Raw genomic sequence first — 131,739 nt, 5'->3', positions numbered from 1 at the left:
CCCCCCCTACCCACGAACCCATCACATGCTCTTTTTTCCATTCCACAAAACCACTGAACCCCCCCTCCCCATCACTTCTACCCCCTTCCCTTCTCCCCTTGCACCTGCTGCTGTGAACAGCAGGATCCCAGTGTGTGATTCTGTTCATCCCTCGCTTTTCTCCCCTGCGCTCACCACTCCATCCCTCCATCCCTTTCTTTCATGTGTGCTCTGCTGTCAAGCCCAGCTGGATCAGGCCTGCCAGTCTAGTCAGATGCAGTCTTTGTTGGTGTTGAAACAGGCAGTGCTAAACCCATGTCTTGCAAGGCCTTTTATGTCTGTAGCATTTATGTAAGATATTAGCATTTATGTTAAAATTATACCAACAGGGTGCATAATAGACATATTTTCATTTCTTTTTTTATTTATGATAAATGGCAAGTTTGGACTGAGAAAAAAATCTTTCTGTACAGTCTTTAAGGGAAGTATCACACAGGTCAGTGTTTTTGCTGAATCAAATTTCCTGAGTCGCGCAACTAACGGAAACTTTTTATTCAAAGCTACTTTAGTGCGCTGTAGACATGTAGGTCAGCAACACCTAGCTGTGAAAAATTTTATGGACTATTTTCCACGAAACTACATCCATCTGTTGTATCATTGTGTGTAAGGAAGTCGGTGCCTACCCATGAGGAAATCATGGCAACCATTAACAGTATACTTTGTTTTTTGGATGATAAAAAAGGTACAGTCAGTTGTTTGTTCAGTTTATTCAAAGAAAAAAATGTATTCCTGAATATACAATTGGTTAATGTGTAATTACATCTTCCAATTTGTGGAAACCGCTGTGTTGCCCCACAATCTTAAATACAGTGACCGTGATGGACACCTCATCTCATTTTGTGTATGTGGCTAGCAGTGTTGGTCAAGTTACTTGAAAAAAGTAATCAGTAACTAATTACTGATTACTTCCCCAAAAAAGTAATCCCGTTACTTTACTGATTACTTATTTTCAAAAGTAATTAATTACTTAGTTACTTTTTAAAAACACGATTTAAAACCTGAATAGGTGATAAAGCGATAGATCTTTCAGCCCAATTCTACTTTTTCTACATAATCCATCATACAAAATGTAAGTCCCTTTTTAAAACTTGTTTTATTAGTTTTAATCTTTTAACTTTATGCATCAAGCAAAAATTTAATTATATGCAACATTCTCTGACTGGAAGAAATTTGTTTAATATTTAAACCTATTTTCTGCACATTCCAGCACATAAAATAAAATAATTTTTTTTTGTGTGTTTACACTCAGTCTTTCAAATAGATGCAAGTAAAACACAGCAGAAAATAAATAAAATCAAAGACTAGCGGTCCTTTTGCTCTATTTTCACCTGTAAAGCAGGAGTTGGTTAGGCGGAGGTTTACCCTGGTGCAGGTGTGCCGCAGTGGTCAGTGGAAGAATCAGTTTCTCTGTGAGTTTCCCATTACGTCGTAGCTACTCGGTGCTTGCTTGGAAGTTTAGGGGTTTTTTTCGCTGTAAAAAGAAGTTTTCTTCCCACGCACAACGGACACTAATGTTTTTGTCACTTTTTATGGAATCAAACTTAAAGTAAGGTCAGTACTTCCACGCTTTAAACGCTGCACGCTCATACTCTCTCCCGCACTCCATATATGATCCATTGTTGATCTGCACACAGCTGTTGTCACGAATGTCGCACTTGCTTACGTCACTGTCATGAGACATTCTCGCAAAAAAAAATCACAGTTTTAGTAACGCAGTAACGCAGCGTTCCTACAGGAAAGTAACGGTAATCTAATTACCGTTTTTGCAATAGTAATCCCTTACTTTACTCGTTACTTGAAAAAAGTAATTGGATTACAGTAACGCGTTACAAGTAACGCGTTACTGCCCATCTCTGGTGGCTAGAGCCATAAAACATCATCCTGTTCCTTTTTGACTCAACCCTCATCCCTTGATCTGAAGTCAGGGTTCCAACGCACACAAAAATCTGGATAAGAATGCTTATTTGTTTCTGATATTGTCACAGTAACTTAGTGGCAGCAGATGAGACATGCAACCCTTCCATTTTCAGACATCTGATAACGAGCTAGCTAAACTGCTGGTTATGAGCTAACACTATGGCAGCTAATGTTAGCTGCTAGTTAGTGTCCTAAAAAAAATCACACTTTCTCTTTGATAAACAGTTTGATTACATTCTCTCATCATATAAGAGTTTATTCCCCAAATGTCCAACTATGTTAGATGTGCTTCACTAATACTGGGTAACAGCAGCTAACAATAGTAACAACAGCAGTGCTTACTAACAGGATATCCTCAACAACTCACCTTAGTACATATCTATCATCAGCCAGAACTGAGATTCACTGATTTATCAAGTCGTATCAGATTTCTTTTTATAAAGTTTTACAGCCTCCTCCTGAGATGTGGATACTTTTCACCCAGCATATTGACAACTGAGGTAAACAGCCTACACAGACAGGGAAAAACTCTGACGCGGATCCAATCTGGACACACCTCTGGGTACACTCACTTAGGTGAATGGTGGACAGATTTTTTGAAAGGCGACCAGGATATAAGCTTAAAATACCATAAAATATTTGATTTACATATATCTGTTATTTATTCCAAAGTTATTGCTAAGTGTTGATATTATTAACATATGTTAGAAGATAGTGTGTACAAATTTTGTACATAAATAGAAGTAGAAACACACTGGCTGGTCGCGGCTGTTATGAGGTTATGGTCTTGGCTGGTTAAAACATTGTTTGTCTTATAGCGGCCGCCGTAGCTAATAGGATACACTTGAAAGTTGACCAAAATCTGCAATCTACTGACATCTAGTGGTGACATTTAAACACTATAACTTCAGGGTTACCGTTCTGTAAACAGCCAAGATTTTAAAGATTCTCCATCAATGTGTTTTTCCATCTATTCCTACTGTAAACGGAATGCTGCATAAACCATCCAAGAATTCTATGCTCCAGTTTTTGGTGAGTAAAATCTTAGTAGGTGATTTTTCTTACGTATCACTATAGGTATCTGTGATATTGCATTGCATCCATATAGTCAGGAATAGCTGATAATTTAACACGTTAACCTCATGTCCAAATACGGTAACTTCAGGCTGCTGAAAAACCAAGATGGCAGTAATGATTAGTCCATCGTTTATATACAGTCTCTGGATGTTCCATCTTTAACACACTTTCCCACCTGATTTAAAAACTTTACACCCATACATGCACGTTAGTAGATGCTTACACACACACACAAAATCCCCTTTCAAACTTTGTCTTAATTCCTTGAAAACACCTGCCACTTTCTTGATGTTAAATTAACATGGGGGGAAAAAGGAGAAAAAAAACATCAAAGATGAACACTTCAGCAATCAGCTATCACTCAATTAGTGCTCAACAATTTTTTGTCTAATGCACTGCAGAAGGAACGCGTGGAGAATGTTGAAGAGAGGAAGAAAACTCTTTGAAAAATCATACTTTTTCCTTTATTGCTTCATCTCATAGCAAAACAATTTCTTCCTATTATCCTCCCAGTAGGTGGTCCACTGTCCTGTAAAGGGGTACGGTAATGCTTTATAGGCAGAGAGGAGAAGATTCCTTTTTTCTTTGCACCTTGTACCCCGGATACATTAAACAGAATCAAAGACGACATTTACATACCATTTGTGTTTCATGTTTGAGGAGTTTAGACAGAAACAGCTCTCATCCTGTGTGAAAGTAGGGATGTTTTGACTTTCTGAACTTTTTGCAGAGAGATAGAGAGAGGCGGGGGGGATGATTGAAGGACAGAGGAGGAGGAAGGGAGATGAAGAGTGAAATAACTCACAAAGTTTTTCGCTACAATTTTCTTTTGTCATCTTCTCCTCCCTCTTATCCAACTTTAGAGTGAACATGTCATAAATTAGTGACAAAAGCCTTTGAATGTGATTTTCTCTTTTTCTTTCTAATCATTTGTAATCTAACAGAGCTGAGCATTCTTCATGTCTAGTACAGTCACATTAGCAGTATCTTTATCTGACTAACGTCTGAGTTGGCGTTAACAATTACAGGAAGCCTACAAAATTAGAGCAGCATGCAACAATTAATGGGATTTGTTTAAAATACTTCTCAAAGACCTCTGCATTATACATGTCTTTGACCTCAGTATATGCATGTGATTAGTCTGCGTTAGTGTCTGGTCATATTACCAATGACCTGCAGCGTCATCCAGCTGCACATGAGGCTCTTTTTTGGATTCATTTTGATCAAACAAAATTTACAGGAGAAGATTTCTAGGTTTCCTCATGAATCTCGATTTGTCTCTTGTGACGTGTTCACTCCTCATCTTGCTTTGCACCTAAGCTGCTCTGGTGTTGTTGCAAAGCCTGCCATTTATGAGCTGGCGCTGTACATTCGCCATATGGAGTGACTGTTCTGCTTATATCCCTCCAGCTGTTTGGGGATGGACTTTCATCAACAGACAGTCGCAAAGGAGATCCCTTTAGTCCATAAGTGACCTGCTATACAGTTGAAAGTGCGGTGCCGCAGTGTTTCATCTTTAAATGTTGACTTGACAGATGAGGTGGTGGGATTGTACCCTCCTCCCATAGATACATGTGTTTTTTTTTATGTCTGCTTTATTCACAAATGACGCTTTAAAGTTCAGAAGATAGTAATGATGATAGCAGCTCAGTAACATTCTGTTTTATTTCTTTACAGATATAGTGATTTCAACCTTATTTGAAGCCACTGTTAATATTTATATGATTAATACTGGGAATATGTTACTAAATGGTACTACTAAGTAGTACCAAGGGGGCAATTTTCACTAGCTGACTGACCAGGTTTCCACCCTTGGTGTGTTTCAAGATGTGCAAAAAAGCCTCATAGCCCAAACTCAACCCTCAGAGGAAGTCTGACATTTTGAATGTAAGATATACTTTTGGTAGTGTTTTCAAAATCAAAAATTCTGATTTGCTGTCATTCATACTTTTGTCTATCTACACAAAACTTTACATGCTTCATCAGAATCAGAATCTGGAAATATCTACTGTATATGCGGGGAAATCAGCAACAGGCAATAAACCGTGTGTAATCTACATGAAATTTTCATTCATGTTTTCACACAATAAAATGACATATATTTAGTTTATGTTCTAATAAACCATCCATGGGGCACAAGATGTCATGAGCAACTTGTTTGTGCAATAGCCAAATGAGAATTGAGGGTATAAGACATCTCATTGACTGCATGAAATGCCTCGAACGCACCACGCCCGACCCTCAGCACACTTTCACCGCAGCATGCCTCAACATGTGCCGAGACGCGAGGGCCCAATCATCGTTACTTGCAGCTTTAATTACACTTGCCATGACATCTCAAAATGTCAGTACATTGGAATTAATTGACTGAAATAAGCCTGGATAAGAACAGAAAGCTGGTTTACAGTCTTATGTTTTTTTAAAAAAATATTTCTCAGTTAAGTTAAAACTTAACAAATGCGACTGTTGCTCACGTCCAAATTGTTGTTTGGTGTTGTGGTTATTTCAGTCAGTGCTGTGGAGCTATGGTGTGGTTTACAGTGTTTATGTGGCAGTGTTAAAGTTTAGTTAGTAGTGAATGAGCAGCTACAAGTGTACAAATACATACATACACCATGGTATAATCAGGTTAATGAGACAACCCCTCGGCAGGTTGTGAGACTGAGTCAAATTCCAGTGCTGCTTTTATATCCTGGTCTGTCCATGGCCATATCTGTTGACATATGCACACAGGACTACTTTCTTCTTCTAGAAAATAAATGGAGGCAACTGCCTGCCATGTGAACTTGCACCTGCTGTGCATCCACTGTAACCTTGTCTCCTCTGTCCTCATATTGTTACATTAGTTTTCATTCATCATTGAGCTCACTACAAGCTCCTTTTCCACTCGCCACATTCCCCTCATTCGTTTCTCCCCCCACGTTCCTTTTCTCCTCCACGTTCCTGCACCTTTTTATCTTTTCCTCCCTCCATCCCTCCATTGCCCCCCTCACGTTTAATGAAGTCTGCTCTTGTGTAATCTTACTGTGATCGGGCCCTCTCACCTCCCCTCTGTGACTCAGGTGTGTTCTCCAACAGAGAGCCATTGTTCTCAGGATCCTCTGCTGAAGCCTGCCTGGCACAAGCACACACCTGCAACCAACAATGATACCTTTATTCGCCTCACACACACACACACACACACACACACACACACACACACACACACACACACACACACACACACACACACACGCATACGCATACGCACACGCACACACACACACGTGTGAACTCTCAGACAACATGCCGACATGCAGAAGAACAAGCTCTCCCGCAACATATGAATGTTGAGGGTTTGAAATCACCTCTGGTTATCTACGGTGAAGGAATGAGGAAGAAAAAGTAGCTGGGCGAGGAGGGGTGAAGGAGGGGGAGAAAGAGAGAGAGAGAGGGGAGGAAAATGGCACAGATTACATAGCCAAGTTGTTGTTTGCACAAGCTGGTGTCATATTTGATTACATCGGACAGAGGATCAGCTGTGTTGGTGTACAGAAGAGGGGGGGAGGCAGGATGCATGCTGGAGACATTGCACCCCACGGCGATGGACAGTTAATGTTTAGTGCACAGTGCCGGAAACATAACTCTATTTGCATTCACATGCTCTCAGGCGATGTGTCTCAAAAATCAAAGGTGATCTCTGCTGCACAAAGGCACGGACGGGGTATTTCCAATACACCTGCTGCAGTCTATGTTTAGGGAAATGGCCAACTAATCCTTTTATTTCCCTGCAACTGCCACTGAAACCTGAAGTCACCTCTTGCCTTAGGGTGGAAAGAAGGGAAGGGATGATCACAAGCAGAAAGGAAAGTAGAAGGGACAGAGTCAGGAAAGGGGGAAATATGGCTGAGATAAGGCAAGAAAAAATGTGACTATAATAGAAACAGAGAAAGGAGAGCTGGGGAAGACCTCTGTAGCTTGTAGATGAGATGTCATGCTAGAATCACCTGTTAACGGGTGCAGGCCTGCAGGCAGGCCTCTCAAGGTCTCAGATATCAGTGTTTGTATGCATGTTTGTGAGAGAAAGACGGAGTCAGCTATCATTGCGATAGGATTTCAACTTACCGTGTACAGTAAATACGCCATCTTGCCCAAGGATCACACGCACAAACCAAGTAAACTCTGTCCACCCATCCCTTGGGTTAGATGGAGACTGTGTGAGCTGCAGGTTTCCTGTTATAGCTGCACATATTTACAATAACAGAATCAAAGTTGAGGGTGGGGGATTCAAGATGACAAATCCTTCCCATAACACAGTTATCATGTGTACACAGTGTGTGGCACAGTGGAGCTACAGTAGTTTTCAGTATGTGGGAATGTCTTGGTTTAAATTGGGAGATGTGCTTCATGCTTCAAACCAAAAGAGGTTCACAACCTCAGCTTTCCAGTTCCAGTTCTTTGCCTGAACTCCAATTTGCGGCAGGAAGACTGTAAAGTTGTGAAGTATTTTGAGAATAATCTAAGTGGGTTATATGCCTCTGTGACGTTGGAACATGGAGAAAGGGGTGGAATATGAGTGAAGGGGAGGTGTACGGGTTGGGGGGGTGGAGGGGTATAGGAGGCCTTTTGTAATTTTACATGTGACAGGAGCGAAGCGAGGGATGGAAATAGAACAATGGAAGAAATGCTGAGCTTCTGAGAAGGCCCTCAAAGACTTCCAACTCAGAGGCTGATAAAAGCCCTTCTACTTCATATCCCAGCACCCCCTTTTCTGTCTCTCAGACACACACACACACGCACACACACACTTCTCTCTGAAGAGAATATCTTCAAGCTTTGTGCGCGTGCAGCTGAGCGACAGATCGCCAGGGTGTGACAACGATGACGGTTTCAAGCTGAGGAGACGTCTTGAAACAGAGTCACGGCAGTGTCACATCCTGATCGTGGTGTGATGAAAGTAGAGTAAACATGGTAAACATGCCAGGAAATTTTGGTCAAAACTCTGAAAGCGAGCAATACAATGGGTGGACGTGAGCGTCTGAAAAGTGAAACAGTCTCTATCCACAGTCAGAATGACAGTGTCAGTGACACTGTATCTCAGGAGGAGTCTGCGGGTAAATAGGAATGTGATGTTTTTTGAAAATCATGTACAGTGACACAAACAATGTTCTGTAATTACAGAAGAGGCAACAATAGCTACTCTTTACTTTATTATATTTCAATAATTTTTTACCTGTACTATTTTTATAGAGTTTTAAAATGCACATAATTTACTTGCAAAACTAAAATTTAGATCAACAAATATCACATGAGAATTATATGGTAGCAAGTAGAAACAGGCAGTAGATCAGGGATTAAACTTTTTGTTTTTAGTCAATGGGGGTTTAGTGCAAAACTTACATTTGGGGCTTCTGTGAATGTTCCTCACGTTTTTCTTCAATGAAGAAGAGAAGAATTTGGCATATTTTTAATATAAAATGTGCTCAAATTTCGTTATTTTTTAGGTTAAGTGAAGTCGTGAAATGTTAAAGACTTGACTCGCTTTGGAGAAAAATCTTTTGCTACACTGAATATGAACTTTTTTTCCAGTTTTTTAGTATTGGCCTATATTTTGCAAACAATTCATAAAAAAAGCAGACCTTAACAGAGCACTTTTGTTGTGCGGTTGTTAAATCACTAATGTAATAGTTGGTGAGATGGTGAGGTAGTGACCCTTAAAGGGAGCAGCTGAAAGAAGACTTTTGTTTTAAGCTTTTGGGTTTAACCTGCCTAAAAGCTTTTACAAGGAAGTCTTAAACTTCGAAGGCTTCTTAGCAATGTACTTTAAAAGCCACTGTCCAAATGATTAAAAAAAAGACATAGCTATCGATACTTTTTTTCAGATTTTTTTTACAATAATTTAAAGACTTTTAGTCCTGTTTGCATGGGACTGCTATAGCCAGTAACCTTATGTAATTTAGAAATTACTCGTTTGTTTTTCCTGTGGTCTGTTTTACTAAAATTTGATCGAAGACTACAGACCCAACATAAATGCTAGTATTCAATTCACACAGACTAAAATAATCACATGAATTATATGTTGGGTAGTTGGTAATTTGCCATTTCTGCTTTACAAGTTACAGAGGTGGCTGCTTATTATTATTATTTTAGAATTATTAGGAGTCCAGACATAATGCTAGTCCTGAAAGAAGAGTGCTCTCCCCCCAAATATGTTTAAAACTATGTGTTTCTACCTTTCCTGTTGAGCATAGTGTTGATGTGACCATTGTGACTGGCCTTAAAAGTGCAAACTCACGTTATAGTTTGATAACAATTTAATGGGATAATCTGCATCTTTGACATTGTATTTAGGAACCACGTGTCTGCCTTATAATGTCTCTGATATATTAACTTTCTGATTGCTCACAGGTAGTATTTACTCTCAATAGCTAGCTTTTTGCATGTAGCTTTAATAGCATTTAGCTCACCATCTCAGCTGAGAGCGTGTGGATAACTGTTTCTAAAAGGAACATTTGTTCTCTTTGCACTCAACCAGAAATATTTTGTACTAATGCTCCCATTTATTCTCAAACATCTGATTGTTGTGTGATAGAGTGATAGTGTGTTTCATGTTTGTGCTGCCTGTGAGTGTATTTAATGTTTGCACTTCACACCGATGCTGAAGAACTTTCTTCATATCTTTCTTAGTTCCCTCCCTTCTGAACCATGTTGAGAGAGTGAAGCTAATTAGAGTTGCGCAGCCTTGGAAGTTGAGGAGTAGGGGGGATAGTTAGCTGGCGGACTCATGGCGGCTCCCTGTGACATGATTGATTTGGACTGTCACAGCGCTCAGCTGGGTGTCACTGCATGGCGACAAATAAAGGATTACATCGTCTCATGGTAACATCCCCCCTGCCAGTGCCGCCACCATTGTTCGTCCTACATCAAAGCACAAAGGAGGCACATTAGCATTTTTAATCAGGGGAGAGGCTGGACGCTGTGCAGGCACCCAGCACTGGATTGTTACTTTAATCTCTGGGCGCCCCCTCTTCTCCCCTTAAAATGATCTCATCGAACACACACACAGACCATCGCTACATTTAGACAAACACACATATTCGCTGGCTTAAAAGCCCATGTCTAAGGTTACAGAGTGGCCCGGTGGTGGAAAATTAACAAGACCCATCTGCAGTCACACTTCAATTAGCACTCGAGAGTTTGCCCTCATTTCAGTGGACAAAAAGTCTCTCCTTTCGAAATCTTTTTTTGTTTTTTACAACTCAGTAAACGAGAGCCACCAGAAGGGCCGGAATACAATTGTCCTCCTCTGCCTTGCGTATAGCCTCCCTTGGAACATGCAGATGGATAATTAGGGCTACACTCCTGGTGAGAGTACAAAGATGATGCTAATTCCATTCATGAAGGGGTCTTCCGCTAATTATGTACAGAGTTGCTCTCTCTACTGAGTGAACAATTGCACAGCTGAGTGGTTAAGGTTAAAGGGAGCAGCGTTCATGTTTGGAATCAAACGAGATTAGCTCTGATTGGTGTGTCCCTTCAGCCCTCTCAGGAATAATTTACCTAATAAAGTACCTGAATTACTGCTTTCTTTTCTTGGAGTCAGCCTGAAAGGAGGAGGGGGGGGGGGGGGGGGTGAAGGCAAATTCTCTTTTGCAATTCAGATGCTTTCCAAACTTGGATTTAAGCAAAATGGCTTAAAGTGAAGGATTTTATTTCTAATTTGGCGCAAAGTAAAAAGCTCACAGTCTTTGTTTTGTCAGTGTTTATGTCTAAATAACGAGTGACTTGATATCATCAGGAGTTGGGAGAATAAAAGGGAGGAACACAGCAAAAGAGAGACAAAGGAGGAACTGAGACGGGAAATGTTTAAACAGTCCCTCTCTTTTTCTAAACTGTGGTTTTGAATCTACAAACCATTAACCACAAATGGTGTACACTGTGTATTAATGCTGACTGCTTTCCAAGACGTGTTGCTGGACTAATTTGGTGGGGAATCAGCTCATTCGTTTTACCACAGAGTGAAAATGTCCTTTCAAATCCTGAAATAAGCAGCATGTCTCATGCTGTGTGTGTTTGTGTCTGTGTGTAATATGACTGCAAACATAGGATTTTGTACCAATTCGTCTTAGTGATACATTCAAGTACGCTCTGACATTACAAGCCCTCCTTTATTGGCAAGCATTTAAGCTATTCAAAGTATACAAGAATAAGTTCATCTTGTGTTGCTGTGCGTTGTTCAGAAGCTGACTCCGAGATCTGGTTTAGAGGCACTGATAAGGACTTTTTTTTTTTAAGTTCTAGTTTGTTCCTCTGTTAGACAGGACAGGTGGTAGGAACAAATAAAACCAGTGCAGATTTGATGTAACCTTATTTAAAGCCGTATTAGACAACTTATATTTCCAGGTTTCTTTCCTTGCTTTGTTTCTTCTTTTGCTTAATTTCTTTTGCTGGATAGTTATAGATACAGTTACAGATATAGATATGTTTACTGATGAATGCAGCTCCTAGACCTGAAACTGAGGCCAGAGCAGAAGTGCATTATACCCTCCAGCAGGGCGCAAAACCTTTGGTTTCAAAACAACACTCGGTTGTATAAAAGTCTATGGAAAATGTCTATTGGTCTACTTTGTCTGTGGCCTCAGTAAATGGCAGATTACTTTATGGTCTAAGCCACTAGTTTTAAGTCTTACTGAATACATTATGTTAATTTCATTATTATGGTCAAATTAGGGTAAAGAAGGAAGACAGGTAATAAAATATTCAGCATGTGCTTTCACATTGGGATTTCACCCCCAAATCTTTTATGCACATTCTGTGGCTGCTACCTGAACTTAGTATCGTTGATTCCGTATCGATAAGTAATATATATGAAATGGCTTGCTGTGTGATTAATAGTATCACTATAGAATTGGGATGCACCCATACACCTTATGGATGCAGCGTGGTAACCAGCCTTGCTAGCGTTAGCTGATAGCTAAGCACTCTGTCCTGCCTTCCAGATGTGGTCATTCCATGGCTCCAATAAGCACCCTGGCAGTAACTTTTCTTGTTGTGTGTTTGCAGCTTAAGCAGTGCTTTGTTATTGATGGTCTACAGTGACTTTCAGACTTTCTTTGGGTATATATAAAGTATCGCTGCTTTGGCTCATCGACACCTCCAAGAGAGGAAAAAATGAAAATTCCTTAACAATAAAAGCAAAGAAGTTTAGCAGGGCGGCTGCAAGAAACAGGCCCTAATCTGCATGATCATCACTATGGCACGCGCTAGTGATCAAATACGGAGGGGGCTAAATAATAGATCACAATGGGGCTGTCACTGTCTTTTGTTCTGATGTGTGCACTGTGATGAGCCAGAGAATGTGCCTTGCAGTTTAACTTACAGACTACTGCTCATCTACAGTAGTGTGGCACATTTGCCCTATCACCCGCCGCACATGACTCGATTTGGGAAGAGGAAGGAGCGGGATAAGAAAGAGCTGTCACACAGAGAGACAATGCAATCTCGTACTAAAATTAGATAGTGGCAAGATTTTCTGGAGAGAGAGCCTGAATGAAAGTGAATGCACTGAGGCAAAGGTTGTCTCACCCCATCGCAACTGGTAAGATGACTTTGAAACAGTGACTATGATGTGCGCTAAAATGAAAGAGACAAAAATACAGGAGGGAGCAAACGGGTGCTGATTACAATGATGAGGAAGAAAGAGAGAGGAGGGGAGGGGAGAAAACAAACCCAAGTCATCACAGCTAATCGTGTTATCATACTTTGATGTGTCAGTGGCGTACATAATGTACTTCTATCATTTATGACTTTTAGTGAACACATGATGGCAGAGGATTACATTTGTCAGTGGGGGAGGTGGTGGGGGGCTTTGAAAGAGATATGCTAATTTAGCCAAGGAGCAAAAGAACAACATCAAATATGTACCAGTGAATAGCCAAGGGACTTTCAAGTCTTAATATCCTTCAGAAGTGCTTTATCTTCACACCACAACCTGCATTTACAGCACAAACAGGAAAAGAGCCAGTAGTGGCTTCAAAGCGCCGCTGGTCTGTGAGTTTAATTCCAGATCAGGCTTAATAAAGGTTATCAGCCGGACCACTAATGAAACAAAGGCGAGTGCACATATGCAAGCGGTGTTAGCATGTTTCGCATCGCCCCCTCTTTCTCTTCTCCCCTCTCTCCCTCTTCTCCTTTTCCTCTTTCCTTCTTTTATGGCAGACGTTTGATTTTTTTTTTGCCAGCGTTTTAAGTTCTGCATCAAAGTGACTGGAAACAATATGCGACCCGCCTGACTCTGACTCTCTTCTCGCTCTCCCGCAGTCAGCGTTTGGAATCATAGCAGGGTGGTGCTTGTTTGATAGCTTGATAGTCATTTGTTTTGATCTGCGACTCCTTTGTCTCTGTTTGGGTCTGAAACAATGAGAGATTAGAACCCTCGACTGAGGGTGCAAGCACAGAGAAAGAACAAATGCTTTCTTTGTTGTTTTCCTTTCAAGTTTGCTTCTTTTTTACCACAAATCTTGCAAATCTTTTTTTGTTTTTTGCCTCCTAGTGACTCGCTGTGCTCTTAAAGCCCCCAAAAAGCCTCTCTCAGAGGGTTGTTATGAGCCCGGGCAGTAATGATTTTGAGCTGTTGCATACAGAAAAAGGTCGCCTTGCTAACTTTTTAGCGCACACTGACAACAGGCAAAATTGGCTCCTGCCGTTCAGTGATGGCATCCCAATTATGAAACCATGAAGACAGGGAGAAAGGATGCATGATGTGAGAATCACAGAGAGGAGAGTGGTAATCGAATGGGGACCATATTAAAGGTCTTTTTCCCTCCGTCTTCTCCATCAAACATCAAGGCAAGAGACAAAGAAGAACAGGAAAGGAGAAAGTGCAGTCTTCCACTGGAAGCCTTGACTGAAGATGAAAGCTTTCGATTAATCAAAGAAGTCCCATCACTCATTATACCTTTACCTTGGTGGGCATGCTTCAGTCCAGATTCACGTGCCGAATGCCACGCTAGGTGGACAGAGGATTCCAGGTGGAGGTCAAAAATTATTGAAATCTGTCAAACACAAAGAGGGCATCTCAAATATTATGCCTTTCGGTACTAAAATTCAGAGAATTGTAGCCTTGCTAGACTGGAAAGTGGCTAAAAAAATACCCAGAAACCTCCGGGCTGAAAGACGAGCCATGTGTGTAAATATCAAAAACTGTAGTTCTTCAAATGGCCACTCGAGGTTCCCTCCAAAAAGAGTCAACTCCTGCAGACTTCCATGTCAGAATGGAAATGTGTCACACTTCAAATATTAAATTACATATTTACAGCGTAGTACAAAAACAGTTTTGGTGCCTATAGCTAAATTCCCTGCTCTTTTAAATGTAATCAAACCTTAAAGTTATGCATCATTATGGACACGGTCACTCTGACAGCCAGGTTCTTACATAGGCAGCTGAAGATGGTGGGTATCTTATTTCAGTACACTGATTGCTCAGCTGGTTTTGTTGCATTTCTGTCTTTTGATCATTTATGATACAATTTTCTGACAAATATCTGTGTTGTTAATTGTGTCAATAGTATACATGTGATTAATGAGTGAAATTCTATTATTTTATGTGTACTTTACTGAGCACTTATTGGCAGCTATCTGCGTCTGTGTGTTATACCTACCCAGTAAGCTTTACCCTTTGCTCATTAGAAAAGAATGGGGAAAACATAATGTATCATAAAGCCACAGCATGATAGCTACTTCCATTTTTAATATGCCATCTAGGAAAATGTTAGAATGAGTTTGACAAATTGACAGTATAGGTAAGATAACGGCTTACTTCTGTCTCATTGCTCAGGGAGAAGGATGAGGCTGTAAAGAGAGACGGAGAGGTACAGCGAAGGCAACAGGAGTGTTGGCAGGAAGGTCAGCGCTTTTAATAAGCAGGGTACACAATCTGATAAGGATGCAACTCCACATTGACGCACACACTCACAGTCTCTCGGGCGATGTTATGCTCGTCCTGGACAGTCACCTACCCTCTCTCATTTCCTCCCATCATGCACCCCCCCCTCAACACACACACACCACTCCACCACCCCACCACGTCCCTCCCATCCCTCTGTTGTTTCGTTTTATCTCTGTGAAAAATAATGAAAGCAAGCACTTGCAACCGTGGCTCCATTGATGTTCGAATACACAACCAGCAAATTCAAAAACACATTCTGGGATCAAAGTAAAAACGGCAGGGTGGGGGTGTGTGGAGGGGGTGGGGGAATCTTCTTCTTTCCAATGAAATTAGGAGCGCAGTGGAGTCTGGGGTGCAGAGCTCATTTGCTAAGACTGTGAGGCAAATAGTCGTTAAAGAATGGCCTATAAGTAGGCATTAAATGGAAATGCCTGCGATTCCTGTGGATTAGCATAAGAACCTTTTCTTGCCAGGCCAGCTAATAATATTCATTTAAAATAAATACATGGGAAACGAATCTGTTTGAAAAGCGGGGCGATTGCACATATTTACTGAAGGGGCCGTCGAAATGAAAGAATGGAGATTCACAGAGTGCTCAGAGGGATGTGGACTTGCGAATCGTCAGTTCTTTGAAGTTCCAGAAACTGGAAAATTAAAGTCTTTACAAAAAATTAGAGGAGGAGAAAGGTTTTATGATTCAGTGGGCTGGCGAAGGAACACAAAGCTGAAGATGTCAAGTACTTACAGTTATGTTGGATGAATTTATTCATCTTGTTTGTCATAATCGTGCTGTATAGCAGACGATAACCTTTGATCTTTCACCTATGGCAGCAGAGCTAAACTATGGGGGCTTAGATATGCTGCCACGGGTTTTTGTTCCTGATTCAGCATGATTCAACGCTAACAAGAGATGTGAAACTTTTATTTTGTTGGCAAAGTCTTAAATCTCTGACATGAAAAAGTGAGTTCTCAGTTGTCCAAACACATCAGGCCTCTGTTGCTCATAGGTTCTTTGATGCTCGTAAGTTCGTAGGCCAAGCCAATTAAAGTGACCCCCCTACCCCCCTAAAAACAAACACACTCGCACATACATGCGTCCACGGGGCCTTGTTTATACACCCTGTCTCAGCAAATGTGTCAATGTGTGTCCTATGTGCGGCAGCTTCTAATGATGCTGGCCCATCACGATAGCCCAGTCAGACACTGACAGCCAAGCGCTAAAGTGGAGGAACTCCAGCCGTTTCTATAGCTACTGTGGAGTTCAAAGGCGGCCATCTTTTTCTAAGCATAACAAGAAAAGAAAGAGGCCATCACAAAGCAGGAGACCAAAACGACCTCCGGGGTTACACGTCAAACCTAGCCCCCTCGACCCAGAGACCCTCGCGGATCCCCCCCTGCCTCCTCCCGTACCTCATGGTGTGAAGGCATTGTCCCGAGATGTGCGGCTGGGCTGTCAGAAGCTTCAGACGGGGTCAGCAGAGCCAGGTAAAGATTCTCCTATCAGTATTATATTAGCCCACTTTCTTAAAGCGCAGGCTTTGAAGTGACACCAAAGTCTGTTGCAAGTATCTCTCATCTTATGTCCTTTTTTCTAAAACACTGCAGTGTCGACATTTCAAGCATCTTTCTGCGTTTAATGTTGAGCCTTTGATTTTTTTTAAGACACTAATTTTAACATCTTCAAGAGAGAAGTGAAGTCTCTGCGTTTGGGTCTTTTGTCTGCTGTCTTCTGCCCTTTCTCTCTCTCTTTATGATATGAAACAAGCTTAAAAGCAGAACTTGTTAAAAGGCGGATCTCCATCAAAAGTAACGCAGAAAGCGCTTTTTGGTGACATTTTTGCTACTTGGCCATTTTAACATGATGCCTGTCATCCCAGGGCTACTTTTTCTCCTCTCAAAAGGGAATTTTTACAAAGCGCACAGACAAACACTGCATTTCAAGAGGCAAACAAACTTAGATTGAGAAATCTTTGATATATTATCATGCAAAGTTGAACAGCAACCGCTGCAGACAAAGGCCATAAAAAAACTTAAATGCACTGTGAAATTTTAGGTATTCAGCATGGAGTGTTGAGACATCTGCTGCACATTTGCTAGAGAAATCATCTCAGTATCAGAGGAAAATATGGATGTTGAAACAGAGAAAGGCACATCAAACTTTCACAGTCAAGTTTCCATAACTCTATCTAACCACAATGTGAAGATTGAATGCTCACACAATAGATGTAGATGTATTATAATCTTTTATGTAGGCTGAAAAATCAGTCTTTTCTCCTTAATAGCAGTAGAGAGATTAATCTCTCATTTTAAACCCAGTGAGGTCCAACTTGTAATAGGTAGCAACTCTAATCCAGTATTTTGGAGAATGTCAAAACTGTGACTTTTTGGCTTTTTTTGAAAACAAAATGTGAGTAGTTTTTATCTTACCTAGAATCATTTCACTTGTTCCTTGATTTCCAGGATTTGGGTGAACTGTTGAAGAAAAAACTACATAGGGTTAGAAACAGGTTTAGGCCTGGAGTCGTTACCGGTGTCAATGTAGATCTCAGAGGCGTCTAGGAGCTTGGATGACCTGGATGACTGAGAACCTCCACAGACACGATAGATCTCAGAGGGTTTCTCCATTTTTAGGAACAATGGGACATCATTTCAGTCTATGATTTGTGCAACAGACTACTCCAATGATGCATCATGGACATCACCATTCACATATATTGAACAAATATTAATGGCATATATGCAAATGTGTGTTCCTGGTTCTTAAGGACAACACGGTATTTTTCTCTATAGCGAAAAGTCATGATGATCAAATGATAGAAATTTTTTCCAGATTTATTAAATGCTGTGTTTTCTTTTTAGTTTATTGAAAAACTGACTTTTTACTGTCTGAAAAACCTTCATACTCATAGATCTGTTGTTCAAGCTGGAGTTCATTTATCACAGTAAATTGTTTTATTGACTGGTGAAGCTACAAAACTCCCCAGCAATGAATTCTTCTGGATTGTTTTGGGCTGTTTGTGGAGAACAGGGTACCTTTCACTTCCTTTCCCCTTTCCTTTTTAAGTCACAGTGTTTCCTTACAAAGCCACGGCGAGGGAGCAAACTTCCTGCTCGGTCACTGGATGGGGAGGTCATCGATAAAGCTCACAAAGTCTTGCAGCTGCCTAATCTGAACAAAGCAAAGCATTTGTATTCAGCTATTTTACAGTATAATTTCATTAGTAAAGGAATATTTCAAGGCCCATATGGAGATGACAAATGATTATAGTGATTAGTAATTCTTTCAACATATGTGACTGTTGGTGGGGGGGAGCAGAGCTTTCCCTCTAAATCTTATTTGCCTTCTACTCTTGGCTCAGCAACACTCTGTAACAGGTGTGGTGCAGCTATAATGTCAGACCTGTCTTGTCTTTCCATCTTCCTTTCCCCTCTCTGCTCCTTTTCTCACTCTTTTCCAGCCAAGGATACCAGTTTGTATCTATGTATGAAATCATCAAACAAAAGTGAGCTTCACATCACATCAGATAAAGAAGGCATGCCTGGGCACTTCTAACAGCCTCCCAAAGATGCCTGTTTCAAGTCCTCACAAGAAGGCTGCCTCTCACTGAAGTTCAAATGGATAGCTCTTGGGCACAAGCTTTCCAGGGGGGAGGGAGGGAAGCGTGCTCACCTCTGTACCATACTCACACATCCTACCAGGGAGCTACGTGAGGGGGAAAAAATTAAAAGCGCAGCTCATGGGCAAACCAACTGATTCCCTCTTTTCTGTCTCTCAAGTAGCCCCCCTCCATCTCCTTTTATCACCCAGCTGCCCCACGCCACCCCCATGCCCTTGAGCTGCTACTGCAGTGTCAACAAAATTGAGTTTGAGAATATGGCTGTCTGATGAAAATCAGCTTTGCTCCATGAGATCTCTCTTTATGAGCCCCATCTATCACGAAACTGAACTAATCGCCTGGTTATTGGCCGCGTTATCCACAGTTTGCCCCTTCTGAATGGTCTTTTGCCACGAGGACATGCCATTGAATAAAGACAATTAAACTACAAAGGGCTCGATTACAACTGTACCACTTTGATGAGGGAACAATAATTCTGCCAATACGCATCCTTATGAGTTCCTCCGGGTTAAACATTTTGGGAAAACAGTGTTAAGCTGTATCAAATTAAGTCAGAAGGGGGAAGTTCATTTAATAGCTTGGAACTCCAGACTCAAGATTAAATATCTTTTCCCATGAGCCTTTGCCCACTGTGCCCCTCCTCCCTCCCTACAGTGAGGCCTAATTTTCCTGTTTTCAGCAGGAAGATTTCACGGTTCACAAGATCAAAAGCTCGCATAAGCTCTGTGTTTGTTTACATCAGCCTACACCCAGGCAAATAAAGCACTGTTGAATATCTTTCCTGGCTTGCGCTCGTCCGCCATCGCATATGACCGCCCACCTCTGTTCGCTGCACATGCTCTCATTCACTTTCATTTTGCACTTCTAACAATCCCAAGCGATAGATAGGATCTCAACTCTGTCCATATTCATGAAGGGATCCCAAAGAGTTTACAGCTAAGGCTAATGCTAAACTTGGATCCTCTGAAAATGCCGTCTCTATCCACGAGAGCGACTGACAACTTCTTCCCTGTCTCCACATGGTGCATTTTGACACAGCCCAAATGAGTTCCTTTGACATTTGAAATGGAAGTGTGACAAGAGGGACAAAAACAAGCACCAAATCAACACATGAATAAATAATCTGTTTGCCTTTTCAGCGTCCCATTTCGACAAACCGCAGGCCATCCCTCCTGAAAGATGCCTGTGACTCATTTGGTGCTGAACTGTTTTGAATGAACACGTCTCTTTGATGTTCGGCTGAGTTTTGACATGCCTTTATAGTTCTATTGTTTTATACAGTAATTTTCCAGTGACTGGAGTCATTTAAACAATAACAACCAGACAAGCAAGCATCTTGAACAAACTTGTTGAATATTACATTTTGCAATAACTGAAGTTACTCACTTTTGCACATTTCGGTCCTCATGTGTAAATGTAGTTGCTAGTCAAGCCACTTTTTTAACTATGGAAACTTAAGAAATTAAGTGAATCACAAAGAAATGACTCAGGCTGCAGTAACATCTTGCCACAGTGCAGGTTAGAGCAATAAGTAAGTAAGTTAAAGACAACTTTTCAGTTTGCAAGACAAATTCTATTTAAATGCCTGTACGTCTGAGAACAGGGCAGCTAGTCCTGACTAGAGGACTAGCAGCTCTGCTGAGTTACAGCTGAACCACCTAACAAACACAGGAGGACAGGCATGATTACTTAACTCATTTCAAAGGTAGAGATCAAGCAACACCTATGAAACAGTCCAATTTTACCTGCCGCAGAATAAGGACTTCCAGCTAGCAGGAGACGAGGAGGTAAAAGGCAGACATGCTGTAGAGATTAAGTCTCTTGGATGACTTGGGATTTCTAAATACAGCATATCAACACACTTGGGCTTGCTTTGCAGCCACAGGAGCTATGCACCTCGCAGCCATTGACTATGAACTCCTCTCAGTATTGAAGTATAACAGGATATCATGCAACAAGATAATTATCCCATAGACACCACCAAAAGTACACCAGAATGGCTTAAAATGAAAGGAAACAAGGTGTTGCAATGACCCAGTCAAAGTCCAGACCTAAACTTGAAATCCTCTGGCATGGGCTGTAAGTAGGCGAATGCCCACAAACCTCAATGAACTGAAACAATGTAGTAAAGAAGAGTGGGTCAGAATTCCTGCACAATAATGTAAGAGTGATGAAATAATAACCTGAAGTTGTTGCTGCTAAAGGTGGTTCCACTCGCTGCTAAATCACAGGATGCACTTACTTTTTAAATTATATTTTTTCACATCACTGTTTGAGAATTTATTACTTTTTTTTTCAGTCTCTCAAATTGATTTTAAATAATCCCAAATTGTAGTTCAAATAAGAAAGTATTATTTTGGACATGTACTTTTATTTGCTTTATAAATTTAGTTAAAGCAGTATAATACTTCCCAAATTTTGGTGTTTCAGTCATAATAATGACTTAATACTCTTGACCAAACTATCTCACTTATATTCAGGCTATGTAATCCTGGAGGCCTTGTCATCTCATGCAGCCCTCAATACTCTGCTTCTTACACAAATAGCCGTTACAGAGCCTTGAGATGTGATTTAGTGCTGGAAAACTAATGATGGTCCCATTAAGCTCAGACTAGATGGGATTGTGCATCCCTAAGCGGTGCTGTGGAAGCCATACTGGTTAAATGCTGCCTTAAATTGGCCTTAACCAACAGTCACAGCTCCTCCTCTACATATTCTACATATTCAAAAGTTAACCTTCACCACGTCTCACAAAGATGCAGCATCTGTAACGTGAAATTTCAAATTAGACCAAAAGACCAAAGTGCATGTTCCCCCGGCACAGATGTCCACTCCAGTTTCTTTGTTCTTCCTCAGCAGTGGTGTCTTTGCAGCAGTATCAGCCATGAAGGCCCGATCCATGTAGTCTCCTCTGAACAGTTAATGTGTCGACTACTTTAACTGTGGAAAGCTGATTTGGGCTGTAATCTGAGGTGTTTACTTCTCCTCATCAGAGGTAACACTTGTCCTTCTAGTTGTGGCCCTTGAGTCAGCTTCATCACACTGTTTTATCCTTTTCTGACATTCAACTTGAGGAAACTTTGAAAGTTCTTGAAATTTTCTGTACCGGCTCTGTTAAAGTAATGGAAGAGATATTTGCTATTAACCAACACTACATGAATTTTCACAACTTTAATTCAAACAAGGCAAAGTCATTCACCTGTTATCAGTAAGAAGCTCAAAATTCTTCTTCTTTTTTTTCCCCTTTACATCTGTTGGTACCACATTTGTTAGCCTGACATGTCATCATCTGTTTTCAATCATCGTGGATCTTTCTGCATGCTCACGTTCTTTCAGCTGTGAGCACAGAGATGTTTAACCCTGCCAGATACCCCGAAAACAATCATTAGAAACAGCAGAATAAGCATTGCACGTGCATGGATGAAAATCACTGTTCACAAATGACTGATTGCACTGTGGTCTTTGCATTTCTGGTGTTTGTTTTGATTTGTGAATGTGTCAAAATGAGGAGAATCATCTCATGCTGCAAATTTAGTGAAATAGGTCCCAGGTTGGTTCCATATCAGGTCCAAAAGATTTTACTGTCATTGCCAAAAACTGAAACTTTGACAAGTTGAAATGATTGCAGATTTAGAGCTTAACTGAGTGTAGACTGATTGTAGACTGTACATCATTTTCAAATTACGGTAAGTATTTTACACCTGGAAACAATGTACCTTTAATCGGCAGTAATCCCCTATTAGGGCTTTTCCCACAATAGTCAGCCAAAGACTGTATATAAAGGAAGGATGTAGATGTGCATTGCACAAACACCTACTAATTAGTAAAAATGAATAAAATTAAAAGAGGCCACCTGCTGGTCATTAAAGATAACACAGAAACCTTTCAGTATCAGAAGCTATAAATTTTATACTGTCTAAATTTTGAAGCCAAACTGAAATACTTGCTTAAAGAACTATATTTTTAGCAGGTGTGAAATCTGTGTTTTATTCTCATCTCGAATTAGAAGTTTTGCAATAATTTCATGTATACAGTTCTGACAAATGTAACTGCAACTTTGCCATGCATCATACAGCTTTTGCTTCTCATCAATATCTTAAAAATAAACATATGCCTTTTTGTGAGTGTGTTAGCCCTCTTTTGAACAAGCTTTACTAACAAAGGCAACAAAGACAGGCGTAACCATACGTGCCAGAACAAGCCCATCACCACTTCTCTCAAGAAAGAGACTCTCCTGAAACAGTAAATATACCACATTTTTGTTTTTTTAGTTCTCCCGACACACTGATGGATATATTAATGATTTCTTAATTACAAACACTTTCTCTTGCCTAGGTCCAAAAACATATTTCCACTTCATCTGAAAGCCACTTGTACAAATAAAAGCTTTTCAGACATCAAAACCATGTGTAGTGAAATTATTTAGTGTCAGTCCCACATAATCAAGAATGGATGACTTTTGTTGACTGTTATTTGTGCTTTGATGTCTAACAATGATAAAGTGAGAACTCAATAAAAAGCAATAAAAGTATTGATTTTGATAAATGATGCAAAACAGCCACACGGTTAAGAGAGGTTACGACTTAAAAAGGAAATCTGGTTTGATTTAAGGATCTTGAACTTTGAATCATAAACTGCTACAGGTGAAGTGCAGTAGGTAAAGGCGAAAAGAGTAAATCACGCAGCTTTCCAAACACTTTTGCAACACTAACACCTGGAATGCTCAAGGCTGCACTTCCAAATGAAACCAGGCATCCAAGATCTTTACCTCCCACAATCGATTTAAAGGATCTCATTGCATGTAAAGTCTGGTCCTCGGCAGATTACAAGCCAATTGCACAAAGGGAGAAAGTAATGCCTCCCACGCCCCGACTCTCACTACCTCTCCTACAAGGCAACTGGACCACCACCGACTGGTGTGGATACACCTCAGACACAGGAGAGGAAGAAGGAGAGGAGAAAAGTGTGTGGTTCTCATGAAGGCTCCTTAATGGCAAGGCCAGTGCCAGCAATTTGAGGTGCCCAAGGCAAGTGAAAGGATTACAGCAGGGGAGTGTGAACCGCTGAACTTGAGCCAGAGAGCGAAAAAGAGACACTGAAGCAATGAGAGTTCATGATAAGAAAACATGTTGACTTCACAGGAAAACTAAAATATGTCTTTCAACAGTGACAACCTAAATTTTTGATGCTTTCAACAAGATATACATACATGTATATGATCTAATCCAAATATCCCACATTAAGGAAGACTCTATCAATTGCCAGGGGAAAAGTCAGATTTGAAGATGATTAGGCCAACGTACTTCCCTCTGCTCATCGCAGGAAACAAACAGTCCGGCTCTGAATTTAATTCAACAAACAAGAACCATATGCCTGTCTTTCTTCTTCCGTCATCCTCTTCCACCGCCCTCTTTTCCATGAGAAACATGTAAATACTAAGACCTAGAAACACATGTGGTTAGTCATAAAGCTGGAAATGCAGCCCCCGCTCCCACCCCTTCTCTGTTTTCCACCCCCAGCCTCGACCTCCTCACCCAACAAAACCAACCCGCAAGAAAGCGGGCGAGAGAGAATAAACTTAAAGGAAACGGGAAAAAACAAAAACAAGAACAAAGAATGTTGGTAGAGGAATCACAGCATTGGGAAACTGACTTAACTGCCTGTGTGTGAAAAGCAAAGGAGAAGAGGGACAAAGTGGCGACAGAGAGGAGAAAAAAAAAAAAAAAAAAAAAAAAAAATCACACAGGGCTGCTCTGGGCTCCTGCTGACTCGAGATCCATTTCCTCACTATGGTGGACTCTCGTTAAACTAAGGAGTCCATGCTGGTCCATCAGTAAGTTACACAAGAGACGAGGAACATAAACCAGAAAAGACAGCACCACTGCAATCCTCATTAAAAGACTGTTGTCTAGTTTGGACAAAGAAAGATTCCCTCAGAGACAGCCATTTTGTTCACACAACTTTCTACCTTCTCATCCAACTTAGTCCCTTCCCATCATCAAGGCCGATTAGCCTAATCGTTTGTGCTTCGGGGTAGTTATCTTCTTGGGTGTTAGATGAAAATGGCTTGCAGCTGGGTTGTGTAGAACTCAATCTCTAACAGGTGCTGGGCTCTGTGGGTAAAGAGTAAACAATGGTGGCTAAGCCCTGAGCTTTGCCAGGCAGAGTGTTTAGGGTGGGAAACAGTCAGGCTTGAGGGCTCGCAACGCAGGTGGCTTTCAGAGGTTCATTTAGGCATGTGTAAACTCTTAGTGTGGCTTAACTTGTTTTGGATGATGAAAATCAGTGATAAAATAAATTTAAAAGGTAAGTTTACATATTTTACAAGTTAAATCTTAAGTGTGAGGCAAAAGACAGAAGATGAAAGTGTCATGGAACTGTTAAACAAGGATCAAATCTGTGTGTGCTAGAATTTCTTGTAGATTATAATATTAAGGAAGTTGATGAAAATCACTTGTTGCCCGGTCTTTCCCCTCTTCGCTGGACTCTAGTTCCGCAAGAATCACGTGACTGCATCACATGACAGAGTTTTGTTTTTTTTTTTAATCCCTGTGGTTTCTGGGAGGCTTCCAAACCCAGAGTGGCCTCACCACATTTCCCACAGCCGTCTGGGGAATGGACTGCGGACCTGAAGGTATGTGTGAGGCACAACACTGAAGGACTATGGCTGTCTTAGGATGAAAGCAGAGAAATTCCCCAGTTTCTAAAAACAAGCGCAGTTCAATATTTTCTGAGGCAGCCACACCCAAGCAAGACAACATGTACGGACAAAGACGTTTGGTCGCTGCTGCAGATTCTTTCTCAGGATCTTGGAACACAAAGTTTTTTGACTTGTAAATGTAGAACGTGACCGCATCAGTGTTTAGTTCTTCTATGCTACTTATCAACAGTGTTCAAGGGAGGTGTTACTGCAGTAACATTACATTTGAAAGGAATGCATTGTACTAAATTTAGTACTCATATTCTAGTTACTAATCGATGAGTTGTGTTCTTCTGTCTTCTTCATGATGGATCAATAGAAAAAAACAACAACCTTGTTTCGTTCTGTGTACACTGATGCAGCCATTGCTTGACCTTACGGCATGTAAGAGATGACAAAAATGACAGAGTCATCTACAACTTCAATCATTTTTGCATGTATGACTATGCCAAGGTTTGCTTGGGCCTGTGGGACATAAATTTTCCTCATCAGATGGTGCCTACTAATTTCTACGACCGTGAGGACTCATCCGCAGAGACTCCAAATATATGTCCTTCATGTGGACTTCAAAGAACAATAACAGGAATGACTTCTCGTCCATGGTGACTGCAGCTGTCTTTGTCCATGCCCCCAACCGAGTATATAATCCTCGTCTTGGGGAGAGAGACAATTACTGTTAATTTTTTGTACAAAGGGGCAAGAACATGACATTAAAGAGCAAACTGTGCTCAGTCGACGAACAGCAATCCACCGCTGTGGATACAACATCAAAGCTCTATAAGCAAAAGCAGTATGGTAACCTCCTTTATGTGCAACTGATAAATAACACAACCACATGGTGGTAAGTTGTGTTGCCGGGCTCTTCTGTGTCAAGTTTGCATGTTCTTGTTGTATTGGTGTGGGTTCTCTGTGGGTACTGTGGCCTCCTCCCACAGTCCAAAGACATGTATGTTAGATTAAGTGGTGATTCTAAACAAGCCATAGGTATGAATGGTTGTCTGTCTGTGTATGTTAGCCCAACAATAAAACCGTTGCCTCAAAGCAAGAAGGTCCTGAGTTCAAATCCACCAACACTGTGTGGCGTTTGGATGTTCTCCCTGCGTTTGTGTGGGTTCTCGCTGGGTACTCCTCCCACAGGTTAGGTACATTCATAATTCTAAATACCCATAGATGTGAGTGTGAATGGTTGTCTGTTTCTCTTTGTTAGTCCTGCCATACACTTGCAACCAGTCCAGCGAGTACCCTGCCTCTCCTCCTATCGCAGCTGGGATAGGCTCCTCATGACCCTGAATTGGATAAGCGGAAGAGAACGGATGGATGAAAACAAAATCCACCAACACATGAAGGGGCATTAACTGTTGGTAATTCAGAAGTAACTGCAATGAGTTACTTTCTCAGTTGGTAACAATGTAACAGATTATTTTCAGCTCTCAGAACTGTTACCATGTAACAAGTTACCTTTTAAAAGTAACTTTAGCCAACACCACTTACCATCTTGAACAGCTCAACAAAACAGAAACAGTGACAGGTAGTACAACCAATGTGTGAGCATACATATGCGAAGAACAAGTTGTTTCATTGTGTGCTTTTTGCACTTTTGATAAAGGTAAGCAAAACCATAGTAGTAATGTGATGATAGCAGAAGAAAACCAGTTTGGACTGCCATATCTATAGAGAAGTGGAAGTCCACATCTTTGACCCCTTTTCTCTCATGCAAGTGAAACATAATATATGGGTTTTCATAACCTGAATAAATTTTTATTGTTTTCAGCCATACACATCTCTCACACCTCCTCTGCCTTGAAGCACTTTTCTCAAGCTGTTAACATTTTTCTTTCAGACTTATCGAGTAAGTGTGGTGCTTTTCGGGTAAGAAAGTTTGGGTTTTATGGCTATTGACAGATTTGCTCCATGAGCTGAAGATATTCTACAAACTTGTTTCCACTTGTGATTCATTTATTTCCTCTGTGGCTATAAAAGATGCAAAATCTTTAATGACACCAGTGCTCTGACCATAATTGTCAACATGTTTCTATCTAGTGCTCAAATGCAAGACCACCCCAGTTTTTTCAAACATAACAACCAGGGAAATAAAGAAAAGAAAAAAATCTTATGAGCAAGATGGCAACAGCCAAGATGATCATTTCAAGCAGGTCATCAAACCAGTGGGCTGTGTCCATCTTTTATATACAGTCTATTGTTTGTACAAAAAGAGCAAGAGAAACAAAAAGAAGAAAAAGACATTGTGAGTTGTCTGCAAGACAAACAAAACAACAACCACAACAGCAACAATGTAGCGAGTCTTGTCCAAGAGACCGCAGTTTTATTGTTGCTAAAGTTTAATGGCTTCTTGACAAGTGAATGAGAATTGTGTCACAGACATCTGAGTCAGCTTTTCTGCTACACTTACAGCAAAGACAATTTTCTACAAGTGATTACTTGTCAATTACTTGTCAACCAAAAACGCTGCTAGAATCACAGAAGCAGCTTTTATCCGTAAAGGATTGACATTTTCCTTCTTGTCTACACCACCAATTCATGACCAGACTTCATAGGCGACAGACTGGTACTGGTTTATGGGTCGCATCCATCCCAAATATGTCTTTATTGTAAGAATATGTTTAGCTTCAAAGCCTTTTCTGACCCCAAACTCCAAACCAGTTCTCTGTTTGCATACCAATCTGCCCACTGTGTAATGTAGGCCAATGTGATAACAAGACTGGGTTGCCATGTATTGACACATTAACATACTTTGTATATGTACAGTGTCCCTAAGGGAGTTTGAGTCAAGCGTTCATGTGAAAAACCACAATACCTTAATCATTGTATTTTTAGAAAAGTGCCTCCCAATATTCAGGACAGTACAAGAAAAGAGTCCAACGGATTCAAAATACACCACACACCCTCCAAACTGAGGCCACAGGCGAAGCCTTTCGAGGGACTGCATTCCTCGGTCACTGAGGAATGTGGACAACGTTACGTGCCATGACTAACTTGTGTTATCGGATCATTTGGCCATTCTGAACTTCTAAACAATGGCGGTCCAAGCAGCGGTCAGAGTAGACCAACTTTGGGCCGCATGGCATAATTCTATCTGTTTCTGCTTTTGAGATCTGAGAAAGATACCGTCCTGTGGTGTTTACTGACGAAAGAACATTGCTAAATGGAGCTGTGGCTCACCAATCTGTAAATATGGCCCTAGCCAGCCAAATTGTTCCCCTTGTTGACAGTGGTTTTGGCCCGAAGCTGTATCTTGCCCAAAGAACACAGGCTTCCCTTGGGGGTGGTTGAGACCCAACAGGGGATAGTTAGACAAAATAGACAATGCCTATCCACCGCTGACACAGAGTTGGCACAGGTAGAGAGAAAGGGAAAGAGACGGATGGATGAGCCCAAAATAAATGAACGAATGCCGTCCAAAAAGAATGCTCTTAAATCCGAGCCGAGTGGGCCGGAAAGCTGCTATACACTTCTTTGAGTTTGTGATTACTGTAGGCACAGAAAGAGATAATTAATGCCATCAAAAGAATTCTGGAGAATTTTTGTAATTGCATTTAAGGTTCAGGCTTCCAGAAATTCCGAGAAAAGCAATATATCAAGTTCCTCTTACAAGGACAAAAAGTTCCATACTCGTATCTTTTCCAGTAGCGAATAATGGATATCCTTTGAGGCCCAAACTTCCAGAAAAGTTGGTTATAAGCTATTTTGGTCCATCAAGCTACTAATCATTTGCTGTTTTATAGAACTATTGAATCAGCTTTTTAATTTTCTTAGATCAGAATACGACTTTCTGGACAGCAAATTTGTCTGACAAAATGTTTTATCTCATGCACTCCTGAACTTTTCTGGAAATTATCTGACAGAGGTGCATGTAAAATGTCAGCAGCTCTTTTTCTCTGGCCGGGGGATGTCAGTTTGTTGCAAAGAGTGAGTGGGGCAGCTAATATTATAATGCATTCACTACTAGCAATTGGGGATTGTGTGCATGCTCTATTCTGGCAGCATCCTGGCATAAAGCACAAAGACTATTCCCAGTCGTGCATCTAAAGTTATTATTTCCTGCTTTGTGCTCCACGTGAGTAGAACAACTATGTGAAATATCCCGACCCGATTCTCCCCAAAATTGTCAAAAGTTCATTATCCCTTTAATTAGATAGATTATTTAGAAATGGGGTTGGTTGTACCAATGAAGCACATCAGCACAGTTGAAGTGGACTCTGACACCTCCACCTTGCTTACAGATTGCGTTAAGGCTTCTGTATTTTCCTGAAAATGTATTTGTTTGCAGGTAGTTAATGAACTATAAATCTGGGTGTCATTGGGCTACCAGTCTATCATTTAACTAGAAAAAAAGGATTGTATCAACAGTCAAGAAAAATTCCCTTTCGTTCTAGCCTCCTGTCTTTCTCACATCATCGTACATACCAGGATTTTTTTGGGTCTGGTTAAGTCAGTAAATAAAGTAGGGCTATGTACTTGCTCAGCAGGCATACTTGCTAGTCAAGGTTATGTTGAATCTAAATATTCCCTCCAGATAACAGAAACACCCTCATCACCCACATACACATCACCCTCATAGTAGAATGACAGAGAAACAAGATAGTTCAGGGAAGCTGGGAAGATAAGCAAACCTGACAACACAAGAGAAAAGAGGAGAGTGGGTGAGAGAGACAGACAGACAGACTGGAAGAGAGACAGAGAGAGATCTCCGACAGTGCCAGCCAAAAGAGGATCAAGGTGGTCTTGGATGAATTTCAGAGGTAAGCTGCAGTTAAAGCTGCTAGCTTGGACCGTTCACACGCAAAAGCCAAGTCCCACCGCACACATCATGAAACACGAGACAGCATTCAGGTGTTTGGTGACAGCAGCGAGGACAGCTTCCACTGTTTGGGGTGTTTCACGAATGCAAATGTTGCATTGTTAAGTCCTGCAGAGGAAGTAGTCTCATATTTTTCTCCACTGACTTGATGCCAAAATCTTCCTACTTTCATATCATTTCCAGTGTGTAAATGTTGCCAGCTGTAGAAACAAAAATCCCCAAATCGTATTTGTTTATTTTGATTGCTTTTTCTAAATGAGTAAAGCAAGATTTTAAATTTGTTGCTGCTGCACAGTCGGTGGTTTCTTACATGCTTTCACAATTCACCCACTTTTTCAGCCGTCAGCAGTAAAGCATAGACAATTTTTAACTTATTTAATGCAAACTTCTCCAAAAGGTTTAGATTTAAACAGGTGACACATAGAGTTTTTGAGAAATTACTAGTTTACTAAAGTTCACTAAAGTTAATTAAAACCATAAAACCAAAATGAAATAAAAAAAAAAAAATACAAAACTTTAACTTAGCTGTACAGTAAGCAGATTTCAGTCCAATTGAGCACCTTTGGATGCGGTGGAATGGAAGATTGCCATCATGGATGTGCAGCTGACAACTGTGAGACAATATTAAAGTCATTATGGCGCAACACACCTTTCTGTGCCATGAATTAAGGTTGTTCTGAAGGATATAAGAGGGCCTTGTATATTCTAGGTAGCTGTGATGGTCAGCAGTGAGTGCACATAAGTGGCTGCTGCTCGTTTGATTTTTTGAAATCAGGTGTAATGTCAAATACTTAAAGAAAGAGATTAATACTCTAATCTAAAATGCCAGAACTGTTTTAACCCTATTAGGCTACAGTTTGCGGCTGTAGCTGCTATTTCATACCAGCCCTAACACCAGTGGAACACAATTACAGTCGCTTACAAGGCAAACTAGCTGACATTCCTGGGCTTATGTTTGTGTCAGTGTGGCTTTGCAGCTGACTGAAGTTAGGAGGCACAACTGTAGTCTCCTCTGCAACAGGTGTGCAACATTTTTGCCATACCGGATCCTTCTGAATTATACTCTACTGCGTTTTATATACATACACCTACATCTAATTTTACATTAGCTGTGATATTGACTAAGATGCTGAGCTTGTCTTGAGAAAATCAAGTGACTGACATTTTCTGTCAACCCTGCTGAACTGAAAACACACTTGTGAGTTTTAAAACAAAAGCACAGTCAAAAGCCAAAAAATTATTCAGGGCTATTTTAAATGTAAGCATTGTCATGATAGGCACTGCAGTGCCTAAAACCTGACTGACAGGTTGCTGTGGGAGTGACTTGTCAATCACAATGTAACAACACCCTAAAGCATGCTCTGTTTATCCAGTTTAGTCTAAATGGGAACAATCTTTACACATCAAACTGTGTTGCAGAAGACTTTAGCTTCCTGAAATTAGCACTCAACTCTACAGAAAATCTTTACTGTGGCAATTAATCTAGTAGCAGGAAGGGCAATATGCTCTCTTTCTGTACAGACGTCTTTTTGCAATCAGAGATTCTCTTCCTGAGAATTTAAAGGATGCAGGTGGAAAGCAGTACACACTGGCTTCACTCTTCAGACCTGCGGGCTACATCCACTTCTTTGATTGCAGTCTATTGAAGTTCTAAAAAGTGGATCAAACAGTTAAAGTGCTCCCTTAGAAGATTCCCTGCATTTATGGATTTGCAAAATCAGTGCACGGGAAAAGAAAAAGCGAGGACATTAGTTAGCTGTGGGATGAAACACAACCCAATGTATTGTTCTTTTGGGTCCTTGTGACTTGTGATAAGTGAGCAGACGCTGATTTGAATCTTCTGGTCTTTTAACCTAAAGGTTTAATGTGCTGACAGTCTCCTAATCACCTCCAATCAGTCCATTTGACCCACCTCTTCTTCATTACTCGCCCTTCAGTCATTACAGGAAATGAAAGTGAAAGTGAACAAGCCAACTGGCTTCTCTCACTTTCTTTCTCTCTGTTCAACCCCTTCTATCTGGCACCGGGTTTCAGTGTTTATGCATTTACTGAGATGGCTGGCGGGATTGTCAGAGAAAAAGGAGGGTTTATTTTTTCTTCTCTCTCTTTCTTTTTTTTTTCTCTGCAATCTCTTGCCTTCAGAAACCATTAATGCCCATTCAACATCAACATCAAGGCACGGCTTTGATGTCTATTCTGGCAACAGACCCCTTTTCTTTCTCTGCTGCCTGCTGCTCTCTCTCTCTCACTCTCTCTCACTCTGTCTCTCGCCTTCTCTCTATCCCCCTTTATCCCTTCCACTTCCCTTCGCTCACTCTTTACGGTTACTGTACAATCAAATAATTAAACGGATTGTCGACAAAATGATTTTACCTGGCAATTAAATATGCAAAGCGAGTCAGCAGGCGGTGCATGAGAAGGCGATTAAAATGGGGCCCACTGCAAATCTACAAAGGCTTCACCAGCACAATAGGCAGCAGCCCCTGCCTGCTTCACACACTAGCTTAGCCTGGGGAGTGACTGGTGCCTCTTTATACCAGTCTCACACAGGCATGTTTACAATAGCCCCGACCGTGCTATGCCAATTACCACAATGCAAGGAGAAACGAATGCCAGTGTTTGGAGAAAAGACGGCGACGAAGGTAGCAGCGTATGGGACATATAGGGCGTACAGGGTGGTGGGAAAGAAAAGCAGTGCTGCCAACCAAAATCAAAGTTACAACTCAGGAAAGTTTCCCGCTGATGAAAAGATAGAAAGAGTTGCACGTTTCAACGAAATTAAAATTTGAGTTAAAGAAGTCTGAAGCAGCAGAAGAAAGGCGAGTTTCTGTGACAGCTGAAGCTTCAGAGCCCGTATGTAACCTGCATAGCACTTCAACAAAGCACCTATTAGGACTGGAATGTCATAGAAAGGCTGAGCGAAGATGACAGGGAGGGAAAAGAGAAGCAGGGGCTCCTGATGGGCAGGAGAGGGAATGCGACAGTCAATGTCCATCTATCAGCGCTTCAGTGGGGAAAAATGCAAGCAATTTTCCTGGATAGGTTTCCCTTCAAAGCCGGAGCCCCAAGAAGCTGTAAAAATAGAGTTGGGAAGAGTCGGCGAGGGCGGGGGTAGAAGGGCGGAGGCTTACACCTGCCCCGTTCCAGACAGTTCCTTATTGTGGAGTTTAGAGCATGGAGGAATTGATTTCAAGGTTGGGCGAGTATGCAATGCATTGATTATGTATTGAAGTTTCACAGCTCAGTGCCTTTGATGAGGCTGGAGAATTAATCTGCTATTTGCGGTGTTAAAAATACAAACTGCTCAGCTGCAGAAATGTCGTTTAAAGAAATGGGCTTTGGGAAAGGAAAAGCAGTGTCTCGCAGATGTGGCGAGCATTGTCTGTTTTCCTTCTGCAGAGGGGGAAAAAATGCGAAGATCATTTAATGAGAAGTGAAAGCTTGTCAGTAATGAGTGTTGCTATCTTTGTTATGTGGCTACCTTTCTGACCATTTCAAGTCTCTGCTTATGTCAACAGTTTCAACTGAGTTGTAACAAGTGAGTGAGTGTGCACATAGCAGACGCGTTCCCCACCATCGAGTTATTCCTGGTATTAAATGATTTCTTTCCTTCCCCCCACTGCTGAAATAACGCCAGTTAATTGAGGCAAACATGACTAGGCCCTCTGATGGGGGATGCAGGGTGCTTCATTAATGTTTGTGTTGACTGTCAGAGAGTAGCGCTGGTCCTCATTGCTCTTTAATAGGACCAATTAGCCCATGCCCTCATTTCCATGCCTAATGTCTTCCATTTAAGTGCTGAATACGGGACTCACACATTTAACCACCGAGGGTCTGTAGCACATCAAAAGGTTACAAGCTTTCAATGATTTCTGTTTGCGCTGTGAATTAGCAGCTGGCATCTGTGAATTTAAAGTTGCATTTTATTTTCAGCACAAAATTGTGTCTTTTAGGTTTTTGAAACTCCTGGAAGTGATGCGTCTGAGAAGAGACTACAAGAATAACTCGTTTATTTTGTTTTACTTTCGGCTCAAATTCAGTCACCTCTCCACCTTCAGTCTGCACCGCGCTATGATCACAGCGCTACGATACTGTACTTCTTTGATGGTGATAACAACATTTTATGTTTTTCATTACTAAGACGTGAAGGTTACAGAGAAGGCAGGTAACTGTCAAGACTCATTTTTGTGAGTATTTAACAACAGGTTCCACACTCTTGGCCTACTTATTGGAATCCTGCCATCATCGTTGTACATCATTTAACTGTACGGTGCTATGAGGTGAAATTTTCTTTTATCCAGCACTGATTGTTATTTAAATAACATTTGCTCTATTTCTAGTTGAAGAGCAAAAGCAGGAAGGAAAACTACCAAGACCTGAGTGTGACATTTGACCTGACCTCACATGCAGAGCTATGACACGCAACAAAGGTCTCTGACTAGAATCTGTTAAGTGTTAAACTACAAGGTGACTCAAACACCCTGAAGGGCAATTTTAAAACCTTGAGCCTAAGGCTACCTTTTGACCTTGTCACCTCAAAAACATCTAGAAACTCAGTTGATGGCGGTTTCATGTCTGTGAGGCCAAAATGAAGACCTTTGGGCGTGGGGGAACTTTGAACCGAACGCTGATGTTAACCAGTTCTCACAACTCTCGACTGCAACAATGCTAAAATGTAATTCAACCGAAATGAAGCACAACAAATTCTACACCCGTTTTATTTACAGTAGAACTCTTGGAGTGGTTTCACTTTCTTAACAGTTACTGCCTGGTTTCTGTGAAGGGGTCTCTGGGGTAGAAATGGTAAACTATACGACAATTTAAAAACGTGAAGGTGCTGAGTTACTCAGTTTTGAGTTTTTCGATGAGCACAGCTTCAAGAAGCCCGGTGTCTAAGCTATGTAAATATGGCCATTTTCAAGATATTAAAAGGAGGATCTCTTTGAGAGATTGCTAAATGTCTGAGTCAATGGGAACGCCTATTACATGTTCTTTGACCTGCCAGCTTTCAGGTACAAAGGCCATGTGAGAATAGAGCAGGTAACTGACTTCTTATCGAACGACAAGGCCCGCAACGTGCTGCCTCCTGCACGTTTTACTCAGGCAGCACACACTGAGAAAAAAACACCAGCAAAACAAAAAAACCACAGAGTATTTCTAGTAGTATACTTGACTAGAAATAGTATAGTCTGCATCAGAAGCAGACGCTCTCCTGCTGTGCGCTACACGTGAGAAAGAGCAACTTGGACAATGTCCCGACCTAATTCCCTTCACACTGTCCGAGGTTCATGTGTAAAAACAGCCCCTGTTTATGCATTACCACATGTCCCAGACCGACTGTAGCACTGTAATTTTCTTTAAGTGGACAAAACACTCCAGTCAACTTGTATCATGTCTAAATAACTGTCTGAAAAATATGGCTACGCTGTGAAAATAAGTCATTTTCACAGCGTAGCAATAAAAATAAGTTATTCTGAGTCAGAAAAGAAGCAATTCCAAGCACATCAGTTTTCATTTGAAAAATATAAAACTTTAATAAAGGCTACATCTCTCAATAATTACAATAATTATAGGTCCATGTAAATCTTTAAATGAAACTCTTTATATAATGTATAATTTACAGTTTAGATAGAATGAACCAAAACAAAAAAAAAAAAGGCTGTGGTGTAAAAACAAAACACCAAAACATGATTACAGGATATTAAAAGCATAAAAATATCTTTTCAACATAAAACCCTTCTGAAAACCAAGGGATATATATTAAAACCCTGAAACAGGGTAGCACATGGTATGGCATCCATGTAGGCACAGGTGCTGTACTCATAAAACACCAGCGATCGTGTGTTTGTACGTGTTTTGTTTGTGTATGTGTGCATCACATGTGTCGGTATCCATACTTCAGAATGCATAATTACAATGTATACAGGAGCTCTGCTATATACGGTGTTATTGTAACAACATTCAAAAGATATTGGAGCCATAATTCTTCAACGTTCACTTTTTTTTGTCTTTTTTTTGTCTTTTTTGACACGCTAGCTGAACTCCTCAAAGAAGTCGTTCTCGGTGACCCAAACTGGTTCTCGTTAGCACAAGTCATTTTGGTGTGGGGGCTGTAAACACTGCCATTATTAGGTGGTGCAACTTGTGCTCCGGGTCTCGTCTCTGTGTGTAATCTACAACGGTTTCTACCCCCCATCCCTGTGCAATGCCTGGTTTACAAACAAAGGCACAACAAAAAAGATTGAACTTTGTCGCTCTAGACAAAGCGAAAAGGAGGGGGAGGGAGGGAGGCCGAGAGGACGAGGGAGAGGAAATGCTAGTGTGAAAAACTTGCTTATTATAAACTATCAGCAGCATATAAGACTGGGATTGACCATTAAAAGAGTGGAGGGAGTGCGCCTCGGACAAGACCACCGCTAAGTTTGGGTCAGACGTGGCTACAAGGCTATAGGAAGTGCTAGGCTAGCGTCACGTCCTCTGTGTAACTTAGAACACTAAACTATATCACCACAGTATTCTCCCAACATTCAAAGCAGCTTACCCATTGGCTGTAAAAAAGGGAGGGCGAGGAACACAGGTTTAAGAAGACTCGGGGGAGGGGACAACAGGGGGAAGGTCATTTTCAATAAATACTTAATAAAAACTTTCAACTCATGACAAAAAGCATCTATATATATAATACATGTATATATACATATATGCATGTATGTATATGCACACGTATGGACGTTTTTGTAACGATGTTGGAGTGTAATGTTAAGAGCAGGTCGGTGGCGCTGCGCATTCACCTCCTGCAAGTCCATCAGTCTGTCACACATCACAAGACAACAGTCATCTACATCTTCAGTGGTTATATTCAAGAAGAGGCGGGGTCTCGCGCCCGCCACTGGCCTCCGGTCATCATCGTCATCCTTGGATTGGTCTGTCATTCCCTTGTGTTTCTAAGGCTGATTGGCTGAGAAAGTCAGGGAGGGGCAGCGCCTCCTCTGTGTTCGGCATACTTCATTGGCTCGTCTTCCTTCAATCGCTCCTCTTGTGCTGGATATATTAACTCTGTTTAGCTTAATATTAAGAAAAAGAAACAAACAAAGAAACCAAAAAAAAGGAGTCCAGAGTGTTCTTGTAAATTACAGTCTCTTGCTCAAGTGATTTAGCTTTTGGTTGGGTGGGGGGAAGGGCATTAGTTGGTTGGCACAAAGTGGCCTTTAGTCCATCCTCTCCACCTTGCCCAGGACCTTGCCCTCATACATGGGCAACACAGTGGCATCCTCCCACACCTCCTCGAACACTGCACCGCACTCAAACTCATCACTCGCCTTCTTGAAGTAGTACCTGAGAAGGGAAAAACAAAAAAGAGAGGTTTGTGATTAGAAAACGTGGAGCGTAGGTGAGAACTCAAACAAAACCTGACAGAGTGGCAGCAGGATGCATCTGATGTATTTCATCGCGTTTTAAAGCGCTTTGAGGCACCTACACGACTACTTACATATACACGCTCGCGCACAACTCCCTTTAGTCCAAATCAAACACAGACACACACACTCTGAGAGCCAGAAATGGATCCTGCTCAAAACAACTTAGTCATAGCCTTCAATGCCATCCCTGCTCACTTCAAAGGTAGAGCCTGACTCCACATCACACCGCTGCGCAAACAGAGTTGAACCCTCCGTTTACACACTCCCTGTGATAATTCAAGCTGCTAGAAAAAGCCTGTTTGTGTGCGTGTTCATCTATGTGTGCTCATCCACTTGTTCATCCTGACTGCTAGCCATTCTGCAAATGCCTTTCTGTCCTGTAAGGCCTTATTAAAGTTGAAGGGTTAATTAGAGGCTGTCTTAAGCGCCCCCCCTAGCCTCTCTCTCTCTCTTTTTCTCTCTTCTTCAGTGCCTTCCCTCCCTCTCTGTGTCTCCATGGCTTATAATTGGGCTGGCTGTCAAATGAAGGGCATTTCTGTCACACAGGTTGACATTTCAGGTGCCCGAGAGTCTGCTTGTGACTGGAAGACTGCGCTCTGCTGTCTGCACGTAAACACACACGTACTATGTTTCCCTGTTACGCACACACACTTCGGGCAGCTTTCCGATCACCAGCCGAGAACAGAGGAAAAAAGAGGCAACAGGAAGGGAAGAAAGCAGGGGGAAGCAGAGCGGAGGCCTTCCCCGGCTCGGTGAGTGGGTGTGATGGGTTGGATGCGTGCCGAGACTGAGGGGCTTTACCCTAGAAGGGGGAGGGAGGGTGGCGACTGCTCAGACGGGCTCCTGGAGGTCAAGGGGTCACCTAGCTAACCCACTCTTCTTCTTCTCTCAAGCAGAGATAACTCACAGGGTATAGCTTGGTTCCAGTGACTGTGAAGTCTCCTGGAGCTCCTAATGATTTCTCCTCTCTACTTTAAACCCAGCAAAAGATCAGCAGGAGGGGATATAATGATAAGCTTTGTAATGGAAAAATGCCTCATTTTGCCCATGTGTGCCTGTGTTCAGAATATAAAAAAGGAGAAAAAAGGGGGAAACGGCTCACTGTTTTATGAGCTCAGCTTAGAGTCATTCAAACAACACATGTACAGAGGGGCGTACGAAAATGTACACATGCAGCCGTACTTTCCTTGTTGATTGTTACACACAAATAAAAGAGAGAGGGGCCCGCTTTATCACAGCTGCAAAACTTAAATCTGTACTACAGCGTGCAGGGGTGCGACAGCAGCGATAGTTTTCTTTAATCATCTGACATTTATGCACACTTTTCCTCTGTTGATTTAACTTTCTGGTTTAATTCATTGTTTCATTCCTAGCTCTCGAAGCGTGTTACCCTTTTTTAAAATTATTAATAGAAGAAAACGCTACATTTTCACTCACAAATAGTTCAAAGTCATCACTTTGTTGCAGAGAGTGAGACAGAGAGACACAGGAGTCTTTCCATTGGAACATGTTTTATGTGGCAGGATTTTTCTCTCTTCACAACATCTGGCACCAATATCGTCTGGCAGAGCTGCGGCGTACTGTTCTCAGCTGTACTGCTGCCATGTCCAAATTAACCAACTCCACACATTCTGCTGCCATTGAAGCCAGACGCTTCATCCCCACCTCCCCCCCTTTTCATTCGCTCGCTGAAGAGTTATGGGATAGCAGGGGTGCAACGACTTGTGTTTTGCAGGCCTTCTTCTTCTTCTGTCTTGCCTAACAAGCAGATGTGACTAAAACCTGATGTTCATGTCACGGGCATTCAAAGCTACATTTGTTTTCAGAGGCACTGGAACAACTTTTTTGATAAATTAAGGTTGAACTTCCTGGACTGTGGAACCCCTGATTCACAATTTTCTTTAAAACTGTCTATTACTTTTGAAACTAACTTAAGTCTTCACTATGTGAAGGAATTTCCCCTCATCATTTCAAACAGGAGGTATTTCTCCTGCATTAACTGTCATTAGAAGAAGAAGGTGCCTCCAGCATTTGATTCTAATGCCTGATGCAATAGTGTGGAGGAGGAATTTGAGGGCCTTGCAATGGTCTTTGTGCACAAAATAAAATGGCCCAGGCATCAAAGCCATATTTATTAAGGCTGCCTAAGCATGGAAATCAGTACCAGATGTGAGAAAAAAAAATTGCTGCAGAATATCCCCTCTGCTCCCCTCCCCGATTTTTGTAAGCTTCGAATACAGCGGATCAGCCCAGTTTCTTTTCAACTATCAGGCTCCAGTATTTCACACTCCCACTTAGCAGACAAGCACATAAAAGCACAATAACAAATGCCCATCCAAACACAGATGACTAACCCTGTCGTGACGCTAAACACATCCGAGCATGTATCTGCTAGTGTGATCTGTGCGCACTTTCCAGTGGCGCATGCTTACCGGTAGTTGCCTTTCTTGCTAAGCTGTTCCTTGAAGTGGCCCAGGGTGAGGCAGTGGGTCTTCATCATGCTGCGATAAGGAATTTCCTCTCCACAGAAAAAGTAGGTGACCACCAGCTCCTTAGACCTGAACATGCAAAACCAAAATTGTAAGATTTAAAACTTGCTTGTTTTCAGTTGGCTTTAAAAATCCACCACATTCACTGACATATATATGAAGGGGGCTGATTATTTTTGAAGAACCAGGGGCTATTGGGCAATGTGGGAGAGAGGTAGAATGTCACATCTAATCCTATTTTTCTTTAAGAAAGAAGTTCAAAGACAAAGCAAAGCTGACTCTCTAAGAAGAGAGGAGAATGAAAATCTGAGAGTGAAAACTCATAAATGACAGAATGACAAAATAAGTGAGTAATGGTGTTTGGAAAACTAGAAAGTAATTGTGAAAGTAATAAAGACTGAGCTTTAGAAACAAAGGATTTAGCAAAAGTAGAAATAAAAGAGCTCTTACTCGTCTGCTTGGACTCCAGGGCTGGCTAAAGAGTTGCTTCCCGTGGGGAAGACAGCTGCCGGGTGGTTCCTGTCTCTCTGAAGGTTGCTGGCTCCAGTTGAATGTCTGTGAAAATCACAAGATTAATGACAAATCAATATTCTTCTTATAAATACAAAGAAAAGAAACGGGACTTCATTTATAGAGTGTTGTGTTGTAGCAAATCAAGTGCACAACTGTTTTGTCTACAAGGTTTCCTACCTTTGTTTTGGTGGCTTGGAAACCTCTTCTAGTCTGCGACAGGCTTCTTCTAGCTGTGCCAGGGTGTTGGGAGGGGGTAGGGGTGGCATTGCTGGGTCCTGAATGAAAGGGTGGCCTGGGTGATGGCCACGGAGGTGAGCCCCGTTGCCAATGCCACCACCACCCCAAGATGAGGAGGTTCGACCAGGCAGGGTCTTGGAGTCGAGCGGGTTGGACTTCTTCAGGCCTTGAGTGCTGTTAAAACAAAAAAAGAGTCAGCCTCTTGAGCTGAGAACTCAGTGCACTTTTCTAAAGATCATTTCGTGCAAACAGACACTTACCTGTGTGGCTTGTGCTTTCCCTGCCTCTCACTCTCTAGGATCCACTGCCAAACATTCTGAGAGCGGTCGGTGGCAACTAGAGGAAGGCGTGGTGAAGACACGCCCTCATCGGAGGCCTTCACTGGCCGTTTGGACAAAGTGCTGCAGCGACTGGAGGAAGAAGGCAAATTAGCATCAGAGGAAGAGCAGCTCATCACAGGAAACATTTAAGGGACGGCTTATAAGTAAAACTCACGCAGGTGTGAAGTCGGAGTAATTGGCGCCCCCTTGAGGGCAGAGGCACTGCACACGCTGAGCCGCCTCGGCCTCGATTTGCTCCTTGGTCTTTGGCCCAGCGTGGTGATGGTGAATGTAGTGGTGGTGGATGTGCTTTGTAGACTGCCTGCCTGTCATCAGCACCTTAGAAGCCCCAGGATAAGCACCAAAGAAGGGCCCGTGGCCAGATGACACCACAGCACCCGTCCGGTCTGGCGAGCGTGAGCGTGGCGAGTGGCGAACCACTCCTGGTGACTGGCAGCCAGGTGTCTTGAGGACACGTGAAAGGTGCTCGTCTAGGATAGCTTGAGGATCTTCCTCACACTGGCTCGCAGACGGGAGCAGGGGGTGTTGGAGGGAGGTGCTGCTGATAAGGTCGTTGCCCTCCTCCCTTTCCTCCTCCTGGACAATGAAAAGAGAATTTGTTACAATTTATAGCAATTGACAAAACATTCATACAGTCACATGTGGGAAATGCAGCCAGCAGAGAAATTCATGTCTCAGCTTACACCAACTTATAGCTATCGTTCTCTGAAGTCAGTGAGAGCAAACGCCTGGATAACTTGATTTGAGTTTCCTTTTTGCCGTACTGTTATCTTCGCTAACAGGCTTTGGGTGCGCTTCATCTATAATGCAGAGTGTGCCTGTGCTGCACAAAGAGACTGGCACTACACATATTCAGCAAACGTGCCACTGGAGAGTAACTAAGTACTAACTATTTGAAGGAACTTCAAGTGTGTCTAGAAACATAAGTTTGAAAGTTCCTCCAGATGAGGGGAGGACATGGAGGAAAAGCAACTAAACCAAGACAGACTTTAAATCCCTTGGTCTGTACCCCGTTCTTCAACATGCTCAAACTGGAGTAAAGGCTTTTGTAGTGCAGCACAGAACCACTGCCTGAGCTAACTTGGATACAAGATACAATTTCCAAATAGCAGTAAGTGGAAGTAAGTGGAAGTGTCAGACTAGTTAGAACATTTTTGAGAGCACCCATACCTCCTGGATCTGCTGCAGCCTCTCCTCCAGTGAGCTCATAGTCTCCTGCTCTCGCTTTAGCTTCTCCAGCCGGGCGATGAGTTGGGCAGCGAAGGCCGAGGGCTCAACGGGGGTCATCTCTTTAGGCAGCCGGTGTGTCCTCTGCAGGGTACACAAGACAGAGAAGAGGACACTTTAGAGTGTGTGCTAGTGTAACGACTTAGTGTTTCTGATGGATGCAATATGGTGCATTAATCCACTGCCCTTGCCCTAATCCTATCTTGTTCCAAAAATCCTGCTACTATTCCAAAGGCCTAATCCACATGCCCTTGCCCTCGAGCTAACCTGAACCTTCTCCGCTGCCCATCCCTCCCTAGATCTTCTCATGCCCAGTGCCCTTGGCAGTGCCAGGCTGCTGGGTGAGGGGGAGAGAAGGGGGTAGCAATGGCGGGGTAGCAGTTGGTCTCGCTCGGAGGGGAGGCCCCCTGCCTGCACCCTCTGTAGCCCGACCAAGCCATCAGCTAGGCAGCCTCTGAAGTCAGCACACTTCAAAGGGCCCTTGTCAAACATCAAACGCACACTAGGGGTGGGAGGGACATGCAGCTTTAAATCTCCGAATAAAAGCCAGATATCGACAGAGAAGAGAGAGCGAGGAGAGAGGGGAAGAAAAGGGAGAGGGGACAAAATTAACAGTGAGAAAAAAGAAGAGGATTGAGACGTACATTCGTGAAGTGGCAATGGTGGCAGAGAGAGAGAGGGAGAGCGCGAGACAGAGAAGGAGGGAAAAGAGGGAGGGAGAGGATAGAGGAGTCAAATACTGGGAAGATCTGAGGGGAAGTAGTAATTTATTTCCCGGCTGCATGCAGGGCAGCTCAGAGGTACTCTAGTCACATTATCCTCCTTTTTCTTTAACTATATGCGCCGGCTTCTCTCTCTCCCTTTCTTACTTTTTTGTTATTTGGCACACTGGCTTTCTTGATTTTGACTCTTTTTTTGTTGTTCCTCTCATCTCTTTGTAAACACGATGAAGGGAAGAAGAAGAAAGGCAAGCGGAGCTGCTGGCAAAGGAGCGCCAGCCCTGCACGGGGCCCCCGCTGCCTGGGGCTGGTGCATCATGGGAGACAGAGCCATCTCCAAATCAGGAGGGAGACATTAAAGGAGTGCAAGTGGGAAAGGAAAAGAGAGAGACTGAGAGAGAAAAAAGACAGAGAGGAAGAGAGAAAAGTGCGTGCTTGTGTGTGTGTGTGTGTGTGTGTGTGTGTGTGTGTGTGTGTGTGTGTGTGTGTGGGGGGGGGGGGGGGGGGGGGGCGCATTACTGTCAAATCCATGCACAAACACACACAAACACACACCTGTGTTTGGATATGAAGACAAAAGAATTTAATATTTATTTTCTTGCCTCTGCTAACCTGTGTCAATCTGTTTTGACCCAGTTCCTTAAACCTTTTCACAACAACTTCAGAAGGTCAAAAAAATATATCTTGAATTCATCAGCACACACAACCTGACCCAAATACTGATGGGACGAGATGGGAATACAGCAAAACTGGAACTGAATAGTGATGTGTCTCCTATTCATGTGCTGGAATTTAAATCGTAGTTTCAATAGCCGTACAGTTATTACTATTCCAGAAAACTTTGTTGTATGTTTTCAACACTACAACACTATCAGCTTTGTGACCTACAGTGACAGAGACGTGACAGCGTTTACATTAACAGCCCCAGAGAAGTGACTCTAGATGTGGGAAGAAGGGGGATTTGAAACAGCAGAAGAAGAACCAAAGTAATAGGCAAACCCTGCCGCCTTTAATGTGAAACTAGCGAGGGAACGAAATACAGTATTCTGTCACAACGCGAGCTCTGAAAATAAATACATAAATAAAGTGCAACTCCTTGAGGGGATTAGGACCCAGTTGTCTGTCAGTTGTGTAAAAGTTTGAGTTCACCAGATTACGAAAAAAGAAACACTAAGACAGGAAGCGAAACTTAAGGAAGTAGGACTTACTGGAAAGTGGGGTAGCGTAACCTGGCCATTGATCTTGACGCTGCGGTGCATCTCTCGCTGAAGCTGCTTCTTGGTACCCAGCTTGTAAGGAGGGATTCCATCTCTGTAACACAAAAAGACGCCATACATTTACATTAACTAATAAAAGACAATGAAGACCACACAAAATGACCTTATTTAGAAGTCGCTGACTATAATCATCCACCCGGTTTTGGATAGTTTGCCGATACTCATCACACATGTCACACTACCTCTACATTAACCACTGGTGCATTAGCACTATTAGCCCGTCTTTGCGGAGGAGGGCCATTTGGCAGCAGCTCATCATGGAAGTTACTGACACCACCCAGAAATCACTCACTGGGCAAAGTACTGCTAAATCAAAAGGCCAGGGATCCCTTGAAGCCAAGACAAATAAAAAAAACACATAACAAAACACACCAGGACAATGGCAGGGATATGCAAAACATCTCACTGTAGGCTTCAAAAGAAGAGCCCCACTGATAAGATTACATTGGCTCGTGTCAGCCCTGACTGTGGTTATTCAAAAAGCAAAACAATTATCACCAAACTGAGCAACTTGTTAAGAGTCAGAAAGTACAACAGACTAAAGCAGCCTAGCAAAAACTGTGATATATTAACATGAAAATAAAGATAGAGCCAGGAATGCTAGAAGTCTCGGGACAATTAGGCATTTATTCTGGGAATCTCATTCTCCGTTTTTCATTCTGTCTGCTTTTCCAGTCAGTTGCCACTTAAGCTGGGCCAATTATCTTGGCCGTTTTGGCTGCTCAGAAGTGCCTGACCTAGCCCAAACGCTACTTTTTCTGCTGCCTCTTTGAAATCTCACACTCATGCACATATGCACCCGCTGCCATCTTCGTTTGGCAAGCGCTCTGCTGTGAGCCTCTGATCTCAGCAACATCAAAAGGCTGGTTTGTAAGATAAGGTAATGTTTGAAGTTGGTGCTGCAGCATTCCCCAGCGTCCAAGTAAATCCATAAATAAGATATAAGCAAAAAGAGAAGAAAAAAATCCCCCTCCCACCCCATCTTCCACCCCCTTCCAAATCCTTCTCTTCTTGTTCTTTATCTGGGAAATGAGATTCAAATTTGCAGTTTTAACCACTATAAAAGGACACACAATCAAATTGTTCCCTTGAATGAGAGCCGGAGAGAGACAAGAGCTCAGGACAAGAACCAGAAAGATCTCTATGTCAAAGACTTTGTAAAGAACTGTTAAAAGGAGATGACTTTGACACATATCCTTGTTCAACAATTAGACATTTTTTTGTATTTCTGTGCAAGATTTTCAGTGTGACATTGTCAAGAAGAGTCAGACAGTGAAGCCAGGCTGCCGATATCACCTGTGTTCCAGCGAACTTCTTGTAAGAGGGGCCTGCTTCCAAAATCAATGCTTCACAAACTGCACCCTTGAGACTACAAGCCATCATCCCTCAAGGCGCAGGAAGAAACACAGGAAACTCTTCAAAAGTAAAACTCAACAGCCCAGAGGAACTCGTGAGCTAACAAGAACCCCCAAATTAGAGGCAAAACATCCCAAACAAAGCTCGCCAACTTCCCCCTCGCTAACTATGTTTTTAACAATCCAAACTGTCCCCACCCCAGCAAACCATGTGATGGCTGAGCGCTTTGTCCAGGTTGGAGAAGAGAAAACATACTCTTTCATGGTTTCATGGGCCCTTACTTTATGGGGATCTCCTATTCAGTTGTGCAAGTCATTTTCAAAGCAGCCAGCCACCCTCTTATCCCGCTAAGCTCCCCTCACCTAACAATAGGCTGAAAGCGATTCAGTTAAGCCCTTTATACTCCGTGCACTTTATTTTCTCACTCCCTTGCACTTCGAGCCTCACCACTCCTGCTATTGGCTCTGGAGAGTGGAGGAGAGAAGCTGTGAAGCGCTGGGAGGTGATTTTTTTTCAGGGGTGTCCCTGCCTGGCCGTGAGGGGCGGGGGGGTTCCTTATGTCTTGTCCCAAGGTCTAGAAATGAGTAACCCCTGTGAAAGCCTCGCAGACACATGATCTCAGCACGCCACAGAGGCCAGTGGCAGGAAACCGACCCACCATGTGAGTAAGCCTTCTTTCATTTGGTGCCAACATTTTTCAATGAGTTTGTCTTGAGGCCCGAATGGCCATTTCCCTCCCCCCTCTCCTTCAGCTCTTCAAAGGGAAAAAGCGATTAGATAATATAAAAAAAACAAGTCTGTTGTGGCAGAAGGGTGGGTGGGATGGATACATATCAACTTTGAGGAAAATGAGGCAACACCCCCACCCACATCAAGACGTTCTCATTTTTTTCCTCTCCTCTCTACAGCCTGTAACACATCAGAATAAACTTCAAAAGGTCTTCAGACATAATGACTTTCCCAGAGTTATCTCCCTGGAGGCCACAGCAACAACTGCACATTAATAGAATTACCTGGAGTCAATCATAGAGGATAATTGAAATAAATTACAGACCATTATTTTGCAACAGTGCAGTCCCCTGGCCCCAAGAAAAGCTGATTCTGTTGAAGTACAAGGCCAAATATTTTTCTTCACACCCCTACACTTTTTCCTGGAAAGTTGATGACTGAAATCTGGACCAGGCACGTTCAGATACTGGTGGAAATAAGAAAATTCCCAGACCTTTGGCCACTGTGAGTTGAAAGGAAATGAGCTTTTTGAAGCTGCTACATCTCCAGAGCCAGCTGGGTTTCAAATGAAACTGATCGGGTTTTGATTCCATTTTTTTTTTTTTAAATGCAAACACTTACACACTGCTGTCTGTCATCGACATGGAATCATCTGTTGTGGCATCGCTGGAGATCTCGCTGTCATTGGCACTGGTGGCAGGGGCAAAAATGTAGCCAGAGTTCACAAAGTACGGGCTGGCGGGGTCTCCTCGGCGGTGGGACCTGTGAATGATCCGGGAAAACATTTGCCTAGAGTTATTGTGATGTCTCTAGATATCAAATCAATACAGTTAAAAGAGGTGACACCCCTGGGGTATGGGGGTTGTGTTTATTTGCTGTTTCCTGCTGTTGTTTGTTATATCATAGTTATAAAAATGATTTGTGTCTGCTTGGACTTTGTCTTGCCGTCTTTCTCTGCAGATATCTCTGAGTCACTTTACTGAGAGTTTGGGGCCTGAGGAATGTGACAACAGTGCAATAGATGGAGCTGTAAGTCCTCTTTTTTCTTGCCTCGTCTAGTATCACTCTCTCTTTCATGTTTTGCCTCCCTAAAATACAAGCATTCAGTTTTGGGGGGTGGTTATGGTTGGAGTGGGTGAAATGAGCAGCCGTGCTGTGTGTGAATGAACACCAGCGTTTCCCTTCTTTCTCTCTCCTCTGCTATCCCTCTACTCTTTCGCCATACTCCTGCTCTTTTCCACTTTGAAACTCCACTCTTGTTCCTTGGAGTGTTTTCTCCTCCATACCCTCCCTCTTTTATCTCTCTCTTTCTCTCTCTCGCTATCATCCAGTCTGGGGCCCCTCCTCTACCAACTCTCCCCTGCTTTCCTTTCTAAAGTCTCTCTCTTTCCCTGTCTTTTTACTCTCTCCTGCTGTGTTGCATTCCTGTTCCACTAGTGAAGGGGGTGGACAAGGAAGAAAGAGGGAAGAAGAGGGAGGGGGAACGAGCTTTAGAGGGGGAGTGAGAAGGAGAGAGGGAAAGGGGGAAGGAGGGCCCCTTTCTTTATGAGAATGCCTTCTGCCGGCAGTGCTGAGGAGAACCCCAGCATGACTAAAGCCGTAGGCCCCAAGCACAACCCTGACCTTTGGAAGGTCCATGCAAAGAGTCAGGTATTTAGCACAGCTGGCTCCTCACCCCCCCCCCCCCCCCCTCTCTCTTTCTCCATCTCTTTTCTTTCTTTCATGATCCCCCCTTCCTGTATTCCCCCCTTTCCCTCCTCTTGTCTCTCCATGTCTCCCTCCAAAGCATGCTTAGTCTCTGTCAGACAGATTTTTCTGTTAAAAAAGGAGAGATAAAAGTGCTGGGCAGAAAAGAAAGAGGAAGGAAAACACTGACACACACAATCTATGGCAGAGTGGGATTGGTGGTTGAAGCTGCGGAACTGAGCTGAGGATGTTTTTGTTGTTGTGTTTCTGTATCACTTTGGAGTTTAGTGTTGGAGGTTTCTCAAAAAGAAGGGGAAAAAAGAATCTGTGCAGTGGCAAAATTAGTTCCACATGTTTGAGATGGAAATTGGTTGACCTAAAGGGATGGTGAGGGGCAGGCAGGGGGAAAGGGGGAGAGTGTGGGTGACGGAAGGGAGAAAGGGGCTCTCTCTCCCCCCTGCTTTTCTTTTAGTGAAAAATAAGAATGCAGGGGATCACACCAGGAGAGCAGGATATGCCCACATGTCAACAAAACCCGTGCTTATTGGTTCCTAACCCAACACGGTCACTTCCAAGCAAATGAGCAACTGTGCTAAGATGTTATCTGACATCTGCTCACATGAAGGCTAAAACCCTCGAGGGAGTCCTTAGGTAGACTTATTGCACTCAATCAATTAGTTTTGTACACTGTTATTAAAAAAGTTGGGCTTGAGACAATTTTTATCTCAGCTCATTAAATGTTTAGATAACTTGACAGGAAAAGTATGGATTATCTATAAATTGCACTTTTCCTACCAAACCACAAGACATTGTCAAACCTCTAAGTAATAATTGCCTCCAGATGTGAGGACAAAGTAGTTGAGTGGAAAAAATAAGTACCCTTTGATGGAGGTTCATGCATAAAATCCACTTTTTGAAAATGTTCCTGGCTTGAAAAGATTTCAGCTGTTGGACAATGTGTGGGACGAGCTCTTAAGATAAAAGCACAAATACTTTGCACAAACAGTTCTTTCATCTCTGACCAAGAGAACAATATCTCCGCTTGGCATAAGACTGACTGCACAAGTTCTTTTAACTCTCTATTACCATTTCTATGTATAAATGAGATTTTGTGGCAGTATACACCAGCTCTACGGGTTATGGAGCAGAACAAAGAAGGAAAAAAAAGCTGAAAAACTTTACAATAGCACATCATACTGTTTAATGTAGCTGTAACAGTCATGAGGTTTGGTGTCTAAATTCATTCCTGAACCGGAGGAAGGGTTTCAAAGCACAGGAAACTTGAGCAAGCCAGCAGAGGGCTGCCTGCAAGACACCATTTACTTAAAAGGAAGGCTCAGATGCATTGATGTTTTGTACCCACCCCGCCCCTCCACCCCTCCAACCCCTTGACTAACTGCAAGGCAGGAGGGCACAAATATACAGGCATGTTCCTCTGAGACCCTTTGATCAAGTGCCTTTACCTCTCTCGCAGGCATTTGTGAAATACCTGCCACATATTCAGTGTAGTTTAACTAATGAGGGATCATGACCACAGTAAGCAATGCTCAATAAAGCAACAAGCACTGAGAAGTAATTACACAGGCATGCACTTCTAGGTGGGCGCTGCTCTTACCTGCAACTGTTTTCCAGCACTTCAGCTGCTGTCCGGATGGTAGCGGTAGCCCTCAGGTTTTTGGCAGACAGTCCGACCACAGACCCTAACGTTTTTGCCTTCAGGTCGTTACAACTCCATTCCTCTTCTTCCATGAGAGGAGGAAGGTATCCGCACATCAGCTTGAGACTGCCAAGACCGCCGTGGTTCATGTATGCCGCGTTCTCGCAGCCGGTGCGCACGTATTCGAGGTATATGTCAGAGGTCAAAAACATCTGGTATGCATTCTCTTCCATGTTGGACTGAATTTCCGTCTGTGCTTGGTCAAACATGGACGAGTCTATTTGTTGTTTCTTAATACTATCCCTTATGAAGGCCTTGGTGGCCGGTTTCAGTTGCTTGGCGACAATGCTGTTGTTCTCGATGTACCGCTTGAAAATAACTTTGGCAACTCGCAGCGTTTTGGTATCCTTTAAGTCCATTTGCCTGAAGCCGTTGCAGGCGAACCAAAAGTCCAAAGTGTCCACGCAATTCTCCCGCTCCAAAAAGGTCTTAAAGAGGTGAGCGCCGTCTTGGTCGCCCAGGAGAAAATGCAGCGACTTTGTCCACCGGACTAGAGGCGAGTCCGGGGACGCGCTGCCCTCTGGCTCCCCGAGTCCATCCTCGTTCCTCCGCGGTGTGGAGCCGGGAGGAGCGGAGGCGGCGGGGATATCTTTAACCTTGCTCTGGGCTCTCATTTTGGCAGATCTGCTGGGGTTGTAGCATGACGCCTCTCCCTCCTCCCCCGGTACCGGAGGACGAGGAGCATCTTCTCGGAAGCTACTGCTGATGTGCTCCGTAAGCGCCCTGCTCATGGCTCCAGCTCTGGTTGCCGTGTGAGAGTGCCGTCGTGCCTCCACTGAGCTCCAGCCTAATCCTCCTCACTCTCTAAAAGCAGCAGGGGAGCTTCTCAGCTCCTCTTCACTCTGAAACACAAAGTATTGATCTAATCAAAGCCAGATCCTGCTGAACTTCAAAGAAAGACATCAAGTAAACAGTCCCTTTCAAAAAAACCTCGCCGGGTTCACAGAGAAAGGAAATATGAAAGGCTTTCTTCGTTTCATTTATCTATTTATAATCTAAATGAGAGATCAACTGCAGCCTACATTCTCAACGTGCATTGATCTGCCACATCAAAACACATTTTACAAGAATAATCATCTCACACAGCCACACTCTTCACCAAACCGTATTCTCACAACTGTGGCTTACACGTGTTTTCCTAACGAGTCCATGTCACAGGCTTCAACTCCAATTTATTCCCAATCTGTTTCGGACGCCCGTACTGTACCCCTTGCCTGCATCACGCACACTCGCACTCACTTCCACACTTGTCCTCACTATCCCAGAAACGAACAGCCAAACTGCACCTGATCTGCACCACAATGACCTTAAAACGCTGTAATGTGCGAGAGGTAAAAAGCCCCGCGGGAGAATCCGGTCGCCCATGCGTAAATGGAAGCGATCAGTCGCCTAAATATCTAGAAGGTTATTACAGCACATTAATAAAGCCACAGAACCGGTAACGTGTTTAAACTACCAACACGAAAAGAAACACTTAATATTAGGAGGGGAAAAAACAAAAGAAAAAAAACTGATCCCGTGCCAGAGATTTTAATCGGAGCCTGAGCGTAAAAATGCAGACTACTAAAGCACTGCCACCATAAATGACAAACTGCTAAAAGGCTGTTGCAAGTGCTACACAATCATTTACAGTCTTAACAGCCAGTGTATACACCACGGTGAAACCGACACTAAAATCCAATGGACGAATTAACGAGCGTAAAATAACATACCATCGCAGACAGCTCCAAACACAGTGAAACCCATTAAAAAGTTAAACTGTTACTCCATTTTTTTAGTCGAGACGAATACACTCCAAAAACTCCCCGAACAGTAATCCAGCACAATAGAGATAAAACGTCGTGCTATTTCAAGTCATGCCACATGTGTCCGCAAAACAAGCGCCGTAGTTTAATGTACCCTGTCCCATTCAACAACTGACCTCAGAGTAGGCAGGCTCAGTCCCTATGTAGATCACTGGGGGTGTCAAAATCTGGAGGTTGAGGGGAGGGGGGCTCCGACTGACGAATACATCCCACTTTTTCTCCCCAGTCAGAAGACGCACCATCCGACAAATATTCGGTTTTTATCTGGGCTACACATTCATACGCGCGCGCGCACACATAAGCTTCTTATCTATCTCACCGTATTTCTCGCCCACAAACAAGAAACATAGCCCGCATTTCTCAACTTCAAAGCTCAGCAGCAGCACATCAAAGCGGCCAAGAGAGGGGGCCTGTGGAACAGCTTTCCTACAACTTACCATCCATGTACCCGAGTAGCCTCTTCGATTAGAAAACGTGACAGTAAAGTAGTCCCAACAACAGGCTGCGCATATATACAACCAGCCCCGGCTCTGCTCCTTGTACCGTCACATCGGACAGTTTTTTTTTTTTACCCTTAAATGCGAATAAAGGAGAAGAGCTTTTTTCTCTATACTTTTCTCCCCAGGTAGTGTTTCAAGAAGTCATGGCAGGCGGTAGAAATCCTCCGGGCTGTTTCTACACCAACTGGGCTAAAGGTTTAACTGTGGACTTCAAAGTAATGAACCGCTGGCCTGGTCCCGGAAGATACATAAAAACCCAGCGCTCCGGCTTCGCAATATTCAACAAAATAAAACAAATAAAAGCGAGTAGGAAGACGGATAGTTAAGTGGGATCGTCTGATAATTTTACCGTGTATTTTGTTCTGCTGCTCTTAATCAGCAGACTTTAGCGTTTCGACGTTTATTAAGGCTTATTAAACTTTTCTAGACGGGACGGGATTTAGTTGTGTGCCAGGACCTTATCAAAGACAAGCAATCTCGAGCCAACTCCCCGAGGCTTTGGAGCTTGAAGTAAGTGATCTGCCGCGCCAATGGCGTTACTCTCACAGTCTGTCTGTTACTACACAAAGTTTCAACAGAAACACAAAGCAAACAAAAGCGATACTTTTGTTGTATGTGGCTCCTTGGAGTGACAGCAGTAGCAGAAGCCATTATAATGAATACTTTTCTGTGCATACTGCTGCAGCCTTTATGTATCACCTGTTGTACAGCAGGATATTTCTTAATTATTCCCGGCAGTTTGTGGCACCATTATACTCCCAGTTTTTCCCATATTCCGTCTAAATGACAGATTCCCCAGAGTACAGGGAATGACAGTAAATAAGTTATGCTTAAATATGACTTCAAACAATGTCCACGATGATTTAAAACTTATTCTTTTGGGTTATAGCACTGCTTTGATAATCCCATGGAGTGTAACTGTCAAATAATTTACATATTAGTCACAGGATTTTAGCCACAAAGATGTCAGCCTAACTCACTTGCCAGTTCCACATTCAGCTAAAATGGCACAGCATGACATTTTGATTGAAATTGGACACAGAGCAAAGGCAAGAGCTGTTCTCTAGTCTTTTAATTCACATGACTTCCCTAATGTCATTGTGACAGAATCTTAAAGAGTGGGTTAGACAGTGATCCAATCCCATGGTACTTCAAAGGCTATATTGTCCCTTTGATGTTGGAAATCAACTTTAAAGGAGAATATAATTATATAAGTCAGAGGATTCAAATTCACAAAACTCTCATGATGGTACAGGACAAGAGAAGTAATGAAATCCAACTTCTCTGAGGTCCCCAAGTGGTGATTAATTCATGTTATACATCGGGAAATAAGCATGCTTTGTACCAGATCCCATGTGGATTCACCTTTGTGTCTGTATCTCTTTTGTATTTACATTCATTTATGTTCCCAGTTGGCATTACTAATTGCTGAGTAAGATCAGCAACCATAAACCCAAGACAACATATGTATAGATATGTATATGTGTGACGATCAAGACATCACCTGCTGGTTTCTGGATGTACAAACCCAATTCCCAAAAAGTTGGGACTTTGTGTAAAATAGAATGCAATGATTTGCAAATGTCACGAACCCAGGTTTTATTCACAATAGAACATAGAAAACATATCAAATGCTTAAACTAATACATTATAATAATTGTGAAAATTGTAGCTCATTTTGAGTCTGATGGTATTTAATGTCTCAGAAAAGTTGGGATAGGTGCAACAAAAGGCAGAATAAAGTAAAAAAGAAACAGACATTTCCTGAACACAGAACTTTTTGAAATTAATTAGCACAATTACCAACAGGTCATTAACATGATTGGGTATAAAAAGAGCATCTTAGGGACAGAGTTTCTCAGAAGTACAGCAGTTCACCAATCTGCAAAAACCTTCAAACTGGGAAATTCTGAATAATATTGCTGAGTGTAAGACTGCAAAGCCTTTGAATATCTCGTCAACTACAGTAAATAATATCACAAATATTTGGAGAAATCTCTGTGCGCAAGGGACAAGACCAAAAATCAATACCTGATGCTCCTGATCTCCAGGCCTTTAGGCAGTTCTACATTAAAAAAAAACAGTCATTTAAATCACTGGATGAATTCAGGAACACTTACAGAAATCACCGTCTGTGAACACAGTTCACTGTGTCACAAAGGTTAAATCTCTATCATGCAAAGAAGAGGTACCTAATGGGGAAACACTGTAATCTCCTCTGGGCTAAAGCTTGTTTAAAATGGACTGGGGAAAAGTGGAAAATTGGAAAGACAACATTTTAAAGTCCTTTTGGAAAACATGAATATTGTGTTCTCTGGACAAAATAACAGAGGGACCCTCCGGTTTGTTATCAGCACTCAGTTCAAAAGCTTGCATCTCTGCAAGCTGAATGGGCATGCATTAGTGTCTATGGAATTGGCAGTTGCACATCTGGGGAAATGCCATCATTGCTGGAAGGTATAAACTAGTTTTAGTGCAACATTTTCTCATTTTTTTCAGGGGTGACTTTGCATATTTTTGCAAGACAATACCAAACTAAACCACATAGTGCATTTATTACAGCAGCATGGCTGTAATATGGAGTGAAGAAGAAAATGGATGAAAAATGGCAAACGGGAGAAGTAATTATTTTAAATGACACATTTTTAATGTCATAGGTTATATCATAAATGATTTTTTTGCCGTGTGTTGAGTATTGCAAAATCACTGTATCATAATTCCATTCATCCATCTGCAGTAGTATAAGATTGTACTGTTTCTGTTATAGATACTTGCTCCCTGCAACCCTATTTTGTTTCTGACATATTGTGTTGTATATTTTTGAAATAGTTCAGCTTTCTACAGAAAACTAGGACTTTCCTTTTTTTTTTCTTTACAGCAATGGAGTCCAGCTGATTACATTGACATCCTGCCAACCACTTCCTGAATGTTGCATGTTTTTAAGAAATTTTCACTGGTGTTATCAGAAAGCTGCATGACAGCAGACAGCAGAGTCTCTCTCTTGTGTGTGTGTGTGTGTGTGTGTGTATGTGTGTGTGAGAGAGAGACAGTTTGAATATGAAGAGGTCATTCATCATTGCTTTTAGTTTACTACTGGATGATTCTGTAAATGGAACATTGCACAAATCCAAACAATCCAGCACCCAAAATGCTCCATAAGTGCCTGCAGTCTGCGAGATGGAACGCGAAATAGGTCAGCAGCATTGGCACTATGACGTTCAAGTGACATTTGGCTGATCGTGAGGTCCAAATTAAAGCCATGAAATATGTAGCCGTAGTGTTATCTGCACACTGACATCTTTAAAGTCAGCTTTGAAAGGAGAATTGTGATATAGAGGGGTTATAAAATGTAATTTTTGAAGTGCAGGACAATCTTAAAAGTAGGATATTTCACATTTTGGATAAGATGCTATCTTCACTCAAATTAAATTAGGCCGCACATATCACTGGGAAATGGAGAAAAAAGGAGTCCGCAGACAGTTTAATTTTTGCTGACAGGCCGAGAGCCTGCTCGTGCTTTGCTAAGTCTACTTTTAATGACGTGTAATGTTAGGCTATTGAAGATTTGTTTGTTTTTAATCCGTTTTCTATGAGTCAGACTGCTGTGATCAACAAAGATGGAAGAAAAACTGCAAGCTGCTGCCTACTTTAATTCATTTGACAAGTGTCATGAGATTCTAAGCCCATGAGACCACACCTGCTGACCCTATGAATGTGCGCTCTTCTGCTTAGCAGTGTCAAGAGAGAGAGGGTGCTGTAAAGTGGCCGCAAGAAGCCCCTTTTTGAAGTTGACCCTGCCCTGACCCTTTTGTTGAGGCCCTAACCATTTCACAGGAAGATCCAAATGCTTTAAAAGCACAATACAGGACGAGAGTGCTGCCACTGACTTGCTATAAAGCCCCAATAAAACAGGGTGACCTGGAGGCTAATTGGGAGCTCGTGGTTCCGAAGAAATTAAAGGCATCTGGTGCATCAGCATAGAACATAGATGAAGATCATCTTAAATTGTAGCTCACATTAAAGGCAGAGACAAGGTATGTATTTTCACAGGAAAAAGGACATAAATTTATGACAGTGAAAATTAAAGAATGATTTTTCTAAAACAACTTTATTTTAGCTTTTTCATTGCATTAATTGCATCACTCAGACAGTAGGCCTCTATACCCACTTTTTGTCGCTTTTTCATAAGAAACTTTGGATTTGCATCACATCACAGCGAACAATAAATTCTATACAGCTCATTTTTATTCCTCCTTCCTCTACTCAAATCCTACACTTGAGCTAAAATAGCACAGAAGCAAAAAAGAAAAAAAAAACAGTAGAGAGGGAGGATAATTGCAAATAACCCAATATTTGGGAGTTCAAAGGCTGTGGTGGGTTTGAGTGATAATTTTGGCTGAAGCATCACCATAAACACTAATAAAATTAAGTGCGTCGGAGGAAAGAGGGGGCGTGGCCAGGCGTCCCTTTGAACAGACCCTGTGATCAGTTCCCCCTCTCAATTAGCGTATTGTCCACTTCTCCTTTCAGCTGGGAGGGAGGGGGCAGTCTCCCCCTCAGCTTCCCTTTGAAGTGATTATCCCTTTATCTCAAGCCTGAGCGAGGAATATCTTGGGGGACAATGGCAAATTAAAGCCCATATGGAGAGAAGCGTGAATGTCTGTTTGTAGGCTCAGAGAGAAATACCAAAAAAAAAAAAGAATAAAGAAAGAAAGTGGCAGTAGAGAAATAAATAGAGCGGATGAGCGGGAGGCAAATAGCATCATTCAGTGTGAATGAGCTGATGACTGAGTGGTAGATGTCAACACTCATCCAAAAAAAGTAATTTGGGGCTCGTGCTTGAGTTGACACTTGTAGCAAGGAGACTTTGGAAGAGCTGGAAGTGGGGGGTGGGGGGTTGCAAAGTTGTATCTGCCATGACAGATGGAGAAAGACGGAGAGAAGAGTGCAGAGATAGAAGGATGAGCATGAAGAAGAGAGAAGAGTGTAGTTGTCAGCAGAATCAGATGGCGGTCAGGCAGACAGGCTTGAAGAAGATACAATTAAAGTGTGGAGTTAAGACGGGCTTTGAAGTCGGACATGGTGCATAACACCCTTAAAGTTTGAGAAGGCAGCCATTCATCTGCTTGTTATGGCTTGTTAAGACCATTCCTTTAAAAAGAACCAATTTGAGAAAATAAACTTTAATTTCAACTTCGGGAAGAGTCTAAATGAATCAAGGGTGACAACAATCAGGTTAGGCTTCCAACAAGGTAAAAAATAAGAAATAAAACTTGAATGGTCATCTTTTGAAAGCTGAGTGAGGGATTTGCTATAGAAGCTGTGGGGTGCATGTGAGCGCTGAGGATGAATAATTACTTTCTCTTCCCACTCTCCCCGTTTTTTTTCTTACAATCCTGTTTTTCGGTGGCTTAAAAGTTTAATAATGTATAGAAACAATGCTTCTGATGCTTGGCCTAATCTGTTTTGGCTTGGCAAACCTTTGTGGCAACCCAAACTCTATCTGATGTGAGCAAATGTTTGCCAAGCCAGTCTGTACAGACGGACAGAGTGTGCGACTGTTTGTGTTTCTTTCATTCTTCCTAAGGTGGAAGACAGTTTGCACAGCTAGAAAAACAATCTGCTTGCTGGATTGCTTTGTTATATATGTCTACAGAACTATAAAAAAAATTACCCTGCTAAAAAAAAAACCCAAAACAATAATAAATAATAATGAAGGGACAGTTTGAAATCACATCAGATCTCAGTTTGTGGAAAGAAGTCATATCTATACTGATAAGAACTGGGAACTAAAATATGCCACATAGTTTAATGGAAATTAATTTATCAATCTATAGAGGGGTGAATTCAAAGGTACCCCAAAAAACAATGTGAAAAAATGATGTGGCATGCTACTTCATTGCAGCACAGAGAAATGCAAAAGTAATGTAACAAGTAGCGTAACAAATTACTTTCTCCTGGGAGTAATTAAATAATGTACTGCATTACTTTTGAGAAAAATGTTCTGTATAATATGTGTAATACATTACTTTTTTGAGTAATGACCTTAACACTGATCACAACAAAGAAAGCAAAGACTCAAACATGTGAAAACATGTGACAACATAACATGCAGTTAATTTGCATAAATGTAATGTCTTTGATGTGCTGCTTAGAGATGGCGGCGACTCTCAAATTGGAGCTAATTAGAACCTAGTAAGAATTGATAACAGAATTGATAAGGAATCTAATCGATAAGTTCTTATTAATTCCCATCTTTACTGATACCTAATGACAGTCGGTGCCGTTGCGTAGCTCATGGAGCTCTTTAAGTCCCTCCATGGATATGTCTCCCCAGGCCATCACTGACCACTGACGAACTGGACACGCTCTACAGTGTTACAGGCAGTTTAATGTTCTCCACAGTGTTCTCCTGCTCTCATCTGTGAAAAGTACTGAGCACCAGTTGTGGACCTGCCAGTTTTGGGATTCTATGGCAAATGTCAATCGGGCTCATGGTGCTTGGTAGTGAGCACAGGGCCCAGGAGAGGATGCTGAGGCCACCCTCATTAAGTATATTTGAAAATGTTTGGTTAGAGACATTCACAGCAGTACCCTGCTGGGCGTCATGTTGTAGAGCTTGGGCAGTTCTCATCTTGTTCCTCCTTGCAAAAATGAGCAGATACCAGTCCTGCTGATGGGTTAAAGACCAGCTATCATAGAGGAACTGGTAGTCTCCTGGAATTTCCTCCATGCTCTTGTGACTGTGCTGGGAGACACTGCAAAACTTCTGGCAAAGGCAGGTATTGATGTGTCATCCTTGAGGAGTTGGACTACCTGTTCGGCCACATTAAAGTGCAGGTATTGCTCAGTAGTGACGCTGACCTTTGCAAAATGCAGAACTAATAAAGAAAAAGTCAGAAAAGCTGAGAAAGAAAAGAAATGTCAGTTGCGTCCACCTGGAAAACCATTCGTGTTTTGGCAGTTGTCTCGTTGTTACCCCTCTAGTACACCTGTTGTTAATTTCATTAACATCAAAGCAGCTGAAACTGATTAACAACCTCCTCTGCTACTTAACTGACCAGATAAATATCCCAGAAGTTTAATTGACTTGATGCTACACTCTGTGCATACTGCGCTAAATTTGCTGTGTCAGTTGTTCCTGCAGTTGTAATTCCATAAAACAATTTCATGAGTATTAATTATGTTTGTTAATTTATCATGCATGAAAAATCAAGTGATTCTCGATTGTGACTGCGAAAGCGAGGCAAATGTTTGAGTGTTCACTTTGAGCTCATTTAGCCGTCCTTAATGAGCATCAGACAAATGATACTGAAAAGTGCTTGATAGCAACGAGCACTAAGACCCATTAGAGGCCAAACAAAACGCTAGTTCAAACTGACAACTGCTAACTAACCGAGGCTCTGCTGGACAGCAAATTCAATGCACTGATAAGGAAAATGAAATTGCCGCATACACAGCAAATCCAGCATGTCCAAATTAACACTGTCGGATTTGATTTCAACACTATTAAAGTGTCTATATGGGTCCACACCAGAGAGTGTTAATTTAACTCTTTTTGGAGAGTTGGTACGTTAACTCTGATTTAGTGTTAAACACCAAATCTGTCTGGAGTTGATAATTTAACACTTGGTGTTAAGAGTTTATATATTAACTCTCAAAGAGTATTTTAGTTTAACTAATTAATTCTAAAAAGCGGGGATTTTACTGTTCTGAACTTCTAGAAATTTCTTTTGGAAATAAACATTTACTAAAAAGACGCAATGGTTTTTGAAAAACATTTATTCTGAACTGTGCACCACAATTTCAAAACATTTTCTGAAAGATGTAACAGTGTACATGTTCTCACTTTCATTAGAATTTTGTTTATCAAAAGGTCTGACATAGGTGAGCTGGTAAATGCAAATAACAGCATTCTCATCACTTATTTCTTCAATACAATATGCATGTCCTTCATTCATCACTTTGTGGAACTTCAACGCACTTCTGCTCTCCCCCATATTCCATCTTCACAAGCATATCCTATGTGGAGATTGAATAAAAATTAGTTGACACTAATTAATGGCACAAATAATCCTGTAATCAATTGCAGCACAGTAAAAAAAAAAAAAAAGAATCCTTTTTGAGCCATTACTTGTGTAAAGTATTTTCCCAAAAGACAAGGACACAGGCAACAGGTAATACTGAACTAAATGTAAAACCTCAACCTTTTTCATTTTTACCTAAACCGTGTGCACAAAACTCTGGAGGGATCTAAATGCTAACGCAGAACCCAGTCAGGACATCTGCTACTGCTTCACATTCTAGACATTGTTTTAGGTGTATTTGACCAAAGGTTTGACTGAAAATTCACATGCAAGCTTTTTTTCAAGGCTGTAGTATTTGCCCGCAAACAATACCTTTCAGCTAGCTAAAACAGAATATTATGCTATCACCGAGCAACATGGCTAATGCCTTCCACACAGCTTTGTCTCAACTCCAAAGAGCCACAGAAGTAAAAGCTAATAATAATAATTGAAACAATCTTTGAAAAAATGACTTACCAAGCATGGCAAACAACTCAAATATGTAGAGCAAAATGTTCTGAAACGGCATCACTTCAGCTTCGACTGGAGCCTGTGGTGCTGGGGGCGGAGTCTGTGAATTTACTCTATTGGTGTCATAGCCCCTGTAGGAGTTCAGAGTTAAGAGGTCAAGAGTTAATGTTTCCATTGTAACACCTCCAGATTTGACATAGAAACACTAATTTTTAACACTCGATTTTAACTACTATCATTTTACACCTCAGAGTTACATTAAAAGAATGTGACTCTACTTAGAGTAAAATTAACTCTACTTTTGCAAGAAGACTACTAACACCAAAACATTTAACACTTTTGAATTTGCTGTGCTGTTGAATTCTGGGCAGAACAGCAAGAAGAGACAGCAGTACACAAGAAAACCAGCAGAGAAATGTGACAGCAGTTCATTGTTTAATGTACAACATTTATAGCCATTGTGATTTCAGCGCATACACATCTTGCCAGTACCGACACGCTCCAACAGACAAGTATGGCTATGTCCTAACACAGTGTCAGACTCTGCGGCAAAACGAAACAATTCAGTGTGGCTTAGCATTAACCAGACAAATATTTCATCACCTGTTTGAAGGACTGGTGTTCCCTGTTATTTTAAAACCCTTTTTTATATTTCTACTTTTAGCTCTGCGAGGTTGGAGCTCCTTCCTACTGTTTGTCACGAAGCCTGTCACAGCAACAAAAGTGGCACTCACAGGATTTAAGGGAGCGTAATTACTGAAGAACACATTAATGCAAACACCATATGAAAAAGGACCTAAACTCTGAAACACATCAACCACAAGTTGTAACACAGATACCTGACGAGCTGGTTAGCTGATAAGCTAACGTGAAAGTTAACCAACACTGCATAATCTGGTCTCGTGAAAAATTAGAATCTTCCACAAAAAATGCAACGTAATTACTTTTTTTTAATGGCACTTATTATACTGATGTTGTTTGTAACTGTAACCACATATATTTTGGGGACTTCTTTGAGGGGATGTTTGTTATACTTTGACATTAGACTAGAAAAACAATTGCTGGTGTATCAAATATATAAGAAACATCAATTGTCATCAGTGACTTAAGATTAATTTATGCCTGCAGTTGTTGCCATTGCAAATTGCAGCTTCACTGAAGATGACAAGCCTTACTTTGGTGTTTCGACTTGTTGTGCACTTCTGGATTTTTGTGTGGTTGTCATGTTTTGATTTGTTTTGATTTCATTGATATACCAGTTGCAGAAATTGTAATAAACAAGGCATTAGCCCTCAGAGGTTAAAAGCTACAAAAGTGGCTTAAGTGAAAAGTAAAGGAAAATTATGGCTTCAGTCATCTGCATAATGTTAGGCAACTACAACACTTTCATTTTTATGTCAGATTGCAAACTACTGCAAGAAAGCTGTAAACCCATTCAGCAGCTTGGAGAGTTCAAACACACTTTGTGCTCTGAAGTACATAAAGGGAGCACTACTTTCTGCCTGTAGTCTCTAGTTTTACTGGGCAAATTCATTTCCAAATTGTTTTTTGCTGTTCAAAACACAGCCTTGTTGCATTTGAGTGTTCAACAAAAGTTGTTTGAGATTAAAAAAAAAGAGAAAATCAGAAAAAATATTTCAGTACAAGAGATCAGAAACTCAGAAACGTAAGTCTCTGATTATCTCTCATTCAAATGCAAATTACACCAATAAAACATGAAGAAACAAAAACGCTTGCCAGAGAGAATCCGTGATTTATTATAGCTGTCAAATAGAGATTTTGGTTTATGAAATGACTTACCTGCCAATCATGTGATGATTGTTTTTGTCTTTTAGTTGTCCTAGAATATATGTTCACCATGATCTGCTAGAAAAGCGATTTGATTTCATTAAAACAGGTTGTTTTTATTAAAACATATTTTCATTCTTTGCTAATGCAGTTGCTGAGGGTTTGTGTTAATATGCATGAAAGTAGCACATCTGTAACACATGCTGATTTTTTTTCCACTGTAACATATAAGCCTGTGTGCTAAACTTTGCATAAACTCACCAGCCGTAACATCAAATTTAAAGTTAGAGAACACAACAACAAAATTCCTTCAACTATAGCTTTTATCGTGCTTATGCATGCTTTCATGGTTTCAGTGTGACTCACACTCTTTTAAGATTGTGCCTCACACTCTGAAAGTCCCCAAAAGTTAAATCACAAAGTGCACTTACAAAGCAAAGCCACCCAAAAGCCTAATTTGTAGCATTCAGTCATTTTTAGTAAGAAGCCACTGTGAGTCATATGTGCATAAACAAAATGTTATGAGAAAAACAACTTTTCCTTTTTTTTTTGGTTTGAAATTCGTGATTACAGTGGAAATCAAATCCACTAAGGCTGGAGCTCTTAGTAGAAGGCTGTGAGGATGACGATCATGTCATTAGTCATAATGAAAAGCTGATTATATGATAAGCAAGTTTTCTGGGGGATGTTTGAGAGGAAAAATGCTTTGTTCACAAAGCGATGAAAGAAATTAGGAAAAACATCCACATGTTGAAATAGCGATTACCAGATGTGAAACTGCAGTCCCTCCAATGGCCACTCGAGGTTGGATCTAAATGTGGGTCTCCCATAGAGTCCGCAATGGCTTCAAAACATGACAAAAACCACCAAATAACCCCGGTGGCAATGTCCTTCTTTTATATACAGTCTATGCTACAGATCACTAACAGCAAGTAGGCCGTGTGATGTTTACACAAGTGCATGTTCACACATATGTGCATATAAAGTTTTCTCTATAAGTCTGTGTGTTTGGGTTCACTATAATATTCGGGGCTTTGAATGTTTCCTTTGGGGTTATAATATTTTTACTAAATGAAGAGTTAAGCCCACCTACTGTGAAAAAAGGAAGTCCCAGATGCAGCAAAAGAGTGCGATCGTCTGGGACTTCAACTCTGGCCAGCTGCATATTGTTCATTTATTCCTGAGAGAGTTTCTAAATCGATAACCAAAACTAAGATAAAAGTGTTTTGACCCTTTTGTGGGATGTTTCCCAGTGTCATGCAGCTTCTCAGCAGGTGTGCAAAGGGAGGGTGAGTTTCAAAACACACTGCACAGCAGATAGGCAAAGAGGAACATCAACAAAGCGCTGCTGCTATGCACCTCACTGACTGCTCTGACAACCGATAGGGAAAACATTCCCACAGAGAGAAAAAAAAGATGGAGAAAGGGTGCGTAGCAAGAAATAAGAGCTGTAAAGTGAAGGCAGAGGAAAGGAAGAGGGGGGAGAGGGCCAAAGAAATAAGAGGAAGGCATGGAAGAATGAGAGAAAAATGAGAAGAAACGTGTCTGCTTCTCTTATTCATGTATTATGTATTGTTTATATGCTTTAACTACAGCGAATCTGGCATCACAATGTACATGTCATTCCAGAAGACAAGTGAAACTTGATGTTTGAGGAGAACAGCAGGGAGGAGGAAGGAGAAATATATAAACACTGATATTGATGTAAAACACTATAAAAGCAAATGTTATTGAAGCCTGTGATTTTTTGCTTTCAATGAGACTCTATCTATCTATCTATCGATCGATCGATCGATAGATCTATCTATCTCAGCTTTGCTCAGGCAGTGTGAAATACTTAGGAGCAGCTGGAGGTAGAATGAGTCATCCAACAATCAAATGATCCTCCATTTCACATGTTTAGGTATCATTTTTCTGTTTTGTTTGTGTGTGTGTGTGTGTGTGTGTGTGTGTGTGTGTGTGTGTGTGTGTGTGTGTGTGTGTGTGTGTGTGTGTGTGTGCCAGCCAGGCTATGCAGATGAATAACTGACTGAGATACTAGGACCTGAATTTTGAATAAATGATTGATCAATAACAACACTGATGTTTAGTACATTTGTTAAGTATTTTTGGTCACTCCATATATATATATATATATATATATATATGCTACCCTATTCTACTCCATTTATTCTGAAACCTGAATAAAGGAGCTTTCCATGACTGACAGTTTAAATTGCTCCTTTTTTTCTCCATCAGGTCATCCTGTTTATTAAACAAGCTGTTTTAGCTTTCTTTCAGCCTCCTCCTGATTGGCTGCTCCTCACAAAAAGAAGGTTTGAATAGCAGAAGGGTGGAGGCTCTGGGTCACCAGTAGAGCCGTGTGCCTCAGATGACCATATAAGAGATATCTGTTCTCATCCAGACAGACTTTTTAGAGCAGTCTGAAACCTAACAGGAGATGCATGCTGCTGGATTAAATCTACACCTATGTAGGTATGTCATAACCACAAACCCTTCTGAAACTCTGTGCTATTACTTATGCACACATTGCACTGATGCAGCTATCAATCACTGTGATTGGCCTGTTTTGTACCATTATTCCCTCCTGTGCACGTCTGGATGCTTTTTGTTTTGGTTTTGGTTTTCAGGTCAAGTATGACAAACTCCACTGCCAACTAATTTAGAACAACAGAGGCACATTGGGACAAGTATAAATACTAGAAACTGACAATGGTCACTTGCAAAACTATGTTATTGGCTCTCTTTAGAGTCCACACAAGTAAAAATTAAGCTATGATTCATAATTAGTACTTGTAAAAAAGCAGACATCGTTACTTGAAACTTTGGCCTTGTTTAATATGACTTTATCATCAGATAATAGACCATCCCACAGAAATGTAACACAATTGTACTCATGTGAGCCAAGAGACTGTGTGCTTTATTAAAAAAAAAAAAGGCTGAATATAACTTTGCTGCTATTTCCATTATTATTTTGTCCACCTCATGTACAGAGAAAAACATACAAGAAAAAATAAACACAGTAGAGGAAAGGGCACAGCAAGAGAAAAACAGCAGTAAGAAAATGATTTTCAATGCGTTCCAGTTCTTGAAGAACAAAAATAAATTAATATACTTCACCCTTCAGCATTTTTGGAAACACTTCTGAAACTTTCAGTCTACTAATGCTAGCCAGTAATGCCACGTCTATTCCAAAGATGCAAACGTTTCGACTACTGGGAAGCCCTAACGGTAAGCTGGGGGAATAATAGAGATTGTGGGAGTGAAAAGGTCATCAAGGTTCACCGGGACCCATATTAACAAGCAAAACCACCTTGGAGTTGAGCTGAGGGGAAAGCAGGCTGTCAGTTATTACTGCTCCTCCGGCGGCAGCTCAAATGTGTCAACAAAGCAGTGCGAAAGGAGCATGCTCCGCTGTTTGCCCTCCCACACCTGAAGACGATGTGATAGGTGAAAGTGGAGTAAGAGAAAAGATGTGAGAAAGTGTGGTGGGGTTGGGGGATAGGAGCCCACCCTTTCACCCTTAACTCCTCTACCACCAATCCTCCCCCTCCTCAATCTCAGAATAAAACCCGGTGCCATAAAATGTAAGAGCGGGCAAACAGCTCCTCCCTGGCTTGTTGGGGAGTTTGTTTTAAAGTGGAAATGAGGCTGATGCGGCACTTGGTGATTAGCCCCCCCGGCTAACATGAAAGGAGAGGAAAAGACAGCTGCTAATTTTCTCCTTTGACCTTTGGCTCCTGCTGGTATTTCATACAAACGTTGATTTATGGAGGAGCCTGACAACTAACTGCTACTAGAGGGATTACCGTAAGAGAAACGGAGCGAGAGAGAGAAAAAGAATCTGACCTCTAAGGACTCCCAGTATCTAGATTTTTTTATTTCTATCTCTGTGCTTTTTATTTCATTTGTCCTTCTCTGCTCTCCCATATCTCTTTGTTGATTTTCCTTTGCCGTTCTGTCTGCCCGTGGATTTCCAACTCATTTTTTCCATCTGTATTTATATTCTGCTTCTGTCTGCATTTGTCCTTCATCCTGTCCATCTACTCGCCCCCGTCCCTTGAGTTCTCCAACTCTTCTATATATACACTCTGAAATAACCATCAGCGCATTAGTCTCTTCTTTGCTCACTCAGATTATCATTACAAACTGCCCGTCTAAAAACAAACCCAGACATCCTGACGCCCTGTGGTGCAAAAATGAGAAGGATGACACCGTGCGGAAGCTCTTTGTCATCCACCGCGCAGTGCCCACTACTTTAGCTGCAGGGAAATCCCATCAAAGTTCAGTTTCATTTCAGTTCTGAATGCCATGCATGGATCGGTCCCATATAAGGAGGCCCTGTAACGGCCTCTGGGGCAGTAGACACCAAGGAAATGAAGATTCGGCTGCACATTCTCTTCTTCTTTATTATCGTCTAGCTTTTGTCCCCTCTATTGTTCTCTCAGTTTGCCAAAGGGGACAATAGGCGCAAGGGGCACAACTTAAAAAAGAAGGCAGTTACTGGAAAACCCCACTTTAAACATTCAGGTTGGATATTACCTTGCAAATCACAGAATGACTCATGGTTAGGAATACAGGGATCCATGCTGTCCACATAAAATAAACAGTTATATTAATGCTTAACTGTGTTTATATCATAGCCAAAAGCTCCAGACCCATATGCTAAACGCTTCATCTGTTAAAGTAGCCTGAAATGATCCTAACAAGTCATTTGGCTCACAAGATTGTTTTATCTTGAAACCAGGTAAAAGGTTGCCAATGTGTTAAGTGGTTCATATGTTGACTTTCTATCAAAATAAATGTTTTTTTTTCTTAAATTTATTACACAACATTGTTTCCATGGAGCACGTTTTGCCCTCCTCTTTCAGTGGCTTCACTTTATAAGTAAATGTAAATTTAAAATAGTTTAACTATGATTAGAAGCATCTTTCTGGTGCTGTGGTTCTAAATTTGCTGCTCAGTATAAAACCTTTTATATCCTATTATTAATTTATGCTAGCCCAAATCAGTTTAACTACAGAAACTACATTAGAAAAGTTCAGTCCATTTTTGGGGGTTGGAACAACTAAAATAAATACAGGAAAAAGGTGCTGTGCTATGGCGCCTTTACTCTGTTACTCAATATGAAACATTAAATGTTTCTCTCATCAGTAGGTGGGCAACCAAACTTGGTACACGGGTCCCTAAAGGTTCTCATTTATATCAGACAGTATATTATCATCGTGTCAACTAGCATTTATGCATTGTCTTAATTTCACAACAACATCTCATTTGTATCCACAAAAGTTAAATTGTGCATGATGTTTAATGATGCCATCACATTGCATAGAACCCACCTACCAACAGGCTAAAGTTACCCATTCAAGACAAAACCCACCAGCGGCAGACCAGATAGATAATGCTAGAAGTAAAAAATGGTTATATCAAGATCAGGTATTTTCTGGCCCCACACAACAAAATCTGGACAGCTCAATGAACACAAGCAACTGATGACTTCTAAAATACATGCAACAGATCTTTCTAGCTAAAGTACAAGACAAAAAGATTCCTGGGCTTTCAGACTAGAAATAAGAACATTTTAATGAATGATTTTGCAATGGCATGATACACTTTTTGGAATATGGCTGTAACTTTGTAAGTAATACTGGTTAGGCTTCTACATTTCCTTATACCATGCTTAATGGGTAGCCTGCACAGATTTACATACGAACAAAACCTCTTGTTCAGAAGTGGGGGTTGTGGTGGTGATATGAATGAATCAGCATGACTTTTTCAAATTCATCTCTTATGATTCATCCCTTTAGTTATTACTACCATATTCTGTTTGATTGGGATTAGACAAGTAATCTTGTTGTGATGATGTCACTCCCTAACCGAATAGGCTGGACATTCTACACGCACTTAATCACACCCATGTAAACAGCAAACATCTGATTTTGTTTAAAAGTTGACCAGTTTTTATTGTTTTTAAGCTGAGTCCAGGTTGAAGCATGCTACAGTTCAGCTGGTGATTCAACAGTTCAGTGTTCATCTTGTAGTATTTTAAAAGATAAAACCTCTGTCTCTGGTTTCCAGTGTTGGAAATTCGATTACACACGATGGAGTAAAATATCTAAACCAATTACAAAGCCAGTACCACCAAAACTCTCAGATTATTAAAATCTAACAACAAACCACAATCAATCTTTCCAGCCAGCTGTGTTCACATGCTGCATGACTTCAACTGTAGCTCTCCCCACCTTTTGTTCTCACCCTCTGGGTTTCATTCAGAGTTCAAGCAGGTCATTAGCAGAGTGATTACAGTGGAAGAGAGGCCATCCATTAAGAAAATGTGCATGTGTGTGTGTGTGTATATATATGTATATACATATCTGTGTGTGTGTGCATTTGCATGTCCCTTTCCCTGTATGCACATGTGCCTGTCTGCATATGTGTGTCTGCCTCTATGTAACCATGGTGTGTGCCTGTGTGTGTATGTGCCTGTGTGTGTGTGTGCTTGTGTGTGTGTGCGTGCGTGCATGGGTGTGTGTGTGTGTGTGTGCTTGTGTGTATGTGCGTGTATGTGCGTGTGTATCAATCACTCCAGTGTGGGTGACTACGAGGAGCTGTTTGTCTTTCTCATAAAAGGGAAAGGGATCAAAAGGGCTGGTCTACCAGCTGGACCTTCAATCACACTGGGACAACGTGACTTTAGAGCCCTGGGCAGCTGGAGCTCTGGGGACTAATGGTGTGTGTGTGTGTGTGTGTGTGTGTGTGTGTGTGTGTGTGTGTGTGTGTGTGCACTCACGCTTGTAAGAATCCTCTTAGTCAGGGTCCCTGCACATTTTCCATCACAAAATTCCAGACTTATCATTTATTAGAAAGCATTTCTTGTTTAGCACAGCTGTAACCTTTGAGCCATATTTTTGGCCATCATGTCTCATGGTTATTACTTTGTAGTCAACAAAACAGTTATATCATAATTTAATATTAGTAATACATGACACTACTACCTCAAATCTGCCAGTTATTCATTAAATAAAATCTTGAAAAGGTTTCTTTTGGACTGAGCATCATTTCAAAATATGACGAAGAAATGAATCAAATGCCAACATTTGAGAACCTGAAGCTCAACCGACATCATCAAATCACACTGCTCTCTATATATTTCCAGTCTTAGTTGGTTACTGTTGCAAACGAATCTATTGAAACATGGATGTAGCTTTTGGGTAAGATTACTTAAAATGGTTTCAGTTGACAATTCCTGAGGTTGCAAAAATAAGTCTAGTTGTATAGAAGCTTATGGGGAAGCAAGCCTTTCTTTCCTTTATCAAAATCTTCATTTTATAAACAATGGTCTGCATTTAAGTCAAAAGGGCTGTGGTTAGAGTGGGCCTACCTTGTGATTGACAAGTTGGTAGTACATGTCATCATCTCAGACCTCATATGTATGTTATCTTAATGGAGTACTTTGCCCTCAGAGGCCTCAGGCCTACTTGTGGTTCCTAAAGTTCCCAAAAGTAGCTTTAAGCTAACGTGTAACTATTTTTTTTTTTTTATGGAAGTCCAGGTGCTCCAATTAATTGTTGGGAAGAGCTACACTGAACTCTCTATGAGTTGAAAGAGGAGGCCAGGAACAAAAGAATAGGTCTATTGTATGAACAAGTGGATTTCTTATAATGGTTTTACCAACTTTTCCCAATTAAGCAAGATATAATTAAAAATATGATAATACCCAACAATATCCAACATAAGATAAAATGGACTCATATATCAAGATAAAAACCTTGAAATGTTCAGTTTGTACGATACTTAAAGTTTGCGACTTGACTTGAAGCGCTGTGATATAACAACAGGGGAATGTGGTAGTCTTCAAAAAAGTATATGTCAAATTCATCTGTGTTAGAATTTGTGAAAAGTATATTAATAATGTGCATTTCAGTCAAATGACTGTACTGCATCCTTGGCAGCCTTGGGGTTTAAAATGCTGATTATAAAACTCAAGGTTTTGAGTCATCCACCATCTTTCTCTCCCCTTCAGTTCACGTCGTCCCTTCATTGCAAACCAGCAGCACAAAGAAGAATGACTGTAGTTCCAAACTTGAAATCAAAGGGGTTAAACAATTATGTGCAGTTTGGTGAGAATGAAGGGGATTCATCTGTCAGCGTGACAACAGATGCATATAACGTGGATGACAATTCATGTTCCAGAAATAAGCTTTTTAAAAGGGCTCATGATGCAAATTAATTGTCTCAAAGACTGAATGCCAGTGGCATCTTAATGTGACAACAACGTCAAATCCCAGAGTGCATTTTAAAACCATAGACATGGACTTACCTATTGAAGCATTTAAGTTCATTTCTTATGACGTCTTCCCCCAAATTTTAGCCGACACCTATAAAAAACAAACACAGTCAACAACAAATTAAAAATGCTCTTTTGCTTACAGCATGTTTTATCAAAGGTAGTCCCATATAGAAGGCCTTCTGTAGATGCTTCTGTAAGACACTGAGCTGTGAGATAATCTGTGATACTATACAGACTTGAGGGTTTAAAGAAAATCTAGATTCAAGTTTTCAAATGCACAGGAATGCCCGAGCGATTACAAAAAGAGTTCAGCAGCCAGCAAATGAGGTGAGAGTTCAAAATGTTTGCACATTGTTGCAGAGACATTCCACAGACATAACTTATCATATTTCCTTTCGGTGCCCCTTTCGAGCTTCAAAGTTCCAAAAAGTCGCTACGTGCTTTTCTGCCTGATATAAATCTCTTTGGTCTTTCACAAAAAAGAGGATTTCACCTGGGCGTGTGTAAGTGTATACATGTGCATTCATGGGAATGCATGAATGTGTACATCTATCAGTGTGACGAGATCAAAGCAGTACAGGCATGACTGAGTTTTAAGATCTAACGCGAACAAAAGTTCAGTACATTCTCTGGTGTCTGTCTGAATGGTGAGTATTTACTTAGAGCATTATAGTTAATAAAATAAAGCAAAAAGACAAAGTTACAAAAGCACTTGTGGGTTCGGCCATTTTTTCCTCGACAGCGTAACGCAGTTGAATCAACTAAAATTAAACTGGGACAGTACTGAGCATACTTTTTGCAAGATGTGCAAATTCATGATTTTAACAGAATATATTTTGCCAGGGTTTGTGCTATACCAAGTCTGACATGCATTATCCCGTGGAGCTATACATGTGAAATGTATGAATCAGTTGGCTCTGACATTAAATGGACTTTAACCTCCCAGCATATGAGTACAGACTGCATTATGTGTAAGTAAGTCAATGTGAGAACATAGCAGTTAAAGGTAACTGTGAACAAATGATTATTTCCAGAACTGATAGTGTTTTTCTCGTGAACAGTCTCCTGTTGTGACAAATGGAAATTGAGGACAATGTGCAGACAGCACACAGTCATGGACTCAATAGACCATGCCAACATGCACCAATCAATAGGCACTTTTGATATTAATTAATACTTTAACAGATCTCACGTGCATCAGCACTGGTGAAATTCTGTCCACCAGGTTTTAAACAGTGTCATTTTGGTATTAAGTTAATCAGAAAAAGCTAGCAGCTAAAATTGCTACACGCCAAGGGTTTTGCTGTTGATTTGGCATGCTCTTAACAACTCTTCACTTTTTTTTTGCAGAAAACAGAAAAATTTAAATTTCCATTAAAAAATACCCACATACGTGCAGATTTAGACACCATTACATTACTCACCAAGCACATTGGGAAAAAAAACGAAACAAAACTCTGACTTTTTCAGACACATACTTGTCCTGAAATGTATATAAACAGAGAGAAGATTGTGTTTTGCGAAAAAATTCATCCTAAAAAAATGTGAACAAAATGATGTCAACATCAAGTGATGAAGATCTGGTCCTAATGCTTCTAAACAAGAAAAGTCATAAACTGAGATTCTGGGTTCATCTCATGAGAAGTTCAGCAGCAGAGAGAATTTAATGCTTTGATCCAGGAGTTGTATCACGAACACTTTCATACATTTTTCAAGATGTCATTGGGGCAGTTTGAACGCAGAGATGGGACCATATCTGAGGCAGAGAAATAATTTCAGAGGGCCGACTGACCCAGAGCAGTGTCTAGCTTTGAGTCTGAGGTAAAATAGCATTATTTTACTCGGTCCACATCATTGTATATTCAGTGCATACCAGTGCACATTCTGAGATACGAGCCCACTTGTTGCCAGATGTAGTGATCTGATTGGACCGATCTGTTTATTTGCATTAAAAAAACAAAAACAAAATTGAGCTTGGAGCAAAATAACTAACTAAATTCATTTGTCCAGCAAAGTTATGCAGTTGGCGTGAATGGCTGCATTAAGAGTAGGTGAGCCACAAACATATTTGATGCACAAAATATTTGCAAAAACTTTATATGTTCACTGTGTAAAGGACTTTATTGTGTCAGAGCTAAAGGCTTGGATTTCTGGGCCTTAAATACAATATCACCATGTGATCAACTAGGCTGCTATTACTTCGGAAGAGTTTATGGCTCATACCATCTGTGGCATATTGATGGAAAAAATTAAATAAATGCATTACTAATTAGATGCAAATTTAGGTCTTTTTCATAGGGTAACACCAGTGACCTTTTTGTACCATCTCTCAGTTCACCTTAACTGTTTTTATGACCACTGAAACCAAATGACACCCAATCAAACCGGACAACTAGCTAGTCATCGTTGCACGTTTCTATCGCACTGTCTTGTTTCTGTATCGTTCTGTTCTGTCTGGTGTTGCACTGTTTTTGTTTTTGTCGTTTGCAATTTTTTCACACTTGCACTATGTAGTCCTGTGTTGATTGTCTGTTATATGTAGCATCATGGTCTTGGAGGAACGTTGTCTCGTTTCACTGTGTACTGTACCACTGCTCATGGTTGAAATGACAATAAAGCCATTTGACTTGACTTGAATGTAGCCGAGTATTTACCAAGTGAAGAGGCAGCTTTCCTTTGGCCTCAGAAATCAAAATGCGACAGGTGGGGCACTGTAAACTCCAACACAGCGAATCTGGTGGTATTATCAGACATTAGCCAAGATGGCTACTAAAGGGTGTAAAATCTTGTAAATAAAACAAAAATGTTTCAAAATATGGACATATTTAGTCAGAGAAAATGTTGAATGTATTATTTTTAAAAAGAATAAGGTTTATCGGTTCAGTCAATCTACTTCTGAATTTGCTTAGATATCAATGAATCTAAGTTTTAAGAGAAGTTATGAAGATAAAACCTATAAATCTCTCAATCACTGGTTGACAGACATTTAGGTTTCTGTTTCCAAAAAGTGTCCATGAGGATTCCAAAACATACATTAGAAGAGGTGTGTTGCAAATTAAGTGATTTACAGGTAGGACGTAGATGACCGGTGCAATGACTGCAACCTTTCTTAGTATCTAAATATATCTCATTGTGTGTGCATATAGGAGCACCTCGTTCTCACTATGTAAGTCTAGTTTAATGGAACTGGTGGACTGAAAGATTATGTCTTCTCTGGATTCAGAACATTTTTGAAGCAGAGGCACAAATCTTCCCAAGCATGTTGTGTAATTTCAAAAATGCATGGTCACCAAAGCAAAACTTAGAATACCGAGAAGCCTGTGGAGGGTTTCTGAACCTGCAGCAGTGGTAGCTAAATGCATGAAAGCAGCTTGGGAATAATTTCAGACACATTCTTTAGGCAGCCTCAAAAAAAAAAAACAACAAAAAAAAAAACTTGCTCTTTTTTAGTCTCTTTGGAATCTGAATGATATTTCAGTCAAAGGCGAGAGCAAAAGCCTGTGGTTGTGTGGGTGAAATTCGGATACCATCCAATGTTCAAAGCCTTGAAATACATACGCCACACAATGTTAAAGCATTCCTTTTCACAATTTACAATGCATAAACATGATGGTTTACAGAGGCCCGAGGTGATTATTTGCACAGAGGTCTAGTTTCAGCTATTTCAGGTTTTTCTCGAGGCTGCCCGGCGATGTCGCCCCACAAAGTGATTCTTGAAAGTGTTAAACCACAGTCCCCCAATCCACCCCAACCCACCCACACCCATCTTCTGTGAACACAAAAAATTGAGTGTTTAGACTTCAAATATCTAACACAGACTGACCAGACAGCACAAGCTGCATAGAGCAACGCACGGCTGTCAGAAAAGAAAATAAAGTATCGGGTACTTATGTTGCTTTACGTGATAAGTGCGCTGATTCATTGCTCTCGTATCACACACAGTCCTATGAATGAGGGAAAGGTCTGTTTCATTTAAAGTAAGCACTGCTTCTGTGATTTCATGACAGCAAAATTGTTGTTTCACTTAAAAGAGCTGACATATAAATCCAGGTTGCACCTCAGCACTCGGTTTTGCTCCAGGTCATGTATTCATTGCATTGTCTTCCTGCACGTACAGAACATGAACTTACTGTCAGCCACTCTGATATCACAAGAGAGAATGCACCAATTTCTCATTTTTCAAAACTTGTGAAAAACCTAAGCAGAGCAGCATCTCCACAAGGGCCTCACTGATGTATCTTAAAAGACTGCGACTTCTCAGTTTGCATTTGATTCTGTGTCTTTTCAGCAGCCGTGCGAGAAAGCCAGTTATGGGAAAACTGCAAAAGGGAGAGACAGGACGAGCTCGTGGGCCTTCAGAAGTCTTGTCAAAAGCCTTTCCTTTCTACGCTTTGTCCCACCGATATTCATCTTGCCAGTTGAAAAGTGAAGACGGCAAAAACTTTGGGCTTGAAAAGAACTTTTCAACTTCTAAGAGATACCTCGCAACAGGATTGAGCATTTGAAAAAAAAAAGAAGAAATGAAGAAAAAGAACGAAACAGTAGGAATGGAAGGGACTTCCAGACCGAGAGGCATGTTAAAAATCAGATACCACAACTGAAAAATGGAGCAAAGATGAATATAGCATTGTCTTCTGGTGAAAAGACGAACCAGACACACCCTAGCACGATCTGTGTACCCACATGCCTAAAATCCATTTGACACATCCCAATAAACATATACTTAATCTTCCGATATTTCCTCGGTCGGCATGTGCCTTTGTGTACGCGTGTGCAGCATGAGACGGATACAGACATAATAGAAGGAGAGAGATTGTGTGGGCGGGGTGATGGGCATATGCTTATGCATTAGCCACCACCGTCAGTTACACCTTGTTAGACACAATCCTCCTCAGATGTGTCATCCTGCAGCGTGCCGCTAAAAGAAAAGTTTAATAAAGTTTGAACACCATTTACTTTATCTCAAAGATCAGTGGGGCCTTTCAAAATTTGCCGAGCAAAAACTTTCGCTCCACATCTTTTTACCTCAACTCCGCTCGTCTCTGAAAAGAAAGCTGACTTCATCACCGCACCTCAAGAGTTTGACGAAAATGAACGCTAAGCTCTTGAATCCTTTCTTTCTTTTGCTCAATGGCAAAATGAATAAATGATATTCCTCCCTTTAATCGACGCACTCAGCCATAACAAAGAGACTTTGAGACACTTTGAGGACACCTAACGATCAGAAGCATCAGGAGGTGCTCTTCGTTTTCGTTGATGGACAGGCAGATCAAAAAGCAAGCCCCTTAAACGCTTCTACCCACTTTAGAATAATCGCGCCTTTTCCCTCTTTCAAGCACAAAGTGGGAAGAGAGAATAATCGTTTCATCTTTTCTCTCTTCTCCGCTTTCAAAGTTATTTTGCCCGTGATAAAGCAGTCTGTATTGACGACTTCGAAGGTGCCTTGTCTCTTGAAAGAAGTGACATTTTATCTATATATAGTGTTAGAGTGTGCTTCAATTTAACTTTGTCTGGCGCAGAGCATGTCTAGTGTTGATGTGGCTGACAGCTGCTGCTTGAAAGACACAGTGAAAGTACTGAAGATTCAAATGAAGTTTTTCTATGACGACAGGGGCTTGATGTATGCTAATCAATCGATGGTGTGGAAAATATGCTTGCTGGTTGGGAGAGAGAAAGGAGAGAGCGTGAGTGACAGAAACTTGTCAGACAGCACTCACCAAGATATCAAAAAGTCACAAAGTTTGCGTCGCCACACAAGAGCCCAAATCGCATGTGGTATCTGCTACAAAAGGTCTGACTTGAGAAGTGCTGCATTTGATTTAAAGGAACAGAAATTGGGACAATTCTCCATATGGTGTGGCAGAAAGCAGGATTCTTCTTTTTTTTTTGACGAGGGAGGGGGGCACGCTTTGTCTGTGTGACACCTACAGTGAATTCCTGAGAAAATTCTCTGTCTAGGTCTGTCTGAGTCTCTTCCATCCTTCAAAGGACATGGGCCATAGGATGTCGAATTTACATTACAAAAGACCCCAAACTGTCTCAGCCGGTTAAGGTGTAACACATGATCAAATGGACACATCAGATCAAATATATCAAACATCGATATCTAATAGAACAGATCATGAAAGAAGGACAAGACATCTGGTTTAAAAACACTCAGTTGGGGCTCAGAAACATTCTTTTCCTATACTTTTTCAGAGCTGTTTAGAGGCTTAGCCAGATGCTTACAAGTTTACCACCTTGAAGCTTCTCTCCAGGCTACCTGACAGTCAGAGGGTTTGGGTAAAATCACAACGTCTGAGTTGCCGCTGCTCATTTCGACTTTCAGCTCAGACTCCTGAGTTTTCATAGTGCAGTAAAAGTAAAAGAAAAAAATCAATTCCAGATGTGGATCCCTGCGGAATTCCAGGAAACACATACTAAGCTGTTCATCTGCACGTTTCAAACTGTATGCTTCAAAATCAGCTGGGTAAGATTCAATCATCAGTGAATATTGACAGAGATGCACCATACTGGCCTTTTGAATGCAAACTTTTCAGACAATTCCAAACCTATACATGGATCTCAACCACATGTGACTTAGTAATGTACTTTTGTTACTCAAAAGAGACAAAGAGTGTCAAAAAATGTAATAATCAGATTGAAGCTGATGCATATAACCTCTCTCATATTTACGGATTTGATGTGCTCATGCTGGCACAAATGTAATCACACACACACACACAAACCACAGATGTGTTATCACCAAATGTGATTAACACTGTAAAACGATTAACATCATGGTATTTATTCAAATCGCAACATCAAACAAATTCTTTCTTCTTTTTTATCTGACTGATCAGAGAAGTTACTGTCAGGGGAGAGAGGCGCCTTCCGATCAGCTCACCATCGTGCGTCCAGCGCGATCGGCCAAACAAGGCCTGCGCTTTCAGCTCAACTCCCTCGCTCTCTTTTATCATTTACAGAGGGAGCGTGCCGCACCAGCGCCGTCCTCGGCCCGAACAAGGCCGCTCACTGTCAGGCGGACAATGGACAGTAGAGCTGGAGGTGGCAGCGGAGTCATTGTGACAGATGATGTCAGGAACATCAGACGCTGATGCTGCCAGACACCAAGCAGAGGGTGACGGGGTCAAGAGAGAGGGCGGACAGCAAAATGGTAAACAGTGACACGGGGCTGTGGGGTCGAGGGGGTGCAGAATGTGAATGGAGAGAGTGTTTTTTGTGTGAGTGTTCCTGGTACTGCTGAAAGAAATACACTCTCTGAATAAAGAAAACAGTCATGCGTGCAGTCCCAGACCAGAAGAACTTTAACTGCAGCAGTGCAGTGATGCCATTTGATAAAGCAATCGTGTGTGCTCTGATATTTGTGCATATTATCTCAGAGCACAGCTTTCAATAGCATATCCCACCCTCTTCACTTCAGAGGAGTAGAGCAACAGTCACTATACTCAAATATTTCGTCACTATATAATCTATAGCCAAATCTTTAATAATGCAAATTCAGCTGGTTCTAGGAGGCAGAATGAGCTCATAATCCTATTACATCATGATTCTGAGAGTTTCATTTTATAGCTTTATAGACTTTAAACCAAAGGCAGAGCAGGGGTGAAATAAAAGTGTCAGATACTCCTGAGGAGCATAAAAAGCATTTGAAATCCCTCTGTTAGGAGCCTCGCCTTAGATTTGGACTCCAAAGTTTGGAGGACCAAAAGAGCCACGTGCATTTTGTGCTTCAATAATGTATTAAAACAGTAAATTCATTTTTAATCATTTTATTTATTTAAACATTACTAAAGTAATTTATTATTTAATCTAAAATGAAAACCCATCCATCCCATCCATTCTCTTCCACTTATCCTTTCCAGGGTCGCTGGGGAGCTGGAGCCTATCCCAGCTGTCTTAGGGCAAGAGGCAGGGTACATCCTCCACAGGCTGCTCCTCTATCGCAGGGCTGACATATAGACACAGGCTACGTCCACACTAGCTCAGATAGATTTGAAAACGGCGTTTTCATCTGAAAACGCTCCGCGTCCACACTAGCATTTTCAGTCGTTTTCACAGAGTCGTGTGTCCACACTGAAAGGGATGAAAACGCTTACGTTCCAGTCCTGCGCAAAAGCGAGTGAGACTTAAAGAATTTGAAAAAAAAGCTATCTGGAGCATGTACAAACTATTATATTCATCTTTTTTAGGGCAGTCAAAATTGAGAGCAATCAAAACAACCGCTGTATAATGCACTCCACTATCTTTGTTTATTTGGTCACATGACTGCATCACATGACTAAAATACGTCATCGTTTTAGAAAGTCTGCGTTTTCGTGTGTCCACACTGCGATGGGATAGCTGTGTTTTGAAATGTATGCATTTTCGAGAGTGTTTTCAAAACGCTGCGTTTTTCCTTGAGAAAAGCGCCATCTCAGTGTGGACGGGAGGCCAAAGCGGAGAGAAAACGATGCGTTTTCAAACGAAAACGCTGAGAAAACGCTGTTTTCGCGTCGCAGTGTGGACTGCGAAAACGGAGGCTCTCGAAAACAATGATCATATTAGTCATATGATGCAGTCATGTGACCAATTCAACTAAGATGGTGGATGGCATTGTACAGCAGTTGTTTTGTTTGCTTTCAATTTTGACAGCCCTATTAAAGATTAATATCAGTTTGTACCTGCTCCAGATAGATCCAGATAAAACTTGGCACTTTTCCTCAACATTTTGCTGCGATGTTTCAAAGAGCCGGAAGGTAAATAAACCGCAGACGGAAATGATGCAGGTAAATGATCTTACGTTTCACGCATGCGCAGTACAGGAATATAGTGTTTTCAGTGTGGATGAAAATGATCAAAAACGATAGTGTGGACATGGAGCGTTTCAAACTTATCCTGATTAGCATAGACGTAGACTTAGAGTTACCAATTAGCCTTTCCCCGCTAACTGCATGTTCAAAACCTCAGTTCAAAAACCTTTTTCAATACCCCAAAATACATTTTCAAAACCTGTTTTTTAAAAGAGTACAATTTAAAAAAGAGAAATATGTAACGTATTCAAAAATCAAAGATTTATTTCTGACATTTAAAATGGCGATTCCACTCCTCATTTTCAATACCATTTCTTCCCTGCATTTCTCTTTACTCTCTTCACTCAAACTGTGTTGTAGTGATGTCATCAAGGGTTATCCAAAACTCAGGCTTAGACAAATTTATGTGTCAGCCTTTGTTAAAATCTTGCGTTCTGATTTTGAAAAAGCTTCTACGGAGCAGTATGGCGCTAGTAAAAAAGGAAAAAACATGAAATAGCAATAATGTTTGCTGTGTGTTATTGAAAATCCAGAGGTTTTGGAGGGTGCACATCTATGAGTTGTTTCAATTCTTTGTGGCGGGCATGCTTGACGTGTGACACCACACACGAGGCAAGCTAAAGGGGGTGTCCACACATCAAGCAACCAGAAGCGACATGGGCCCAGAGACCATAGAAAATCAATGACATTCAGAGACTTCAAGCAGCAACAGGAGAAGTAACCGCTGGCGATGTGAAGTTTTGAAACTTTTCTCAACTTCAAGGTGGGCAATTGAAGCACTGCCAATTACAGGAGAGGCTACATTTGAGGAGGTGGTAAATACATCGCAGGGCTCCATCAGGGCTGGGCAATTAATTTACCCAAGGGGTCATGTGAGAAACTGGGACTGTTGTGGAGGGTTGCACCCTTAGCGTTAGAGCGTTACCTAGGCAACAGGAGTCAGTATGTGGACCAAGCTTCAATCAGCAGTTTGCATAAGCTAATTGCTATTTGGGCACTTGTGTGATGACAAAAATGTTTTGATATTTCTGAGTGCTGTTATACAAATTACTGTCACAAATTTTTTTCTTTCCACCAGCAAATAACCATGAAAAACAGACAATTGTGGAGAATATCGGGTATTTAATTTGGATTTAGCACAAATGATCCTTAATGCCAATTACTAACATTGTACACAGTCACCACAATGATCAGTTTCCTTTTCTTTTTTGGGTCTGTGTCGCAGGTTATTTCTGTAAAATAACACAAGTCCAGTCTGAGGGGACTCAAAGTCAGGATATTACTGCATTTGGTGAAGTGATATTCACAATTAATAAAAAAAAGTCTTCCTAATATGAGTTCCTTGGCATTATGAAACACTGGCTGTATTTAGCAGACTCACCAGACTGCACAATTTTGATCATTTAAAATGTGTAATTATGCATCTGGTCTCTACTGCTGCAGGGAAGAAGAAGGGGAAACTACCAAGAAAGGCATCAGAGTGTGTTTTGAGGTGCATTCGAATGTGTATTTTTAGAGCTGCTGTTGTTGGAGGAGGAAACACTGTGGAACTGAGCAAAAACATTTAGACAAGCTTGTCTTTATGTTGAGACTTCACTCTACTGGTTGCCTCCACAGTCATGCTGTGGGATGAAACAATCTGTTGTCGCTCTGACACTTGTTTTCATGGCTAACTCCTCATATTAGTTGAACTGGGTCTGGGAAAAGAAGACACATCGAACCACCCACTCACCCTAAACCGCAGTTCCTCTCCTCGGCTTCATGCTCACACTTAATTGTCTTAGTAATTAGAGACACAGCTTTGTCTGCTATACGCAGTAATGCTACAGTATTTGCACACACATTTGGACTGGGGTCTTCTTTAAGCCAACAACTTTCCCCCTGAGCATCTATTGTTGTTTGATGGCTTAAGGGCCACATAGCCACGCTGGGCGGACAATGATGACAATGAGATCAGCAAGAAGGTCTGCACAGAGCAGTAGACAAAACAAGTCATATTAACACACAACCTGTAAGGAAACTTTAACAGCAGTTACATAAAGTCGTGATTTTGGATATAGAACTGGATGTGACAGACAAATACTAAACCAGTTAAAAGAAGATGTTGGCTCATTATGTTGTGTATCCATGTATTTAATATATAATTTAATATGGAGGACATGATAAGGCACGCGCTCAAAATTCTGAAATGCTAACATTTTGTTAAGACCATCAAGAAGAAAATGGTCGAAATGAAAATACACTAACTCTTTGTTCCCCTGAAGCATGCACACAGGCGCACCTCTGGAAGAGTTTCACAGTCATTTAACATCCAGGCATCCATTAAAAAACAGATTTTAACAGAGTTAGAAGTTAGCAGGAAGTTAGCTCGCTAGTTTCCACCCAAGCATAATATGCCACGCTCTGAAAAAATTAAAACGTATAGCTCTGCTTTTGCTTCCGACATAAACGAAGACAGAAAACTAAACAGCAGTGAGGTTTGTAGTGATACTGAAGTTTGGCAAGCTTAGGGTGACCATATTTTGATTTTCAAAAAAGAGGACACAGAACTTTAATAATACTGTTTGCTTAAAGAAAATTTTAGCATATTTAAACGATGCCTTCTCTGTGCGGTTAATGAATGGTGAAACAAAAAATGTCATATAAGCTTTTACAAGTCAACAAGGGCAAAAAAATAACTTGAAAAACCTCTGGAATTGAACAATGGTGCAGAAATTAGACCTCATCTGTATAAGGAAAATTACCCGTATCGGGACGGTACGAGGGAAATTTCTTTTGCAGTTCATCTGAAAAGCTGCAGTTGTGCTTTGGCATCTTTTAAACATCATCAGGGATGCCGCTGCGCGCTGTCTGTCCTGTCTGAGCGCAGAACAACAACTCACAAAGCAGCAGCTCGGGGATGACATCACACATATGAGTCCTCTGTAGGAAAACCCGGACATTTTCATCAATCTCGAAAATCTGCCTGGACGCCTCGGACAGAACATTAAAAGTGGACATGTCTGGGGGAAAGAGGATGGTTGGTCACCATAGGCTGGCTGGTATATAATGATGTGCTACGTGATGGCTAGCGACACAGCTATGTTAGCATAATATAAACACAGTGAAGCTGGAGGATGAACGCTAACTTTTTTCCACCTGATAAAAGTTATCGCAAGGATTCCCGACGGTTAGGGACAAATGCAGTTGCATGGCAGGATGCTGTAAACGGACCAAACTTCAGTCAGGAGAACAATAATCCATCCACAAGTCATTAATATACTGCTGCATGTGCTGGGCTATGGTTACATCGTAAGGTTTTAAAAACTGAGCTTTAAAATGAACAGTAGTAATAAAATCTGATAGAGGCGGACAGTGATCACTGACTTTTAGGGGCTTGTACAGGATACAGAGCATTAAAATATGTTAAAAACACAATAGCCTTAATAAATGCAGAGTAGTTTGGACCCAGAAGCAGGGTTCATATGCCATCACTTAAAGACCAGATTCTTAGGTAAAACTGACAGAAACCTTTGAAATGTTATCAGATCTGACAGGAGATTCAATGTCGCTGTGCCCACTGAAATTAAAATGATGTCTATCACCAGATTTATTTAGATACAGATTTCAAGATAAATTCCCAGATTCCACAGATGATGACTGTCAAGTTGTGAGACTTGCTTTTCAAGGGACTTTGCCAAATACTCATCATCAACGTTTCTATATGATGGCTTTACATTTTGTAGATAAAAAAAAGCAAAACTGATTTAAGTGTGCAATGAGATATGAAGAACAATTGTAATTCCTTCGCACCAATCAGCAAAAATAAGAATCTGAAAGAAATGAAAAAAACTGTTTATCTGCAGTATTTGTAGCTCGAGGAGTTCTTGAGACTTTTTAAAATGAGTTATTTCCTTTATAGCATCTAAGACCTGCTAAGTGAAGCCATCAAAAAATTTGGACGTCTCACTCCAGTTACACGACAGTTTATAGAACCATTTTCTGGATGGCATGGTGTAGAAATAAAAGCGAACATCCAACCTAGCTGCTACGTGTCTCTTCACTCGAATACTTCTTCTTGTATTCAGGCAATTGATTCGTCTCTATATGGCAACGCAAATATGAAAGGCCCGCTTGTGTGTATGTGTGGGAACATCAAAACAGTTTTAATTGTGGCTAATCCTGGACTAAGATTCTTTCTAATGGGAAATCTTCAGTGAAGATGCTCCGACTCAATTTCCATCTGGGATTATTGAACTCTTTCATTCACAGGCTTACATCTCACTGTGGATAATCATCCATGTCCTGGCTCGCAATTATAAAAAATGGAAATATATATATTTATATGGTGCAAACGCACATCCACAGTCACACACACACACACATGCAGTTGTTTATCTACTGTAATGTGGTGATACTGTAACCTTGCTGAATGTAGCCTAGTGTGAATTTCAGATGTGTTCTTTGCTCTTTTCTTTTTTTTGCTTTTTGGAAGGGAACACGAGGCCTAGGACGCCCATGTAGGTCAAAAACAAATCCTGCGCCTCAAGCTGGGAAGCCAGAAACTTCTTTGAGCATCTGAGGGAAAGGAGCAGGAGCACTGAGTTTCTTCCAGGTGCTGCTTTTCACAGTGGTAATCCTGCCACGGCGTGACTGTGATTTTTACAGAAAATCTCTCCAAACAGGGCCCAGATGGTGGGAGGTAGAAGTGCGCACACACACACACACACACACACACACACACACACACACACACACACATACAGACACACACACACACACACACACACACACACACAGAAAACACATTCATTCACAGACACACAAACACACACACATAAAAGCATTGGACTTGTATACAGACACAGCTGTACACTTATAAAGTACAAACCTCACACACACACACACACACACACACACACACACACACACTAAAGGTGAGAACTGACTTGTTGCTCCTGGGTGGTCTCTGTGTAAAGATAAGGCCAGGCAGGAATAAAGCCTGTTACGTTGAGGCTCAAGCTCGGGACTGTTTCGTTATGTTCCTCTTTCATACACATGTGGAATGTCTGCGGCAGAGAAAGAGCCTGCTCCTTTCTAAGTTTAGCTCCGATTACAGAGGGCTTTCTTAATGACAATGAGTCAGGAATGAAGCTGTATAAACCTCCTCCTCGGCTCTATTTCTGCTCTCATCAGCTCTGTTTGTGGAGGAGTTATACGTGTCCTAATACAGAAGACACCTCTCCTTTGTAGTAGTGTTGGTCAGGCATGACGATCGTGACGGTGGTTAGCATGTGGAGGATGTGGATACGGAGGACGTTTGAAATGAAGAGATAAAAGAGTTAATCTTCCACCGTTTCTAAACCGATTCCCTCCATAGCTCCCTATTTATGTACAAGGGAAGAAAGAGGAAAAAGAACTTGCTCCATCTCTCTGAGCCTTTCTCCATCTCTCTCTCTGTCTGTTTCATGTGGTTACTGGAACAACAATGTACATTCTGAGTGCTAGGCCTTTGATGTTGTTGAATTCACCGAGCCGTCTTAAACCAGAGGAGAAAGAAGAGGGTGAAAAAGACGCAGGAGAGATTCTGTGGTGTGTTTTTGGTCTCTCTCTCTCTGTCTTTCTCTTTCCATCTCTCTCTCTCTCACTGGCAAGGCATCTGACATCTCCCGGCAAAAGACAAATTCGGTTTCGCCTGTTAAGTCGTCAGTCAAAGCTTCGCAAGACTTTTTTTTTTCTTTCTTGCTCTCTCTCTGCCTTTTTCTCTCCCTCGTGCTCTGTCTTTGCTTCATTTCCGTGGATGCGGTATTGTGAAGGCCGCTTACACGCTTTTCAAACAATAACAGTTCACCCCCCCACCACAAGTTTCCTCTCTGCCAGAACCCTACACATGCCAGCACATCCTTTACAGAGCCTTGAACCAACAACAAACGTTAAGCATTTTCACCGCCGAGAGAGATGAGGGGCCCATCCGCAAGCCCCTGTGTAATTAAACTAGATCTAATACTGTTATATGTTTCTTTTAGAAAGAAGGAGCGTTTCGGGGGTTTCTTTCTCACAGTGGTGAATACGAATTTCCAGGTCAGCATAATGTCCTGCGTATGGGACGATAGGAAAGGAACACTGCAGGTCTCAGACAGCCTGCAAAATTGTGATTCTCTGAGCTTCGACGGCCTCTGATTATATTTCCTATTCTTACAATCACAGTGTTTATGTGCTTTTAAAGGATACGATTATACTAAAAGAGGAAAAACGTAGGAAACAAACGTGTGTTTTTATCCCAGAGCATCAAATACTGCACGCAAGGTGAGTTGATGCAATTTCCATGAAAATATTTGACTGACACATGAAAATGGCCCCCTTTTTAAAGAACAGTGGAGGTCATATTAAGAGGCTGCAGAAGTACTGTGGAGTAAATGACAGGTATAGAAGCCAGGAGGTCTTCTAGAAGGAAGGCTCACCACTAAACATGGATCAAAAGTAAATGTAATTTCGATGCCTCTATCTAAATAAACGACCACACGTTTCATTTCAAGGATCAGTGAAACATGAAAAAATGCACAAATAGAACTGAAATTAAAATCGTAGAAAATGTCTTTTCATGTTTAGCAACTTGGTCCTAAAATATGATTTAAGAAGCTTGTTTCTGCCAAATGTTTCATAGCACTGCTTCTTATACGGCTGTGAACCTCTCCTGTATGTGTACGTCAGCACAACAACATGTTTGGTTCATTTTCAGCTGTTGATTGGCTCTTTGGGGACATAGCAACTTAATTTAGTCCTAAAGTACTATTTAGTTTATAGGGATCAGGCATTTTTTCTCCACAATAAAACTTGATAAAACTGTCTTATTTGAAGCCTTGAGAATGAGGATGAACTAAACTATCACTAGTCTCATCCTATTATTCCAGGCTTTCCACAGCGAGCATGTGTCGGAAGCACCACGAGAAACAGTGAGCCAAGTCTATTCTTGCACATCCAGTACTACCTCGCACTGAAAGATTCCCGTCTTAATGCTTTTGTACATAGCTTTTCCACGAGGGTTATTTGGATTATTTCGCTGTTACATCTATGAAAAGAATAAAAACCAACATCCTTCCAGTTCCTCTGTCCGTCACACTGACAGAAACACATCTCAATCTTCCCTCCATCGCTTGCCATCGCTTCACCTCCACCTCCAGTGCTGCTGCTTACACCGACGGCAGGAGGACAACATGAAAGAGACAATCAAACGCGAGGCATCAGAGCTGTCATTGGTGTCTGCAGAATGCAAAGTGTTATCAGAAATATAGCTGAACCTGATCCTCTGGTGCTCTGTCCTTCCCACAGGCAAAGTTATCCTTTCAACTCACTGTGGCTTTCAATAACATGCAAACAAAAAAACATCGACAACTTCATAGAAGGCTGTGTGTGTCTGCGGTTATTCAGAGAACGCTGAATGGTCCTCTGCTAATGGTGTGGTATCTAATGCATGTTCTGAAAGAGAGGTTTATAAAATAATACATGTGGTCCTGTATTCTTTAATTAATGCTTCCCTGCAGGCCTTTATTTTAGTTTATCATCTATAATTTATTTTTATAGATGCCTCGAAATTATTAAAACTCTTCTAAGTGACAACAGACATAAGTTGTTCACAGAGTAAGTAGGTCTATAGCCTCTTTGAAACGCTGAACACAGTGGCGCTATTGTCACAATAAAGGGAGGTGTGAGGATGTGCAGGGAGAATACCCAGAAGCCTCAAATACCCCACTGTCGGTGCAGATGAAAGGGCCGCACCAAGCCAAATCACTTTATCAGCCCAAACAGCCTCTCTTATTGTTAGGCGCTTCTCAGACGTTGGGTGCTGAGATGTCACACCACTAATTGAGAGTCACAACAAGGCCCCTTGTTTGGCCTGCTCCACCGGTTGTGTACAGCTACTGTAATCACCACAATAATTTGGCTCCCTGAAACATCAAATGGCAGCGTGGAAGCTGCAGGAATTTGCATTGCAGCCTTTGATCTGGGAAATTTAAACAAAGCAAGCTCTCGCTCTCTTGAACGGTGTGAAGGTTACAACGTCCTGCCCTCCACTGTCTGCTTGTCATTCCTGCTTCTGTCTAAATCACCTCTACTGTGGTTATTATTTTGGCTACGAATGCAACAGACGATAAAATCACGCATGAAAGGCAAATATAACCCAGGGTTGACCTAAGGGCTTGTTTATCTTTTACACACAAAAGGAGACAGACATCGTTATTAAGACATACTAGCAAGAGCCCGCAAGTCTTGTTGATGGCGGTTTACATTGCACAAGAGTAGGAACCTTTACTCAATGCTTGACTTTAATCCAAAGCAATGCTAGCCGCTCCGTGTGGCTGTGTTTAAACACACTCATACTCTGGGCAAAATGTTAACATCATGCTAACATGCTAATCTTTTACACGCACAATAGTATATTGAAAGCAATGCTTAGCATATTAGGGTCAGGATGTTAACATTTTATATAGGTTAGAGTTATGAAAATTGTATTTCTCAAAGGTTTATGGTCAATCCATGGTGGGAATACTATAACTAACTGTATTAAAGAGTCCCTCTTGGAATATTGTTGATTGACTAAAACAAGACTTTTAGAGGGAAGTTTGGTTTTTTGACTAATTTGAGGCCAAAATCAAACCCATAAGTACTGATACTCTAAAAGGTCACCAAGCAAAATGTCTTACTTCTTTAAAATGACCTTTACTGCATTTTCTTATTTTGTGTTTTGCACATAGAGTATAGGTATAGTTACATATGCAAATATAAGCACAATAAAAAAAAATCCAAAATTAAAAAGAAAATCAGAGCAGCATACAGTCAAAAAGTTTTTGCCTGGCTTTATGCAGTCCAATAAAAATATGTGTACACGCTTAATGCTTCAATTGGAATCAAAAGAAGAAGTATCAGCCAGGTTCACTTTAATAACTGATCAACAGCAAATGTCACCACCTCTAAGAAAGCTGAAGCTTTAGCAGTTTGCTTGTCTGGACCATCCAAGTGTGTGTTAACACAATAATAGAACATCAGAACATGCTATGCTCAGAAAAACTGCAAAAAACACAAGAGCTACTCCTTAAAGTCTGCAGGTCTCAGACAACCAGATGAAGATGAAGACGTATGTCCTGTCTGGAAGGGTTATAAGGAGAAAGCAGCTTCACTAAAAATGAACGTGGCTATACGGCTTAGGTTTACAAAGTTGCTGAACAAACCACTAGATTTCTGGAATAATGTCTTTTATATAGATAGGACCAAAGTAGAGCTGTTTGGCACATCAGCACAATCATCCTTCTTCTTAGAGTCGAGCATGGTGGTGGAAGAGTAATGGTTTGGGCAATAGGACAGGGGCACAGTGCGGTGACTGAGTTGGCCCTGTACTCCTCGGTATATCAGAGAATTCTAGAGTCAGACGTGAGGCCATCTGCTGGACTGTCCCGTGAAAACTCAGCAATTCCTAAAAGTGCAGAGTTGAGACAGCTCACCTGCTGTTCAAATCTTCTGTTTGCAACAGTATAACATAACACTGCTTGTTCCAACAGGGGATAAACTTAGTGGCTGAATCAATGACCACTATAAGATATTAAATGATCATATTTAACTGACTCGTTAAAGAGCTCAAGAATGAAGATGTGGAGTTGGAAATGAGCATATCGATGAGCAGATATGAGAATACATTCCCTTTAATTAACAGTTTTTATATGAAACGGAAGCAGCACACTGATTAACTAGAACACAAAGATAGCTGAAGACAGCAGTTTGCACACCCACAGATATTTCCTTAAAACTCAAAAGAGTGATGAATAATTAATTTAATACATTTCCGACCAATTTCAGATATTATTAGATAAATATATAAATGTGTTTTCCCAACAAACACTTTTACGTTTGTTGTCTGGACAATATTGAGAGCCACACAAATTTAATGGCAAATAGCTGGATGGATGAATAATACAGCAAAATAATAAACAAATTTATGAACCAAAGCCATCAGCAAACACAGCTACACTAACCACACCCAAGGACTTATAAAATACGTTGCCTCATTTATATTCCTAATCTGCTTCCCAGCCACCTAAACCCACAACAGAAGAACACTTGACACTGATCTCATATCGCTATGTGTGAGTGACCTCATCCTTTCCTCTTCTCCCTCTGTGGCCCCCTCAGTGAGATCTGCATGCTCACTCAGCCATGCATACTGACGTCTAATCAACAGCAATTAACCCTGGCCTCTTTCATAGGCCGTGGAGCTCGGAGATAATGAAGACACCACTGTGTATTTATTTTCCTTTTTTCCACACAGCGTTTGTCATCTGGAAACTTTTTTCAAGGCTCACTGACTTTGGAATGTGACTGCCAACACCAAAAAAGCATCCCATCGATATTGCTGTCAATGCTGGGTGAACATAATTAAGACTGTGAAGAAAGCGATAAGATACGGAACAATTTGGAGATGGTTTTGATTTTTTCTACACACCTATTGCAATATTGCAGTTCTGGATGTTTTTCTAGGCATTATCCAACAGAGGTGCATGAGAGACTCCAACTGCTGGATTGGACATTGGCCAGACTTTAACATGCCAGCCCCCTAACACAAAGTCTGTGTCGTGTAGGGCTGAGTTGATATGCTAACAGTACAGAGAACAGTCTGGTGCTACCTCGGGTAAGATCCTTTCAAGTGGTGTCTTTACCAGATCCACACTGAGTATTTCCAATAATGCAATAGTGGCTGAAGCAGACTATCTCCTGCTGTGTGCTACAAATAAGAAAGAACAACTATGGATTTCTTTTAAAAAATGTCATTCTCCTGATATCGCCTTAAGTTCATATGAGAAAATGGCCATAGCCCATTTTGTATAGTGTAGTACCCTCTGGAAGATAGGAGCCAGCGCTGCTGAGGTGTGACAAACCTTGTTTCGGCTGTTTTAATTCCATTTCTTATTCCTTGCTGCTGAGATAATGGAGTTCTTCCTCAATCCATCCACTGTATCTTTGGTCTCGCTCGAGTCTATCTGACTGTAGGCTGAACTAGAAAACAAAGAGACACAAGAAACATCCAAACAGTGTTACGGTCTGCTGTTTCAGACAAAGGTATTTGCATTAGTTTGCAGGCAGATTTCTGTTTGACTGAGTTTTGGAAGCCACATTGTAATCTTAAGCAGAAGAATGATTCAAGTGTCAGTCAATCTCCCCTGTGAGAAGCAGACAAGCTAGTTGGAGCCTTGGATGCAAAAATAGCATGGGAGATGGAGGACACCCTTGCTCTACCCCCACATCTGACCTTTGGCTCTTTGAAGAAAAATGTCTACATCAAATACTCTGAATTATCTATTCAAATGCCTGGAAACAATCTTTGGACAATGATACATCAATCAAACGTTCTGTGAACCGGGGGTGGTTGTTTATATAAATGCTGTCCATCTGGGGGAGAGATCTCAACAATGTTACATCTCTTTTTCTGTGGGGAGATGGCAGTAAAAAGAAAGAAGGAAGTTCATAGAAAAACTTAAAATTCGGCCTTTTTTTCTCTTCTTCTTTTTTTCCTCAAATCCCAGCGTGAATGTGTCGGCGAGCTCGTGGTATGCACCAAGATGAAAAGTAGAGGCCATCCCTTTGAAATCCTCCTCAAGTCAAAATTACCATTTCATTTCAACTCCAGCCAGGAAACGGAGAGCGGGGCCACTGCTAACTGCTTTGGGCATATCGTTATTTATTGTGTGTAAACTTTGTAGGAACATTGTTGCCTGGGAAAATGTGTTGTGTGGGTGGTAGAAGTGAGCAGTTGGAGCAACCACAAAGGGAGAGATCAGGCCTATTTTCTCTGTAGGAGGAACACATAAAAGTGAAAATAATGCCCATTATTACAGAAAAACAACATCAGCCTTCTTTGCTCATAATTGTCTAACAGCTGAGAAGTTACCACTGAAGCTAAACAACCAACCAGTTGACCCTATTTAGGTAACTGCATTATAATTTTTCTGCTCTTTTAATTAGTAAGCTCTCTGTGCTAAGTGGGCCATTATCTGAGTTGGAACTAACTGCTTTTTCTATATTAAGTCTGCCATGTTGTTTCATTTAATTAACTTTATTGACCTCTACGCTGCAGGGGTTAACATTTTCTAAGCTATACTGTGAACCTACTCATGTAGCAGTACTTTAAAAAGTCCTTTAAAATGTGTTATTCTTATTGTGAAAAGTGGATTCATAGTTTGCTGTTTTACATATTTGTCTAAAAAGCAAAATATCCCTCATTCAGTCCTGGGAGGAGGTCTAAAAATCCCTCAGGCTTGTGTCAGGAAAGGAATCTTGTGTAAAAATCTGCCAAATCAAACATACAGAGCCCTGCTCTGGTGTGAATAAAGGAGGAGTCAAACGTACTTTCTAGTTTGAGCCAGAAAAGATTACTAAACAGGGGATCTTTCCAAAATACTCTGTAACACATTATTTTGACCATATTAGATTTAGTTATTCCTTGGTGTTCGTAACAGTAGCTATATTTCATGTATTTAGGAGACTGCATTTGCAGTTTTGATTCAAACTGCAATGATCATTTTTTTCTTTATTCTGGAGACTATTCTAGCTGATATTTTATGAAAGAGATGACATGCCTTGGATAAGTTGCACCAAATACCAAATTTAGAATCCTCAGTTAACCTAACAAGCACACCTTACTTGTTGGAGACTAAAGGCAGTCGATGACATCATCAGAGACATAGAGAGCACACACAAACCCCACAGAAAGGCTACAGCTGCTGTGGAGGTTCAAACCAGGAATCTTCTTGTTGTGAGGCAGCAGTGCTAACCTCTATCATGGCTGCCCCAACTGTAGAGAAAGTAAGCCGAATGAAACCACACAAATTCTGAATTTGCCATTATTTCACCTTCCAAATGCAATTTTGTAAAATTTAGATCGTTAGTCTTTGAGTAGTCTTATGGAAAGACATCATGGGTTTTGTTTTTAGACAGTGATCTGGGTCAGTACCTGAGTTTAATAGATTCTGCCTGTGATATGAGGGATGTGGCTCATATCACAGATAAATTTTTTTAAATCCAATTTTGGCTGAGTTCATAATATCGTTTAAATAGAAGTGATTATATTTAATACCACTAAAGAATAGCAGTGAAAAGGCTGTTCTTGGTGGACAAGGGTTGGTTGAGGTTGAGCAATAGCTAGAGTAGGTCTATTTAACCAACAGTGCTCTGCCAGCTAGTGACATTGGTAACTTTGCTAAAAGCATACAAATCAAGAGTTGCACACTTACTAAGACAATAAAAGGAAAGCCTGTAAGGTCTTATTGAGGCGTTAGCTGTCTAAGTGGCATATCTGGGAACATATCATTAAAGTACAATAGAAATACAGATATGACGACACATAGAGAAAGTGGCTTTAGTGAGGTAGGCTTCTGGTTTGATATCTTGGATGTTTCATTTGAGCTGGTTTCAAGTAAATGGGCCGATCATAGGGATCCACAAACATATAACTAACTTCAATTATTTCTACCATCCTGTTAGTTTTAAAGGCTGGATCTTTTAGTCCGAACTGTTCTTGTTTTTGTGACCCACATTCAGCACCATCAGACAGCTGTTTGCATTACAAACCAGGGGCACACTACCTGGCCTGCCTCTAATGGCAAACAGATAAAGTTTGTTATCTAGCTAGTAAACACAGTGAAGCATTTGGAAGCTAAAGATCCAGTGTATTTCTTTTAAACTACTAGGGACTATATTTTTTATGAGACAAAACAGAGCTCTGAAGCACGGTAAGAACTAATGCTGTCTTTGCTGTTTGCAAATCTCTGTTGTTTACAAATTATTCTGTGTGTTCTTCTCTCTTCAAGAACAAAGGAAAGGTAACAAGTTACTGATGATTGAATTCCCATTTTCAGTTACACAAATGATATAATAACAGATAATATGTCAGTGCTGGATTATCAATTTAATCTGCTGCCCCCAAGTGGCCAAGAATTCAAATAAATACATTTTTAATCACTGGATCATTTACTACAACTTATGTAATATGTAATTACTCTTAATTATTCACATCAAACAGAACAGGTAGCACAGGGTGTGTGGGTGAAAGCACATACATACGCACAATAAGTATCAACAAAACAGTCCAGTCATTCTAATTTTTCCAATTCTTCTCTCAAAGTTTAAACACAAACATCCCCAGAACAAACACACGTGCCCACAAATATTAAGAGGAACATTATTCATGCGATCATCATCATCATACTGTAAATGTGTTATCATTGTGTTTAATAGAATTAAGACCATAAGGAGAGAGTGTGGACAGAGCCCAGTTGATTCATGACCAGAGGGAGAGGCAGCAGAACTTTGTTGACTGTGTGCTCCTCCAACAAAAGAGTACATCTAATCTTAAACATATGGCTGAAGCCGGGGATCCACAGATGACAGCATGCAGAGTATGGGAAAACACTGCAGTTGTCTTTTTTTCACCCCTATAAATTCATGTCAGCTCTTTTATGTCCTGGATGTTTTCGCTGTTTCAGACACTTGTACATTCCCCAAACCAGTTAAAGTTAAAGATTGCACCATGTAATGTTTACTAAAATCATAAATTCACTCACTTCTGGTCACATAGTTTTCTGTTGAACTTTTCTGCTCTAGAAATTCCAGATAATAGTATTTTACTATTTTAAGTAATGATACACTGAGATATCTAAACAGAAATACACAAGTTACGTAGGCTAGCTGCTTGATTCCCATGTGCAGCTTACAAAATATAATTAAGGGAAGAACTGGATTGTCGAAACAATATGATGGTCACACACTGTATTCTATCTCAGCATATCGCAACGGGCTCAGATGTAACACAGATATAAATGTGTAATGGATTTTTAATAGTCATGATTCTGCTGGTGAAAGAGATGTGCACAGTGGCACGCGTGACTTGTTGAAATACAAAAATAAGAATTTGCGTGTAAAACACGTGGACTATAGCCCTGCTCTGACTCAGTAACATCATCTTGGCCACTCTCAGACAAGTTCTGCAAACGTGTCAGTTGAAGGAGTTGAAAAGCAAGCTGGGTGTTGCATATATATTTGGACTACAAGGGCTTGTTCATTTGTTTTATCTGTCCCACATTTTGTGTCCTCCACAAGAATTTATTTGTACTGGCTGCGGCTGCATCGGACTTGGCTGCAGGACTTATATATTTAAACAAGGACTGTTGAGAGTAAGGGGAAGTGTTCGACTAAACTCAAGTCGGGTCTTCTTTAACATTTAAACATGTTTCTGTCCACAAGGGCAAAAATGTTTACCTCTGCTGGTTCTGTTCCCGTTGTACAACCAGACAGTTTCTTTCAGATCCATACTCTGGAACAGCAAAGAAAAACAGAGTCAGAGAAGAAGAGTGCACAATAGGTGAGGAAGGAAACAAAGGCATAGCAGTTGCAGGAAGTAAACAAACTGACAAACTGAAACATGAATATAAGACAAAGACAGATGGGAACAAAATGGAATCAGTTGCACGAGGCTAGATCGTCTTACAGGAAGCGCACGCTCTGATACTTTAGCCGCTGACCTCTCGTATGCAGCAGAGGGGGTGGAGGCGACAAGGGCTCTGCGGGCCCCATCTGCACGGCTTGTCCCTGGCTATGTGGCCATGTGTAGCACCTGGCCCCAAGCCAGCGCCCAACGCCCCTTTGTGGTGGTCAGAGTGGCTGGTTGGGGTCTGCCTTTGATCCCGGGCCAACTATTCATCTCTAAAGGAAGAGGAAGAGCAAAAAAAAGAAGAAAAAGATAAACAGAAAAAGAGGGAGGGGAGTAGAGGGAAAAAAGTCAACCTCTGCTGCCAATTATTGGAAAAACATCAAGGTCTTTTCTGCTTTTCTGTCTGTGTAAAGAGAAAGAAGAGAAAAGAGAGAAGGGGAGGCAAAAGAAGAGATAGCTGTTTGATGGCTTGGCTCAGTGTTAGTTGGAAGATTGTGGCAAGTCAAGGCGAGGCAGAAGCTGACCTGCAGGAGGTGATTAAAGGTGGAGAGAGCTGTTTGTCTGGCTGCTAAGGCTCTCTCTCTCTCATTTTTTGGTCTGTTTTCTTTTTCCTGCATGCCCTTTTTTTTTATCTTTGCCTCTTTCACTATCTGGCGCAGACTCCCCTCTTCCCCTTGTTGTTGCCATCCTTATCTGTGCCTTTCTTTATTTTACCACCACGTGCTGTTAAACCAGTTCATAAGGACAAATAAAGGTCATTTTTCTGTCCTGTTGAGGTGTTTCTGTCTCTGTCTATTTGTCTGTCTGCCTCTTTTTCTTTGGTCTCGAACCTCAACACATATCTATAGTATATTTACAGATATTCACAGTATGAGGAAAGCAGAAAGCAAGTGTGAATGACAGCCTGTACACTGAAGAAGCATGTCAGACTGCTGATGAGGATGTCACAATAATAAACAGAGGAGAGGATTAAAGTGTTGTCAGTAAGAAACACGCATTTTAAAACCCGTGAAGAACAGAAATAATCACATAAGTGATGCAGTTTACACTTTCACACCAACTCCATCTTAGCCTTTAGGGCTCGAGGCTTATTTTTTATTTATTTATCTATTTTTCAGGGAATAATTTGGCTCTACTATACATTTCTGTATAAAAACTGCAATACACCTACTGCAAATTCTGACATAGGCTGATATATAGGTACTAATGTCTGACATGAACTAAACTATAACACCAAACATGAGGATCTAATACTGATAATAACACAACTACAGCAGGTACAGCAGGTTAAAGCTGAAATTGAACACCAAACTAAGTAGTATTTATGACAAATTATTGTTAATTTGTCTTCCAGGCAAATTTCAGCAGCATGGAGGTTGAATTTAAACTAATCAGGAAGTGCTCATATTTCTTTCTTCTTCATCAGCTCATTGTCAGTTATTATTTGGCTCACTTCATGAATATTGGTGTGTGTCTCATACATGACCCTGCCAAAATCAGCTAATTAATTTTTTGTACTACAACTATGGCAAATTAGATATTATAGAGTTGCAAATTTTTACCATTATGTTATGATTTTTTTACAGATCCTGAAAGTATTTATTTATTATATACCTGTTCTGCTGCTCATTATTGGCTAATCAGCTAATCTTATAGCATTTAGGAATGTAGACATAGTAAAGATCAGCGGCCCCCAACCCCCGGGCCATGGTCCGTGAGTTGTTTGGTACCGGGCTGCCAGAGTTGAGGCTTGGGTGTGAAATTTATGGTTTTCAGGGTTTTTATCGCTTTTTTATCGTTATTTTTATCGTTATTTTTATCGTTTTTATCATTAACTCTGTTTCCCTGGGTCTTTTCCCGTTTGTTATGAATGAATTATTTTTTTTTGGTTTGGTTTGTTTGGTACTGGTACTGGTACTGGTTTTATTTTGTTGTGTTTATCCGCGACACCTTAAAGCCTGGCCTGAAAATATTGTCGGACATAAACCAGTCGGTGGTGCAAAAAAGGTTGGGGACCGCTGGTCAAGATGACCTGCTCAAGTTCAAACTGAGCATCAGATTATGGGAGAAATGTGAATTAAGAAATTTTGTATGTGGCAGGGTTGTTGGTGCCAGACGGGTTGGCCTAGTTGAGCTACTGGGATTTTTCCCACATGACCATTTCTAAGGTTTCCCTCTTTTGGAGAATCGTCCCATTAAGCGAAAATATCAAGTGAGCAGCAGTTCTCTGGACAGAAGAGCCTTCTCGATGTAAAACCTTTTCAGCTAAGAACATGAGACTGAGGCTACAATCCTCACACGCTCACCAAAATCAGAAAACAGAATATCAAAACTCCTGGTCCAGTCTCACGAGTGTATTTAGTGGTGTTGCAATGGCGTCAGGGAGATTTTCTTGGCTCATTTTGGGCCCCTTAGTAGCAACTGAGCATTGCTGAAACTCCACAACCTACCTGAATACTGTTGCCGACCATGTCCATCCCTTCATGATCACGGTGTACCCTTCATCTCAAACTGGTTAATTGAACATGACTATGAGTTCATAGTGCTCAAATTTAGATTCCAAATACAAAAGGGGTTCCAGCCTGGTACTTGCATGGTTTACCTGTGAGTCGGCTGTTAAATCTCCTGTGAGTGTGGTTGTCTATTCAATTAAAAGACCTGAATAGCAGCGACAAAGTCTAGCAACATTTTCATACATACAGTATGAAACATGTCCTGACACAGAGACACACCTAAACACTAGCAGCAGTGCAGTTACTTCTTTTTGTGGTCTGGTCAGGAATTTATTATAAGCCCCTTAAAACCCTGTTCGTATGCATCACTTGCCTCCTCTCCTCTGCTTTCGTCCTTGCAGGCAAAGAAACAGAACAGACAATAGCACATGCATTGATCACCAAGGACGTATTTCTATCACTCTCCCTCCCTCGGCCTCTCCCTCGGTCTGTCTCTGTAATTTCTCTTTCATGGCTGTTTTTCCTGCGGTCTTCCGAGACCTTCTTAGTCGACGAGAGAAAACATAAACTGAACATTAAAATGCCCCGCAGCCCTTTAAACACTTGTCATTTGTCCTTTGTACAAATCATGGCGAGAGTTGCTATAGAGACTGCGCTTTTTATCTATCTTGTTATGTTATTACTAATTCTTCTTTTTTATTAACTTTGCTGGTGAGAAAGAGAGAAAGAGGATGAGAAAAACAGACAGTGAGAGAGAAAACCACAGTCGATTATGAGTATGGGGGAATGATCAAAACTGAGACATTTAAAAATCCAGTTTGCCACAGGGTGAAAGATGAGAGATGAGTGAAGGACATGTACTGTGGATCTTTGTGGACAGATTGGCTAATAAAAAGCTTTTTTCCCCGTCAGATGGAAGACGTGATGTTTAGTTCACAGTTTAATGTATGTATTTTTCCGTAATGAGGCTCTGATTCTCACAGTGGTTTTACCATGTGTGTCTGCCTAAACTGCGTGTTTCTCCCATTGTTTTAGCGTACGTAGTGTGTATGACTGCCTGTAAGACTGCGTGTTCATTAGATTCCTGGTACCTGCACCCAGCCATGGGCGTTTAATTCAGCGAGCAGGCAGGGGCATTATCACACACTACCATCACTAATCCCCATGGAATGAAACACCGACACTTTGATGTCTGCCAAAGAACACCGCTGTAGTATTTGGAGGCGAGACCCTGCATCACGTACAAACCGCAATTAACAATCTATAGCTGGACTAGAGCCAGGCAGAGTGGTGGAGGTGCAAAGAGGGCGGGAGAGAAGAAAGAAACAGCAGAAAGACACTGATGATAAAGAGCCAGAAGCAGGATGGTAAAGCATAAAAGGATGTATACTATGTATTTGTGTGAATATGTGTGTGTGTGTGTGTGTGTGTGTGTGTGTGTGTGTATGTGTGTGTGTATACTGTCAATGTACATATACGGGGGTTGAAGTTGCTCGCAGACATATCATCAGTCTCTGCCAATGTGGAAGTGCTTCTTCAGTGATCAATGCAGGACACACACTGACACATACACGGCACTGATTGATACACATGCATGCGCTGTAACAACAGTGTTTCTGTCTCAGTAACAACCTGCCTGGAGCTTAAAGAACACAGGACAGTGAAGGAAGTCCTGGACAACAGAAATAAAGGCAAGCGGCTGCTGGGTAGAACACAAAACCCTGGACTTTTTGTACTTGACGAGGACGCCGAATGAAAAATTCAGGCCCTCCAACTCCGACAGGCTCTGAGAAAAGTCCTTCAAACACACGCGCACACATGCGTACACAAAACACAATTCCTCATGCCACCTACACACATTCTGGTGAGAAAATGATATCGGTGCGTGCCAGTGTGAATGCGTGTGTGTTTGCGTGCATGTGTGTGTGTGAATGCGTCACACACTGGAGCACGCAGGCTATAATACATACACCTCATGTAAGAGGATAAAACACCAAAAAAAAAAACCAAAGACTTTCATCAAAGCAAGTGAGAGAGGATGTCAGAGATTTTTTCAAAAGATGAAAGAGAGGGATATTCTCTCATTTCGGCTCATCTCTCCCTCTCTCTCCCTCTCTCTCTTTCAAAATCCTTGAAGTATCATCCATGTTTCTATGACGAAGAGAGAGCGAGGAAGAGAGAGAAAGGGGGGTAAAAGTTATTTACGTCCCACGCTGTGTTATGTGGCCTGTCACTTCTCATTTTCTCCCAGGGCTGTCCAACTGGAAGACTTCAGTCAACTCTCTCCAAGCCTGTATTTGCTGAGGTAATTACAAAGTGACAGCTTCAAATCCTCTACCACACACACACACACACACACACACCCAAATATGGGTAAATATGGGAATATGGCTCTGTGGCCTCTCAGATTCTGTTGTTATTATTTGACTCACTTGGGTATAACACGAGATGAGCATCTCTTATTTCATTCATTCAGCAGCTCTTGCATGAGTGACCCTTAAATATTCCAAACTGCACTCAACACAATCCCCAGCTGATGATTAATATTCCTCAAAGTTTATAATAAATGAAGAAAATTGATGTATGTAGTCAGCAAAATGTAAAGCCTTTCTGTCGACTATCTGCATTCCCCATAAAACACACGTGGGCTGCAACACACACATGCATGAAAACACTTCCACCTCCTGTATCCACTTAGAGGTGATTGTAAGAACATCTTTGATCTTTTTTTTTCTCCTTTCTTCTTCAAGGAGATGTATTGCCTGTACACATAATCCATGACAGACATAATGTGATTTGGTAGTATCTCTAAATGGCAGGGAAAACCAGCTGACAGAAATTAATAAGTTACTGCGGCTGTAAAGGAATCAGAGTAGGAGGGGTTGGGAGGAGATGGTGGAGGTGGTGGGATAACCTGGCAGCAAAACACACAGATCATCAAATTATCTTTTGAGGCATATTGTCATGGTGAAACTCATACACACACGGAGCTCAACCTGCCCTATCTGCAGCGGCACACAACGCCGGTCTGTCGTCTCCAGTTTGGATCATTACCACAAAACACGACGCTGATAGAAGTCATTGGCTTGATCCTGTGAAGACCTGAAGACCTATGAGGACTTCTGTGTCTTGTTTCTGTCATTACGACCCAGATCTCCAGAAGGAGTCATTAACTTAAGTGCATCATGAGGGCACATGAGTGGACACTAAGCTGCTTACAGGCTCTCGTGAACTGCAGTTTGCATGTATGCATTGCTATTTTCACTCTGGCACTTTTTATTATCTTGTGTAAAATTTAGTTTTTGAGGACATTTCTAATGTTAGATTAGTTTATATGCTCAGTTCTATCACTGAGTAAAGTAAGAGTGTGTGACTTGTTTGACTACAAAACTCATCACATGTTATACTCACACAAGTTCTCACCCAATCCGGGAATATTTGTTGCTGGACAGGAAGATACCATTCAACAAACACGTTGTTCAAAGCATACTGACTGCCAAAAATTCATAACTTTTAAAACCTAGATTAGTATATAACGCACCTACACACTCAGCAATCCAAAATCTGCAAACAAAAGTTGCAACATGGATCTAATAAACATGTTTGAGACATCAACTTTAATGCGAGCCTGTAAGATGACAACGCTAGGCTGCGATCCACCTCAGCAGATACTCCAATATATACTTCATATGACATATGATAACAAACATGTTTCTCTATAGACTTTCTTCTTTGCTGGAATTGCAGACAGTTTTTTGCATGTTTTCCCTCCATCAAGTCATTTTAGTTTTCCTCTTTTTTTTATCGTCTCATTGTTTCATGCTGTACTTATTGAGTTGAAGATTTAGGTTGGAGGAGTCATGTTATTATTTTTATTCTTATCCTAAATTACTGATAGTTTCCCAATCTCTGGTTGCAAGTGGCCAACTTTAAACCTAAGAAGTGGTCTGCTGGATTGGTTAGTGTTGTCACAGCCAAAGGTTCTCTTTTTGAACCTCTTGGTTACCGGGGACATTTCTGTGTGCGGTCTGAATGTTCTCCCTGTGCCTTATTAGTGATTTTAATTTGACTGTAGATGTTGAAATAAGAGTAACTGGTTGTCTGTTCCTGTTTGAGACTTTTACACTCCCAAACTTCTCTGATTTGACTCGTGAGGGCTGTGTGATTTGGTTACATGTGATTGATAGTGCTGGCAACATTAGCAAACAGGCCACAACTGTCATCAGATGTTTACTCAAATTTCACTCTGTCCTGACTGATGCACTGAATGATATCACATCATCCTTTGCAAATGAGCTAAGCCAAGTTCAACACGAGAAAAGTCACAAATACAGAAATCACTTAATAACCAAAACTGTTCCAAATTAAGAAGAAGATTAAGAGGTCTCAAGAGAAAAGGGTTTTTCTGGGCCACCAAGGTTCCAGCTTCATCTATTTCATGAGGATGAGTAAATACATTTACTGCTCCATATTTGGTTTGACAGCCCATTAAATCTGGAAGGGCTTCACCTAAAAAAATCCTTACTGAATCTGAATCCAGACCAGAGAAGCACACCTAAATCTACCTGACAGATGGTCTGAGACTGGCTCATCACAAACTGTGCTAGTCACACTGTAAATTATACTCCCACTGAAGAAATCTTATTTCAGAATATGTGTCAAAAACATCTTTAGGGATAAACATAGAATAACTAAAAAGTCTGACTTGATGCAAACTCTAGCTGTGGATTAGACAGAAGATGCTCTGTTTAAGGCTATTGCAGGCTATCTAGATCGTCACACTCCCATTAGCCATGCCTCTGTGGTCCTACCCATTGTTCCTCTATTCTCTAAATCAACATTGCACCTCGATACGTGTGATGAACAGCTGCACATAGATGAGGAAAGCATTACGTCAGTGCAAGTTTGAACGCAGTGCAGTCTGATCTAAGTGCTGGTGGCGGCAGTTGAACTGTGTAAAGCACGTGTGCACATATTTGCATGCATGCATACTTACATACTTGTACAAGTATATCAGCCAATAACAGTGGTGCACACAGCCCCCCCTGTACAAGTCAGAGCAGCTCGATTACATTCTGATATGTACAATGACGTACAAATAAATACACTATCATGATTCATCTTGCCATAAGAAATTTAAAAGGCAAAAAACAACAAGAAAATGACGCCGGACCGATGCTGAGAAGTCAATGTGACCATCGGTGAAGGGAAAGGATTTTCAAGGTGGCTGTGTCGTTTATGTCCAGTGGGGACGGCTAGGACAGATGTGGCTTTATTTACTGCTGTTGGTTTGGATATAAGTGTGCGTGCATGTGTGTGTAAAAGAAAGAGGGCATGAAGAAGACAGACAGAAAGAGAGAGTGCGAGGGAGGGAGGTATGTCAAGCTCGCCAAACTACTCAGCAAGACTGATTTATTTGGCAACTGCTGGATGGTGGTCTGACTACAAGAGGCCACCTACTCCAGTGTCTGACCTGTGACCCGCTTCAACTTCTGAAATGAACTCAGCTGTCCTTGCTAAATCTACAGCTGGACAGGAGGGATGAATTCTTGTTGGGGAGAACACACATACATAAATACACCCATAAAACACACATGCACAAGATTACGAGCATGTGTCCTACCACCCTTATTCTTCCCTGTATACAAAGAAAAGAGAAAAAAAGTCTTTTAAATCGTTGCAGATTATTTGCGCTCATCAGTGCGGACTGATTCAGATTGATTGTAGCGTGTTAACAATCTGTCTGCGTTAACTTTATTAGAGAGAAACAATTTGTCGACCTTCTCCAGCCTGTCTGAGAATGACCGCCATCACTCCGAGTCAGACCACGACGAAGACGGGTTGCCTCCCACTAGGCAAAAAGAGACAGATAGAATATCCATTGTTGCTAGTAAAAGCCACACACAGTATAAAAGGTGGGAGTAGTTTGTGTCTGAAGAGTAAGGCTCATGTAAAAGTGCTTTAAGACTTCTATGGGAAGTCTGTGGGAAATTTAATTCCTACTTCTGACCTTTGTAAACAATTTCCTGATGCATTTATAGTCTCAGTCACTCATTTTGGTTCATAGTAAATAAATTGTTCAGCCTTTTCAGTGTCAAAAGAAGGATAATGCGCATTGGCTAAAGTCATGGTGGCTATGTACAGATTTTATACTGTGTATGGCAAAATGCAGGTTGGTTACTTTAGAAATTCCTCAATCAGCTAACGTGATCCCTGATGCTACCTCATGTATTAGCCCTGTAAAGCCTAAACTATGAAATAACAGTCAGAAAATTCTACTGGAGTGTTTATGAAACTTCTGACAATTAAAAAAAAACACAATTTGTTTATCTTAAACACACAAAGACATACAAGAGGGTTAAGATTAATGTTAAGGAACTCCTATTGACAAGTATGACACAGTTGGTGCTACAGGGTCAGTCTGGTCTCACAGTACAGCACAGTGTTGAACAACTGACACGCCAGACAATACGTACAACAGTACAATATAACAAAGCTAGCACTACCTGCAGTTCACTCGGCTGCAGGTACCATTAATAAAGGTTTTTTTTGATGCTATGCAGAAATTCTTTGTTTACTTTTCTTTGTTTGGTAAATTAGATTGTAATTTGCCTGCATTGACATTGTAACGTGTTTAGGCACTGCCTGTTATTCACCATCTCTTATTCTCACCTTTTGCTATACAGATGGTTCTGGGCTGTGACCTTGGACACGCACACACCCTAACACACGCTCGTGTATCCATCTGCTTGCACTTAGATTGGCTTAACCCTCATTCTCTCTCTTCCTCGCTCTCTCACTCTCTGTAGTTCTCATCTTTTCCTCCCTTTGTCATCCCTATTGTTGTTTCCATTCCTTTGAAACTTAAAAATATCCCAGCCCGATTGTGTTCTGTACATTGGGTTACCATGGTGATTGCCATGCAGAACAAGCAAAAGGAGTTTGTGTTTGTGTATGCATGTGTTATGTGTGTTCGTGTGCCAGTAGCAGTGCTATCAGCCAAGCACAGAGTCCAAAGCTATTTTCTAAGGAAGCAAAAATAAAAGGAGAAACACCCACCATCCCCTCTCTTTGGTTTTCCTTACCCCCTTTTCCTTCTTCTCATCTCTCTCAGTCTCCATCTTATTTTCTGTCCCTTCTCCCTGCCCTTCATCCTTATCTTTCTCGCCTGGCCCGTTCCCCTTTCTCTTGCCGTTCCATCTTTAACCCCACGTCTCTCTGCACCAGCCTTCAGATACCCGCCATTGCACTACCGCACCCCATGGCAACAACCAAGAGAGGGAGTGAGGAGGAGAAAGCAGAGACAGATTGACAGGAGACTGCTCAGAAGGTCTTTTGGGAGTTGTACTGTACATGGTGATAGGGACTTAATGGCAAACCTCATCTGGCTGACACATTGCAGCCCTCTGACGACAGCAGCATCACAACATCAAGGTTTCAGCTTACACCCAGCTAAAACCAGCGGCCTGTGAAACCAGCGCACACCACACCATAGTTTGCAACTGACTTTAATGAGGGATCCCACTCTGTGCTCGTCTCTGTCTCCTATTTTACCTTTTCATGGCGTCTCTCCTTGAAATATGAGCATCTAACTGTGACTTTATGCACATGTATATACATACTCGGTGAAGAGTTGCTATTTAAAATTGTGTGTATTCCTGTGTGTCATCAAATTCAGTTGATATTATACTGCCATATGACATTCCATCGTGTTTTGTGTACATGTAATCACGCACATATGTTGTTCTCTCTGTGTGTTTGAGTATGTTTAGAGTTCATTCCCACTGATCAAGGGAGCAATAGGTTCCTTTAATCTAAGGGTGGTCCCCATGTGCATTCTCCACCCTGGGTTGATCAAGGGCAGAGCAGAGGGAGGAGCAGCAGAAAGAGCCTGGTGGGTCTGTTCGACTGACTGAGTCAGCGTGTTAAAAAGTGGATTTCAGCAACCTATTACACATAGCCAGGGATTACCAAAACCACAGCTTGATATTGATTGATAAATTTCTTCCTAGTTTCAGTCTGTTAGGTGATACTGTACATCCCAAGGGAGTTATCAGATAACAAAGTGCTGAAACAGATTCAAGAAGAGAGGCAAAACAGAAGGCCTGATGCTTCTGCCCTATGGTGAAATAAGTAGAGAGACTTCTGGCTTGCGTATTAACAAATACTTTTAGTTTATTAAAGGCTGTGTTTTTGTCGTTTTAGTGATGTACTATGTGAATCATAACTACGTGGCAAGAGTGAAAGATTCAACTCAGTTCAATTCAGTTTTATTCGTATAGCTACAAATCACAACAAGATGCTTTATACTGTAAGGTAAAGACCCTGGAGCCAAGACCGAAGTGAAAAAAGCAGCTCTTTGAGTAGCCACCTGTGGTTGGCTCCATAAGCGAGTCAACCCCCAGAGACTCTCATGTTAAAATGGCTGCCTCACTGGCATGAATACACATATTTACAATCTGACACAAAAGCCACAAAATGACTATAAGCACGTTTTACTTTGTATGACCAGTTTCTTCATTTTTATAACTATACAGAGCTAAGTCTGTCAAGATTCTCAGTCATCCAGGTCATCGTAGTCTAAGGAGCTCCACCTTTGACCTTAAAACTGAAGAAGCTTCTCGGATGAAAGGTGAAATGTCTTCAACTTACCGAAGTCCAGCTGCTTGTCTTTCCAAGCTCCTTAGACTATACAGACCTAAATTTTTACAGGTTTAAATTGTAATAAGATGACTACCTATTTCAATCGCAGGGAGGTGTGTGTGTACCTCTTTTTGCCCAGTTCCATGCTAGTGACTGCCAGCAAAATCTTGCCACCTCTTGCCAACTGATTGCGGAATACACATTTCCCCCCAGCGATCAGGATGGTCAACACTGTGAAAAGACGTGTGCTGCAATAAACCACAAATATTCTTTAAATCTGACTGACTGGTGTGTCTTGTTCACTGGATACCATTCATCGGGTTCAATTCAATTTAGTTCAGTCTTACACCAATAATACAGAGAAAATCCCAACAATCAAACAGTCAGACGACCTCCTAGGAGCACTTGGCAACACTGAGAAGGAAAGACTCAGGAAGAAACCTGGCCCCTCCCTGAGCCTGGTTCTGTTGTTTAAAACTGCTAAAACTCTACAGTACAATTACCCCTGCTCCATCTTTCATATTACCCAGTTAATCTAAAATTATTAATCGTGGCATAAAAAAAAAAGCCAGAAAAGAAAAAGAAGGAAACTGTGGTTAATATGTAAAAAGAGAGGGATAGTGTAGCTCTGTGTTATCAGTCCTAGCTTGGCAGTCACATTTAAGAAAGTGGATGGTGTCTGGATTCTGATAAGCTTCTTCCAGGAAGTCCCGTGTTTCCTTGCTTAGTAATTACCTCTCATGGAGACTGACCAGGGTGAGAAATAAATCTCATCATGTGTGGACTGGATAATAGGAGATCTATAGGGATAATGGCTTAGCAGGTGGTAGACACACACACACACACACACACACACACACACACACACACACACACACACACACACACACACACACACACACACAGTTCACACACAGACTGAAACTGTTTCTCAGTGAAACTGGTAAGAAGCAGAGAAATACAGAGTTGAGACAGGCGCTTACTACTCAGCTCAGTGATGCAGATTCCTGCAGCCAAATAAAGTCTCCACCCTGCATATGTGTACACATGAAATGCATCCTTATTTTCTAAAGCTTGTAGCACTTTGCAGCCACTGGGCCTGATCACTTCTGATAAGGCTGCTCCATATCAACCTCCACCTTCTCAAAGAAACTTGTTTTAATGAAAGTACTTTCCTCAGTTTGGCCGATTTACTGGATTTTCCTTTTGCTCTCATCTCACTCTCTCTCTCTCTTGAGCTGGAGCAGCAGTGGCAGCAGCCCATTTTAAGAAGTGCTGACGCCAGGGCACCCAGCATTTCTGTGTGCATTCAAGGAATGAGGAATGTATCTCCAAACAGCTTAGAGAGAGGCTAGGAAGAGGGGGTAGAAGGAGGGAGAAGGAGAGATAGCTAGAATGAGCAGGAGGAAGGTTAGGACAGAAAATTAAATGGAAAAAAACGGGTGGTGGAGAGAAAGACAATTTTGTAAAGAAAGAAAAGGCACAGAAGTGAGGAAGCCCTGATGCATTGTACGGCACCTTCACTGTGAATGCACCTCTGCCCTGACAGTAGACTGCTGAATCCTGTTTTTAAATGCTGACATTGAGCTTAATGTTGACAGCGATGTGCATATAAAGTTCAGAATGTTATGCAGAAAGAACTTGCAAACAAGCTGAAATCCATATGTGGCGGGTTATACATACGATACAAAATATGTCAAATTTATTAGAAAGGGTATAACAAGTGACATATGGTGACAAAATGATGGGGGCCAGATCAACCCACAGACATTCCCAGACCTCGCTAATCCACAGCAGATGATGCCTGACACACACGTGTGCTCCATGAGGACAGTGGCTTTGATGAAAACCACCGCAGCCACACTACCATGAATATTACTTCCTGTGTGCTGATTTACTGTATGTGCATCTGTGGCATATTTGTACTGACCGATATCACGAGCTGGGGGAAAACCCTCCCTAAATTCGCCTTATTTTGACGCAATCTCAGAAAAATCAAACATCCCCTCGTCAGCCAACTGGCAGGAGCGCTGCCTTTGGTCAGTTAATGCGAAGAGTGACAGATTCTTCCGAAACAGCAACAGGTCAGGCCAAACCGCAGCTCTAGCTTTCTCACGGCTGCTCGATCACCCACTATAAACACCACATCCTCATCCATCCGTCTATCTGTTCGTTTATCCATACTTGCATCGGCACTTGTCGACCCTCAACAACCTCACAGATTCACATGTTAAAGTGTTGACCTCTTACACAGTCTTGTTGGGGTAAGCTTGACAGGCCAGAGGATGAAACGGGGGAGCTGTCATTGATTACAGGTGATTGGAAGCAAATGGTTCATGGAAAGGAGACTGTTGTGGAATAACTAAGAAATAAAAACACAGACACTTGTTCAGAAAAGAGGGAAAAAACATTTAAGACAAAAAAAAGAGCCAAATGCTTACACTAAAAAATGCAAACACAAATTTGTGATGAGTTTCACGTTGGTGGGGGAGTTTGGAGATTGAACAAATGGGAAAGGAGAGCACACTGAACATCACTTGGTGTCTCTCACTGTTGACTGAAGTCCAGTGAGTCTGCTCAGAGAGCGAAGTCCTCCATTCCCCCGGTTCTCCGTTGTCATCCTTTGCCATGTTTGACTCTCCACTCTCCTCTTCAGGCACTCCTTGGCCGTTATGGGAACACTGGGCACTGCTAGCTAAGCCACCTTGTTGACAGCTCCTTCCCATGGCTCGCCACCATCACCTCGCTTTGTACCCTGAAACGGACAGGAAGAACACATCACCCACAGAGGTAAGCATGGGAACATTTCATCATAGGAGAGCACAGGTGACAACGGTGGTCTGAGACAGGTAGATGTATTCTATTATTCACAGCCCAGCAAGGGCGTCAGATCTCCCCAGTGATCGCTACAGAGGCTGGTGTCAGAGGTGACATCAAACAGACAAGAGCTTGGTGACAGCCGCCGACTACGCCGCCGATCAGGTAATTCCCAGGTGCCCCCGCAAAGGTCTCCACTCTGGAGGCACCAGTGGGATCAGGAAAGGCCACCTGGAAACACAGGTCAAAGCTTTGATCCAATCAGAGGAAAAATCCAGAAGGGAGAGGCTTTTATGAATGCAGGCAAGAGGGAAATGGTCGGCTGTCATTTTGTATTTCGGCAGCCAAAAGGAATCCAGCACCAGCAGTTGCTCCATCATTATTTCATATGCAGCTCACTTTAGATGCTTCTAGACTAAAACACAAGGTGGAAACAAAAAAGGGCCCATGATAATCGTTATTATTAAACCGCATATTTTATGAGGTCCCTCCCGATTAGAAAGTCAATTGCCGGTTATGTATTCACGCAGGCTGTGAAAAGGCACTGAGAGAATGACCCTCAAGCTTGACCTTGCACGCTTTGAACTTTTTCTCCTCAGCCCCCCTCCTGTCTCTGTCTCTCTTTCTCTTTTTCTTTCTCCCTCTCCTTCTGCCTGCACTTGGTCCCAGGGAACGAATGCTTTGATTTGGCCCGTCCAGCTGCATAAGTAAACCACATTACATTTTAGGAATGTAAATAACAGAAAGTGCTTTTGTGAAAAATTCATTGGATGCTCCCAGCTGGACCACATAATTATTTAGAGAGCATATGTAAATACCTCTTACGATTATGGAGGAATGCATGCAATTTCCCTTTCAAGGCCCTAACTGGTCATTTGGTCTGGAGATAGGAGGTCACAAAGACAAAGAGGGAAACTATAGAAACACTGTGTGCCATAGCAATAAACCACGGTGATCTGATCAAGAGTTCCAAGTGCTCTTTAGACCCCCAAAGCGAGAGCCAGCGTCTATAACTGGAGTGTCATATATATATACATATATATATGTGTATGTATATATATATATATATATATATATATATATATATATATATATATATATATATATATATATATATATATATACAGAGCATCCTGCGAGAGCTCCATTGCTGACACAGCTGCAGACATGCTATGATATCATTGCAACTTAATACCATTCGTCAATGTTATGAGAAATAATTTGTCAGTACTGTCAGCAGAACGCATCGTCATCCCCGCTCACTAGGAATGCATCCACGTCAAGCTGAAAAACATACATGGTTTGTGGTTGTCAAACACAGTTCTGGACAAGATAACCCTGATCTTGATAGCATGATATCCTTAGACGAGTATATTCTGATAAGATCAAATGTATACTTTACACCACACAGCACATCTGCCAGATGTCAAGACGGGGATGAGCTCAGATTGGCTGCCATCGCTCATCACTTCCTCCTCGCTAAGAACTGTGCACACAGGCAGGGCTGACTTCCTGTCTGTCTGGAACATTGCTTGTCTGTGCAGAAGAAGGGACATGTCTGTAGACTGACAGGGCTGCTCTTTGGAAGCAAGTATCTATTCTTCTATCGAGAGTAAAATATGCACACACAAAAAAGAAAAAACGCTTTGCTAAATACAGCGACTTTCAAACTTCTAGCTGATTTTCTTCTCATGTCCTTCTCATGTCCTCTACCATATATTCTGCTTTCATGAAGACTAACAATGATACAGACTCCGAATCCCCCCCCCCCACCCCGCTTTCCCATGATCAAATGTTACAACACTGACAACCAAGCATCTCCTCAGCAAACACACAACTTCCCCAAAGGTAGGCTGATATGATATGAGTGAATATGTGGATAGCTGTGATCTTTTTCTCTGTCAAACATCAGTGTTTTCTCCCAAGACAAGAGAATGGTGACAAGACAGAAAAAAAACACACTCAAACAATAAACTGTGTCATTGAGGAGGTGATCGAGGAATAATAATTAATGATGGCCATGCAGCAGGACAAAGATGCTCTCCAAAGACCAGACTGCTTTCCCCCGAGGGACAGAATGGGGCTTCAATTAACTGACAGGCGGACGTATTAGAATTTCTATCATGGGCCTTGGCGAGCTAGTGAGATTCAGGACTACAATGCTTTGAAAACCAGTGTGGTTTCCCCATCAAACGCGTCCTCTAGGTCCTTTGATCTGCTGGGTGGTATGTGTCCTTGGAGATATGTGTCTACTTCCTCAAAGCTCTTTGTTGCCAGCACCTCATTTTCCTGTGCTGAGGTTTAGTGCAACAGCAACAGCAGGCTCTGCCGCATTCATTCTCAGACAACAGAAACAGCACATCCACATCATGACACACCAGGTGATTTTAAGCATGCATGATGCTTGACACACTGGTGTGTGTGCGTGTGTGCATAAACATACAGAATAAATGTAGTCGATGAAGTACGATCATCTGAGGACAGTTTGTACAGAAACTATTTCTATGAGTTTTGAAATTTACAACCACCTTGTCATTAATTAAACCATAACATCAAAACAAGATCGAATCATTTTTGATAATATTTGATAGCCAAAGTCATCCCTTTAGCTTTCTATACATATAATTCAGTGGAATCTCTTAATAGTGATGTATGTGGACATTTTTTCTCATTTGACACTCAGTTTATCATCTCCAGTCTACAGCCAGTCTTTTGAAGCTCGCTGTGGAGTAAACTGATATCAAGACTTCCTTTTTCAGTTTACTACTACTAATAATAATCATAATAATATTCTACTAAAATTGACTTGACTGTTTCCCTGCATGCAATCAAAAAACATGTTTTTGCTATCCTGCAGATTCATATCCATATGCATATATGTGTTAATAGAGTCTGTAGTGTTTGACAGCTGACAGTCTATAAAGAAAGCAAAAAGGGGAAAAAAGAGAGAGGGATGGCACAAACAAAGTAGTACTTGTAGTGGATGCTACAAGTGTGTGGTGCACTTTAACTGTCAGAGATAGAGATCTGTTGGATATTGATGTTATCTTTCTATTTCACTGCCAAGACACATTCTCAAAAACTCTCAATAGAAGAATGGCAGCGAACATGGAGACGTGATCTCTGTTACGTCTGCGCTAATTGTTGCAAGGGTGACCTGTAGAAAAACAAGTCTAAAATTTTGACTCACTGGTGAGTTAAATCAAAGTAAATCCCCTCCCAACATGAACACATGTCAGACTGAATAGGGTTAGTGGTAGCCTGATAATCAGACAGAACTGCTGCATCCACACCTAAATGCACAAGGTGCATTCACCAACATATGAAGTTTAGCTCAGTGTAACCCATAACTCTTGAGAAGTAGTTTCCAGTGTACGAACAGGTTAATAAAAGACATGACTGAGATACCTGTAGGATTAAATTTGCTTGTCCCACAGTAGTGACAGCTGTTTCAGGTTTTTACAGGTTGCTTTTTGTCTCTTTTGAATCCCTCAACTTTACAGAAGTCCAGCACTAATCGCAGTACTATGTAGGAGGACTTCTTTGATCCACAATCAGCCTAAATGTTTCACAAGGTTTTGCATTAAGTATAACTAAAGAACTAAACTCAACATTGATCCTAAACCTGCATTTCTAAGAGGCCAAAGTTATTATGGTGGAAGTTTCATCACAAAAATTCAACATCAAGGGATTTTTCTGCATGAGGCTTTGAAATCTTGAAATTATGTAACCCTGTTCTACTTCCTACTCTCCACTAAAATATCAAGCATGGCAAAAAAAAACCCAACTCGCTACAATCAATCTAAATGTTGGCTGTAGCAAGATAGCTTTTGGGGTAAAAGCCAGGCAGCCCCCTTACTGCTGCCAGAAACCCCCCCACATGTTCACTGACGTCAGCAGCCACTCTCACCGGCCGACTCTCCCTTGAACTGCTCGGTCAGTTTCCTGTTAGGTCCCGACACAATATGCACGAATGCTCCATCTTGCAGCGCTGCTTCCCTGTGAAGTGGTGTTCAGGTTACATTCCTCCCAGCTAAAGCCCTCGGCCCTCCCCAGCCACAGCCGATCTGTAAACTGTTTACACTTCACTTCCCACACCTGGACCAGGGCCAAGGCAAATCTGGAACAAGGCCCACAAGAAAGAACCAACAGATAGGCCCTTAGACTTGAGGAGGGGAGGAAAGATTGTGTCTTGGGCTGGAGTGGAATATTGACTCACCACCAACACCGCCCTGTTCTCTTTTTCTCTCTCCTAGAGTACAAGAGGAAGTTTGATCTGGAAACAGATCCATGTGTTCAACAGTCTGCTGGCCCACAAAACTAAGACATGCTGTGCTCTCATCACATAAATATCTTATTAAGATTTCTGATAACTTTTCCGATCATACAGCAACATCACATGGGACAGGCTCCAGTGTTTCCTTGAGTTTTACTGATAGCGTGCTTCTCAACGCTCCGTGCAGATAGATTATATTTATGTATTTATGCACCACCCCTCATATGCCTCCCTTTTTGAAGTGATTAAAAGTCCCTTGAAATCACAGTGGCAAATCCACGACTGATGCACCGGTGCTCTGCTGTACATCACTGCATAAGTCCCAGAGAGGATATCATAGATAACTTGCCTTTGAGTCGTGCTACTTCTGCCATGTCATTTTTTGTGCGCACTACAGCTCGTGTAAATGGAAGCCCAATCCCTGATACATTTTGTAAGTGTGATGTAAGACTGAGACAGAAAGAAATCTTCAGTTCCCCTGTGTTTGTGGGGAAAAATTAGGATTAGGAAAACATTCAATTGAAAGGATAAGTGAAAATCTGTTGAGTATGTATTATGACGTAAGAAAAAAACCCACAAGAAATTTGTGATATAATAAAGTGAGGCACTGCTGACACACATTTCGTGGACCCATTATAGTTTTCCTAATTTTCCATCGTATTCCCCCAACAATGAAACAACCCTCTTTGAGCAAGCACTTGGCAACAATAGGAAGGAAAAACTCCCTTTTAACAGGAAGATCAAATTGTGACTGGTTGGGCGTTGGGGGTGGGGGCAGCACAAAAAACATACTATGTAAGAGAGACAGAGATTAATAATAATTAACTACGTGAGACCAAGGAGTAACTAAACACTTGACACACTAAGCAGGAAAGTGCATGAGGGACGGGTAAAGAGGCCATGCTGCTAATGAGTCAACTACTAATTAAGCTAAGTTAGCGAATCCCTAGACACAGTAAATGAATACTGTGAATATAATTAGCAGGTTATTCACCAAAGAGTGTGCTTTGGAGAAAAAAACATATGAAAATTACACTATGAAATAAGCCATTATCTAAGTTTTTATTTAAGTGGGCTACACTGTGCCGTTTGTAAAAGGAACAGGAAGCGATACTATACTGCAAAAAGAGCCAACACCAAATTCATATATAATATATATGCACTGTTACAAAGGTGGATATTCATATTAAACATGGGTTTAATGTGAAGTGAACTTTAAGCTTCAAATAACATCAGCTTAAAGCTCAGGCTTCAAACTGCTCAGGTTTTCTACAGGAACACTGGAGCCCCACCCACCTGCTGTTAAAATCTTTTGTGTAGGAGGGGCAGCCAATCAGAAGACAGTTGAATTAAAAGAAGGAAGAAGACCTAAATTGTCCTATTTCAGACCAAGGATGACAGCAAGTCTCATTATTTGTGAAATAAGGATTATTTTTATGCAGTGACTCATGCAAAGCTCCTCTAGCAGAGTCTAATAAAAAAAAGGAGTTGATTATTATGTAATATATGCTCTTTAAATACTATGTTACTGTGTTTACTATATTAAGCTATGTTATTAACAGAAAGTCTACAAAAGTGCGCCATGTGAATAACAATTACTATGGGTGATGATTACATTTATTTCTGAAATAATGAGAGGGAGACATGAATTAAATACACTGGGGAATAGAGACCCACATTCTGTGTTATGCTGTGTAATAAAGTTTCACTAGATGAAGAGCAAAAATGTAGCCTTTTACTCAGCAGTGAGGGGAGAAGATAAATCCAAATTTAGTGGACTGTCTGACAGTCCTGCTACAAAATACTGGCCACATTTACGATACAAGACTTGCTTGGACTATTAATTGCCCCTTTGTCCGATTTGCTGTCGTCTATGTATGTGGCAGTGGTAAAGAAAGACGTTTTTAATAGTTGGAGTTAGAGCAAGATGAGCAAGGGAGAGTAAAAGCTAAAGTAAACCCATAAAACCAAACTAGTATGTCCTGCAGTCACATGTATATTGAATACCAATCAGAGGCATGGGGCTTGCCAGCATCGGCGCTGCACTCATTTCCAATGCACACACTGTAGCTCAATCAGTAGAGCCCTGGCGGATAAAAAGGGATCGCTTGCCTGGCTCTCTGAATATTAGCTAATGCCACATTTGCAAGTCTTCAAGAGCAAAGGGTGAGTGGGTAGAGGGGGAATAAGAGGGAGATGGGAGAGATATGAAAAGATAGAGAAACAGAGGGATGTGAGAAAGGGAAGATAAAGACAGAAATAGCGTGAATGCAAGAGAAACATTTAAAAAAAACCTCTGCTCTGTTTGGGACTGTTGGAAAAAAAGATTATTTCTTGCAATAAATTGAATGGCTTTGTGGAGCACAAGTGATGGAAGTGACGCCTGGATGGGGATTATGCTCTTTTCATCATAAAGCCCCATCTGGTATACTAGCAAGACCACGTCTGTCCAGGCCTCTCGCCCTTTAAAGTGCCGGCTTGGGTTACACATCAATCCAGTCCTGTTGCAGCTGTGCTGGGAAAATAAGACCGAGCGATTCTACACATACATGGCAGAGCACATGCTAACACGCACACAAAGAAATGCTCATCAATTACAAAAGTGTGTGTACACATGCAAATAGACAGATGGAGGAACAGGGAGGCACACAGAAAGAAAGATTTCACGCATGCAGACACACACACACACACACACACACACACACGCACACGCACACACAAACACACACACATATATCCCCCTGCTCCCATGCCCCAGTGCACAAAGTCCCAACAGAAACAATGGCAAAAAAACAAAAAGGACATCTCTGTTTTTGAAGCATGCCTATTTCTAACTTGAAAGAGCCAACCATAATTAAAACCAATGGGCAGCAATGCGAGATAAATGAATAGCAGAGCATTCACCAGACCCCTCCTCATCTTTTAACTAAACCACTGGTCCGGTGTATGGCAGATGTTCCAGCTCCATTTGATGTGTGCGTGTGTATGCCCATGTGTTTGTGTGTACATTTCCACAAGTTTGTGTGTCTGCACTGACTGGCAGGACATTATCGTTTGTCATTTCCTTCTCCTCTGTCTTTGCAGATCCATCACGGCTGCGCTTACATACATAAACCTATCGCGAGTTCTATTTTTCTTTTTCCTTTTTTTTTTTTATAAGAACCAGATTTCCCCTCTGCATGTGCAACACATACAGTCACATGACTCAGAACTAGTAAAATAAAATACCTTCTGTTACATTACCAGAAGCCATTTGGACTTGTATTACATCTAAAGAGCTGTGTCTAGGATCTAATTAATATAATATTATTGAACATTAAATCAAAGTTTGCATGTTTTTTGAGGAACCTGTGAGTTGAAATCATTAAATGTTTTATTCAACATATCTGAACAGCATTTAGACTTGTATTGCAGAGAGCTGAAAATGCAAAAGTGATTCACAGCCAATAAAGAAAATAGAGTTAAACTATATAAAACCACCAAATTATCCTTTTTTTCCCCTTTACAACTTCTTTAAAGGAGACAAGATTTAACTGATGGGTCAAAATTATTCTTTTTAGATGAGATGTCTGCCTTTTAGCCACAAATGATATTAGATGTCACACATTACCTCGGAGGACGTGATTCACTCTTTAGCTACGTAAGACCTTTAATTCTCCTGTCTAAATTGGCTCCGGAGGATGATTCTTCATCTTTAGACCGTGTCATCCTCACATTGGACCTCATCAGCGGAAGAAAGGCCCACCATCATTATCTCGTGATCTGCCTATTTCTGCTCATTCCTACACCAATGAGGATATGAATAAAGAGGATAATACTACAAATGGATAAAGATAAATGGAAGTCAATTTCACTGGAATTAAAACAAGTGTTTGATTCATTTGGAAAGGAAGCGTTAAAGAGGGATTTAATTTGATTTGTTTGGCAGTTTGGTCTCGCCACTGACCATTCTGAATGAAGAAGTTAATGCAGCCTCTCTCTCTGTGCTTTAAAATAATGAACAATGGAGAAAGAGAAACAGAGGGAGATTGGGATGGGTGGGGGGAGCAATGTTATGACTCTATTGAAAATTGTGCTGTTAACAAATTGGTGGGCCTCAGCTGTTTTCCAAGACTTCAGCCTGCAGGTACATTTGTCTGCCTGTTTGCTTGTCTCTCGCTTCATTGTAGTGTTTCTTTCAATGCCGGACTTTCAGTTATATCTGGACAGCCCAAATGACAACGCTGCCGGCAAGAAAGAAGTAGTTGATGGACGAGAAGTGAATAAAAGGAGCCCAAATCGCCGCTCCAGCGCCCCCCCCCCCACTTTCCCCTCCTCCTCTGTCAGCCGTTCTGGACAGCCCCGAGGAGATCAAACCTGTTTGTAATCCTGCTCTTCCTCTTTATGTCTGTGTGTTTACAACCTGACCACATTGCTACAGTACACTCCCTCACAGCTCTGTCTGTGCTTCACGTCTCTCTCTATTAAATCAGATGTAGGAAGGTGGGGAAGAAAAGGGATGCATTCATTGTCCTTGGCTGACAGATTTTCAGAAGGACGGTTGCACAGAGCTTGTTTTTCTGCACTGCACTGACAAGTGATAGGCAATTAATTTCCACAACCACTTCCCCCCATCTTCACTTGGTCATCAGAGAAATTTCCAGCCTGGGGTCTGAGTGAGCCGTGAAGTGTCTGCCGGATGGCTGTCGTCAGATGGTTGGTTCTACTTCTGGTTCACTCTTAGGAAGAATGCAGGCTGACTGGTAGGGAATGACGTTTCCTCTCGAGCAGTCTGAAGGCCTTGTTTCTCTTTTGTCCATGCTCGGGTTCTTTTCAAACACAGTAATTTGCGGAAGGGGACCCCAGCCACAGATCACAGGATCTGGATCTGTGGGGTTGGTGTGCAGGGGGAACGGCCTTTGGGGCGCAGTCCTGGAACTTCTTCAATGGAAACCACATGGCTTTAGATGGGCAACCTCTGGGTGGTCCAATCAGCATCAAGATGACATTTACTGACACATATGTCTCTAGCAATTGACTTCAACCCTGTGAAACATTAGCTTTTTATTCCTCTTTTTTGAGATGTTTCAAAATGTGATTTAGTGGAAGACATTAGCAGTTAATTACATGATGCCATAAATGAATTGCAAGCAGGTTGCTTTGGGTTTCCCAAGGGCCTTTGTGGCTTCTTTGACAACTTAATCAAGCCAACTTTTATGGTACTTGAGATTTTCTGGAAAAACAGAGTTGTAATAGCCAAAACAAAAATCGAATAAACACTAATAACATTTGAAATAAATCGATAAATCTTTTCAGACAATACAGAGTTGTTAACATCTCCCCAGGCCTCAAGGTCAGAAAGAAAACAGGACGGTGCAGAGCTCACCACATCTAACCCCAGTCACTAAAACGTTACTAATCTGCATCACAAGAACAGCAATCATCTCACTTCAGTGGCTTTCCAACCAAAAGCCCTCTCGGCCCACAACAATCTGACATCATTGTCTGCAGACTCTCCAGAACTTTTGTGGTGTGTAATTCCACAGCAATGGGAAAATCCCTTCCCTCCAACTCGGAAGTGAGCGTGAATAAGCAACATTTCACTGGGTCAGCTGGTTTCATGTGTAACTGACTATTTTTTCAGCAGAGACACACACTAAGATGCTTTAGAGCACAGAGGGAGGCTAATAGGAAATGTTAAGCTTGGATATTATAAAGCCTAAATGATATTGCATATTTATCTACAGGATTATTCTATTCTAAATGAAAGCATTAACAATGATACTGGGCAACTTTTGATAAAAATATCGATGACATTGTGAAGTTATTTTTGAAGCCGTCGCTGTGTTAATGCTCGAGTTTACAATCTGCAGTTGATCCCATTATCTCCATCTTAGTAACACGTTGTTTGGATTGCAGTTGGCTTGGGGTTGCATGAAGGTTAAACAAGTAAATAGTGTTTTCCCCATGCCTTTAGCAGTGCTGATTATCATCTTAAATGGCATAATAGTACAGCAATCAGTTTGTAGTTTAGATCTTTGCTTGGATCCAGTTCCCCATTATGAGGCTGGGTCTGCTTCGGCCAAAATGCTTCAAAAGCTCATTCTAAATGGACAGACCAGGCCCCATAAAGAATAGTAGAAGGTGAAGGTTTGGCCACTCGGTTGGGCTGGATTAGAAATAGTGGCCTGGAGGAAAAAGTGATGTAACCTCTGTGTTTTACTTAGAGCCTGGCATTAATCTGAGTAGAGCCAACATTCTTAGCCTCTGACTTTGAATTCCCCTAAATGTGGTTCTGGTTACAAAAGATTTTATACTTTCTCCTCAAGAAAAGAGCTGAGTCAAAATTAGTATGTAATAAAACCTACTATTTATCAAAAACAAAGAAAAAAAAGAAACCGTTGTATCCACTGCTTTGTCCCACCATTGCTGACTGAAAAAGCCACAAATGGAAAATTAACCAACAATTGTACCCACAGTTAATTGGACCCACTTCATAATTTTCAAACAAGCAACTTGTGCAGTTTAAAACAATGAATAGGAAATACTTTGTAGTCCTCCCAGTTTTACATCATCAAGTGTTCTTTAGAAATGAGATGCCAGCACTTTCCCAGACATTTCCACACAACAAACCCAAAACTGTCCCGCTGCATCACGCTGTTGAGCCGCCATTTGTAAAACTGCTAAACTAAAGTGAACATTTTAAAGAGTCAACTATGCTGATAAATGTGCTTTTTGCCATGCTGACAACTTTCATTTAATTCTCAAGTTTGAAGAGTCAAACACAGGCACTACTGGGGGTCAGTCTGTCAAATGGCGTCCCACAGAGACTCTGCGATAGAGGGACTGGAGCTGGGCGAGGGAGGGGTAATGAGAGGGCAGATAAGGTTTGGTTCTCAAATGAACTGCTAAAAAATAAATCCTACTTATTGCCATCTTACGGACAGGACAATATTCCAAAGAAAAGCAATATTATTTGTGAACGGCTCTAGTTTCTGCAGGTTTTTGAATAACAAGCTAAAGAGATGATGTCCGTAATGGCTACCTGCAGTGCTTGGAAAAAACCAGAGTGCGCCCCCACCAAGCCCTCCATCTTTCACAGAGCTACAAACAGCTTCAGTTTCTCCTTTGGTCTGCCAGCAAAAAAAGAAAAAGAAATGAAAAAAATGAAAGAAAAATCCTCCCTGCAGTTTGAAATAAAAGGCCTGGATCAAACTAACACCGGGAGAGTTTTTCGTCCACTTTGCAACCTGCAGTTTCTGCATATTAGCCTCTTCTACTCTTGGTCCACATCCCGCAGTGAAATGAATACAAAATTGCATTAAAGTTAATGCTACATGACATTTCCCCCCTTCACAAAATTTGCCTTGCTTTTTGAAACGGTTCTTGTGGCTGTGGAAATTTTGTAAAAACCACCTGCAGGAGTGATTTACCAATTTGCTAAAGTGCACCTAAAGCAATCCGATAGCTCCATCCAACAACCTGAAACATCATGTTAACCGTGCTAATGGCAATGTTGAACATGGCATAACGGCAGTAAAAATAAATAACGCATTAATACTTTGTATTAATGGCAGAAAAGAATCACGACTCTAAAAGCATCAGACATGATGGAGACCCCCTACCTGGCAGCCCCTGTATCCACGACCCCCACTGTTTGTGTATTTTCGAACCATGGCGGCCCATTGACTGCCTCCCCCGGATTGCCAATTTCCCGCTGGTGGTCCAAGGTTTCGCCTGTCCTTTCTCAGCATTGTGCAACTGGAATCGGTGCGTCCTCCCCTGTTCACGCTGCGGTTGTAGCTCCACAATCTGATTGGACAGCGCTCAGCGAGACTTCATCAGCAGAACATCCCTGTCGTCATGACAACTTGCCAATATCCCAACAGGGGTGTGTTTGTGGAAGGGTGGGGTGGCGGGGCACGGCTGCTCTCTTGCCTCCGAACGCCTGGTACGCGACAGCGATTCATTTTACATCATCGTTACCTCACCGCCGCTCGCTTCCCCCTTCCCAGACCTAGCGGGTTAAGCTAATCTGTGTAGCATGCGATCTTGGAGAATGCATGGGCCACTGTGCTGCCACAGTCTGTGAGTCTACAACCAGCTGTCCCATCAGGGTTTCTCAGACCAATGTCTCGCACCACAGGATGCCAAATCAGCTTAAAACGATGAGTATAATCACTATTCTGTCACATGACATTGAGAAAATGGATGACAAACCCAAAGTGAAGCTTCTAAGTCTAACCAATGAAAAAGTTTGCTTTTCTTTTCAGTCTTAAGCCTGCTCCCCATATTATGATTTCCCATCCACACACAAAGGCAAAATTACAAAGGGAACTGAAGTTTAAACAGTTTTTTGGAAACCATGGAAACTTGACACAAACTTTTGAGAAAGACATTTTACTTTCTATTCTCAAATGGCCTTTATCCTTGTATCCCGATACTTGTCGCCGACATCATTCCCATGAAAATTTGAGGCCAACTTATGCCAGACTAAAAAGACTATTGTACCACTTCATCGTTCTGCTAACTCAGCATACAGTTAAGTTCAAAGAAAGTGAAACAAATCTCAGAGAATCAGGCTAGAACAGAGCAAAAGACATCAACAAAAGACAGAAAGAAGAGAGAAAAGAGGGGGAAAGTGAGAGGAAAGTAAAAGCAAGGCATTATCTTGTTGTCAGCCATGCTACCAAGAGCACAAACAGATGAATGTTTGGCGGGTGAGACACCCGCTGTGCTGCTAGCCTGCTAGCCTGCGATTAGCACCAAGCAGACGAATGGTTCCCAGGGTTCTCTCCCAGTTACCTCCTGCCGAGCTGGAGACGATGACCTTGGCCGCTGCTGGAGTTCTCCTCCCCTGCTAGGAATGAATGGTGAGCCAGGACAGAGAGCCCTAGCCTCCGTTCGCTTTTGATTGCTAATCCCCCAGACATTGTACACCACCCGGCACCCTACCTGGCCTTCTAGCCAGAGGCTGCTTGGTGGTGGCCATTGAAAGCAGGTGATGAATGGGGCAGAGCTGCTGGAAGCCGGGCTCCCTGGGTAGCAGGGGAACTCTGTAGGCCCACAAATGTGTGTGGCTCTCATCTGTTTTTGTAGATTTCTGAAGATAAAAGGATGCCCCAGATCAGTCCTTGGTGTTTAAGTCTCGTTGAGTGGATAACATTTTGCCAACTTAGCCGTATGATAAAGTATCAGGGTGCTGATGAAATGTAAACACAACTATTCACAACCCTTGTAAGGGTGGAGATACCAGTCCGTGCATGCAACACATTTGCTGCCACAAACTCATTTAATGAAAAAACAAACAAACAAACAAACAAACAACAAAACCCTAAAAGCCAACAACTGGAAAAAACAATAGCTCCTCTGCTAACCAGAGGAGCTAGCGTACGTTGATCAAGTGTGGTTTGGGAGATTACGGAAACCTCTTAAAGAGATAGTATCCTTTTTTTCCCCCACCATCGCCCAGCATGGGTTTGAGCCTGAATGTAAATTTATATCAGCATTTTAATGGCTCTCGGTCTTTTTATCAAGTCGCTAACAGAGCAATCTAAGCATTTCGGGAACCATTCCAGGATATAATCTATAGAAAATTTGAATGACATGCATAATAACGCAATAATTTTCCCATGGAAACTTTTCATAAATATTCCTCGGTACATAGGCTATGTATTGTATGGCATTCACCGTGACGAACAGAAGGCACCAATACAATAACACTTCTCCAATGCGGTAACACTCGATACTGCTAAATGCTAAATGTTGTTGCCCCAGTGACATGGAATCCCAAATACTGCTAAATGCATTTCGGCGGCAGCAGCACAAAAAAAAGAGTAAAAAATAGAGCAATGCCACAAAGTGAAAAAATGAAAACACAAACCTTCTCATTGTAACGTCAGCAGCATGTTCACGAGAGACTGCTGGATGCCAGACTCTTAAGGGGACCGAAGCTGAATTCAATGCCTCTTGTCAGGGGAGCTTGATGTGATTATCGCCCCCTGCTAGGGCAGCGATAGTGAAGTTGTCTGGCGCTGGCAGGGACGCTCAAACAGCACTGCGGGATGCCCTCCTCGCTGTCCCACTCCAGGACCATCGCTCTGGACGCAACAGGGGGTGGGAAGCATGTGTACATGTGGATGTGTGCGTGCATGTGCGCATGTGTGAATGAACGTTGTGTTGATATTATTGTTCTGCAGGTTTTCACTCTTGTTACTGCTGCCGTTTAGTAGCAAACGGGACTTCTGAGATGAGCTCCCATCACTGAGCTAAAAACTGCTGTTCAAGGTCAAGGTGCTGCCGACTGCCCACTTCTGGGCTTTTTTCTTTTATATATATATGCCTCAGCACACAAACCAATTTTAAGATATTCCCCAGCGTGTGTACATATTTGTGTTTGCCAGAGAGTGAATAAAAATCATTGTTCAGGCCGCCTAAGGATCATTCCCCTCCCCCTCTCTTCACCGAGGAGTCCGTCCCTCCCGGCTCATATCGACAGACACACTGCTGCTTATTGATCTATGAATTTGTACAATATGATAATAACAATACGTCTTTTTTCGTGGCGGTATTGTGATGTGTCTTAATTTTTTTCCTTGTCTGTTGCATTCGTCTTTATCAATTATTGTACCAAAGGAGTTGGATACAACATAGAATGCATCTGAACAGGAAACTGGGCCAAAAAACTCTACAAACAATGTGAGTTTTTGTTGCGCTACAACATATATGGTTGCTCAGTTCTAGGCTTGAAGGCATACATGAATTACAATAGACTTGATGAGTAAAAAATGTAAAAAAAATAATAAAAAAAAAGCATAAATAAAAGACAGGGAAAAGAAGGCCTCGGGATAATGAAAGTTTCTCCTAAGGATATGTTTATGCATGCAGAAAGGAACACGAGTACAACAGCAGGCGTAAAAAGATGAAATCTTGCAGCACAAACATGCGACACAGCAACAAAGATGACAGGTTTGATGGGGTGATGCATATGTGATTTGACCACCCAGGCACGAGATCAAGACTGCACTGCCTTTTGGGTTATCAGGGCATTTCAGTAAATTTCCCCACATTGTACTACCCAGCCCCCCTTTGCTTTCTGTGCTGTCCCCCTGGAGGCAAAGGGGGTAAAATAAGACTTCAAAGCAACTCCAAAATAGTCCTGACACAAACTCATTTCCTCATGTTACATGAAGGGGGCTGGCAGACTCGCTAGACTGTTCTGACTCTGGTATGTCTCAGCCTCCTGCTCTGTGCTACCTCATAACAAGCAGCGGTGACAGAATGCCATTTTGACAGTGATTATGGATAGTCTGACATAGACTTAAAAGGAGCCAGATGGGGGGAGAATTTACAAGAGCCTATCTGTGGGTCATGCTGGGCTCAGATGAGATGAGGAAATGGGAGCTCATTTAAGGGGATGCTATTAGCAGCGAGGGACCACAAATGACTGCAACTTGGAACTTTATTAAGAAAAAGCAAAGTTTAGGACAGCCTGCACATTTAGGCTGTAAAAATTGCTATTCTTGACATTTTGACCACGGAGTTAAGGAAGATCAGAGGAGCTGTGTTTGTACTAAAAACATGGGTTAAAGGGTCAGTTCACCAAAAAAAAAAAGAAAAAAAAAAGGCTTACATCTAGTGGTATCCAGCAGTGCAGGTATTTCATGTCTGCTTTTAAAACTTGTTTAGTGTCCTTGTAAAGGGCTTCTTGGTATCACATTTAAACTCACTCAACGTTTAGGGTTAACCCAGCCAAGTAGTTGATTGTACTTACACAAATCAAAAAAGAACTCAATCAACTCCCAATTGGGATGGGACATAAACTACGAGGCAAACAAACCTTTGGCGTGTGCCACGCTTCCAGCTTTAAATTGTTATATTTTCCAATATTGGTGCAGTTCGTGCATCGAGGGAGTGATGGAAAATGACACCCTTGACAGAATAGAATGCATTGGACCGTTAGATCACGTAACAACAGAAACTACAGTCATTTTTTTACCCTACATCTCTCTGTCGCGCAGTCAAAAAAATAAACATAGGTAAACATTTCAACAATTTTAAAGTAGAAGGCCAGCAACATGTGACAGAATGACAATATTTGAAACCCTAGGGTGAGAAAGGGGTTAAAACATAATTGTATTTCTTCACTATGTGAAGTTCATGTTTGCCGCATACTGAACTGAAGCATGATGAGCGCTGCAGTGAGCGTGAGGGATGGGATAAGATGCATTATTCACTTAAAATCTGAATGTATTTACTACATTCCATTCTGGTAATCCATTTAAAATTATTAAAAGGATAAAAGCAAGGATGTATGACGACGTGTGCCTGTGAGTATGGACATGACCCAAAAAGCTGCGCAGATTTACACAGCCCTGAACTTAACTTGGCTGAAATTCAAGAATTTGACACACTTATTGCTAAGAAATTATAAACTGGCTTCAGATCTGAAGTATCATTTGGAAAGATACTACCCTCGCTGGAGCTCTTCCCATCAAAAAGACTTTTTCATTTTAAAGTTTCTGAATGTTTTTCCTCCTTTTCTCCCCAAGTCTGTGGTGTGATAGAACCGATAAATGTTATTCTATCAGACATGCGACATTTGATGGTTAGAAAAGCATCTGCAGGCTGCAAATGGTAGGAAATGGCAGTATTTGGCCAATGGGTATCAAAAATATGACTGTTCATCGGTTGATGAATTTTATCCTGGGGGGGGGGGGGCACTGAGGTAATAGTTAGAACTGGATTTTAATAAGGGGTTTTTCCATCAAAAGAAGCAATTTTCCCAAACAATAGAGCTACTTTCTACATTACACCAAATCATTACAGAGTCATCTGCATGATATATTTCAATCATAGAGAAAATGAGCTAAGATTATTAATCAAGATTGGGCGATATTAATATTAGATAAGTCCAGGATGTAATATAGCTTGTATAATGAACCTGGGTAAATTCATAAGACCATAATTGGTGCAGGCATTAAGTCTCCTCTGGAAATTGATATTGTCACATTACCATCAACGGCATCACCTCCAATTCTAGCTCCCAGACATAAACCCAGACCTATGCATTCTTCTTCTATTTGCCAAAATGAAATAAAGTTCATAAAAGTATGATTCATACAGTTCAACAACATAAAATAATGATTGATAAATAAATGCGTGTAGAAAAATGGATCGCAAATTTCAGGCGGGCGGAACAGAGAATCACTACATCACTCCACACTAAATTTAGATTCTATGAAAGCTATTGGCTTTTTTATTGCTTGAGGATACATTGATTTTTCTCTTTGATTGTGTTTTCCACAGACGCAGGAAGAGGAAAGGCAGCTTCAAACTGATGCACGGACAGCACAGACATTTCCATGAAGAAAGGATCCAAAAACAGATACCTGGCAGGATGGAGCAACCAAGGACACGCGGTGAAAAGCTGCAGTGTTAGAGGAGTGACACAAACCTGTTGAGCGACTCTTCCTCCCTCCTGCTCGGCTGCTGGGAGGAGGACACTTGTTTCTCGCACGGAGGGATTTTGATCTTTTTGCATTGGCATCCACTTCCTCCATCTATAAAGGCCATGAAAGGGAATGAGTAATTCCTCTATCTGTGTGTACGTGAGTGTGTGACTGTGCGTGTGTGGATGCTTGACCTATTTCTGCTGCACTGACATGAGGCTGGCATTTCTGCCTCACAAGTACAAATGCAGACACGGGCGCAAGGTGGTTGTTGAAAGAGCTAATGTTTTAGCTCATGTGAAAGCATAAAATATGTGCGGAAGAGCATACATTTTTATCAACATCATTCAAACTGTAACATTTCCTGGAAATATACATGCCCCGATAGGCTGGCTTCTTCCTGTCACGCACATGAAATGTGTGTTTACAGCTGTAAGCGGTATGAATCTTTTGTTTTCTGCGGTGGTACTAAACACTTGGAACACTTCAACAAAACCCACACAAACAGTTAAAATACAATAAAGCTAACAAAACATAATCACCAGCCTGTCAGCAGTTGGGAACAAAGCTAAACAATCTCAGGTTCAAGTCATTATTGATTAAGAGCTCAAACTCTAAGGCTTCGTCCACACGTACATGGGTATTTTTGTAAACAGAGATTTTCCGTTTTCATTTAAAAAAAACATCCCATCCACATGTAAACACAAAAATCGCTGTCAAGAACATGCCAAAGCAACAGGTGGCGATATAATCCTAACTGTGAAGAAATATTGGCCAATCAGAAGCCTTGAAGCCTGGGAGGGAAAGAGTAAACAAAGATGGTGCATAGAAGCAGTCTTTCTATATGGAGGGACAGTAACTGCGTGTGTATATGTAAGTGTGTAAAATCTGCAGATAGCAAGATTAGCAGGAACAGTATTTTGTGTATATTTGCCATTGTAGAAATTCATCTCATGCAGACAATACAGGGCGCACAGCGTGACGTCAAAAAAGGCGCACACCTTTGACGTTGTGTGACTAAATCGCACACACATAAACACCAAAACAGAGTTTTCAAAAATCTCCACCCTGGCAGGTGTTTTTAAAAAAATCTCTGTTTTTAGTCATCCAAAATGCTATTTACGTGTGGACGAAAGGCTCAAACGCGTGGAAAAAGCTGTGTTTTCAAAAATACCCGTGTACATGTGGGCGTAGCCTGACTCTCTTTTATACAGTCTATATAGCTTTGGTTTTATCTGCAGGTCTAAATAGTATAATTAGCACCTTTTTATTCCATGAACATAATAGAAGGCTGTCCACTCTTGACTGGGAATCAGTTGCTTCCCCAAACGGATGATTTCAAATATTTCAGGCTCTTGCTCACAAGTCAGGGAAGAAAAGAGCGGGAGATAGACAGGCAGATAGGCTGGTGTAGCATCTGCAGCGTTGCAGATGTTGTACTGATTTGTGGAGACGAGGAGAGCTGTTGATTTACGGGTCAGTGTAAGTTCCTACTGTCACCCACAGCCACGAGTGGTGGTCTTTGAATGAAAGAATGAGCTTCTTCTGAAAGATGTCTCGATTCTCCTTAAGAGATACGGTGAAGAGTTTGGTTATTCAGGAACTCGGTCTTGAGTGTTGAGTTGTCGAGTTTATGTGGTTTGAGCATCTAAGTAGGATTTTTGTTTAAGGAATGTGCAGCTGGAAGGACACCCTAGGGAAGGCCCAAAAGGGCTGCTGCTTAGACTGCTGTCACACCAACTCTCTGTGTGTCCTTCAATAAATCCAGGAACCTTCTATGTGATCTTCCTCTTTTTCTCCTTTAAGCCACATATTAATTATTATTCGTTTTTCCAATGTATCCATTTGCCTCTTCTTTGTCAGCCTTGCATCTCTAACTTTGTCTTCAGACCACACAACCTGAGCTGTTCCGTTCCTCTGAATGTCTAATCTTGTCCATCCTGGTCATTCCAATGAAAACCTTAACATCTCCATCTCTGCCTCCTGTCCTTTTGTTTTAGTCCATGATCTCCAAACTATCAATCATAGCAGATCTCACTCCCATCTTGTAAATCTTCCCTTTGACTCATACTGCTATTGTCTCCACCCACTCCACCCTACCTTTACTCTCTCCTTTGAAAAGAAAATGTTGTAAAAAATCTTTGTAAATGATCAATTTAATAGAGTTTTGTTAAAATTGGGAAAAGTCATGATGTATTAAGGTGGAAAAAGCTGATTCTATTATTCTGCCAAATAGGCTCCAGGCTCCCCCTCCCCCAAACCAGAGCATTGTTTTCATTTGACAACGTAAAATGTGCACTGGAAACAAAAGAAAACAGGATCAACTTCTCATCATCACAATAATGAGAGAGGTAACGATTCATAATTGGGCCCAAATGCATGTTTTGGCCATCTCAGGCTTAAAAGCACACACTCACACATGTAGCCAGCACTTCACCTTGAGAAGAGAAAAGAGGAAGCCTGTATCAAAGCGTTGCTGTGGAGCTGGAGACTGGGGGGAGTTCAAAGGGCATGTCAGAGAAACAGAGGGAATGTGCGAGGGAGGGGGAGGTGACATGGAAGACTGTCTTTGGGCTTCTCTGGGGTATAGCAAGGAGACTCTTAATAAGGACACCAGCTAATGAGGGACAGGGACATTCGATACACACAACCGTTCTCAACAGTCTCCATAACTGATGATATCCCTTTTTCACCATCAAGAGCTGAACAAGGCGTTCTCAGTGACCTCGTAAAGAGAGCAGTCTGGACTTGATATAAAGGCCCCTAATGGGAAAAGCTGGACCATGTGAGGAGCATGTTGTTGTTTACCAGCTTTCAGTTTCCTTCATAGCACAATGTTATTCAAAACAGGATGCTTTTTGAAATAATTATGCCGGGATGTTTGCAATTTCATCTGGTCATACAAAAACAATCCCTTCTTTGCAGCCAGATGGAACAGATCATTTCAGAAGGCTTAAGGATGGAAAATGCACTGTACCACTTTTTTTTTTTTTTGGATTGGGAACTAATTTGGGGAAGTTTTGACATGTCAGTAGAATACTTTTCTCATTTTGCAGACTAAAAATTTGGCTCCAGTTTGCCACGCTAGATCATCGGCTCCAGTGGAAGAAATTAAAACTGTTTATGATTTGGCTAATGATTGAGATTAATTTGTGGATAAACTTTCAGTTTTGGCCACAACGGATGGAAAAATGATTTCAAAGAGGATTGGTTCTACCCTATCACTCTGCAAAAGCCTACAGGGAAAAAGGTGTGGGGTGAGAACCAACATTCCTGCATGTAGCCCTCATTAAGCCAAGTGTAGTGGGAAAGGCTGGTTTAGATTCATGGCCATTCCCAACCTCAGCTCACTTGGTGCATCTGAAAAGACCTTGTGATACAAAACAGCATGCTTCAGGAAATTAAATGCAGCTGCATCCCTGTTGTTTGTTTCCCAATTATAGCTTTTTTTCCTCCCTTTTTCTTTTTTATCCACATATTTTTCAGGATTTGAGGAAGAAGACATTGTTGCTCTCACTGTCATCCCCTCTCACTAGGTTGAAATAAAGCTTTCCTGCACATATATCCGCTGATGTTTTCACACACCTGACAAGATGACATTAACCCCACCCCCCAACCCCCGACACACACACACACACACACACACACACATTAGAATTGCTATGGGATTTTTGGAGAATGTCTTTTTCAGCCGTTACAGGGAAAACCAGGAATTTCACAATCGCAAACCCATGTCTTTGGAAATGGATGTCAAGCTTGCAATCAGTGCTGCCTCAGTTTGATCTTCAGAGCAGTCAGAGTGTGACTAATGCTGCTGACACATTTTTCATTGGCCCCATTATATCTGAACCCCTCCCAAAAAAACCTGGAAGTTGACTTGTTTATGTCAACTTTCACAAGTGGAAGTGTTTCTGTATCTACGCACTGTATTTTTCACTCGTTTGTCCTATCATGATTGAGCAGAATGATGTAATTGAATGGTTTGTCCCTACGTGACTGCTAAAAAAAGGAGTTTCCCTGTGTTCGCCTTAAATCTTTCAACTATAGGATGAAATTTTTGCGGTCAATCTGGACCAGTATTTTGACATATATTTTGTCAAGACAACCAGACACCATAGCAACCAAGACAACAGGGCTTTGAAAGAAGTGTAAGTTGTGGTATGTTGACTCAAATCACAGCCTTCTTCTAAACCAAACCAAGCGGTGTCTTGATGCAGGCTCAGTCATCCAGGTAAGGAAATCACAGAAAACGCATTCTGTTCAGCCAAACAGTGTTTAATCATAATTCAGCATTAATTTAAATTTAAATGAACATATTTAACATGTATCCATTTCAAACATATGAAAATAATACAAGTGAAGCATAAAAATGCATCACATGTATGACTCAAATATTGCTTTCTAGGGTCAGCATTACAAGCTCATGATTCACTCAACTACCATCCCCTTCCTCCCCCAGATGTGGACTTTTTTTAACCTGCCATGTGCACATGAATCAGCAGATACCAGTCTAAAGAAAAGAAAACTATGAACAATGGCTGTGGAAAAGATCATTGTTTTCTATATCAGTGGGTAACAAGGACTCTCTAATGCACTTCTGTCAGATTGCATTGGATATTTTGAACTACATTAAAGTTAACTTCTATCATAAACATTCACACTCTGTTTATCCATCTCTTCACCAAAAACTGTAGTTATAAGATCGACAGAGCTACTACGATGTTATGCATTTGTTTGTAGACTTTGGCATTTTTGGCCTGTTTCAGATTTTTGGTTCCAGGTGTGACAGAAGACATGAGTGTGGATGGAATACTATATTATCAGGTAATGAATAAAGTAAAATATCAGCACTTCACCAAAAACTGGAGTAAAGGTTGAATTGATAGTCTGTTGGTGCAACCTAATGCACAGCATGTCATATTTTTCAGAAAATTCAATCAACTATTTAAATAAATAAAAATGGTTCCAAAAACATCCCAGCAAGCCTTTCTGGTTTTATACGGACTGGAAAAAAATCTATTTGGTTAAATCCATCTCAAATTAGTCTCAAGAAAATATTCAAAATTAAATATTAATGACAGAGTTGCATCACAGCGGGTGCCCTAATAAAAATTTAGAATGTGGAAAAAAAGCTGTGTATTTGTTGTGACTTGAAA

The 131,739-nt window shown here is 41.4% G+C and overlaps 1 protein-coding gene and 1 long non-coding RNA gene across 10 annotated transcripts; one reads left to right on the top strand and one right to left on the bottom strand.

Annotated features, from left to right (window-relative positions):
• Nucleotides 1–35,603: 35,603 nt before the first annotated feature.
• Nucleotides 35,604–123,107, bottom strand: LOC146384895 (axin-2-like). Of its 9 annotated transcripts, none has more exons than XM_084930337.1 (16): nucleotides 123,016–123,107; nucleotides 108,612–108,815; nucleotides 95,022–95,236; nucleotides 94,793–94,847; nucleotides 90,418–90,535; nucleotides 70,752–70,809; nucleotides 49,700–50,643; nucleotides 47,020–47,160; nucleotides 44,245–44,347; nucleotides 42,261–42,401; nucleotides 41,245–41,666; nucleotides 41,010–41,159; nucleotides 40,690–40,923; nucleotides 40,450–40,554; nucleotides 39,943–40,068; nucleotides 35,604–37,427 (listed from the first exon to the last, which is right to left on the bottom strand). In XM_084930337.1, exons 7-16 carry the CDS (start codon nucleotides 50,530–50,532, stop codon nucleotides 37,301–37,303), a joined length of 2,382 nt encoding a protein of 793 aa, XP_084786463.1. In that variant the 5' UTR covers nucleotides 50,533–50,643; nucleotides 70,752–70,809; nucleotides 90,418–90,535; nucleotides 94,793–94,847; nucleotides 95,022–95,236; nucleotides 108,612–108,815; nucleotides 123,016–123,107; the 3' UTR covers nucleotides 35,604–37,300. The 9 variants fall into 9 exon arrangements, with proteins under 9 accessions (XP_084786463.1, XP_084786465.1, XP_084786460.1 ...); XM_084930339.1 differs by lacking the exon at nucleotides 123,016–123,107 and adding an exon at nucleotides 121,938–122,207; XM_084930334.1 differs by lacking the exon at nucleotides 123,016–123,107 and adding an exon at nucleotides 120,758–121,252.
• A 60-nt stretch (nucleotides 123,108–123,167) lies between these two features.
• On the top strand, nucleotides 123,168–128,359 carry LOC146384894 (uncharacterized). Its single transcript, XR_014800442.1, has 2 exons — nucleotides 123,168–123,248; nucleotides 126,441–128,359. It is a non-coding gene; the product is annotated as an uncharacterized LOC146384894 (long non-coding RNA).
• The last annotated feature ends 3,380 nt before the right edge of the window (nucleotides 128,360–131,739 follow it).

Source organism: Perissodus microlepis, chromosome 6 (genome assembly GCF_051167445.1).
Source record: "Perissodus microlepis isolate ML-2025 ecotype Zambia chromosome 6, ASM5116744v1, whole genome shotgun sequence".
NCBI classification, from domain to species: Eukaryota; Metazoa; Chordata; class Actinopteri; order Cichliformes; family Cichlidae; genus Perissodus; species Perissodus microlepis.
This window is presented reverse-complemented; position numbering and strand designations above follow the sequence as displayed.

Excerpts from the sequence above, each read along its gene's own strand:
- LOC146384895 (XM_084930337.1), bottom strand. The coding sequence starts at position 50,532 with ATGAGCAGGGCGCTTACGGAGCACATCAGCAGTAGCTTCCGAGAAGAT. Across the intron at positions 41,160-41,244 it reads TACTCCGACTTCACACCTGC|TCGCTGCAGCACTTTGTCCA; the intron begins GTGAGTTTTACT and ends TTCTTCCTCCAG. Across the intron at positions 37,428-39,942 it reads AGCAAGAAAGGCAACTACCG|GTACTACTTCAAGAAGGCGA; the intron begins GTAAGCATGCGC and ends TTCCCTTCTCAG.